The sequence below is a fragment of the Engystomops pustulosus genome, chromosome 10 (assembly GCF_040894005.1).
Source record: "Engystomops pustulosus chromosome 10, aEngPut4.maternal, whole genome shotgun sequence".
Lineage (NCBI taxonomy): Eukaryota > Metazoa > Chordata > Amphibia > Anura > Leptodactylidae > Engystomops > Engystomops pustulosus.
The window spans coordinates 59,971,281-60,093,176 of NC_092420.1; the positions used below are offsets into that span (position 1 = coordinate 59,971,281).

Consider the following 121,896-nt stretch of genomic DNA (forward strand, 5'->3'; position numbering starts at 1 on the left):
CTCGAGATCGAGCATTTAATTTAAAAAACACAGTGAAGAACAATGAAGAATAGAATAAAAACAGTGAACACAGTGAACACAGGATCATTTAAGTAAAAACACAGTGAAAAACACAGTGAAGAATAGATTGCAGATGTTCGGCACATTTGCTTACTTGTCGGAAGATACGGCGGAACGGTGCGAACAAAATAGCATGTGAAGAACACATTGAAGAACACGGTGAGCAGGACAGAGACACCGGGGAGCAGCACAGAGACACCGGGGAGCGGCAGGCACGGAGACATCGGGCAGCGGCAGGCACGGAGACATCGGGCAGCGGCAGGCACGGAGACATCGGGCAGCGGCAGGCACGGAGACATCGGGCAGCGGCAGGCACGGAGACATCGGGCAGCGGCAGGCACGGAGACATCGGGCAGCGGCAGGCACGGAGACATCGGGCAGCGGCAGGCACGGAGACATCGGGCAGCGGCAGGCACGGAGACATCGGGCAGCGGCAGGCACGGAGACATCGGGCAGTGGCAGGCACAGAGACATCGGGCAGCGGCAGGCACGGAGACACTGGGGCAGCGGCAGGCACGGAGACATCGGGCAGCAGCAGGCACCGAGACACCGGGGCAGCGGCACGCACGGAGGCACCGGGGCAGCGACACGTACGGAGACATTGGGGTAGCGGCGCAGAGACATCAGTAAGGGCAGAGAGACAGAGAGATCGGGGAGACTTCAGTGGAAGAAGAGGAGCGGATCCCGGGACAGCGTATCTCCCGACAAGTAAGCAGATGTGCCGAACATCTGCAATCTATTCTTCACTGTGTTTTTCACTGCGTTTTTCACTTAATTGATCCTGTGTTCACTGTTTTTATTCTATTCTTCACTGTTCTTCACATCTGCTAACTTGTCGGGAGATAATATACGTGCGGAACAGTGAAGAATAGATTGCAGATGTTTGCATACATCTGCTAACTTATCAGAAGACATTCTTTTTCAGTTAATTAACACATTTTATTCCCGAACCATAGTCCCTTTGAAAAATGCTCGAGTCTCCCATTGACTTCAACGGGGCTCGTTATTCGAGACGAGCACTCGAGCATCTGGAAAAGTTCGTCTCGAACAACGAGCACCCGAGCATTTTAGTGCTCGCTCATCTCTAGTAGAGACATATTTAATGACGAACCGTGGTCAGGGCAGGTGAAACAATTTCATGTGAGTGAAACAGACAGAGGGAGAAGTCAGGGAAGGCAAAACAAGTTTGGATACAACAGAGGCAGGGGTCAGATTAAGGTGGAATCAGCTGCAATATGGGAAAAAACAGGCTGAGGTCAGGAGAGGGCCCAGCAATCAACTTATTGTAATACCTTATCAGGGAAACTGGAACCTTATTGCTGATGCTCCTTCCCATGGGGACTGTGGATTTGTTGCAGCAGAATGAAGGATGTTCAGCTCATCTCAAGAGATCAGTGCACCAGGTAGAACAGATAAGCCATCAGGGACATAACGGTGCCGCTGCCTGCAAACTGCCCGAGGGTCATTGGGCTAAAGGTAACAGAGTATTCCATAAGTGAAAATCAGCAGATCATTAACATATAAAACATGCCATGTCACTTATGTTAATGCAGCATTTAGTTCTGTCTGCTGGAGAGCTCTATCATTTATATTTCACACATAACTGGAGAAAAGAAATTATCTCTTCTTCTGCAATGCGCAAAAATTCAATTAAAAAAAATACATTCACGCTAAAACTTTACAGCTTAACCCAAGGGTCATTAGTGCCTGAATTTTTGCAGTTCTGTCCTGCTGTTCTATAAATTACAATGACCCACATTTATCAAAAGCAGTGCAAAGTGTACTATGAGCATTTTGCCTGTAAAATGCGTAGGGTGCGCCAGATTCATGAATTGTGGTGCAGGTTCTTCATGAATCTGGCGCTCCCTGCACTGTTCCGAAACAGTGTACCGACTTTATTTGGTGCAACACATTTCTGTGGTTCTGGGCTCTGCATGATAAATGTGGGGCACAGTCCGATTGTGCACAGATAAGCCCCTTTTAGTGTTTTAGAACTTTGTGTTCGGGTATAGTGCAGCTGTGACACAAATGAGTTGTGTGCAAAAAACGTGCAAATTCCGACATAAAACTGGCGCAGGGGCTTTAGTAAATGTGGGCCAATATCCTAAAGGCTGCTTTACATATCATAACAATTTTGAAATTGTATAAACCTTTACTAAATATGTTCTAAATATGTACAGTGTCAATCTACACCATTTTCTATGTATCTGCACCGGGCATGTGCAAATAGGAGGTATGCAGCCGATTGGCAGTCGTGAAGAGGTTAATGACACATGACAACAAATACAGACACCATACACAGAATACATTACAATAATTGTCTCTATTCCAACCGCATAAACCAACCCAGTGGTGTAATTCCCACTCACTGGTAGGTCAATTACTCATCAGCAACTCCCATTCACGTGGATAGACTGCCACATCAAAGACAAAGCGTCCTTCCACAGAACATCTCATCAAAATCCAGCCAGCAAAATTTCCAACAGGACCAGGTTGGACACCCAACTTTCCACTCTCGTAAGTACCCGTGTCCCTGCAGAAAAGACCAAAAACTTTGCGACTCTGATACATTCATGAAAACCCCAAAGTCTTTGTTGGTCACCATATCTGCAAATATTACCAACCAGCCATTGTACTGCACCAGAAATCATCCTGCAAGGCTGCCAAGAGGCTAACCGATGGGGACTACTCACTCCAGCAGTCCCCCTAGAAAACCACCACCATTACACCCTCCCCCTGCAATGAAGCAAAATGGAGGTGACTAAAAAGGGATTTAATATCCTGTAATATAAGCTTCCTAACCTTGAGAGCACTAGAACTGGCCCTCTCAGCTCCCCCAATATATCCTCTTGGAGTCTGCTCTACATTTTTGCTATGTTGACTATAATGAAGAAAAATACGCTTAGTGGTTACTATATTTAGATGAGGCACAGTACATCTTGGCAGTCCTAGTAGAACCTATCTTTCAACCCTCAGAACAGAGGGGTGAGAAAACCAACATAAACAGCAAATAACATCATAAATGGTAAAAAATTGTAAATTTTATTGAATACAAAATATGACATACTGGTTAAAAATGAGCCCCACTACAAAAGGGGGGGGGGACACAAGCAAGAGTTGCATCACGGGCAACAGAACAATACATCCATATGTGACAATCATGTATGGGCATCCGTGGCCTTCTACACATATACAATAGTGACGTTGGGAAGCATGAAAGGTGATAAGTCACATAACCTGTAATTAAGGCATACATACTACTGTATCAAGCTTACCCATATTGAACTCGTTGCCCGAGATAGCAGCAACCCCGACGCGCGTTTCGGCTGGGAGACAGCCTTCGTCTGGGCAGTCCTGAAGAGCTCTGCATAGTACAACAATGAAATAGAACAAGGAAAACACTGAAAACTCCATATCCAGAGGAACAGAGTATTGACAGTAGGAAAACAATTTGATCCATCAAGCCTTCTCCTATTATATTGTATGTTCAGCTCAGCCTCCATTTTTCCACAGTAGTTTTTACAATGAAAGCTGAGCTCTGATTGGTTTCTATGAGCAACGAGAACATTTTTGCTCTCAGATATTTCTAATAAATCTCTACCTTTGTTTTTTTTTTACCTCTTATACATTTATCATGTCCATGTATCAGCAATTAAATAAATATGAATAAATGTACAGCTCCCAGTAATATACAGCCCCTGTAATTAATATACACAGCCCCAGTAATAAATATACAGCTTTCTCAGTAATTAAAATACAGTCCCCAGTAATGAATATATATACAGCCCCCAGTATTAAATATACAACCCTTAGTAATTAATAAATACACAGCCCCCAGTAATAAATATACAGCTCCCCAGTAATATGTACAGAGGCAAATTATATATACATCCCCCAATGATATATGCAGCCCCCCAGTGATTCATATATAGCAGCCTCCCAGTGATTGATATATACAGCAGCCCCTCAGTAATTAATATATACAGCAGCCCCTCAGCAGCCCCTGCAGTTCCCCAGTGATTGATATATATAGCAGCCTCCCAGTGATATATGCAGCCCCCTTGTGATATATACAGCAGCTCCCGATTGATTGATATATATAGAAGCCAGTAGTAAAACAATAAATCTGCACTCATCTTCTCCCGTTCCCTCTGATGAGCTGGAACCTCCTCTTCTTCTTGCGGGATGTTGGCATCCTGCTGCAGGCAGCGCACAGTGGGACATCACTGCACTGCCAGGGCCAGAATGCCGGCACTCTGCGCTCTGTGCACTTAGAGTCACACTTATATCGGAAGAGCCACACTTGTATTGGAAGAGCTCCGCTCTCTCCACTCCCAGGCTTTGACATCACTGGCCGGATCACAATTCCCCGTCCGAAAGCAGGAGGAGGCTTGCAGCGGGGGATGTGCATAAATTAAAAGCTGGGGAAGCTGAGAGGCGCCGTCAACCTGAGCACCTTAGGCACTTTTACAAAGTTAATATTTTCGTTAATAAGGATACAAAAAAAACGTCTAAAAAACAGTCCCCCCATCCCCTACACGGTACAAGCAGTCTAATAAGGACACTTTACCACCAGTAACTGGTGACAGATGTCCTTTGGAGGTGTGAGCTACAGATAAAGACTTCCTTTTACTTCATAATTTCTCGTAAAACATTCACATTTTTTGATAAATTGACCATATATTCACTATGATAAAGTTCAAAGAGTTTGCATTTTCAGACCCCAAGGTAGCGTTACTAAAGTTAGCAGCTCCTAGGGCTTAAACAAACGCCGGAGTGTATCTAACACTGTGGCGGAATACAATGTAATCGTTGGACCGCAAAGCGGTCCGGTGTATTCATGAGGGGGCGGGGTTGGGGCGTGGTTAGGGGTGGTGACTGCCGCATGACACGCGGCAGTCACCGCCACCCTACGGAGCGAGCGGGGCGGTACGGGGAAGAGGCAGTGCCTAAAGTAAGCAGCAGCTCCTAGTGCCGAAATTATGGGTGACAGGTCCTCCTGTGTCTCCTGAAATGTTATATGCTGAATATGCAGTGTACCCCTGATGTGGTCATAGCAATGCTTTATACAACAGGATCAATATCTTTAAATTTTGCTTTCTGTCAGTCTGGCCACACCAAGTTTTGGTTCAATTGAATGGCGCACTTAGAGATGGAAAATAGATTTTTATTGAATGTCAGGTCTTAATGTCACAACATGTTTCGGGGAATAGTACCCCTGTAAAAAGACTGATGCCGAGGATAAGGAATAAATTGCTCCATTTATATGAACCAATGCCTCCAACAACCTCATAGAGCATGGCCTTCACCACGCGTCCTTTCTTGAAAGTGGCTTGGGATTTAAACAAACTAGTTTTGAAAAGTATAACAAGATTGACTCAGGACCAAATATTAACTGCCATTGAAAGAAAACCAAATCACTGTAACAGAAAGCGTACTCCAGTAAAGTGATACGTAAAAAAAATCCAGGAATTATACTTGGCATAAATGGCATTGCCCACTACATTATTTTCAGATTAGCCATCAAATTCCCGCTTGCTCTTGAGTAGTGTTTAAAGTACATGTGCACAAAATTGAGGTCAGCATCTGCAAACGCCTCTCATCCAAAGGAACAGACGTCGAGTTAAATAAAAGAACAAACACGAGTCTTCCGCACTGCATTGTACCAAAGGCGCTATTTATACAAGCCAATGTAAATACCTCTCTCCAGCGTGACTCACCGTAGTGTTCGCAGGCCGAGATCAAACTGCGCTAGTTTGTCTGAACCGATGAGAATGTTTGCAGGTTTTATGATTAATGTAATAATTAACAGTCTGACTAAATAAGTTAGAGATATATATGTAAGTAGCAATATAAAGTTATTTCCATGAAGAAGAATCCCTTAACCTTCCTGTGCTTGTTTTATGGTATCAAAAAAACGTGAAGTTTGGCATGTCTACAGAAAGGTATGCTACTATTTGAAAAAAAATTTTGTGACACTTTTCTTGGGGCAGAGAAAACAGATGACCATCATATGGCATAGATTTTAGTTTCTAGTTCTTTGTCTCTTAATTGATTGCCCACCAGAGCCTGCAAAGAGTGCAAACAGAAGTATTTTCTGTGATTTTCTAAAGTTTATTACATTCAATCACTTTGTGCAATTGCAACATCCCCCACCGGGGCCCAGCCTTTTCTTGTGGGCCTGGAGGCAGCTGGGGCCCAGAATACCTGAGTGGCTGGCTAGTGCGGCCTAGGGCACACTGTGGTCATGGTGCTTCGTATGGGGAGTGGAGGGCTGACCTACAGATTGGCAGGTCTCCAGCTGGTGGTGTGTGCAAGAAATATGAAGGGAGAGGCTTATGCAGTGGTTTCTCCCTGGGGCAACCGCTAAGGTGTATGTAGGATGAGTCCCTGGGTGATGGGTGGGGAATATGGAAGCCCGTGGTGGTAAACAGCCATATCCAGGGATCAGATGGAGGCAATATTTTGCAAATCAACAATTCTTTATTGAACAGCAGGCGATGGCCAAAACGATAAGCAGAAGATTCTTTAAGCTGAAAAGGTGATGAAGAGCCGGTCCACAGGAAAGGTGCACACAGCCTGATAGTAGATGCAGACTGGGCTGCTGCAGGTGGAACTGAGCCCAAGTGGTGAAGCTGCAGTTCTGGGCTTAAGTCTCCAGACTTGCCCTGGGTGCTAGGCACTATGCCTGAGGCACTAGTAGTTCCTGGGATTAATGGCTGTGGCAGCACTGAAGGTGTGCTACTCACTCCTGACTGACTGGGAATCAACCCTAAGACCATGTGCTTCCGCCCAGCAGGGGTTCATATACTCCCCTGGTCAGGTGGTATCACCTCTCCAATCACCTTCCAGCTGGTGTGACAGAAAAAGTAATCCGGCATCTATAACAAGACCGTTTGGCCCGTTGCCTAAAGTTGTTCTAATAAAATCACCTTATTTTGCACAATGTTGTCTCCGTCTGATCCCTGAATACGGCTGTTACCACCACGGGATCCCCCATCCATTACCCAGGGACATATATTACAGACACCTCAGGGGTTGCCCCAGGTAGAACCAGTACATCAGCCTCTCCCTCCATATTTCTTGCACACTCCACCTACTGGAGACCTCTCAGGCTGTAGGACAGCCCTCCAGTCCCCATATGAAGTACTGTTACATCAGCGAGCCCAAGGCCGCATTAGCCAGGCACTCTGGTATTCTGGGCCCCGGCTGCCTCCAGGCCCCAAGAAAAGGCTGGGCCCCAGTGGAAGATGTTGCAAATGTTTGTAAGTGTGTATAAGCTGTTTGTATATTCTTTAAGGGGTAAGTAGGGCCCCATTCAGAAGTTTGCTATGGGGTCCTGCCTCTCCTAGTTACGCCACAGCCTGGGGAGAGCGCTATTCGCAACTACCAGCCTGCCTATGCACTGGCAGGGGTGTTGCACAATGTTCAATGAAAAGTTGATGACCATTTAAGGTTTGTACATTTGAATCTGAACATGAAAGAAGCATTTCTTTATATTATGTTCGGCAGGGAGAACAAGCAAGCAATTACTAAGGAAATTGGGGAGATAAGAGGTGCAAATGTTTGGGGATATCCCTATTCTGTCTGTTTGTTAATTTACTTCATGTAAGGCATGGAAAGGGGGGTGGGCTTAAGGTGGAGCTCATCTCTCCCCTCCCCATAGAAAGCTGAGGAGGCACAATTGCAGCCAAAAAAAGGACCTGCTTGATTTCCCTCGGTGTGGCCTCCAGACTCCTTTAGTAGACCACTATGGGAGCCATTATCTGGCCAAAATGTGTGCATTATACTAATGGATCACATAGGGGCTCATTTACTTACCCGGTCATGTGGAGTTCACAAAAGTGCATTGTCCGACTATAATGTACTCTGCCGCAATTCACTAAGATCATGCGCCCCAAAATCCTGCATGTGTCGCTTCCCTGTTCAGGTCCGCCGGAGTTCATCTTCTTCTTCCTGGTGTATGTAAGTGCATTGTATTGCGACAATTCGAATCTTAAATCCCGCACTCAGTCCGAATCAGTCAGATCGTCCAACGGCCCGCCCCCCGAATTCTGTTGCATGAAAGCCACAATTCGATCGCTTGCGACACAATCCCAGCGCAAACTCCTGTTAAATATCTGTCAAAGCTGCGCAAAGGCCAAAACTGTGAACAGTCCGACGAAAGTGCGATCTGCAACCCTTAGTAAATAAGCCCCATAGTCTTCTGACTTGTGTCTGTCTATTTACCACCTCCACCTGCTGCATTCATTAATCCTTGGCAACATCGACAAAATTGGTGAGGCTCCCAACAACCAATGCTGACATAATTCTAGCCTATCTACTGTTTAGGGTCCTAAACATGAAGTCCTGGAGATCTCACACTTCAGCAGCACTTATAATATGTGACTTGTATGTACATCGGACCCTATCAGACCCTATCGGACCCCTCGTTCTAGAAAATGTGGGTGTTCCACCACTGACACCCGCACCAATCAGCAAGTTAGCTATCCCGCGGAAAGGGCCTCACTTGTTTCGTGGGAAAACCCTTTAAATGTATCTATGATAGTATAAATCCAGGGTTCTTTCTGTTGTGTTTGAGCGTCAGTAGTTAATAACCTGTGAATATGAGAGAATTCCAGAGTCAGGAGTCACAGATACATAACAGCAGTAGAACGATACAAGTCTACATAAGATATCTGTGCTGGGTACAAGCTGTTCAGCACAAAAATATTCTCGTCCATAGCAGTTAAAATTTCGCTTTTCTCTCCCGGACATTTTGTTCTCTTATTTAATCACCAATGTACTTGTACAGCAAATACCTGAGGAAATGACAGGGCTTTCCTAATTGGTGCTGCCCAATGCTTTCTGCAAACATCTAATGAACACAGGATCATTATCAGAGATGCTGAAGTTTCTCGGCACCCTGCTGTGAGCTTTTCTGCACATCATCTCTGTTTATCTGAACGTGATGCAGCTGAGTTATTATGTACTGGGTCGGCTCCCTGGCTAAGCCACCATTTTAACCCGTTGGTAGTTTGTGGAATTGAGCTACAGTAGGTGAATGAATAAAAGTGAGTCCATAACTGGGTATGTGACAGAAATTACTTAATATCTATTTAACAATCAAATCCTCCAAAAGTTGACAGCACAGAAACTATGATTCATTCAAACCATGCACAGTGTTTTAATGAATATTTCTATCTATCTATCTATCTATCTATCTATCTATCTATCTATCTATCTATCTATCCGTGTACTATGATATCTAGTTCTTCATGTATCCATCTATCTAGGCTGAACGCATGATTAAAGAAAAAACTGAATAAATATCCAGTCAGGATCGGACTGGGGTGCCTGGAGCCCTGATTCTGGGGGCCCACCCTACTGCTACATAGAAACATTACCTACATTGCAAGTCCGAGATCTGAGATCAGGGAATTTTTAGGTATTGTTAGGTAGGCAGTGAAATAACCAAATCATAATTATCCTTCTCTCTTTTTCAGTGCACGGCTTTCTATTTGAAACCTGAGGCTGCAACGACCATATGTTGGGTAAGAATTTCCTCACAGATGACAGACTATAGGGACTTGTAAACTAAGCCCAAAATATTCAGGCTGTTGACCGGAATTTTTAAATCCTTGCAAAATAAAATCAGCCATCAATGGACACCACGCCGTGTTTCTTGTTGTGGGTATGTGGGGGGCACAGCATTTATTTTTGAGAAACAATTAAAGGGGTATTCTCGTCTGGGCATTCACATTCAATTTGATAAATCTGCCATATATAAACATTTCTTCAATTAGATTTTATTAAAAAAAAATGTTCCCGTGTGAAGATAATTTCTCATAAATGTAGTCATTTTGTCCCTTAGAAACGAGATGGCTTCCTCGGATACGGCCACCTCTGCCTGAGAGATTGCACAAATAAACAAAAAGGTTTTGTATATGAAATATCCAGGAGTTACTACATGACCCACAGCCGTCCTGTGGTAATGATTGCTGAATCTGGGAGGTCAGGCAGTACTCTATAGCGCAAGTCTGGACACTGCTGCCAGAGTGTGATGTGGTCGTATTCGAGGAAGCCATCTAGTTTCTAAGGGACAACATGGCTACATTTATGAGAAATTATCTTCACACAGGAACATTTTTTTAATAACATCCAATTGAAGAAATGTTTATATATGGAAGATTAGTGAAACTGAATGTAAGTGCCCAGACGAGAATACCCCTTTAATTAATTAAATAACAAATAGAATAAAATGCAAAATAGTTGGAACAAAATTCATGCCCATCCGGGCCCTTCGCTTCTTCCGAGCAAAAACCTTTCATCCGAATGGCGTAAGACGTCATGTGGGCACCTTCATCTCGCCTTTGGGCATGTGAAAAATCCGGCAATGCTGTGACATCTGAAAGGAAGACAGACAACAGCCAGAAATCGGAATGACAGGAAAACCACCTGTAAACGAAAATTAACCTGAGGGCAAGGGTGGGTGGGAGACTTCTCGACGCTCGGTCCTGAGGGCAGAAGGAAAGAGGCCCCTCCACGTGCCCCCATAGCTTTTTAAAACCACGGGCGAGCCCCAATAAGCCAGCCCAATCCTTTTTGGGACTGCCTAAAGAATTGGCCAATCGTCTTTTAGCCGCCTTCTGCACCATCACCGTAAATCCCCTACAGTCCCCAGCCCCTTCTCTATGCGATTTGGGACTAATGATGTCTTATGCTTTAGGTCCAGAAGTGCCGATGACTTCTCCCTACATAAGGCAGCTGAATTTTCCACCAATTGTCTTAATGACTTCAGTTTCCAGCAGAACATCTCTGTGTTACTAAAGAAAACCAGAGTCACTTACAATATACTGTCACCTGGATGTCACTACAATGTAGCAAAATGTGCTCCTAAATAATATTCCCCCACTACACCACAACTGACTACACTGTGCCCCCCACATATACCAAACACACACCCCCAATAACAAAACCACAATGTGCCCCCTGCATATATCCATTATTACACTGCAACCCCTAAATATATTTCAACATGAACTATAGCCCCTGAAAAAAAAGAATACTGCAGTGATAGTTGGGGAGCACACCATGATTCATCTATTAATAATTTTATATATAAGAAAAATATTGATCACCCAATGTGAGTGAATACAGTGGATTTGTATTTATTGATATATCTGCCGCAGGTGAAGAAACTAGGTATCTCTTCCCCAGTACCAGTATAGTAATAAAGGGGCTCACTACACAAAAATCAAATGACCAAAAATTTTTTTGTATACACCTGCGCTGACTGGAGGGATGTATAATTATTCAATAATTGGCATTCTACCACCCATAAGTATAGGAAGTTTGTGTTAAAGGATTGCAAAGTGGGTATTGGATATACCTGTATGGTAACCTGTACGTTTGTATGTAGTGTGCCACTGGGAGTATATATGTCTATATGATGGTATTACCTAGAACACCTGAGCCCCTATGGTGTAAAGGTGTATATAGTGTTTGCAGTTCAAAAACAGGATATGAACAAAGTGAATGTTCGGGTACCTGTTTCAGAAGATATGAAGATCCCAGTTGCTCTTTTTATAGTGAACAAACGGTCCCCGTTGTCTTCGTTTAACAATGCCTTTGCTGGATTACCATATCCCCCAAGTTAAATAGTGAAGCTGTTTTGGGTAGAAGTTTGTCGCTGTTGCTAACAGAAAGGTGCTCCAGCCGGTGGCGAAAAAAAACCCCAGTATGCCGCGACTCGGCTGATTCGAGTGACGTCACTTGAATACCAGGAAAAGTAAGATCCAAAAGCAGTTCCAGGGAATCCTGTTTTTGAACTGCAAGCACTATCTACACCTTTACATCATAGGGCTCAGGTGTATTAGGTAATACCATCATATAAACATATATACTCCCAGTGGCACAGTACAAACAAACGTACAGGATACCTTACTGGTATATCCAATACCCACTTTGCAATCCTTTAACACAAACTTGTATCTTCTTACACTTATGGGTAACCCTCTACAATATATTACTTTGCCCATATAATGTCCCCTCTCATCCTTATACGCTGCCCTTACTAATTAACTGTCATATAGCTCTCTAATTAAGTAGTTTATCTATATAATGCCCATTTTAATGAATTATGTTATACTTTGTCCCCCAGATGTCAGTCCCCTCTATCTTCCCCAACATTTTTCTGTCCTCATCCTCCAGACTCTTTGGTTCTCCTCCTCCAGACTTCTCTGGCCTCCACCACCAGACCCCTCTGTCCTCTTCCTCCAGTATCCTGGGTCCTCATCCTCCAGATCCATCTGTCCTCCTCTTCCACACCTCTTTGTCCATGTCCTCCAGTTTATTTGGTTCTTCTCCTCCAGGCTACTTGGTTCTCCTCCTCCAGAATGCTCTGCCCCCCTCCTCCAGACCCCTTGTCCTCCTACCTCAAGAGTCCTTTGTCCTCCTCATGCAGACCCCTCTGTCCTCCTATCCAACAGACTCATCTTTCCTCCTCCTCCAGACTCCTCTGTCCTCCTCTTCCACACCTCTCTGTCCTCCTCCTTCAGACTCCTCTGTCCTCCTCGGCAGATTCCTCTATCCTTCTCCCCCAGACTACTCATTCCCCAACTCCTGACCCTTTTGTCCTCTTCCTACAGTATCCTCGGTCCTCCTCCTCCAGATCTATCTGTCCTCCTCTTCCAGGCCTCTTGGACCTCTTCCTCCAGGCTCCTTAGTTCTCCTCCTCCAGACTCCTTGATTCTCCTTCTCCAGACTGCTTTGTCCCCATCCTCCAGGCTCCTTTTCCTCCTCCCACAGACCTCTCTTCCCTCCTCCTTTCCCAGGCCTCTCTTTCCTCCTCCTCCAGACTCCTCTGTCCTCCTTTTCTACACCTGTCTGTCCTCCTCCGGATACCTCTATCATCCTCCACCACACTCCTCATTTCCCCTCCTCCAGAACCCTCCGTCCTCCTCCCTTCAGACTCCTCTGTCCTCCTTCCCCAGGCTCTTCTGTCCTCATTCTCCAGACTCCTCTGTCTTCCTTCTCCAGACTACTCTGTCCTCCTCTTCCAGACCCCACTGTCCTCCTCCTTCACACTCATCTGTCCTCCTCCTCCAGACTCCTCTGTCCTCCCTCTAGGCACCTCCTTCACTTTTCAGGTTTCTATGTAATCCTTTAGGCCTCTCTGTCCTCCCTACAGTCCCCCTGTCTCCCTATAAGGGCCCCTATATCCTCCTTCCAGGCCTTTCTTTCGACCGTCTAGCCCCTCTGTACTCCTTTCAGGCCTCTCTGTCAGAGGTCAGCTCTCCCTTGGCTTTCCCATGGCCATCGGGAAAGAAAGTGGGTCCAATATTTCGGTAATGGTTTCCCCACACCCTAATCCATCCAACTACCCTGGACTCTAATCTTGGCCAATCGATGCAGTGTTGGAATAGGGGGCTAGGACCCACCAGTAAAATTAAATGTAGGGGCTCACCTACTGTTTCATGCAGTATTACATTTCTATTTTTATGCAGCTTTCTCACAGCATGTTTGCTTTGCATTTTCTAGTCACATTGCAAACACATTGGGGCACATTTACTTACCCAGTCCTGCGCGTTCCCCGATTCAAAGTTTCCGACGAGAATAAACTTTGCCGCAATTAACTACAATTGTACGCCCGATATCCTGCATGTGTCGCTTCCCCGCTCAGGTCTGCTGGAGTTCACCATCTTCTTCCCAGTGCATGTAAGTGCATGGCTTGCAACACAATTTTAAAGTTAAATCCTGCGCTCTATCCGAATCAGTCGGGTCATCTGACTGACCAACACTCCCCCCCCCCTCCCCTCGATTTCTGTCGCATGAAAGCAGTGGCGCAATCCACGAAAACGGCAAAAAACCCACCGGAAATGTGGCTGTGGGACCCTTTGTAAATAAGCCCCATTGAGGAAAACGCATCATTACTACTCAGAGTGTGGATAAACGTTCCCTGGGTCTGATGACAGCGGCCAGGTGTTAAATTGCCAAGAATTGACATCAGATCTCACACCATGATTTATACTTAAATTTAGGAGAATAAGTTGATGAAGCACCTGAGGCACCAAGACACAGTTGCTTAGGTGTGAAGCCTTCTGAGAGGGCTGAGACATGTATTGGTTCACCTACTCTCACCTTTGTCTTCTGTGTTCTCTGTATTGTTGTATAAGGGGCATACACGCTCCATGTTTGTGTTTGTTACGCCTTTTATTTCTTTTTTTTTTTCCTTTGCAATACCAGATATCTCCCCTCATTTCTTATTCTGTAGGCTGCACTGGATGCCTACGGCATTTCGCTTTCTATTCTTATTTTTTAATGTATATTTTATTTCCTTTCTGTAGTTACTGATAAATCTTTCATAAAAAATACATTAAAACAAACAAAAATAAGAGATACAGTATATATTTCATAGACAGAGCATTTGGGACACGACAGAGCATTTTGTACTGAAACACAGTTAACGGAAATCTACCATCAAAATCCAGACTGATAGACCAGAGGCACTTACTCTTAGATCCAGGTCCTGTTACTGTGGTAATCATCTTTGTTAATATTTGTTAATATTCATTAGCCTCCTTCCTTCTAAAATCAACTTTAAAATTGAAAGGCTCTAGGGGGATGTTACCATAGCCCTTCCATGCTTAAGCTTCACAGCCTGTTACACTGTGCAGGAGTGTGTGAGATTACAGCAGGTTTATTTTAGAAGGGAGGAGGCCATGGATATCAAATATAAGAAGATTACCACAGTCACGATACCTGGACCTATGAGTAAGAGTCCCTGGTTTATCATGATGTTGATGGTAGATTTCCTTTAAAGAAGCTCACTCTGAATATTTTTGCCATCCCTCTATCATTGTCTTATGTAAAAGGCTGTGAAAATTTGTAAACCAATAAAGTAGTACCACACCTAGCAAAAACTCTCAAAAAACTCCTCTCTAAAAAGAACTTATATACAATGCAATTTCTGTCCTTTTTGCTAGAAATACAGAATTCATCGAAGACTGTGAAAACTAAAAGGCAGATAAGGAAGGAAAGAAGAAACAGAAAGAAAGGAAGAAAGATGATAAGAGCCAAAGAAAGTGGAGAAGGAAGCACTTTGGACAGGTTTGATATATTACATACATTATAGTATCACTTGTACCGATTGAGGCTATTACCAACTGGGGGAGTTGAGCGGGACCAAAACTTCTAATGAGTCCAGGGGGGACTTCGCCCTTCAGGTCCGCTCTTAATTATAATAAAACTGTAGTTCGTAATCTATAAATTTGGCGCAACGTTTCATTACACTGACCCTTCTCTGCATAGATTAGATTGTAGAGTCAGTCTTATAATAGTTGTTAAAAATGGTTGGGCACATTGACAACTAATATCTAGGGCACTTTCCTCCGACTATGCCCCTGGGTATATCATTTTACTATACAAACTCTACATAATAGACAAATGATTATGTATTTCTTTGTTTGCTTCAAACTTAAAAAATGTAAGAACAATAAATATATAAGGATAATTTTTTGGCGACTACACCATCTCCATGACATGTGGGCATGGAGGGGGCATAAAGGGGGCACTGCCAGTTTCAGTAAAAGTCTGCAAACGTTTAATACTGAAGTTTGCAGGCTTTTACTGCAATTCCACACTAGTCACAGCCCATGAATAATATATATATATATATTTCAAAGAACCAAAGCGGCACAGCAAACATCCAAATAAGCAAACAAATAACATGTGCCAAGCCACAACTGAATCCAGGCAGAAAGGATCCTCCAAATAATAAAGATGAAAAGGCAGCACCAAAAATTTACGTTAAAAAACTGTGGTTTGTAATCCATAACTGACGAGGTTTCGGCTCTCACAAATCCCGAGCCTTTCTCAAGTAGAGAAAGGTTTGGGGTTTGGGAGAGCCGAAACGTCGTCAGTTACAAATTAAAAACCACCGTTTTTTAACATAATTTTTTTTTGTATATATATATATATATATATATATATATATATATAGTCTTTAATAGTATAAGCTTCATATTTACAGCAAGTTGCGGATAACTTTAGAATAATGGAGGAGTCTGTCTTTTGTCACCTATGTTTGTTTGAGTGGGTTTTCAACACTGCGGCGAGTTAGTAATGCTATGTTTATGTAACATTTCATCCTGGAGCATAATGCATTAGGAAATACTAAGCGTCTAAGAGAGCCGCAGCCCCATGAAACTTCTAATTATAGTCATCGCACTTTTGTATGTACGTTCTCCGAGCTGAGGTCTCATATCATGTGATCAACAACTCATCATCTAAACCGTGATGATTGCGATGACGTCTGCAAGGTGTCATAAGGAACCTCTCCTACTGGTACATGGGTATTATGTGTATTTTCCATTGTGGTTGAGGAGTATTATTAAATGCCGAAATGCGTGTTGGGGTCAGGTCTGTACACAGGGTAGGGTATCATGCTGTTTTGTCAGATTGTGATGCAACTCGATTGATAGCTTATCTCTATTTTTTATTTTTTTGATTATAATAAAGAATTTTCTGGCATAAATTGTTTTGTTGAATGTACAGATTCAGCCAGTCGTATTATGTGCTCTTGTATTCATGTGATATATCCTTCTGGTGTGCTTCTAATGCTGTCTTTTAAACCATAATGATGGTGATGAGATCTACACCATGACATAAGGAACCTTTCCTATTGGTACATGGGTATTATGTGTGTTATCCATTGTTGTTGGGGAGGAGTATTTTTGAATATTTCTGCACTCATGCAGCCTGTCAATACAAAGATGGTGGTCGGAGCTATCCATATAAAACAAAAATTCTAGTTAATGACTGGGACACCATATATATATATATATATATATATATATATATATATATATATATATATATACTCACCGGCCACTTTATTAGGTACACCATGCTAGTAACGGGTTGGACCCCCTTTTGCCTTCAGAACTGCCTCAATTCTTCGTGGCATAGATTCAACAAGGTGCTGGAAGCATTCCTCAGAGATTTTGGTCCATATTGACATGATGGCATCACACAGTTGCCGCAGATTTGTCGGCTGCACATCCATGATGCGAATCTCCCTTTCCACCACATCCCAAAGATGCTCTATTGGATTGAGATCTGGTGACTGTGGAGGCCATTTGAGTCCAGTGACCTCATTGTCATGTTCAAGAAACCAGTCTGAGATGATTCCAGCTTTATGACATGTCGCATTATCCTGCTGAAAGTAGCCATCAGATGTTACAGGGTACATTGTGCTCATAAAGGGATGGACATGGTCAGCAACAATACTCAGGTAGGCTGTGGCGTTGCAACGATGCTCAATTGGTACCAAGGGGCCCAAAGAGTGCCAAGAAAATATTCCCCACACCATGACACCACCACCACCAGCCTGAACCGTTCATACAAGGCAGGATGGATCCATGCTTTCATGTTGTTGACGCCAAATTCTGACCCTACCATCTGAATGTCACAGCAGAAATCGAGACTCATCAGACCAGGCAACGTTTTTCCAATCTTCTACTGTCCAATTTCGATGAGCTTGTGCAAATTGTAGCCTCAGTTTCCTGTTCTTAGCTGAAAGGAGTGGCACCCGGTGTGGTCTTCTGCTGCTGTAGCCCATCTGCCTCAAAGTTCGGCGTACTGTGCGTTCAGAGATGCTCTTCTGCCTACCTTGGTTGTAACGGGTGGCGATTTGAGTCACTGTTGCCTTTCTATCAGCTCGAACCAGTCTGCCCATTCTCCTCTGACCTCTGGCATCAACAAGGCATTTCCGCCCACAGAACTGCCGCTCACTGGATGTTTATTCTTTTTCGGACCATTCTCTGTAAACCCTAGAGATGGTTGTGCGTGAAAATCCCAGTAGATCAGCATTTTCTGAAATACTCAGACCAGCCCTTCTGGCACCAACAACCATGCCACATTCAAAGGCCTCAAATCACCTTTCTTCCCCATACTGATGCTCGGTTTGAACTGCAGGAGATTGTCTTGACCATGTCTACATGCCTAAATGCACTGAGTTACCGCCATGTGATTGACTGATTAGAAATTAAGTGTTAACGAGCAGTTGGTCAGGTGTACCTAATAAAGTGGCCAGTGAGTGTATTTATATATATATATATATATTTTTTTTTTTGTTTGTTTTGTTTTTTAAACTGTAAATTTTTATTAAAAACTTTTTTATTTCAAAAATAATAAGGAATACAGTATAAGGCCACATTCACATGGCCGTTGGGGGACGTATATGCGGCCGACGTACATACATCCCCTATAGGCCAGCAATGGATGCATGGCGCCGTACGGATCGGTAGGGTGCCGCAGTACCGTTCTGTACCCGGAATAAAGATAGGACATGTCCTTTCTTTCCCTGGAATATGGCACCGTGCGCCATACATTGCTATGGAAAGGGGCACCTCCTCCTCTCCCAAGCACTGACATGTGCCCACCATGCTACGGTACGGCAGGCACATTGTCATGTAAATGTAGCCTAATAGGTAACATACACAATATGCACCAAACAATACTCCGGATCAAACAATTGGTCCATATAATAGACCATATTGTTAAGCTCAATAACAAAAACGAATACTCTCTAGAGGCAGCATTTAGTGTGACCCGAGGTGAAGAGTTATCATCTAACAAGCATAACACATCACCAATGGTCCTCAGAAATAACTGATGCTTCATTACCCGTTGGAGGGGAAACAAAAAATACTCAACATCATACATTCAAATGAAATTAATATAGAACTCCATACTAGATGGGTCAGACAAGACATGGGACCTGGATACTGGGGGTACACCGGAGCTGCAGTGCAGGAATTTGTACAGAGGTGCAGCGTTTGGATAACCCTGAGAGCTCATACATTCATATTTTAGTTTACATATCATTGTGAGCACAAAGGGGTCCCATATTTTATGAAAAGCATCCAGTCCGTTTTAACGGAGGCAGTCATTTTCTTGAGGGAATGAACTTCTTTAATAAGGGTGAATAAATCTGATTCTGACGGAGATGCCATCCGCTTCCAGGCCCTTGCTGGGACCCCATATTTAATACCGTATTGTGTAGGTCAGACATTACAATTTCTCCAAAATTTTCAAAATATCAAATTGACCTGTCTGCATAACCTGCACAACCAATTTCCATGGTTATAACCAGTTTATGCTCCCCTGTTGGCAGTGGTGCATGCACAGTGGCGTCTTGTTTTTCCCATCTACTACTTGCTCCTCCCTCAAAGCTGTGAACCCATCCACGTGCTGCACACGTGTACTCGTTCATAGACCAGTCTGGATCAGTGTTGGATCCACCAAAAGTGCACTGCTGAAACTCCTGAACGTGCACAATGCAGCGCACAGCCAGGTGCTAAAAACGAGCAATGCCAACAAGGAGGAGGAATCATGGGAAATGTAATATTTCCACAGAGCGGAGCTGCCATTTTTGATAGCAGAGTGTCAGAGCAAGTAAATGTAAGTGCAGGGATGGTGAGTTAATAATGATTATGCATAAAATATGAAGAATAATACAACATATTAAAAAATTACCTATAGTGACCGGAGAACCCATTTAACATATCCAAAATTTATATTTATTTAGCGTCAATATATTTCATTGCACTTTATAATTCTGTGGGTTCATGTACAGGATAAAATCCTACAATGCATAGTAACAAAGCAAAAAACATTGAAACATAGGAGTACAAGAGTTGACAATCCATGTAGAGATAGCGGTGACACAAAAAGTAAAAAGTGCTTATCTCTATGGCTAGCCTGGTAAGGTGATCTATACCAGGTGTATCAAATAGGTTCAATTTATCAAGTCTACAATGAAGACTCCTCTAAAACTACCTTTAAAGAGGTATTCCCACTAAGACAAGTTTCTTATATGTACTCAGGATAACAAAATAACACATTCTCTAATTCACTGTTATTAACAAAATGCAGCATTTAACAGATATAAGCCCAACCTGTCTCTATCAGTCCTGGTGTACACAATTTCAATTGCCACTAGACACGACCCTGTGACTTCTGAGTAGGGTCAGGCCGCCATCTTGGATTTCTGTGTGAGATTGTTGAGCTGAGATTTCTGTCTCTCTCCCCTGTGTGCCTGTAGCCACGCCCCCTGCACGGAGCTCAGAGACACATACACTGATCACTTCCTGCCAGTAGATCATGAACAGAGAGAGAGGAGATGCAAACTACAAGGAGATAAGTGAGGGGGAGGCATGCACATATCTGTGAGAGCTCACAGTGTAACAGTGTAAAAATCTGTCAGCCTGTGTCTGTCATCTCCTGCATCTCTGCTCTGTCTCATCTCTCTCTCTATGTGTCAGTGTGTTAATACAATGTCAGTAGCCAGATAAAAGTATATATACACCTTTCCCTGATAATGTAACCACACAGAACTAGATGTATAATACAGTAATGTGTCTTCTTAGAGAGTCCACACCCACGGCCTGGGATTTTGCACTGAGCAGCCAAGGGAGTGATAGGAGCAAAAACAGCAATAAAACTGAGTAAAATTGTAAAGTAACAGGTTAAAATGACCTTTATTGTGTTAACATCACTAGGGGATTGAAATGTGTGAATTTTCTTTTCTGGGAAAACCCCTTTAAATATTCTCATGATAAATCTCCAAAGTTTTTGTAGATCTTTTAGACCATTCATGTCACATTTTATTTCACCGCTGAACACTCTTCATTCTCTGCTGCAGTCTTCATTATCACTGTGCGATACTTGTCTATTTTCCAGCCTGAGCACAAAGCCTTGAGCGCTAACACTAGAAGAGTAATCAAATTAAACTTTTCTCATGCGCTTTCTCCTCTCAGGTACTTTTCCTTTTAGCTACCGATTTATTTCCCGTTTCACAGTTATCAGTGAAGTTCTTTCTATCGAGTGGAGACAGAGGTGCATTAAAGTTGACCTATGGCTGAGAACTGATGTAATGACTGTTCTGTGATGTGCTGTATGCTTCACAGAATATGTACCGAGAACTAGAAAGTGCATTTTCATGTTCTGGCTATTTTAGTTATAGATCTGTGTTTGCTTAACCTTGTACATACATTTAACACACAAAGAGCTGGGACATAAAGATCCCCTTCACAGTCCACTGCCACACTTCTGATAAACCCTTCAAGACATGAACATTGGTAGCTTTAAATATTTAACCTCTTGGATTGAAACTGTTCTTTGAACTTTAACCCCTTACAGCTGCTGGACTTTTTCCATTTTGCACTCCCACACCTTGAAAAATCCCTAACTTTTTATTTTTCTACAAAAGAACTGTTTTCAGTGTAACATATTGTACTTCCTAGTAGTAGTATTTTTACTCCACGTCGTGTATTGGAAACTGGAAAAAAATTGGTTGAATAGATGGGGAAAAAAATGCATTTACACCATATTCTTGGAGGCTTTGTTTTATATATTAGGGGAAGTCCAGGTCTCCCAGTTAACCAGCTGTTGACCGGTAGGCATGGATCAAGTTCCCCAGCAGAGCTTCAATTGCACGATACAACAATACGTTGAAGATCCGACTTGTCCGAAATCAATACGCTACTTTATTAAATAACTTTATTGTTGTGTTGTGCTTTTGTTTTTATAACTTTCATTTTGTGCTCCAAATGATACATCTACTTTATTCTTTTGGGTCGTAATGAACACGGGGATACACCATTTATCTGGGATTTATTAGGTTTCAATAGATTTTAAAACATTAAAACCAATTAAAAACAATATCGTTTTGCCATATTCTGAAGCCAATAACTTTTCCATACTTTGGTGTATAGACCTGTGTAAGGTACCATTATGGGGACTTACGTCATTTTAAGCATTTTTAATTCAATTTTTCATTTTTATTTATTTAATTATTTTTTTTTATACTGTATTTCTAGACATCCTAGGGTATTTGAACCCTAGGGGATCTGATCACTTATACAATACACTGCAATACTCTAGTATCACATTATATTGTAGAATCCCTGGATCTGTAAAAAAGCTTGCTATGACGGCCATGGAACCTGCTAATCCATTGATCAAACCATTGATCAAAGTGACTGTCGTTTATGGTCTGACACCAGAAATCAACCTAATATAAATGAACAGAGCTGGTGTCATAAGCAGACCACATTATCAGATAATGTAAAACACCACATGTATTAAAATGAACTAAAACATACTTAAAAACACAAACAAATGTGCATACTTCTCAAATCTGCCACAATAAGTCAGTATTTGAACTTCCCCTAGCTGTCACAATATATGGCTTATCTCAACATAAATTCACCCAATCATATGTACAAGTCAGACGTCAAATAATAATAAAGCCATGGAACTCTCAGTTAGGGTCATCCATAATGTCACAGGGGGCTCTGGATACAAGATGGCTGCACCCATACAGTACCGTCACTCAAGTGCCACCATTGCCTTTGATGACTTATAGAGGGATTCCCATGAAGACAAGATTCTTAAATATACTAAGAATAACAAAATAACACATTCTCTACTTCCCTGTTATTAACAAAAATACAGCATTTCACAGATATAAGTCCAACCTGTCTCTATCAGTAGTCCTGGTGTACACAATTTGGTTGTCCCTGAATCCAACCATAAACTCCTGACTATGATCAGCAGATTCCTCTAGTTTCTCTTGTATTGCATGAGAAGGGGAAGGGGTAGGATGCAGAGTTCATTACAGACACAGGCACTTCCAGTCCAGCAACAGCATTCGGAGGAGACAGCAGCAGCAGCACTACTAACAAGATAAGCTCTTGATCCAAGGAGGGGGTGACATAGCAGTGCAGACTATGTTTTATTAATTAGGTGAAGCAGCAGAGCTGAGTGTGTCATTGTGTCTTATATCTATCTCATGACTCAGATCTGTCTCATCTCTCTTTTTTCTAATAATCTAAGCCCATTGTCAGCACACAGGATCTCGAAGCACAAAAGAATCATGAAGTGCCTGGAATTTTACACTGACCATCACTGACTGATAGGAGCTAAAATCACAATAAAATAAGGGGTTTCAAAGAAGACCCAAGGCTGTCATTGCGACTGATCGCCGCTTCCCTGATGATGTCATAGGGAGCGATGATCTCTGTTTCTGCACTTCATTTTGAGACTTTTTTTAGGCACATTCGCACATTTTTCACCCAACCAACGAAGTTTTCCAGTTTTTTTGTTTTTCGGAATCCAGATATCAATGTTGAAAAAAGTTTCAATTTTTTGTACAGCAATTGCCAAAATGTTCAAATCTTTGAGCCAATAAAACGCCACTACTCTACTGGCATAGAAAAAAGAATTGGTTGCTCAAAAAAAAAAAGTTTTAAAAACCACCGAGCGCAGATGCAAAATTTAACATAACATTTAAGTCAATCCTCCCAAAAAAGTACAGGTGCAAATTTCAAGACTGAAGATAAATAACCCCCCGTTTGTGCACACACTGAATTCTTAGATTTACCTTAAACTCTTCCAAAAACAGGGGTATCATTGTCAAAAAGCAAAATGTTTAAAAACAGGAGGAATCTTTCAAGACTTTTGAACATATCCACATTCCCTTCAACTGTGTGCGTCAGATCTACTAATAGGCTCCAACTTCTTAGTAGATCCGGAAGGGATTTCCCCCAGGTCAGACCATTTAAGACCACGTCTGACTGGGCAAAGATTTCAGTTGTAGTCTCCACTGCTTTTCATAGAAAGCGTTCATTCCCCCTCCCTCCCACACCCTGTCCTAAAAAACTGTCAAGGAAGGGGCTTTTTACATGGTGCCTAGTAAATCACCAGGCATAACCTACAATGATGATGCTGAACTTCCAAGCTGAAGGACCTCTCTTCTGATGATTGTCTCCTGCTCTCTGCTGGATGCTGAGAAATTTTCCACCTTTTGAAGTGTTTGTGATATTTGCTGTGTTAAGCCGCCATCTAGTGGAATAATCTAAGTACTGCTTCTTAGTTCTTGGAATTAGGACTGTTATATCACATGTAGAGATGAGCGAACATACTCGTCCGAGCTTGATGCTCGATCGAGCATTAGCGTACTCGTAACTGCTCGTTGCTCGGACGAGTATTTCGCCCGCTCGAGAAAATGGCAGCTCCCGCCGTTTTGCTTTTTGGCGGCCAGAAACAGAGCCAATCACAAGCCAGGAGACTCTGCACTCCACCCAGCATGACGTGGTACCCTTACACGTAGATAGCAGTGGTTGGCTGGCCAGATCAGGTGACCCTGGGATAGACTAGCCGCTGCCCGCGCTGCTCGGATCATTCTCTGTCTGGATGCCGCTAGGGAGAGAGCTGCTGCTGCTCAGGGAAAGCGTTAGGGTGTTCTATTAGCTTACTGTTAGGCAGGAGTGATTCTTAAAGAACCCAACAGCCCTTCTTAGGGCTACAATAACGTTATAATTTTTTTTTTTTTTATTTGCAGCTAGTACCATATTGTGAGGAATTAGCAGGGGGACTTGCTACCGTTGTGTTTAGCTCTTAGTGACACACATATCCACCTCAAACACCAAAGTGGGAAAATTTATTAGGGGTTTGAGTAGAATTAGGCACAGTCTGCCAGTTTCTTTTTATTTTACGTTTATTTTTTTCATAACTCAGCGTCATCTCATCTGGCATAGTAGTGTGCTGTAATACTTGGCTAGAAAATAGCCATAGGAGAATACAAACGTCTTAATTACGCCTGCAGTAGCGTTATATATATTTGATTTCTGGTTGATCTGCTGGTGGCTGTACTTGCTGCAGTGCATCTACTATCAAATTGGGAGCAATTTGGAGTCAGACTTGCGACCACTGTGTTTTAGTGACGCACATATCCATCGCAAAGACCGAAGTGGGAAAATTTATTAGGGCCCGGGGTTGTATTTCAATTAGGCACAGTCTGCCAGTTTCTTTTTATTTTACGTTTATTTTTTTCATAACTCAGCGTCATCTCATCTGGCATAGTAGTGTGCTGTAATACTTGGCTAGAAAATAGCCATAGGAGAATACAAACGTCTTAATTACGCCTACAGTAGCGTTATATATATTTGATTTCTGGTTGATCTGCTGGTGGCTGTACTTGCTGCAGTGCATCTACTATCAAATTGGGAGCAATTTGGAGTCAGACTTGCGACCACTGTGTTTTAGTGACGCACATATCCATCGCAAAGACCGAAGTGGGAAAATTTATTAGGGCCCGGGGTTGTATTTCAACTAGGCACAGTCTGCCATTTCCTTTTTTATTTTACGTTTATTTTTTTCATAACTCAGCGTCATCTCATCTGGCATAGTAGTGTGCTGTAATACTTGGCTAGAAAATAGCCATAGGAGAATACAAACGTCTTAATTACGCCTGCAGTAGCGTTATATATATTTGATTTCTGGTTGATCTGCTGGTGGCTGTACTTGCTGCAGTGCATCTACTATCAAATTGGGAGCAATTTGGAGTCAGACTTACGACCACTGTGTTTTAGTGACGCACATATCCATCGCAAAGACCGAAGTGGGAAAATTTATTAGGGCCCGGGGTTGTATTTCAATTAGGCACAGTCTGCCAGTTTCTTTTTATTTTACGTTTATTTTTTTCATAACTCAGCGTCATCTCATCTGGCATAGTAGTGTGCTGTTATACTTGGCTAGAAAATAGCCATAGGAGAATACAAACGTCTTAATTACGCCTACAGTAGCGTTATATATATTTGATTTCTGGTTGATCTGCTGGTGGCTGTACTTGCTGCAGTGCATCTACTATCAAATTGGGAGCAATTTGGAGTCAGACTTGCGACCACTGTGTTTTAGTGACGCACATATCCATCGCAAAGACCGAAGTGGGAAAATTTATTAGGGCCCGGGGTTGTATTTCAATTAGGCACAGTCTGCCAGTTTCTTTTTATTTTACGTTTATTTTTTTCATAACTCAGCGTCATCTCATCTGGCATAGTAGTGTGCTGTAATACTTGGCTAGAAAATAGCCATAGGAGAATACAAACGTCTTAATTACGCCTACAGTAGCGTTATATATATTTGATTTCTGGTTGATCTGCTGGTGGCTGTACTTGCTGCAGTGCATCTACTATCAAATTGGGAGCAATTTGGAGTCAGACTTGCGACCACTGTGTTTTAGTGACGCACATATCCATCGCAAAGACCGAAGTGGGAAAATTTATTAGGGCCCGGGGTTGTATTTCAACTAGGCACAGTCTGCCATTTCCTTTTTTATTTTACGTTTATTTTTTTCATAACTCAGCGTCATCTCATCTGGCATAGTAGTGTGCTGTAATACTTGGCTAGAAAATAGCCATAGGAGAATACAAACGTCTTAATTACGCCTACAGTAGCGTTATATATATTTGATTTCTGGTTGATCTGCTGGTGGCTGTACTTGCTGCAGTGCATCTACTATCAAATTGGGAGCAATTTGGAGTCAGACTTGCGACCACTGTGTTTTAGTGACGCACATATCCATCGCAAAGACCGAAGTGGGAAAATTTATTAGGGCCCGGGGTTGTATTTCAATTAGGCACAGTCTGCCAGTTTCTTTTTATTTTACGTTTATTTTTTTCATAACTCAGCGTCATCTCATCTGGCATAGTAGTGTGCTGTAATACTTGGCTAGAAAATAGCCATAGGAGAATACAAACGTCTTAATTACGCCTACAGTAGCGTTATATATATTTGATTTCTGGTTGATCTGCTGGTGGCTGTACTTGCTGCAGTGCATCTACTATCAAATTGGGAGCAATTTGGAGTCAGACTTGCGACCACTGTGTTTTAGTGACGCACATATCCATCGCAAAGACCGAAGTGGGAAAATTTATTAGGGCCCGGGGTTGTATTTCAACTAGGCACAGTCTGCCAGTTTCTTTTTATTTTACGTTTATTTTTTTCATAACTCAGCGTCATCTCATCTGGCATAGTAGTGTGCTGTAATACTTGGCTAGAAAATAGCCATAGGAGAATACAAACGTCTTAATTACGCCTACAGTAGCGTTATATATATTTGATTTCTGGTTGATCTGCTGGTGGCTGTACTTGCTGCAGTGCATCTACTATCAAATTGGGAGCAATTTGGAGTCAGACTTGCGACCACTGTGTTTTAGTGACGCACATATCCATCGCAAAGACCGAAGTGGGAAAATTTATTAGGGCCCGGGGTTGTATTTCAACTAGGCACAGTCTGCCATTTCCTTTTTTATTTTACGTTTATTTTTTTCATAACTCAGCGTCATCTCATCTGGCATAGTAGTGTGCTGTAATACTTGGCTAGAAAATAGCCATAGCAATAGGATAGCATCGTTTGGTTTTAAAAACTAAAAAACACAAAAAAAAAAAAAAAAAGTTAAAAAAAAAATACAAGTTATAACTCTCATTTTCAAAATGTTTAACCCGAGGGCTAGGGGTAGAGGACGAGGGCGGGGACGTGGGCGTCCAACTACTGCAGGGGTCAGATGCCGTGGTCCTGGGCGGGGTGAGACACCACCTGCTTATGAGGGAGCAGGGGAACGCCGCAGAGCTACACTCCCTAGGTTCATGTCTGAAGTTACTGGGACTCGTGGTAGAGCACTGTTGAGGCCAGAACAGTGCGAACAGGTGATGTCGTGGATTGCCGACAATGCTTCGAGCAATTTGTCCACCATTCAGTCTTCCACGCAGTCCACCCATGTCACCGAAATCGGCACTCCTCCAGCTCCTGCACCTCAGCCTCCTCCCCCCCAGTCTGCCCCCTCCCAGCAAAATTTGCCATTTGAACCGGCATACTCTGAGGAACTGTTTTCTGGACCCTTCCCACAGTCACAAACCACTTGTCCGGTTGCTGATGAGCAATTTTCTGATGCCCAGGTTTTCCACCAGTCACAGTCTGTGGGTGATGATGACCTTGTTGACGTAGTGGAAGAAGTGTGTAAAGAGGTGTCCGACGATGAGGAGACACGGTTGTCAGACAGTGGGGAAGTTGTTGCCAGGGCAGGAAGTCCGAGGGGGGAGCAGACTGAGGGATCGGAGGATGATGAGGTGACAGACCCAAGCTGGGTTGAGAGGCCGGGTGAACACAGTGCTTCTGAGACGGAGGAGAGTCCTCGACCAGAACAGGTTGGAAGAGGCAGTGGTGGGGCCAGACGGAGAGGCAGGGCCAGAGCTGGTGCATCAGCGCCAAATGTGTCAACTAGTGAAGCTCCCGTGGCGAGGGCTCCTGCGGCGAGGGCTAGATTTTCAGAAGTCTGGAGGTTCTTTAAGGAAACACCGGATGACCGACGGACTGTGGTGTGCCACATTTGCCAAACCAGGATCAGCAGGGGTTCCACCACTACTAGCTTAACTACCACCAGTATGCGCAGGCATATGAATGCTAAACACCCCACTCAGTGGCAACAAGCGCGTTCACCTCCGGCCGTGCACACCACTGCTCCTTCCCCTGTGTCAGCTGATAGTCAGCCCCCTGCCCAGGACCCTGCCACAAAAACCCCATCGTCACCTCCACGATCCTCCACAGCATCCACCAGCGTTCAGCTCTCCATACCCCAGACGCTGGAGCGGAAACGCAAATATAGTGCAACCCACCCGCACGCCCAAGCCCTTAATGTGCACATTTCCAGATTGCTAAGCCTGGAGATGCTGCCCTATAGGCTAGTAGAGACCGAGGCCTTTCGCAGCCTCATGGCGGCGGCCGCCCCTCGGTATTCGGTCCCCAGCCGCCACTACTTTTCCCGATGTGCCGTCCCAGCCCTGCACCAGCACGTGTCAGACAACATAATCCGTGCCCTGACCAACGCCGTTTCTGACAAGGTCCACCTGACCACGGACACGTGGACGAGTGCTGCCGGGCAGGGCCACTATATATCTCTGACGGCACATTGGGTTAACTTGGTGGAGGCTGGGACCGAGTGTGACCCTGCGGCTGGTCATATACTGCCGACGCCGAGGATTGCGGGGCCTACCTCGGTCCAGGTGTTTGAGGCCTACTATGCCTCCTCCTCCTCCCACCCCTCCTCCACCTCCTCCTCCGAACGACCATCCGTGGGCATGGCGCCATCAGTCGGTAGCTCTAGGCACAGCAGCAGTGCCGTCGCTAAGCGACAGCAGGCGGTGCTCAAACTGCTGAGCCTAGGCGATAAAAGGCACACCGCCCAAGAACTATTACAGGGCATCACGGCGCAGACTGATCTGTGGCTGGCACCGCTGAACCTGAAGCCAGGCATGGTTGTGTGTGACAACGGCCGTAACCTGGTGGCGGCTCTGCAACTCGGCAGACTGACACATGTGCCATGCCTGGCCCATGTGTTAAATCTGATAGTTCAGCGTTTCCTCAAGACATACCCCAATCTGTCTGATTTGCTCACGAAGGTGCGCCGCATCTGTGCGCATTTCAGGAAGTCCAGCACAGATGCTGCCACTCTCAGGGCAGCGCAGCGCCGCCTCCAACTGCCCGCTCACCGACTGTTGTGCGACGTGCCCACGAGGTGGAATTCAACACTGACCATGTTATCCAGAGTTTACCAGCAGCGCCGAGCGATTGTAGACTGCCAGATGTCAACTTCCACCAGAACTGGTAGTCAGGTCAGTCAGCTTCCTCAAGTCTACAATGAGGAGTGGACGTGGATGTCTGATATCTGTCAGGTGCTGAGTAACTTTGAGGAGTCAACACAGATGGTCAGTGGCGATGCCGCCATCATCAGCCTCACCATCCCGCTGCTTGGCCTGTTGAAAAACTCTCTGGTCAGCATGAAGTCGGAAGCCTTGCGCTCCTCACAAGAGACAGGGGAAGAAGATTCCCTTGTTGATAGCCAAAGCACCCTTAGGTCTGTTTCTCAGCGCATATCGGAGGAGGTGGAGGTGGAGGAGGATGAGGAGGAAGAGGAGGAGAATGTTGGCGAGACACAAGAGGGGACCATTGTTGAGTCCTACACTGTTGAGCGTGTATGGGCAGAAGAAGAGGAGTTGGAGGAGTTGGAGGAGGAGGAAATGGACAGTCAGGCCAGTGAGGGGAGTGAATTCTTACGCGTTGGTACTCTGGCGCATATGGCAGATTTCATGCTAGGCTGCCTATCCCGTGACCCTCGCGTTCAAAGAATTTATTCCAGCACCGATTACTGGGTGTTCACTCTCCTGGACCCACGGTACAAGCAAAATCTTTCCACTCTCATCCCTGGAGAGGAAAGGAGTGTGAGAATGCATGAATACCAGCAGGCCCTGGTGCACAAGCTGAAACAGTATTTCCCTTCTGACAGCGCTAGCGGCAGAGTGCGTAGTTCTGCGGGACAAGTAGCGAGGGAGAGTAGGCGAGCAGGCAGCTTGTCCAGCACTGGCAAGGGTACGCTTTACAAGGCTTTTGCCAGCTTTATGTCACCCCAGCAAGACACTGTCACCTGTCCCCAGTCTCGGCAGAGTAGGGCTGATCTTTACAGAAAGATGGTGAGGGAGTACGTAGCTGACCATACCATCGTCCTAAATGATCACACAGCTCCCTACAACTACTGGGTTTCAAAGCTGGACATGTGGCACGAACTGGCGCTCTACGCCTTGGAGGTTCTTGCCTGCCCTGCCGCTAGCGTCTTGTCAGAGCGGGTTTTCAGTGCAGCTGGTGGCATCATCACCGATAAGCGTACACGCCTGTCGACTGACAGCGCTGACAGGCTGACGCTTATCAAGATGAATAAAGCATGGATTTCTCCTAATTTCAAATCTCCAGCAGGTGAAGGAAGCTCAACCTGAATAATTTATCCACTCCTCCTCCTCCTCATTTTCCTCCTTCTCCTCCTCTTTCTACAGTAAAGCAGAGGAAACTGGCTGTTTTTTGACAGGGCCCACTGGCTCTAGGTATAGTACTTTATGCATTTAATTTTTCTGGAGGGCCACCGACACGGTCCTCTGTTTTAAACAATTTTTGGGAGTGCCACATACAGGCACTCAATCTATTCAATTTTTCTGGAGGGCCACCTTTCCGGTCCTCTGTTTTAAACAATTTTTTGGGACTGCCACATACAGGCACTCAATCTATTCCATTTTTCTGGAGGGCCACCTACCTGCTCCTCTGGTTTAAAAACTTTTTTGGACTGCCACATACAGGCACTCAATCTATTCCATTTTTCTGGAGGGCCACCTACCTGCTCCTCTGGTTTAAAAACTTTTTTGGACTGCCACATACAGGCACTCAATCTATTCCATTTTTCTGGAGGGCCACCTACCTGCTCCTCTGGTTTGAAAACTTTTTTGGACTGCCACATACAGGCACTCAATCTATTCCATTTTTCTGGAGGGCCACCTACCTGCTCCTCTGGTTTGAAAAATTTTTTGGACTGCCACATACAGGCACTCAATCTATTCCATTTTTCTGGAGGGCCACCTACCTGCTCCTCTGGTTTGAAAAATTTTTTGGACTGCCACATACAGGCACTATCCAAATTGAATTGTCTCCATAGCAGCCTCCACACGTTGTCTCCATTGCTACCTCCAAAAGTCGTCCATATAGCTGCCTCCATACATCGTCCCTTTATCAAACGAGGTTTGTCAGGCCGAAATTTGGGTTGTTTTCATGGATTCCACATCAAAGTTGTTAACTTTGTCGCCACCCTGCTGTGTTATCCACAAAATACACTGGCAAACTTTTACCATTTACGGATATTATTTCAGCGCTTCTTGCGCATCTGTTTACATTCCCCTCACCCGCCATATCCTAAACTTATAAGAACGCTACTACACTTGATCTTATACAAAAGGTTCTTAGAAGTGCTGTTTGGGGAGTAGCCTAGAGACAGGGGCTTGGATTGGCGAAAGCTCGCCTAGCAGCGGAGCGCCAGCTCCATGCGCATCATGCGCTTCTTGCGCATCTGTTTACATTCCCCTCACCCGCCATATCCTAAACTTATAAGAACGCTACTACACTTGATCTTATACAAAAGGTTCTTAGAAGTGCTGTTTGGGGAGTAGCCTAGAGACAGGGGCTTGGATTGGCGAAAGCTCGCCTAGCAGCGGAGCGCCAGCTCCATGCGCATCATGCGCTTCTTGCGCATCTGTTTACATTCCCCTCACCCGCCATATCCTAAACTTATAAGAACGCTACTACACTTGATCTTATACAAAAGGTTCTTAGAAGTGCTGTTTGGGGAGTAGCCTAGAGACAGGGGCTTGGATTGGCGAAAGCTCGCCTAGCAGCGGAGCGCCAGCTCCATGCGCATCATGCGCTTCTTGCGCATCTGTTTACATTCCCCTCACCCGCCATATTCCAAACTTATAAGAACGCTACTACACTTAACTTGGTGCAGGCTGGGACCGAGTCTAACCCTGGGGCTGGTCATATACTGCCGACGCAGAGGATTGCGGGGCCTACCTCGGTCCAGGTCTCAAAGGCCTACTATACCTCCAAATCCTCCCACCCCTCCTCCACCTCCTCCTCCTCCGAATTACCATCCGTGGGCATGGCGCCATCAGTCGGTAGCTCTAGGCACAGCAGCAGTGCCGTTGCTAAGCGACAGTAGGCGGTGCTCAAACTGCTGAGCCTAGGTGATAAAAGGCACACCGCCCAAGAGCTATTGCAGGGCATTCCACATCAAACTTGTTAACTTTGTCGCCACCCTGCTGTGTAAGCCACAAAATATACTGGAAAACTTTTTTCATTTACGGATATTATTTCAGCGCTTCTTGCGCAGATGTTTACATTCCCCTCACCCGCCATATCCCAAACTTATAAGAACGCTACTACACTTGATCTTATCCGAAAGGTTCTTAGAAGTGCTGTTTGGGGAGTAGCCTAGAGACAGGGGCTTGGATTGGCGAAAGCTCGCCTGGCAGCGGAGCGCCAGCTCCATGCCAAGAACCAACTAACATAGTTTTAACTGCAGTACCTTTAATCTACTACTAGTTCACTGCCTCCATACATCGTCCCCTTATCAAACGAGCTGTGTCAGGCAGAATTTTGGATTGTTTTCATGGCTTCCATGTTAACTTTGTCGCCACCCTGCTGTGTAATCCACAAAATATACTGGCAAACTTTTATCATGTACCAATATTATTTGAGCGCTTCTTGCTCACCTTCTTTGGTTCCTCTCTGCCACCCATTGGTTTGAAGCCTGAGTCCATTTAGGGTATGTCGCCATGCCACTCTCTAGCCTTCCGCTGCTGCCGCTGCCTCTGCATGCCGTCCCCTATAGTGTCAGGGTCAATTATTGGATGTTTTAGATGCTATCTAGCTTCATTCTGTCACTCTGTCATGGCCATGCTGTTGCCCATAATTTTGGCATAATGGTGCGATTAAGCAGCCTCAGAGGCATCCATGCATGCTGCCCCTGCTGTTTCCTGTCCATTTCCGTGGTGTTTCCATCCTTTTCTGAGGTTCCCAGGTGTTTGGCCAAGCTTCCCTGTGCAGAGCCTTGGTCCCCTTGAAAAATGCTCGAGTCTCCCATTGACTTCAATGGGGCTCGTTACTCGAAACGAGCACTCGAGCATCGGGAAAAGTTCGTCTCGAATAACGAGTACCCGAGCATTTTAGTGCTCGCTCATCTCTAATCACATGCAATTTTGTGCATTTTTATCTGTTACCAAATCGACATTATTCTCTTCTATTATGGAATATCTTAAAATAATTCTGTCCTAGGGAAATGGCAGAGTAATTGTCAGGAAGCAGGGGATCGGAGCTGAGAAGATGGAGACTGAATATTACATTTCATTTATATCTCTTTTCTTAGAGATACTGAACACGTGTAACCACCAGCACTACACATATTCGGGGGCATTATACAATAACATAATGATGTACTGATGTCTAGACAAGAGAGATTTTTTATTACAAATAATTCCAGTTGAAAAATAAATCTATTTTGCCAAATCTAACTTTGGACTGTACTATATAATTGTGGAATAACCTCCATTAAAGAGGTTCTCCAGTGACATACAAGTTAGCCCATATCTACAGAATATTGGCTAACTTATTGATTGTGGTGGTCTCAGTGATGGAGCCTCCACAGATCACAAAAACAGATCATGAGAACAAGTCTGTTTTACCCTTGTCATACTCTGAGATGAAGATGTCGGCTGCTCCATTCAACTCTATGGCGCTGATGCAAGCACTGAAGTCGACAATGTTTGGCAGCACTATAAAGATGAATAGAACAGACAGAACTTGCATGATTGGCTGCTCTCTTCATCTCAGGGCATGACATGGGTACAATGGACCACTGTTCTCGTGATCCATGGGGGTCCAATCACTGAGAGCCACATTAACTCCTCTAGAACTTAGTATACACCTTGTGGTCTGGTTTATTAGATACGATTTATAATGGTTGGCTCAGATGACAAGTGTCTCCTTTTTATATTATGGTATGGGATAGGTATAGCATGATTGTTGATGACGTCACTAATATTATACTTCATCCGAAACACTGCTATGTGTTCCCTTTAGCCCACCCTTTACATATCAGAAACCTGACAGCTTTTGACAGAATCTGGAAAATCCTGTAAAAACATTAGTAGGATATACAGCTTAACGATTTTCTATGTGTGCTCTGACATCATGTAAAATGACACCAACAGGCTAGAATAGCTGCAAGGGACCAAAATGAGGGTCACCTGGCCACTAGGAGCATGTTGGAAGGTCACTGTTCTCCTGCTGAGGCCACTGACTGGCTGCAGTGGTCAAGTAACTACAGCCTGACCTGTGGTGTCAGCAAGGAAGCACAGGAATAAGCAGCGGGACAGACACAACTACCATTTATTTGTTTTTTTCTCTAAAGAAAATAGAATATCACATAAAAAAACAGATTACAAAAAAGGTATTTGTTTTATCATATGGTTTAATGTAAGAAAAAATCTGCATAAGTGTATCACCACAACAGTAAACTAAAATAACAGGACAGTGGTTGATACATTAATTGCTGTATGCTAAGGTTTACCAAGTCAATGGAAAAATGCTGCAAAAACCTTCATTTAAGTGATGAGTTTGGTTCTTCTCGACATTGCCTTTTTTCATAACACAGCAGAAGATATATGAAAATCAAAGGAAATGAAAAGAAAGGTCCTATATTTGTATAAGTAAACCAATTCTGTCAAGGAAGGGATATTGCTGTGGGTCCTGGGCTGTATTAACCCCTTAATGCCGAAGCCACTTTTCACCTTCCTGACAGGGCCATTTTTTCAAATCTGCCCTGTGTCACTATAAATGGTTATAACTTTGAAACGCTTTAACATATCCAAGTGATTTTAAAATTGTTTTCTCGTGACACATTGTACTTCATATTAGTTGAAAAATTTTGGTGGTATGTTTTGCATTTATTTATGAGAAAATCAGATATTTGGTGAAAATTTTGAAAAATTCTCGATTTTCAAACTTCAAAATGTTCTACTTTTTCCACACATAGTCATAACAGCAAAAAAACTTAATAACTAACATTCACCGAATGTCTTCTTTATGTGGACATGGTTTTTTTATGCATACTCTTATTTTTGTAGGATGTTATGGGCCTTTGAACGTTAGGTGCAATTTTTCACATTTTCATAAAAAACGCAAAATATTGCTATTGAGGGACCTGCTCTGGTTTCAAATCACTTTGAGAGGCCTAAATAAAAGAAAACCCCATAAATTACCCCAATATAGAAACTACACCCCTCAACGTACGTAAAACAACTTTTATGAAGTTTGTTAACCCTTTAATTGTTTCACAGGGGTTAAAACAAAATCGGATACAATTTTGAAAGTAAATTTTTTTGGCTAAATTAATGTGTTTTTCAAAAAATGCACAAATTCTCAGTGGATAAAATACCAAAACGCTCCACAAAATTTGATACCCAATCCATCCCACGTATAACAATACCCCATATGTGGTGGTAACCTGCTGTATGGGCACACGCCAGGGCATCGAAGGGAAGCCGCGCCATTCAGAGCAGATTATGCATTGTCACTTTTTATTGGCTATACAATCTTCATTTTTTTTGCCAATTTGGACATATAAGGGCTTATTTTTTGCGACATGAGATGCACTTTACAAATACTTCATTTTAGTGGGTTATTAGCTTATTGATGAGATTTTATTAACTCTTGAATGTATGGGTGAAAATAAAATTGTCAATTTTGGTTTCCTTTCTTTTTGTATTTTTTGGGGGTCGTACACCATACACTAAAAATACTATATTCTACTTATTCTATAGGTCACTACGATTACGGTGATACCTCATTTATATAGTTTTTCATTTATTTTTACAATTTTACTGGAAAAAAACTAATATAGAGGAAATCTCATTTGTTTTTGCATCGCCATCTTTTCGGAGAAGTAACTTTAACCCTTTCAGGACCTTGCCCTTTTTTGTTTTTTCATTTTCATTTTTTACTCCCCATGATCAAAAATCCATAACTTTTTTATTTTTCCATGTACAGAGCTGTGTGACGGCTTATTTTCTGCGTAACAAATTGCACTTCATAGAGATGGTATTGAATATTCCATGCCGTGTACTAGGAAGCGGGAAAAAAATTCCAAATGCAGTGAAATTGGTAAAAAAAACGCATTTGTGCCGTCTTCTTGTGGGCTTGGATCTTACGGATTTCACTGTGCGCCCCAAATGACAGGACTACTTTATTCTTTGGGTCTGTGCGATTGAGGGGATACCAAATTTGTATAGGTTTTATAATGTTTTCATACATTTAAAAAAATTAAAACCTCCTGTACAAAATTTTTTTGGGGGATTTTGCCATCTTCTGGCGCTAATAACTTTTTTATACTTTGGTGTACTGAGCTGTGGGTGGTGTAGTTTTTTGCGGATTTTGATGACATTTACAATGTTATCAATTTTAGGACTGTTCAACCTTGTGATCACTTTTTATAGAATTTTTAAATTTTTTTAAATGACAAAAAAAGTGCCATTTTCAACTTTGAGCGCGATTTTCCGTTACAGGATTAAACGCAGTGAAAAAACGTTATCATATTTTGATAGATCGGGCATTTTCGGACGCGGCGATACCTAATGTGTTTATGATTTTTACTGTTTAATTATATTTATATCAGTTCTAGGGAAAGGGGGGTGATTTGAGTTTTTAGGGTTTTTTATTATAATTTTTTTTTTTTTTTAACTTTTTTTTATTTTTATTTTCAGTACTTTTCAGACTCCCTAGGGTACTTTAACCCTAGGGTGTCTGCACGATCCTATCATATACTGCCATACTACAGTATGGCAGTATATGTGGATTTTACTACTCATACATTACAATGTGCTGATAGCACATTGTAATGCATGGGTTAACCCGAAGTAGCCTCGGGTCTTCGTGAGACCCGAGGTTACCATGGCGACGGATCGCCACTCCCCGATGACGTCACGGGGAGCGGCGATCCTCGAAAAGATGGCGGCGCCCACGCGCCGCCATCCTTTTGAAGCCGCCGGCAGCATTGCCGGCGGCGATCGAGGTGAAAACACCCGCGATCGGTGCTAGCACCGATCGCGGGTGTTACCGGTAAGCCTTTGCTGCAATATGCAGCAAAGACTTACCGGCTATGGAGAGGGCTCAGCGCGTGAGCCCTCTCCATGCACCTGCGGCCGACCCGTACCGTGCTATTACGTCACGGGTCGTGAAAGGGTTAATATTTATTTGTTGACAGAGCTAGTTTAGGGCTTATTTTTTATGTGTTGAGTTATCCTTTCAATTGATACCATTTTGGCACACCTACCTTTTTTTGATCACTTTTTAGAACATTTTTGTGAAGAGATTTTATAAAAAAATTAAATTTTTGGCGAGTTTTTTGGGTTTTGTTTTTACGGCGCTCACCGAGTGGGCCCAGTTATGTTTCTGGGTTATTGTACGGATTGTTACGGACACGACAATACCAAATATGTGGTGGTTTTTAGCGATTTTGTGTTTTTTTCACTTTATTGCATGTGTATAGGAATGTTTGTGTTTAGGGGACTTTAACTTTATTTAATTAATTCTTTTTATTAAAAAATGTTTTTATTAAATGTTTTTAACAGTTTTTTATCACTTTTACAGGTAAGCTTGAACAAGCGATCCACTGATCGCTTGTTCAAGCTATTCTTCACCTTACACAGTGTAATTCAGATGTATTACACTGTGTAATGTAACACACTGAGCATGCTGCGCAGGACCCGGCTCACCGAGGAGGATCGCGCAGCCCCGGGCGCTGGCAGTCCCAGCGATCGGAACCATGGACCCCAGGTAAGCACAGCGGGGGGGTCCGATTCTTGCAAAATTCCCCTAACACGCTGCGGTCAGCGTGCGTTAGGGGTTAACACCCGTGATCGGAGAAATCTCCTATTGCGGGTGTTAGAGGCGGGTGTCGGCTATAATATATAGCCAATAACGCAGCTTCTGAACGGAGCCATGCAGTACTATTACGTCAAATGTCGGGAAGGGGTTAAAATAATGGGCTCTCAACAGTCTTTTTGATATTTAACTGCTTTCAAACAGTGCCAGCACCAAGTTTCATGGAAAAGGAAGGGAGGGCCCGTCTGATGTCTTTTAGATTAGTATTTTGACACTGGATGAGGATGCACCTCCTAATTAGTGTGTTTGATGCATTAGGACAAGCATTATCGTCCTGATGATCAGGCTGGCACTTAATTATGACAAAATCCCATAAGACACTGTTCATTCAATCATGAAATGGTAGGTGGAGCATTTACCTATTTGGCCTGTTCCTAGTTGAGATCTACCACAATAAACATCACCCAGTTAACCCTTACATATAGCGATGAATTAATACATTGTTTATTGGTCAACTTTATAAAGACATAAAAACAGACTTATACATATTTGAGGATAAAAGGGAGTGGTCTTCACAAGACGTTTTTTGTCAGATGGTAATGGTTGAAAATTCAGAGCCAACAAATCCAAATGCTTTAATCAGTGATGAACACAACATGTTACAAATGGTGCCAGAAGCTGGATGTAGTACTATGTCACAATGCGGCAAGTCCTTGCCGCCCATGACGTAGTACTACATCCAATGTCGGAAAGGGAAAGAACATATTTGCAACAACTCAATATGTCACAGCAACAAGTATTACTTGCAAATTCAGGGAGTGCCAATGGGTGCTAAATATACCCCATTATTAGCAAGTTTGTAAATATTGTGGTGTGAGGAGTTCTTGATTTTTATCGACAGGAATCCATTTGGAATGTGCTTGCATTGGTATGGCAGATACATTGGCAATCTCCTAATCATACAGGAAGGCAATGTGTCTGCTGTTTCAGAACAAAGATAATGTAGTTTTAAAAAAAGAGTCCTTTATTGCATAATTCAAAAAATTAATTGAGGCAAAAAAGTGAAACATCTTTTCTTTATCCAAGCATTTTTCAATATAACATGTGACTGCTGTACCAATGATCATACAGTATTAGAGGAAAAGTAAGTTGAAAGTGTAACTGTAAAGTTATAATGATTTTACCAAATTATTATATGTGAATCGCCCTTTGAAAACAAACAGAATGATGCCCATATTGTGCTGCTAGCCCTTTTCTTTCCAAAGTTATGGCATTTTCTGTTCTGAAAGTGTTTGACAAAAATCTTTCTCACCAGAGGTGAAGTGGGCGGAGACCAATGTCTGTCGGTCTATGCCCTCAGGCTGAGGCCAGTTAGCTTTCCCATAGATCCCATGATGCCTTATGTTCTCTCTCAGAGTAATTTGGCAATTAAATCTATTTAGTTTCCCACAAGTAAACCCACTGAGCACTGCACAGTGCACCTACAGGATGTATATGGTGACTAGCCTGACAGCTTCCATCACATGGAGGAGCAGGGGACAGGTAATAAGTGGAATAAATCCTAATTAAAGCAGTTACATGAAGTCCATAGCCTGTGCTGTGTGAGCACTGAGTGTTAATAGCTTCCCTGCACAGAGCTGATACTGCTGATGACAAGGTGGGGGAAGGGAGCAGCATGAGGTGCAGTGAGAGATAAAGAAATTTCTGTAGAATCACAGACTGCGATGGAGGGACTGATAGGGAACAGGAGGGATTGTGTACTTCACTATTCTGTGCAGGAGACATTTGTACCCACAGTCTTGGAACACATCCAGCTCTGCTTCATACAAAGAGAGCTATGTCAAATGTCCTCCTCCTCTGTGAGCAGCAGCCCCTCCCACCAGGAGTCCATATAATTTGTAGATTTGTTTATAATGGGGACTACAGGGCTTGTTAGCAGAGGAAGAGGAAGCAGCTACTGCAGCACAAAGATAATCTGATTGGGGTACAGAAGAAACTACTATATTTAGGTAACAAAGATAAAAGGCAAAGTTGTTTTACATCCCAAGAGCTATTGATTTGTGGAAAACAAAAAATCTTTACAGTTACTCTTTAACTCTTCATCCCTATCCCAGTGGATTTTGACGCGTCAGGATCGCCTGGAAAAAAATACTTATAATTAGCAGGCCGAAGTGCGGGGACATTCCTGCGCGGTACAGTCTATGGTTACTTTCTTTGACCTGACACTAAGGGGTGAAGTTGGACAGAAAGTTGAATCCACAACATTTAGAAAACCAATGTCTGGAAATGCAATTCTCCGTGGGGATAGTTTACAATCAAAACTTGTCATAAAATCAATTCCTGTAGGAGAATTAATTAGATGCCAACTTAATTGTAGTTCCACATCAGAGTTTAACACAGAAGCAGAATAAAAGAAATAGAGATTAAAAATCCGAGGATACCTAAGCCAGACCTTGAAAAGAGCAAAGAATATAGTTGATCGGAAAGATAGTGGGGATCTTATGCTGGGCACCACCAATAATAATAAAAAACGAAACAAAATTTACAGTACTAACTATACAGTATAGCTCCCAACTTGATGCATTAAAAATATAATGACGAAACACTTATCTTTCTTCAATATTGATGATGAACTGGAAAACAGTACTAAAGAATGGGTGTTTTAGTCCAAAAAGAGCGAAAAACATTGGGGAGTACTGTAAGTTGTCCCCCTCTTTAGTATTGTTGGACACCAAAAACATTAAAAAAACATGGTTAAATTGCTCAGGATACTACAGATGTGGATCATACCCCTGTAAAGAAGGGGAGTATGTTATTATGTTATTCTGACCAAAAAAAAAAAAAATTCTCAGATATGAGAACTAACAAAATTCACTCCGTTTAACTGCACTTAACCTGTAATAGTGAAAGTGTAGGATATATGTACTTAATGTGGGATGCACTTGCAAGAGATTTGTGGTGAGCTTATTGGAACACATCAAAGATATAGTGAATAGAACTTTATTTTAGGACATCAGAGGCAAGAGAGGGGATGAAAGCTTTCGCTATTGAGAAAATCTCAGGATCAATTATAGGTGGAACTATAAACTAAAACTGGCTGCTAGAGAGGCTTATTGATTTTCATTTAACAACTGAATTTCCCAATGGTTTAAATATCAGAAAGGAGACAATGCTGCATTTCTAAGGTCGTAATTTGTTTGGGAGCCTAATGCCTGGTGTTTCTAGTTTCCTGTTGGTTTTTATAACTGTTTCAACAGGTTTTTATATACATCTGAATCATCATTGTTCTAGAGAAATATTGTGAACAATGTGAGTTTTTGTATATGGTAACTCACCATATATAAAGGATTATCTATAGGTACAAATGCATGTTATTAATATGATATGATAAGTGTAAAACATTTAAAGGTGTGTTGGAGTTTTATTATACCTTTAAACAGGGACGGTTTTAGACAAAGAAGGGCCCTGAGCAAAACTAAAAGTGAGACCCCAAAATAAAACTATTTTATGAAATCACATTCAGCAAGAGGCTCCCACAATAATAACACTTTGTAGTAACACACAGTAGTATAGTAAAGCAATCTGTAATAGAATCTGAGATAGAGAAGATAGATGTTTGATTGATAGGTTGATAGATAGATGATAGATAGGAGATAGATACATATAAGATTTATAGATAAATCGACAAAAAGCTAGATAGATAAATTATTAGATACACATGATTGTGGGTGCAAGGTGACAGGTTCCCTTTAAATTTCTCACTCTTTCTTTCACTGCAGCCCATTGGTAAGATCAAAAACGTTCTCTTTTTTTCTCATTAATGTACACTCTGCTCCCCATCTTTACATAAAAAAATAAAATTTATTAATAAAATTAATTTATGCCGATATTTTTTGATAATTTATTATTTAGGCAAAACTGACATGGCCACAAGTATTCAGACCCCTTGCGCAGTATTGAGTAGAAGCAGCTTTTGAGCTAGTACAGCTATGAGTCTTCTTGAGAATGCTGCAACAAGTTTTTCACACCTGGATTTGGAGATCCTCTGCCTCTTCCTTGCAGATCCTCTCCAGTTCCCTCAGGTTGGATGGTGAACGTTGGTGGAAGCCATTTTCAAGTCTCTCCAGAGAAGCTCATTTGGGATTAGGTCCGGGCTCTGGCTGGGCCAGTCAGGAATGGTCACAGAGATGTTCTGAAGCCGCTGCTCTGTTATTTTAGCTGTGTGCTTAGGGTCATTGTCTTATTGGAAGGTGAACCTTGGGCCAGGATCTCTCTGTAGTTTGCCGCATTCATCTTTCCTTCAATTGCAACCAGCGGTCCTGTCTCTGCAGCTAAAATTTGCTGCCACTACCATCTGTCACTGTTGGGATTGTATTTGGCAGGTGATGAGCAGTGCCTGGTTTTCTCCACACATACCACTTAGAATTAACACCAAAAAGTGAAATCTCCGTCTTATCAGACTGGAGAATATTATTTCTTATTATCTGGGTGTACTTCATATGTTTCTTTGCAAACTGTATGTGGCTTTCATGTGTCTTGCACTGAGGAAAGGCTTCCGTCAGCAAACTCTACCATAAAGCCACAACTGGTGGAGGCTGAAGTGGACTTTGTGGAATTTTCTCCCATCTCCCTACTGCATCTCTGGTGCTCAGCCACAGTGATCTTGGGGTTCTTCTTTACCTTTCTAACCAAGACTCTTCTCCCACCATTGCTTAGTTTGGCTGGACGATCAGGTCGAAAAAGAGTGGCAGTTGTCCCAAACTTCTAACATTTAAGAATTATGGAGGCCACTGTGCTCTTAGGAACCTTGAGTGCTACAGAAATTCTATTGTAACCTTGGTCATATATGTGCCTTACCAGAATTCTGTCTCTGAGCTCCTTTGGCAGTTCCTTAGAACTAATACTTAAAACATAATACAGGCGGTTCCCTACTTAAGAACACCCGAGTTACAGATGACCCCTAGTTACAATCTTGTACATAACCTGGGAACTGCCTGTACTCATGTGCTCTGAAATACACTGTAAGCTTTATGAGCTTATATAGACAGGGGTACGCCTTTCCTAATCAAGGCCAGTAGGTTTAATTAAACACAGCTGGACTCCTGTGAAGGAGTAGAACCATCTCAAGGAGGATCAGAAAGATTAAATATGAATGTCACAGCAAGGGATCTGAATGTGATAATTCAGCTTTTCTTGTTTAATAAATTAGCAAAAATATCTACATTTTAGATTTTTTCTGTCAAAATGGGGGTGTACATTAATAAGCAAAAATAAGGGAAAAAATAACTTTTTTAAACTTAACAATAGGCTGCAATGAAACAAAGAGTGAAAAATTTAAATAGGTCTGTATACTTTCCACGCCCACTTTATAACATTTACAAAAAAAGGTCTTTAAAAGACATCACAGAGTCATTATCTATAAAACATAACTTTTATTACACTAAATTATTAGAACTGATGTCCTGTCTATCAATGAATGTGTGAAGATTTAAAAATCTACAGCTGAAGCCTTTACATAACGTTTAGTTGACTCCGTGAAGTATGATGACAGATGTAGAGTGATGTAACTTTATTTATATGACAAAGATTGGTATCCAGAGTTCAGTTAATCCCTAAATCTCACTAGAGAAGTATAATGTGTCCAGACACTAGAGGTCACCGTTTCGATACATCAGGGGGAAGTGGTGCATTACATAACTACTCGTTACATTGTTGTGAAACTGTAACCTCTTTTATTATATTGCAAAATATTTTTTTCTCTAATGCTAAATAGATTAAAGATAATGATTAATGGGTCTCCGTGAGGTCTTTTAAAGTCCTTCTTTGTAAATCTGTTGACTGCTATGGACCCAGTTAAGAATAGTGTCCACATTTTTTGTTCAATGTATAAAATAAGCCGGTGTTCTGCATGGAATGGATTAGATTTGAATTGCCTATGGGCTTAAGGAAAACCTACCATCAGGGATCTTACTAACAAGTTAGATCAGATGGTAGGTTCCTGTATGTGTCTACTGTATGTGTCTAATAAAGAGTTTAGGTTTCTCCGTACCTAAGAAAAACTTATATTCTATTTAGGCAAATTGAGCATGGTGTAGTTGCACCGTGGAGCGAGAGCAAAAACTCCTCGACACCTCTGTAGACTTGGCCTATAGCCGTAGCCACGGCATGCGCAGGACTCTTGTTTCACAACAAGAGAGTGTGGCGGGGTCAAGCTGGTAGGCGGGAACACATTTTTGTGGTGAAACCGGAGTTCTGCCGAAAAGAAGAAAGGAGAGTGGTGGGGACGCGTTGATAGACCGGATCAGCTTGCATAAGTATAAGATAAGTTTTTCTTAGGTTCCGATAAACTCTTTTATTAGCTACATACCGTATGGAACTCGATAGTAGGAACCTACTGTCGGATTTACCTTTAATGAAAAGGTATTACATGACCGAAGTTTTAATTTTTAACATATTTTTGGGGATTTTATTTTATTCCATGTCATTACTATATTTAGTAAGAAGCACCTTATCTTGCATTATCAAGAATTCTCATTTTTCACATGGGATATAACAATAGGGTTGATATTAATTCAAATTTCTGTGCAGCGTGCACTTCATTCATTCATCAGTATAATTATACACAAGACAGATCGCTGTACGGTTAAAGAGCTCCCCTCTTTAGAAACCAATATTACCTCCATTAGAGACAATAGGTAATGTCACAGATTACCTACAACTCATGTAGGCAAAGAGCATAGCTAGAAAACTCCACTTAGTCATGCCCTTTTATATAAACAGGCCCCGTTTAATATATTTATATCCTTAAAGGGATATTCTTACAAAGACAAGATTCTATACTCAAGATAAGAAAATAACACATTCTCTAATTCAATGTTATTACGGGATGAAAAGTTGAGAACTTTCTTTCATCGGCAAAACCCTTTAATGCAAATAAACATTTATTTAGTGGTTTAACCCAAACATACTCATGTGCTTGCCCACTGGGTCAGCTGCTATCCACACTGGGACCACAACAGGAGGTAGGGGCCTAGCGATCTCTATGCAGTGAAGTCCAGATGCTTGTATTGGGGTAAAAGGGTGAATACTGGAGAGATCCAGTGATAACGCTCTTAGTGTGTGGCCCAAAGTCAAACCATTTGGATAGCACAGTGGGTTCACAACTGGACAGGACTTGATTCAGTATCTTCTGTTTGATTGTCTACTTGGATTCTACTGCCCGTAAAGACTTTTTTCAGTCCGTTTATACTTTCAATTACTAGATGACACACTTTTCAGTATCTTGTCTCCTTATTCCCTCTCCTTCCTGTTGAGATTGTTATTTGTTTTATACTTCCTGTATAATTTCCTTTTATGTTGTATAAATAGATTTTTCAAACTATGGCACCAAGAACGTTGCAAGGCTAAAAGATGGCCTGTACCCCGGATCAGCTGGACTCTTGTCCCACTGTCCAGGTCCTCTCCCTACTCTCACTTCTTTGTGTGTCCCTTGTGGATGCAGATAGAAGCAGGTGCTGCAGTGGAGAACAAATTGCAGGAGACAAGGGGATGTCATTAAACCGGCGTCTCCTGCTTCTATCAGCTGACTACAGTGCTAGGAGCCGGAGACGCGGTGTGATGACGTCACTGCGGCTCGATCCCGAACAGCGAGGAGAAGAGGAGAGGGGGGCATCAATTTGCTCACGGCACAGGAACTGGGGGACATTAAATGACTGGGGGCATCATTTGCTGGAGAGCTATGGGGATATTAATTAAATTTATGTGGGTGTATGGACCATTGCTCTTACGGAAGGGGACGGATATTCATTTATGTGGGGGATGATATCCATTACTGATGGGAAATCCATTGATGGTGAGCTAATGGGAACATTCATTTCTGGGGGGATTTGTGGGAGACATCAATTGCTTGGAGGGGGGACATTAATTGCTAGGTCTATGGAGCACATCTATTGCTGGGGTTGGGGACAACCATTTCTGAGGGGCTGAGGGGTATCCATTGTTGGGGTTTTTGGGGGACATCCATTTTTGAAGGGGTTGTGGAGTACATCAGTTGCTGGGGGGCTTTGGGGGACACCAATTACTGGATGGGGATGGGAGAGCATCAACTAGTGTGAGGGGCAGCAGGGGCATCCTTTGTTTTTGGGGCTGCAGAGAACATGAATTTCTGTGAGGCTTTGCGGAACATCAATTTCTTTGGCGAGTGTTAATTGTCCATTATATATATAACATTATATACTGGAGGGTTGTGGGGGATATTCATCACTTTTTGGTGGGAGAATTATTCATTGTGGGGATATTATATAGTGTGGGTGTTATTAGGTGGCTCATTTCACTACACATAATTAGAAAGGGTCACTTTGGAGGGGCATTAGCAGAGGCCACAGGTATTAAGTGCATTATTACATGTCAGGCCTTGTTTAGGGAACATTATCAGGTGGGTGGAACAATGAGGGGGTTGTAATGTAAAGTATGGGGCCAATGTATTGTGGAGGGGCAGTAATTGTGGGGACCACAATGGAGACAATGTAGTATACGTAAACTACAATGAGTAGTATATATATGTGGGTTATTCTTAGAAGGTGACTTGGGGTTGTGGTGCTAAATCAGGACAGTATATTGTACATTGCCACAATTTTGGGCATTATAAATTGTGGATTCTGTGTAGTCTTCTTACAGTATTTTGGGGAGAATGTTTGAGTATCAGTAGGATAACACTGTTAGGGGACCAAGATATAGGAACAATGAAGAACATAAGATGTCTGTGTGGTAAACTTCACAGGAAGGACACTCTAGGGCTAATGGAGAAGATAGAGATAACTACAGTCCGAGGACACGTCACCTGCAGGCAATGGATGGAATAGGTAGGGATTTCTCATGAATGTTCAATTGGTTTTACCGGAAACATTTGAGGGGGTCATGTAGAAAAATGCTCTCTACTGTCAATTTAATACAAATGCATTGGGGCCCGTGCCCCAGATTTTTTACCACCATGGTAAGGCCCCTGTATGGCGCACAAATCATGGTTATTGACACATGCATTCTTCTCAAAAACTACTGGTCGGTGTGAACCATGCCTCAAGCAAACAAAGGTCCAAAAGAATTGCTAAAAACTTGGTTTCATTTGGGTGAGTGTGCACCGAGCTAAGCTGTAGAGCACCCGCCAGCTGTCAGTGTTATGTCTGTCCCTATAAGATGTCGCAGAGAACACATGTCCGGATTCAAAGATCTTATCGATGGAAAGACAAGAAGAAGATCCGCAGCAGACAAAGGTCTATCCTGATGTCTACAATTATGTTATCCCTTCTCAATGCACATTTTATAATCACTGTAGATCCAATTTACAATCCAATATCCATTGATCTTGATTTTTTGGAAAATTATCTTACACATGTTACCACGTGCTATTGATTACTACTTGTCAGTGTTTATATCTATTACACATGATCCAGCTCTACACAGTGCAGATGTCTCCCTAACAAGTACAGACACGTTCCCATAATTTTATAATTAGCGACTCATTGTATAAAAATTACACGTTTCCTATTGAAGCCCTTAGTATTTTTCTCTACATGATACAGCATATGGGATGATAACTGCATCAGGCTGAAAGTTGTAACCATATATATCCACCTACAGATTTAGCACATGGAAGCTAAATAGTACAATGTCATTGACTAGGACAGACAGTATTCCCCTATAAGAGGCTCACGAGACATGTGTCTCCCTAGTTGTCGGCAGCTGCAGATATTATTGTGCACTGATGACACTAGGGATCCCGTCATGGGGCCAGAGAAACATAGCAACGGGGTCAACAGCACATCACTGCGAGAAGACTAATGATTTGTTAGGGACCAACGATTGTTTATGACACATTGTAATGTATTGGTATGTATTAGTATTAGTGTTATAGTAAAAAAGTTCAGAAAAAGACATCAGTCCATCAAGTCCAACCTATACATTATATTGCCTTGATGCAGAAGACCAAAACCCTGCAAGGCAAATGCCAATTGGCCCAAAGCAGGGAAAAAATCCTTCCCGACCCCTAATACGGCGGTCAGAATGACTCCCTGGATCAACAGAAACTACTAACAAAAACCAAAAAGTTTTATTCCCATACAATGTTATATTATTCCTCTCCAGAAAGTCATCCAGGCCTCTCTTGAACATGTACAAAGAGTCCGCCATAACAACCTCCTGCGGCAGAGAGTTCCATAGTCTCACTGCTCGTACTGTAAAGAACCTATGTCAATGGTAGAACCGCCTCTCCTCTATGTGTAGAGGATGCCCCCTTAAACTGGTCACAGGCCTAGGTATAAAAAGATGGGACATTTTGGGACACTTAACCTGTTTATGCTTTTAATTGTTATATATATATATATATATATATATATATATATATATATATATATATATATGTTCTATGGAAAGAAGAGTGTTTTACATTTTTATATTTTTTGACTTTTTTAATATTTTTAAAAAAAATTGTGTTCTATTATTTCAGCTGACCTAGGGTACTTTAGGGTACAGTATTCAGGCAGTCCACAAATTAAAAGAAATTTACCATGAGGATTCTACTATCTGAAGTAGATCTGATGGTAGATCCCTCCTGCCTGCCTCTGCCTTAATCTATAATTCAATAACCTGGAACCTAACCTAACTTGTTAAGATTTATTTTGGTAATATGTAAATTAACTGCAGAGGCTACTGGGGCGTGTACTAGCCTGGCCGGGCACTGAGAGCTAAGGCTACTTCACGCCCCAGTAGCCTCTGCAGGTAATTTCCATATTACTAAAATAATATTTTTAACAAGTTCGGTTAGGTTCCAGGATTATAAATTACATAATAAGGCAGGCAGGAGGAATCTACCGTCAGATCTACTTCTGCTAGTAGATTCCTCATGGTAGATCTTCTTTAAGGTCATTTGACGACCTCTAGTTACAGACGTACCTCTCTGACCACTGTGAAGCGTTGATGCTATACTTTAGTCCCAGGCTGCAATGATCAGCTGTAAGGTGTCTGTAATGAAGTTTTATTGATAATCCTTGTTCCTTTGACAGCAAAAAAATGTGAAAATCCAATTGTCAATGGGACTATAATTATAAAATATACCGGGTTTCAACTTACATACAAATTCAACAAACCTAAAGAACCTATCATGTACGTATCCTGTACGTAACCTGGCACCAATCCGCAATTTTATAGAATCATGCATTTGTTTAGTCCTAAAATGTGCGCATTCACATAAGGTTAATCTTGTTAATCCTTGAGTTCTGTGGTTTTAGTGAAAAAACAATTATAACATTTAGGACCTTGGCAAAGCTGGATTGCATTCAAACTGCTGTTCATAAACACATTACACTGAGCTTCCTGAGCTGTCCAGACAGGACCTATCAACCTAAGCTAGATCACTTATACACAGCAGCTGGGGGATGGTGTAGAAAACAATTACTTCTGCCTGTCAGGCACAACACAGTGATTACATCATTCTCTGCAGCAGCGCAAAATTAGGGTGATATCACGGGTGCCCCAGGGACCCATGTCTCGGGTCACAAGCGCACCGTGTGCCTCTCCCTGTGCCCCACCAAGCCAGCTGCAGCCTCACTAACCTGTCCACATTCCAGCAGCAGCTCCTCTGTGAGATTTAAAGGGCCAGCATGCCGCTAATTTGTGCTACGGCCGCCTGGCCTGATAAGTAGTGAGCCTCTTCTTGTGACCCCTGCCGGATCTTTGTGCCTCATAGCCTTAGAGAAAGTATTCCTGTTGCAATTCCTGTATATTATCCATTGTGACTTTCTTCTATGTTTCTAACCTCAATTCCTTGGCATCTGTCTTGACCTTCTGCTATGTCCCCGTCTCCGATCCTGTGCCGCCTGTCCTGACCTTCTGCATGTCCGTGACTCCGATTTTGCCTGCCAATTCCGTTCCTCGCCTTGACCCCGCCACAGCAAGTCCAACCCGCTTTACGATGGGCTCTGGTGAATATTGAGTGCCGCTTAGACTGGTGTCATCACGTGTCAATTGGTGTCAACCACGTCATCGCTCATGGTGGTTCAGTGGGTCCACTCAGCAGTCCCAGCAGATTCCTGTGCAGAGCTACCAACTTACCCGGCTCACCATCATGCAGCAGTTAATGGCCACACATCAGCAGTGTCCAGTTCCTTCTGCAGAACACAGACTGCAGTTATCCATGCCCTCCAAATATGACGGAGACCCCAAGATGTGCAGGGGATTCATCACTCACTGCTCACTGTACATCAAGCTGATGCCTACTCAGTTTGCCACGCAAAGGTCTAAGGTGGCATTACTTTCCGGGAAAGCCCTGGCCAGGGCTACCCCTCTTTGGGACAGGAACAATCCAGTCACGGTTATTCTTACCACACCCTTGCCTCCGAGCTTTCATGGAATGAAGCGGCCTTGGTTGTCATTTTCAAGAAAGGATTGGCTAGTTGAGTCAAAGATGCCCTGTCTGCACGGGACCTCCTGTCTACCCTGGCCACTTGGATTGACATCCGCTTCTAAAAGCATCTGGAGGAGCAGCGTCTTGAACAAGCACAGACCAGGGTCTGACAACTGCCCCGTTTGGCCCCTGTCTTCCAAAGACCACCACAAACCCCCTCCTTGTCTGTAGAGGAGGCCATGCAGGTGGATAGAGATTGTGTGATTCCCCAAGAGTGCTTCCAACGTCAACAGGAGAATCTGTGTCTCTATTGTGCCAGCCCGGAGCACTTTCTTGGGACTTGTCCACTTCGTCCCCACCATCCAGGAAACACACACACATAGGGTTTCTAGGAGGAGCGTCCCTAGGTGAGAGCAAAGCTTCTTCACATCTAAATATCCCTGTCCTACTCAGCCCTGGGACAGGTAGAGAGTTTCTAGCTTCTGCTTTCCTGGATTCCTGCTCTGTAGGAAACTTCATGGATGCTGCCCTGGTTTCCCAGCATCATCTTCCTGTGGTCCATCTTGAGAAACTGCTGGTCATCTTGTCCGTTAGTGTGCAGATTCTCTGCGATCAGGTACGGTACCGCACAGAGCCTCTATGTCTGCAAGTTGGGGCATTGCACAAAGTGAGACTGTCATTTTATGTGCTACTTAGATCTACGTCTTCCATCCTCCTGTGTCTTCCGTGGTTGCAGCACCACACACCCGTGCTCAACTTGCAGACTGGGGAAGTTCTTTGTTGGGGAACGAATGCCAGTCATGTTGTCTACCGCCATTTCTTCTCCAGTGTCCTCCAAGCCTCTGGTGGATCTTTCCACTATTGAGTTGCTGCCATGCACATCTCCTCCACAGGTCGGGTGTACTCACTTTATGTGCCTGAAACCACAGCTATGTCAGCCTATGTGAAGGAGAATCTGCAGAAGGGGTTCATATGCAAGTCCTTGTCACGATCAGAGGTAGTGGATCCTCTGTACCACCACGGGTGATGACGTAAGCCGACACCTGGGACCAGAGTCTAAGTGATATCCGGTTTTCACCAGAGCCCGCCGCAAAGCAGGTTGGACTTGTTGCGGCGTGGTACCACCAGGTTGGTCCACAGGCGCGACTTTGTCCATGGGGGGCGGCTAAGGCGTAGTGCAGAGTCGTGAGGCAAACTCATGGTCAGGGACAGGCAGGAGGACAAGACAGACAGCACAGAATAAGAGTCAGGAACGGAATCAAGGTCACAACAGGAAATCTGAATAAATGCAGAGGGCTTGGAATATAGTTTCTCTCAGAAATGGAAGCACAAAGATCCGTCAGGGAACATAGAAAGGGCCGGAATTTATTAGGGCAGGCAGCTTGCCAGTGCCAATTAGTGGCACGCTGGCCCTTTAAATGTTACAGAGCTGATGCACACGGGCCCTAGGACACAGGAGCGCCCGCACCAGAGCATGGACATTACAGGGATCGCAGCTGGAGCCGGGAGTAGTGAGTCCGGAAGCTGGGGCACACGGAAGTACGGAAGTCTTTATCAAATTAGGCTATGTGGGGCATATAACCTCATCCACATCTGCCAACGAATGGAAGACCGCCTTCAATACTCGAGATGGACACTTTGAGTATGTTGTCATGCCATTTGGACTCTGTAGCCGAGTTCCAGGAGTTCGTCAACAACATTTTCAGAGAGTTGCTATATACCTGTTTACCTGGACGATATCCTGTTGTTCTTTGTTCTCAGGCCAATCGCCTGTATGCCAAGCTCAAGAAGTGTCTATTCCACTGCTCTTCATTTCTTCGAGTATATCATCTCTGACAAAGGACTACAGATGGATCCCACAAAATTATCAGCAGTTCTTCAGTGGCCTGGCCCAGTGGAACTTCGGTCCATCCAGAGATTCCTGGGCTTTACTACCGGCAGTTCATACCGCACCTTTCATCCCTTGTATCTCCAATTGTGGCGCTGACCAAGAAAAACACTGATTCTAAACTCTGGCCTCCGGCGACAGAATCTTTCTCCAAGCTGAAGTCTGCCTTTGCCTCCGCTCCTGTTCTCAGACGTCCTGATACTCATGATGGAAACTTTTAGTATATTGTCATGCCGTTTGGACTCTCTATCCGTGTTCCAGGAATTTATCAACAACATTTTCAGAGAGTTGCTATATACCTGGGTCAAAACCGTTCCTACTAGAAGTTGAAGCCTCCTCAGTTGGAGCTGGAGCCATTCTCATCCAGAAAGATCCCATGGGCCGAACTCTCACTTGTGGTTTCTCAAAAATCTTCTCATCCGTAGAGAGGAACTACTCCATAGGTGAACGGGAGCTTATAAAGCTTGCCTTGGATGAGTGGCGTTATCTTCTGTAAGGAGCTACTTTTTCAGTCTTTATCTATGCAGATCACAAGAACCTCCTATACCTCAAGACTGCTCAGCGTCTTAATCCATGTCAAGCTTGGTCCATCTTCTTCTCTCGCTTTAACTTCCTGATTCATTTCCATCCAGCAGAGAAGAATGTCAAAGCTGATGCCCTCTCTTGGGTCTCCGTGTAGTCGGGGAAAAATCATTCCTCAACATATCGTTCCTCCTGAACGGCTTGCTGTCGCAGCTACTGTGGATCTATGGCAGATTCCTCCTGGCAAGACCTATGTTCGACCTGCTCTTCAGAAGAGGATATTATTTTGGGGACATTGCTCTTGTGTGGCTCGGCACCGTGGGGTGCAGCGATCTGTCGCCCTCATCTCTCGGTTCTACATGTCTGTTCCAGGATGTACGAGACTTTGTGAGCCCCTGCACTTCCTGTGCCTGAAATAAGTCATCACATCTCAAGCCAGCATGTCTGCTACTGCCACTTCCTATACCCAGCTGCCCGTGGACTCACATAGCCATGGACTTTGTCACGGATCTTTCGCCATCTTCCGGTAATACCATCATCTGGGTGGTCACAGACCGCTTCTCTAAAATGTCCCACTTCGTTCCTCTGCCCGGTCTCCTGTCAGCTCCTATTCTTGCCAGCTTGTTCTTTCTCCCCATCTTCCGGCATGATGGACTTCCTCAGTACATTGTCTCTGACCATGGGGTCCAGGTTGTTTCAAGGTTCTGGCATTCCTTGTGCAACCAACTTCAAGTTAAGCTGGACTTCTCCTCTGCCTATCATCCGCAGACAAACGGCCAAGTGAAGAGAGTCAATCAGACTCTGGGCTGCTATCTACGGCACTTTGCTTTGCTTGACGGGACGACTGGTCCACCCTGCTACCTTGGGCATAATTCTCCTATAACTCTCTGGACTCTGTCGGTGCTTCTTTATTGTTTTTGGATGACATCCATGCCCTCCTCTACCTCTGTCCATGCATTCTGATTTTCCTGCTGTGGAAGAGCTGGTAGAAGGCCTCAAGTCTGTCTGGGAACAAACTCGTCAGTCTCTACTTCGGGCGTCTGCCCGCACCAAAACCCAGGCCGACAAGAAATGCAGGTCTCCTCTAGTCTTCTCCCCGGTGATAAAGTGTGGCTATCTTCCAGATACATCTGGCTGAATATTCCCAGCTACAAACTTGGTCCTTGTTTCCTGGGTTCATTTGAAGTGCCGAAGCAAATTAACCATGTGGCCTATAAACTTTGTCTTGCTCCCACCATGTGCATCCCAAACTCCTTCCACATTTTTCGTTTAAAGCCTTTCATCCCGAATTGCTTCTCTCGGCAAGCACCTCCTCCTTCTCTTGAGGCTGATGTCTTTGAGGTAAAGGAGATCCTGGGCATGAAGTTGGTTAGAGGGAAGCGGTTCTCCTTATCAACTGGAAGGGGTTTGGGCCAAAAGAGAGATCCTAGGAGCCTGAAGACAACATTCTGGACCACGGTGTTCTTCAGAGATTCCCACAAGCCAAGAAGAGGGCGAGGCCGAAAGGGGGGGCGGATATGGTCACAAGTGCCCCTGCGACCCATGTCTCACATCACAGGCGCACCTGTGTGCCTCCGTGCCCCCATCATGACAGCTGCAGCCTCACTTACCTATCCGCATTCCACCGACAGCCGTTGCTGAAATGCGGACAGGTAAGTGAAGCTGCAGCTGGCATGGCTCTGTGAGATTTAAAGGGCCAGCGTGCTGCTAACTGGTGCTGCTGACCGCCTGACCAGATAAGTAGCCAGCCTTTTCCTGTGACCCTTGCCAAATCATTGTGCCTCATAGCCTTAGAGAAAGCATTCCTGTTGTGATTCCTGTGTATTATCCGTTGTGACCTTCTGCCATGTTCCTGACCTTGATTCCTTACCGCATGTCCAGACCTTCCACCTGTCCACGAATAGCGGGTGCTATCACAGCGATCGCTGCCAGCAAAGTTGCCTGTAGTATGGCAGTATATGATAGGATCGATCAGATAACCTAGGGTTAAAGTACCCTGGGGAGTCTGAAAAATAGTAAAAATAAAAATAAAATAAAAGTTAAAAAAAAAAAATTATAATAAAAAACCCTAAAAATTCAAATCACCCCCCCTTTCCCTAGAACTGACATAAATATAAATAAACAGTAAAAATCATAAACACATTAGGTATCGACACGTCCGAAAATGGCCAATCTATGAAAACATATTAACGGTTTTTCAAAGCGTTTAACCCTGTAATGGAAAATAGCGCCCAAAGTCGAAAATGGCACTTTTTTGCCATTTTGAAAAATAGAAAAAGTGATCAAAAGGTTGTACAGTCCTAAAAATGATATCATTGAAAATAATATCAAATGTCGCAAAAAATGACACCACCCACAGCTCCGTACAACAAAGTATAAAAAAGTTATTAGCGCAAGAAGATGGCAAAATAAAAAAAAACATTTGTACAGGAGGTTTTAATTTTTGTAAATGTATGAAAACATTATAAAACCTATACAAATTTGGTATCCCCGTGATCGTACCGACCCAAAGAATAAAGTAGACATGTCATTTGGGGCGTGAAGTGAAAGCCGTAATATCCAACCCCACAAGAATATGGCAAAAATGCGTTTTTTTCACCATTTTCACTGCATTTGGAATTTTTTTCCCGCTCCCCAGTACATGGCATGGAATATTCAATACGATCACTATGAAGTGCAATTTGTTGCGCAGAAAACAAGCTGTCACACAGCTCTTTACGTATAAAAATAAAAAAGTTATAGATTTTTGAAGGGGGAGTGAAAAATGGAAATGAAAAAAACAGGAAAGGGCCTGGTCCTTAACCGGTTAAGCAAGATATGTTTCTGCATCAGTGTAGGTAAAGCATTCTCAAGGTATGTTTGGTCCATAATGGATGAAATCAAATGGTAGATTTCCTTTAAGGCTGCAATCTCATGGCCGTATTACTGTGGTCCCCTTATTGCACATGGGCATGTAAAGCGCACTCCCTGTATCATAGTGAGTGTTATAGCAGTGAGGTCCGGATCACCATTAAATCAACAGCCATTAGCCTCAATGTAAGCAATAAAGCAATATGCATGTGCAGAGGCAAGAGTCCCTGGGAAATACAGCCATTATTTTCAGATGGAACAAGACAGCATTCACATACATTGTTCTTCATGGGTGTATTACCATACAGGAGCTAGTTTTGAAGTATAGAGTAAGTCAAAGTATGTGCTATTTTGACACCTGGACAACTTCTGGGTGACGACTTCTGAGCCCTAAACAGGTGATTTTAAAGAAACCGCAAAGAAATCTCTTCATTTAGGGGAAATACCCACAAGATTAAAAAATATAATTCCTGGAAAACCACTAAAAAGGCGCCAAATGATTCATTTTCTGGAGCAGTTTAAGTTGAAAAAAAAGATGTGAAGTAGCTGATGTTTTCATCCTTTTTTATTTCAAAGTTTCATAGTTGGAAATCCACTGTGAGTATCCAGAGTTTACCTTTAACATAATAACACAATATTAGAGCACTGGGATGTGATTCCTAACAATAAAGATAATTTGTCATCAGTATTGAACATAATAAACTGCAGACAGTAGTAGGTATAGGACCTGGAGAGATGTGTACCTTTGTGTGTGTAGTAAGTAGCAGAAGGACTGTAAAGCGCTCTGGGTGGGTTTGGAGTAGGTAGAGCAGCACAGTGCAGAGAGCAAAAAAAGCTAATGATGCCGGGCTTACAACATGTGAATGAACTGGAAGTCCAGCTCTGTTCTTATTAGCCAGTTAAGCCCCTTCCACACTGGCGTTTTTCACGCGCGAGTTCTGCGCGTGCATTTGACGCGCAGAACTTGCATTGCACTCTGTCCCATTGTATTCAATGGGTCTTTCTTCATTAGCGTTGGTTTTAACGCGCGTGCTTGCGTTCGTTTTCACGCGCGGCAAAATCGCAGCATGCTCTACTTTTGCGTGTCACGCACGTTTTTCACGCCCCATTCAAGTCTATGGAGATGCATCAAGAACGCATTGCACTCGCAATCATTGCAAGTGCAATGCGAGTGCAATGCGTTTTAAACGTAAGGGTTGCTAGGTGACCAGAATAACATTATTTCCCCTGCTCGCGATCGAGCATTTAATTAAAAAAACACAATGAAGAACAGTGAAGAATAGAATTAAAACATTGAACACAGTGAACACAGTGAACACAGGATCATTTAAGAGAAAAACACAGTGCAGAACACAGTGCAGAATAGATTACAGATGTTCGGCACATCTGCTTACTTGTCGGGAGATGCGCACGGAACGGTGCGCCCAAAATAGCATGTGAAGAACAATATATATGTGTGAAGAACACATTGCAGATGTATTTAAACATCTGCAATGTGTTCTTCACACACATATATATTGTTCTTCACATGCTATTTTGGGCGCACCGTTCCGTGCGCATCTCCCGACAAGTAAGCAGATGTGCCGAACATCTGTAATCTATTCTGCACTGTGTTCTGCACTGTGTTTTTCTCTTAAATGATCCTGTGTTCACTGTGTTCAATGTTTTTATTCTATTCTTCACTGTTCTTCACATCTGCTAACTTGTCGGGAGATAATATACGCGCGGAACAGTGAAGAATAGATCGCAGATGTTTGCAACTTATCAGAAGACATTATTTTTCAATTAAATAACACATTTTAATCCCAAACCATGGTCCCTTTGAAAAATGCTCGAGTCTCCCATTGAATCGCGCGTGAAAAATGCGCCGAAAACGCAAAAAAACGCTAACAACACGCGCGTGAAAAACGCAAAAACGCTAATTACTCCAAGGAAAAATGGAACAAAAACGCAGGCAAAAACGTCAGTTTTTCACGCATTGCACCCTGACGTGAAACGCAACGCTAGTGTGGAAGGGGCCTTAGTGTACCACAATCTGATAATGATGGCCTATCTTATGAATATTTCACCATCATTATTATACTGGAAAACTCCTTTGGAAACAGAGCACTGGGACTGCGCTTGTTTTGGAACTTACTGCATCACTTATTTTTATGCGAATAACTTAAAGGGATTGTCTAGGGCAGTGATGGCTAACCTATGGCACTGGTGCCAGAGGTGGCACTCAGAGCCCTTTCTGTGGGCACTCAGGCCATCACCAGAGATGACTCCAGGTATCTTCCTGCAGTCCCAGACAGCCCAGGACTTGCTGTGCACAGAGCTATTTTAAAGTGACAGCTCTACCTGGGACTATTTTCTGCTATATTGGTGCCTCAGGGGCTGGTGTCAATGAAAACTGTGACAGAGAAGGGAGTATAAATCACAAATTAAATTTCTGTGTTGGCACTTTGCGATAAATAAGCGGGTCTTTGTTGTAGTTTGGGCACTCGGTCCCTAAAGGGTTCGCCATCACTGGTCTAGGGTCTGAAAGCCTTTGCTGCTTTCTTCCTCTCCTGACTATGGAACCTAAGCTCCATTCATTATCTGTGATCTGTGCCAACATACTCTTAGGGCTCATTCACATCTCTGTATGAAACGATATTGTATACACATCCAAAATACAGATCATATTTATTAATTTGATGTTTTCTGCTTTTATGTGTATTTATTGTCTAAACTTTTCTGCATGTTTTCCTTTTTTTAAAATAGAATCAAAATTCGGGCAATAAGACAGAAAAACTATTTCCAGTTCTTTACTTCTCTGGATTTATAACGGTGACCACAAAGATTCCAGGGAACTTCCTTCAGCAAATATGGAGAATAAACGCCCTAATGCACATAGAAAACGCTTGAGGAAATAAAAACCCAACATTTCATTGTACTGGTGACATTTCTTCAGGGACTGGGATACAACATGACATTCCAGGACTCGCAACAGAAAGCCGGAATGGAAAGTTCCCAGATAATGGGGGCAGCCCCAGCAATGATTAACCAGTTCCACACCAGCAGCGGGCGGGACGCTTGTCAATGGACATTCATTAGCGATGACAATGTACGTGCAGGGGCTGAGCACGCCCTCTAGTGCGGAATAAGCGCAGGACAGCGGCTCAGCACGCCCTCTAGCGGGGAGGATGTGCTCCACCGTGTAGTCTCTTCCCTAGCAGCCCACAATGGGGAGTTCCTGCACAGTCGTCCGCCCAGCACCGGTGGGAGAATAGGATTGTGCTTCCTCTTCCCTGAGATCCTCCCCCCTCTCCAGCCCTGGGATCGCTGCTGATACACTGCCTGTGCCCTGCATGGGATCCTGCCAGGAAATCCTGGGCTCGACGAAATGCCAGCTAAAAGCAGGTACAACCTGGTGGATGATGGGCACGACCTGCGGATCCCGCTGCACAACGAGGAGGCATTCCAGCATGGCATCTGCTTTGAGGCCAAGGTGAGGGTGGTGTGCTGGGCGATGGGCACAGGCTGGTAGACATGGCATCACCCTGCTATACTGGGCTGAATGCAGGTCTGATGATTGTCTCCTGGTGACAGGTGCAGTCTCTGGTGGGCAGGTTGACAATCATTGTGATGTTAGTGGAAACAGCATTTAAAGGGAAATAGCAGTAAATGTTTTAAAAAATCTGTGCCCTGGTACGAATAAATGGTCACCATGCCAAGTGTGTGGCATCTTGTTGTGTATTGACTGTGCCAGAAAATGCCAAAATGAGATCAAATACTATAAAATAGCAGAAAATCTACAGGTGGTCCTCATCTTGCTGCTGGTGACATCATTAGACCACCATGGATGTGGGGTTTGGTGTAGGGCAAAGGTTCAGATTCCTGACCAAGACTTATACACAAGGAAAGTGCCACTATGCCCCCTGTTGCCATGGACAGTTCTGAGACTGCTCCATGATATATTGTATCTATTGACATGTTTCCAGCCTGGAGATAAATACATATTCTATTGTACATGTTGTAACAGACAGAAGTGTAACAGATTGAACATTCACTGAATAGCACCGTTGTATTATATTAGCTCTTTTTGGGGACCTTCCAAATTAAAAAAAAAAGTGAAATACACTTGGATGAATTGATGACCCTAGCAGGGACTAGGAGCTTCTCCCTCAATGTAACATTCATGGGTCATGTGTATCATTGTCTCCAATTCCCACTGCATAATATGGGATGCTTTATATTAACCAGTTATATAAAATAGGCGCCTCACCCATATAAAGCTTTCTATAGTTTGCAAAAAAAAAGTAACTTGCTGGCATTCAATAAAGCAGCGATACGTGATTCCTCTTTCCTGAATATTATAGATCAATGCTCAAGTAATCCACCAATGTGTAGGGGTCGCCAGTCCTCCAGATGGGTTATGTTAGGAGATAAGCAGCTGTCAATAATGACTGGCGGCCCCTCCTTCTCCCCTGTACAACAAACATACAAACATGTCAATGAGAAATAAATAACCCAGCCGTTCTTTTCTGATTTCTCTGGGTATTTCCATCAGACTTGTATTATGAGCGCCCTGTGGATCATATAACTAGACACATCAGGCTTATAAGTTTTTGTATCTGGCCAGCTATAAACACTCCATACACTTATCAATAATCATCACAGATTAGATCCTGGGATTTTCCTGTCCTTGGAGTGACATTTCCATCTCATGTAGATATTTCTGGAACCTTGCAGGAAGGAGCTTTGCTGGGTCTGTTTATTTCTGTTCATTTTCTCTGGTATTGAAGCAGGAGAGGAAAATTAATAGCATTGCCCACTTTTTATTGACTGGAATGTGACTGTTGTATCTCGGACATAGATTTTGAGACGGGGATCAGAGTGAAGGTGGCCCAAATTGTAGGGACTGGAGCTGCCCAATAGTGAGGGCAGAAGTATTTAAGTATATGTACATCTAGCTAACATTCATAGACTAAAGAAGCTCACTGTCCATACATTAGACGTCTTACCATCTTCTCTCGAACACTTTGAGTATTTCACAATATAATTTTCTTTATGTTAAAGGTCCATTTGTAGAATTCTAGATCGGTAAACTACGGGTATGTTATCACTCTTCTGCTTTAGTGGTCAGTGATGTTGTGTTAATTCATTGCGTTGTGTCGATTCATCATGTGGCTTCGTCTTATTCAGGTGAATAAAGCGCAATATCAAGCACAGCCTCTGTACAATGTTTGGCAGTGTGTTTGGTATGAAGTAAAGTTTCTTCAACTAGAAGATCCCAGACAACTCCTTTCTATTTGTATTTTTGTGCTATAATAATATATTTATAAACAAAATATATAAAATAAATATTTGCAATTAAAAGTTTCAATTAACAAAACTAAACAAAAAACAAACAAACAGTGTATATAATTTACTAATGTGTGAGTGATGTCTAAAAATGTCCCCTGTGGCAATTACAGGCGCGCTGTGCCACAATAATCAATACTGAATGCTGATGCCAAGTAACCGCCTGGCACCTCCTCGCTGCGGGTGACCTCATTGCATTGTAGACGAGGACTTCTCATGTACAGAGTAAGGGTTAGGCTCAGTTGGAGATCAACACTTTTCACTAGTATTCAGGGACTGAAGCTACATAGAATACACATCACATCCCTGTGGTCACCCAGATCTGTGCATCAGCTTCTATAGAAGTGCTGCATACATTAAAATCTAGACCACATATATACCTATGTATATAGAAAGAAAGTATGTTTAATCCAGATTTAAGCAGAGTATTAGTTCTGTCACTGGCAAATCCAACAGAAACATGGGGACTAGACTATGTGATCAGCAGCTGCGCCTCCAGTATAGCCAGTGGTCTTATATCCGTGGATAGAGAAACAAACCTGTGTACCTTGCCGCTCCATTCACATGGGAAAGATGGGACCCCTGCTGCAATTACCAGTGAGGGTCCTAGTGGTCAGACCTCCACATATATGATCTGCCCTGTGGATAGGTGATTTCAAATAAAATTGGTGCAGCCTCACTCATTCAATGTTGAAATTGCTCATTCATCCACTGTGGATTAGCATTGAAATCAGTGAGATTCCAAAGTTACTATTTATATACATTTCTGAGTGTTTATGGGACAGAAATTGATCTACAGATTTGCTATTTTCCTTCCAGATTTTTAGTCCAGACTTGGTGCAGATGGTCTTGGTGCACTTCATAGTAGGCCCTAATCTTCTGATCCCAGAAAAGCCTTTAAATAGGGAGAGGGGACAAAACTTCTGTCACTCACCTCTGATGGTGGCTTAGAGAATCTTCTCTTCTCTGAAGGAAAGGATCAGGGCGGTTCAAATCCAACTGCATGATCCTGAACATATGCTGTCATAGGATATCAGGTAGAGCCCTATACACACAAGATAAATTGGGGGTCCCTGCAAATTTAACATCTAATGATTATCTATAGTTACACTCATTGGCCTTCATTGTATGGCGGGCACAGAAAAATATGGAGTATTAAGGCAAGAATTCCATGTACATGATTGTGGTGAGTTCTCTATAATCTCTGTAATCTTATAGAGTGGTATTCTAAGTATGGGTGTCCATATCTGAGCTGTTTTTATACCTAATAGGGTACACAGAAACCCCATTTAGGCAGAACATTTGCTTAGAGTTTTTAAAGCAGCCCGTTTTTTTTTTGTTTTTTTTATATAGTTCTTGTCATTTTTTTTCTAGAGTTCTGGGACTCTTACATTTATAGAGAAGGAAAGTTTGAGGATGATGAGAGTTGTTTCATCTGTGATATGACACCCACCTTTCTGCTGGTTCAGTGCTGTTCGAATAACACATGGATAAAATAGCTGAGCATCTGTTACAGTCTAAGGGGTTTGAGGTGATTCTTTACAGATATATGGTGCATTAAGCAGTAACCACACTGTGTCTGTAATAGCCCAGCACTGACATGGTGAATGATCAGAAAACCACATGGTGGAAATCTTGTTACCAAATAAATGATTTAGTGTTTTAAGTGTTATAAGTCAGTAGAACATCATTAGTTTGAAGGAATATTCTGTAGAATACACTATATACAGTACGTCTCATGTGGGGTCCAGAGTTATAATATTAGTTGATTAATCGGGACTGTCTAGCAAAATAAATTGTCTAATTTTCTTATTGCTTTTAAGCTTACATGAATATCAGAGCGCACGCTCCTCCCTCTGAATGAGCCCTTAGATGACACAGTTTCAACCATGAGAGATTATATGGTCACAATTGGCATTATTTTGATTTACTACCCTGTACATGTATGGCAGATGATGGGAAAGGGAAACATACATTTGCACGTCTTGTTTGGATCAGTATGATTGCTAGAAGCACCATTTTAATCCAATGCTCCAGATCCTGTAAGTGCTCTGAAGGCGGTCCTATGGAGCCGTTTCACAGCCCCACCCCTCTCGTATAGGGGGTCGGTTTATGGTGACCAGGGAGAAGCTGAGGTGTAGCTGTATACAGAGAGCACTCCCAGGTGCCAGACAGCCCTCAAAGCATTTATGGGACTTGCAGTCCTATATTAAGTTTTATAGGTTTCACGTATGGCTACCAGACATATTATACAGCTTCCCATATCCACCTACTTCATCTGTATATTAAATTTAATGTCTTTGTCCCTTTAAAATGTAAATGCTGTACATGTTCTGTAAACGTAATCATGTGGGTTGTACAGTTCAGTACTTATCTTCATGACTCGGTAGACGTATCTCACATGCCTGATGTGTTCCAGGAGTCCACTGTTCTCCTTGATGTGCTGTAATTCCCACAAATCTTTTACCTTATTCCTTGTACATCAGTTGTATGCTCAAGGCTTTGAAGATCAGAATTACCTTGATAATCCACATTTCTTCTCTCTAGATAGAATAGGGATCCTTTGTGTCATCCTGTGAAGGTCTATAAATAGCGGCTTATCTTGACACATTAGGTCAGACCTTGAACCCGATGGCACGTGTATAGAAGTTAACCTAAGAAAATATTTTCCACATTCTAATACTAATATCTTGTAGCAAAGTATGGAGCCTGTATGATTAATGAACACTTCCAACACCCCTTCATCTGGCCCCTTTCAAAAACAGTGTGACAATTTTGGGTGTAAATATACAAATCTAAGGCCATGTCACTGTTTACACATACCATTGGGATTGCGGCTCTGTATTTCCCAGAACTGTGATTGATGCTCGAAATTCTGACAGGAGGTTCCTCTGGACAGTGATTTTATGTTCCTGGCCCTGAATACCATTACCTGAGTGATCTCGGGGTTATATGGGATATTCAATAATATTCTGGTCTGAGGAATAGTTTTTTCTGCAAGTTCGGGTATAATTCGTTTGGCTAATTTCTCCAAGTTATTGGTACATTACTCCAAATATGTTTTACTGGCCTGAGTGAAAACGTGTTTGCCTTAAAATATTGGGTGATCACCCAACCACCACCGAAAGATGGCACCACCTATTACCCCAACAGTGTATTTTTATACGAGAGGCTGGTGACACTGTGTCACTCTGTATATCATCCGTGGTGTCCCATGCATACAAAGCATAACAGAGGAACCATTAAAATAATAACACGAGACTAATAAGTGTGGTAACATATTAATTATAATAATTATATAACCACATTTTTTTTTAATAACTGGATAAAAAAAACTCCTAAATGATAAAATATATTTATATTAAAAAAAACATCAGATATCAATAAATAACATAAAAAATATTAAGTAATGGTGCAACTGAATCTCCCCAGCATCAGCTGGGAGATAAAACCCCCAGTAACAAAACATTGCAACACTGACAGTTCTTCTAAAGGCACAGCCAGGCGCCACGTCTTGCAGCTTGGAGGTTTGATTGAAGACTGGCCCAGATTCCCAGCCAGTAGCCGTTTAGTAGCCAGGCTCACTAGCCAATCAAAAGGTTGCCTACAAATAATATCCTGGAAATACTATTTCCATTTGTCTAGCTTGTGACCAATCACGGCTAACCTTTCACTAGGCAAATACAAAAGTGCGGGAAAAACAAACCTACAAATTCACCTCACAAAACGTGATTACCTCAACCTGAGGTAAAATAAATTGCATCTGACTAGGGTAATACAAACCACCAATACAATATGATATTTATATGGCACACCATGAATCCCCTTACACAATTTGTTCCAGGTGGCCCCTACAATTTTGTGCTCTGCCAAGAAAGATGGAGGTCTTTAACTTGTCCCAACCCCATGATCTGTAGATAGGAGTGGCTAAAGAATGGCACCGCATGTAATCTGTTGTTTCTGCGTTACAAGCAGCAATAGGACCTGCTCTGAGACTTCTACAGCTTCCACAAGGATCTGTGAAGAACATATTCATGTGCATGGTGTCAGTGTGTCATCCTTTGAAGAAAAAAAAAATGGATATCAAATGGACAAATTACAATTAGCTGCAAACATGGGCAAGAATAGGACTGACTCCGGATTTGTCCTCGTGGTCAGACGGCTCTTGCATGGGCCTGTGGAAATCGCAGCCCATAGATATACGTGGGGGCTGGTGTTGACTTTTATAACAACAACAAGCGAACGTCCCCAAAGGCCAAAGTGCTCTAGGAGCTTAATTCTGGCTGATTCTGTGTAATCCTGAAATTTAATAGCCCACATTTATCAAAAGTACCGCAACATACTACACTACGTGCAGTTTTCCTCACTAATGTGCAGAGTGCACCAGATTATTGAATACTGGTGCACGGCTTCATTAATCTTCATTAAACCTTCATTAAAGGTGCACCTTTAACATAGAGCGTGCAGCACAATTCTGTCAAGTCGCAGTAATAAATGCACCACAACGCCAAAGTGCAGCCACATGTATTCCAACACCCAAATCACCCCTTAAGTAAAATAAAAATTGTAAGAAACCTTAGAAGATCTCCAGACATGCTTTCCTCGATTCTCATTAATCTATCCTATAGAGAATATTCCATTTTTATCCCTAAGAAGATTATATTCTCGGTGCAGCGGGGGTGGATCCATGCCGTTAGATGTACAGGCGGTCCCCTACTTAAGAACACTCGACTTACATACGACCCCTAGTTACAAACGGACCTCTGGATATTGGTAATTTATTGTGCTTTAGTCCTAGGCTACAATACACAGCTATAACAGTTATCAAATGTGTCTGTAATGAAGCTTTAGTGTTAATATTGATTCCAATTGTCACAGAGACCAAAAAATTTTTGTCTGGGGTTACAATGATAAAATATACAGTTCCGACTTACATACAAATTCAACCTACAGACCCTATCTTGTATGTAACCCGGGGACTGCCTGTAGTCATTTTTTTTATTTCTACACTTTATTTCTATAGGCGATATCAATAATTGTTTACAGAAGGTTATTATAGAAAGAAGAAAATGGATGTTCCAAGAAGCACCGCTCCACCCCCATGTACACTGATTAGCTCATTTGCATAAAAATTAGGGGGTTTTTACTTGTGGGATGATTTGGGAAATAGTAGACTCCTTTTAATGTGATTAGTGACGCATTTCAGGGCAACAGGTGACGAGCTGGATTTGTTGAACAATTTCTTTTCAGCAATTGTGAATCTTTCAGAATTGACATTTTGGCATTGACTGGCTTTATGATTTTGGTTGGAGTAATATTATCCTCATGCTGGTAAGCAATATCCGGCCTTGGCTGGCGCTGCCTCTATCCCATGTTTAGTAAACAGTAGGGCCCGAGGCTGCGGTATTTTTTCTTAGGATATTGCTGGCACTGAACGTTTCTTTTTCTCTCGTCTTATAGCGGCAGCAGGAGACTAACTTCTAAATCCTTCATGGTCTAGTTCCTAAGTGAATGATGGTTTTGTTCATCTGGATAAAATATCTTTAGAACAATTACCGAGCTTGTGATCAAGGTGGGGTTTCGGTATTCCCACACGCTGCTCTATAACCTTCTCCTGTTTCGTTTGACCTCCGTTGAACTGCTTCTTGTGTTGTTTTTAATCTGATCTCTCAGTCAGCCTATACATACATGTATTCATGGACCTCCATAAAGAACCACAGTTGGGGCTCATTCAGTCCAAAAAAAATGCAGATGTGTGATATCCGTGTGCAGTCCGATTTGTATCTGCATCCGTTTCTAACGTGTATGTCATGTGTTTTTCACATACGCAAAAAAGGAGGCTTTTCTAATGTATTTTCTGCCCCGCCCAGTTGGTTGCCTAGCAATATTTAAGAAAAAAAAATGGACCACATACAGATCTCATCCACGTGTTGTCTGTTTGTTTTTTTTGCATTTCCATAAACTTCTATAGAGTTGCGTGGTCTGATTGTGAGAAAAAAAATAGTGCGTAATTCTTTATAGGTGTGAGGATAGTCATCGCCATGTTCAGTGATTCAATAAATGGCCTCATTTCCTTGTGAACCGGGTTATGAAATAAAGAATGACATGGCCTCACAGTTTGCGGCCTTATCACTTCCAATCCTTCCCATAAGTTGTGTGGGAATAGACACATTGAACCAAGATACCATGGTATTGGTGGAGTTAAAGGTGTAATAGGGGCTGTAGGAGTCCCTGTGCCGCAGACTGGCATATACAATGTTATCATGCCAGTCACTTTCTAGTTGGCAGACACTATCCATTGTATTGCTTAATCCCAGCTGAGATCATGTACGTTTTTCCTGTCCCCCCCCCCCCTTTTACCTTGCTGTAGATTATGGGGAAGAACCCTGCAATTACTTTTTTATACATTCCCCTTATGTAGCCGTATCCCGAGATTTTTTGTTCTTCTATTGTTTGTAATTTTTCTTTCTTGTGTGACAATCTAATATTTCTTGTATTTCGGCTGTATGAGCCAAGTCCTCTGTAAACACATCTTTGGCTGCAGGATACAATAGGAGCGAGTGTGTAAATGTCCAGCAGTCCGTACACACATGCTCACTTTCCATGCACTTTACAGTGTACATATCGTGACTAAACCTTCACCTTTGTTTCACAGTATATCGGGAGCTTGGATGTGCCCCGTCCTAACAGCAGGGTGGAGATTGTGGCTGCCATGAGACGGATACGGGTATGTTGATTCATTTTACTTTCATTTTTGGTACATTTAAAACAGCCCTTCTGCCCCGTTAGTGAAGGTGATATAGAAATATACGCTACCTGAAGATTCACACATTTTCAATAAACATGGCACATACTGGAGTAACATTTCTAAGGTGTAAGCTGTCAAACACCCAGTCAAACAGGTTTCTTGACATGTTTTTGTCAGATTTGATCTTCTACATAAAGGTCCATGGTAACAATCACCAACATTTAGTGGAAGACTATACCCCTGGAGATGGTGTGCATTAGTGTGAAATGTAATATTGCGTGGAATTGATATGTATATTGTGTGATGTTTGAATATCTAAGTGCACATCAAAAAGTTTAAACGGTAATTTTATTATGACTGGCCGCCTGCCAACCTGAATGACTTTATTAAAAAGTAGAAGCTATGAACCTTATGTTAGAATAGATAAGCTGTACCCAGGGTAATGGATTGATATCATGAGCTATGTAACGTGTGATTGATACTATGTTATATGTGAACCTATAAGAATTATATTTCTGGGAGTAAGGAGTCCTGCACACACATGTGCTTGATCTGTGGAAACAGACCTGTGTGGATTGAGCATAGTGCAGTGGAAGTGACTCCTTGTATCATGGAGAAATCTGATACAAGGAGTTCCTTCCTGCCAGCCAGAAAGCAGAACTGCCCGCTGCACTGTGCACGGTCAGTGGGCTTTGATCGGCAAACGTGTCCATTTTCACAGACCAAGCTCATTTGTGTGCAGGAGGCCTTCTACCCATACCAGATCTACAGGGCCACCATGCTAGTAATACACATTGCAAGTTGGCCGTAGGAATCAGTTGGGGTCTTGGTAATTGTGGATTTCCAGAGAAAGATGCTCTCCTTACTGACTAATTAATGGGGGGAAATGTATCTATTGAAGGAGATTTTCAAAAACGAAAAGTGATGGCCTATCCCTAGGACGTGCTGTCAATAGTTGATTGTGGATGACCAACACCCCCAGCCCCCACACTGATCAGCTACAGTTCCCTGTAGATGCTGGCTGACTGGGTAACTACAGGTGTGGCTCCCATTCACATTTGGCCCATACATGGGACACAGAGCCAATCATTTTAAGGATGAGATGAGCAAACTAGCAGGTAAGTACACCAGTACATGGACTAATTTGTTCAAACACATCCACGACTCGAGTACAGGCTAACAGGGCGCCAAAGAGATAATGATTCCATTTGAAAGCAGGAATATCTGCTTAATTAAGTCTAGAAAATGCCTCCCCCCATTGCATTTGCAGGCTAATTTGCATATCCATAAAAAGATGATTATCTTAACATTGCTTTGCCCACAAGGCTATGCTTCTTATCTTATTAAAGTTCTCAACACTGCACATTTATTAGTTTTGGGGGCCGCTAGATCTGACAGACTCCCTTTCAGAGTTTTTTTTTCCCCCTAATTTTTAGATGTTGATGAGGATAAATCCTAAAGTTTTGTGGTAGTGCAATGAGAAAGCACATATTAGTGACACTTGTATCATTCTGTATCAGTGATCTTGTACAGGGGGGTTTTATGGGTTGTGTCCTTCCATTTTGGAGTATTGGAGTGTGATTTTGTGAATTACTGTATATAGTTACAGTCTTCTCAGTACGAGCAGTGAAATGAGTCAGGAATGTGTTGTACATGGTGCAGTGTATTCAGGCTTGCATTTTAATGTTGAGTTTCTCCAGGGGTTACAAGCGCAGTAACAAGAGATACTCTCCTCTTGGCGATCTGTTACAGACTTCACAAGCTTCTTATCCAGTCTCCGGGTTATTTTTCTCTTTTTTTTTTCCCCTCTAATCTTAGAGCTGTTTGTATGCTTGTATAGCTGGAAATCTCCTAGATGTTCTACATTTTCAAGCAGACAATAATAGAGGATGAATGGAATGGAAATGTGCATGGAGCAAGGAGATTATAGAAGGACTGGATGCTAATCCTCCATCATTCTGTAATGGAGCTTTGCTTGTGCTGGAGGGGATGGAGGGGTGAAGGCACTTTACTAGTCTGCATGCTTATCATTACATACCATACAGATTAATATATACATGCCGATAGCAGTGAGATTAAATAAAAGCTCCAGTACAAGGATAACACATTCCTCCGTATATTTCTGCAGTTTTCTGGTATTACAGCCATAGCTGGACTGCCTCTGCTCCTATATTTTCAGTGTCCATGCTTTGCCTCATACAGTATTCAGCCTAATATTACTCCTAATCATTCTATGGCTTCATATCTGTCATAAATCTGCTCAAAGATTTAAAAGGGTGGTCTGTACAGTAAATATTTATCACCTAGTCTAAGAATAATTGGTGATAAATATGTAATTGTTTGGTGACCCAAAACTAAACAGAAGGGGAACCCCACCAAAGAAAAATCCCATTTGGTTTCTAGGGGACTTCTGGATCTAGAAGAGTTATTATTATTATTATTATTATTATTATTATTATTATTATAGGGGTTTTCTCACAAAAAAAATTCTCACATTTCAATACCCTATTAATGTTAACACAATACATATCATTTTAACCGCTTACTTAGTTTTATTTCCCCTTCACCACGACGGCACCAACCAGAGAGAGGGATCCGCCCCCAGGGACAGGAAACCTGAGCATAAAAAACATGCTCCTCCTATTCTGCCTCAGTGGTTTCCTGTCCCTGGAAGGGACCTGAGCGTGGGCTGAGGGAACCTCTGGTTGGTTCCGTCGGGTGCCCGCAGTTCTGACTTACCGGGGGGGCGCGTCGCGTCTCTCTGGAGAAGGCTGGCTCCACGTGGTCCTTCTCCTCCTGTGTTGCGCCTCGCTGTGGTGGCTGATGCGCGCGACCGGAAGCGCTTGCTCTTCACTTCCGGGTCGCATCGGCGCTGCCTGGAACGGAGTGGGCAGCGTGAAGACAGGAGGAAAAGAAGAGAAAACCCACCGGTGAGATATCCACCGGGGTATTTGTGGAGCTGGCTGGGCTCGTTCTGTGCATATGTGTATATGCAATAGAAGAACGAGCCGGCAAAGCTGGAACCGGAAGGGGGCGTGGCCTGGCTGGATTCTCTTCACATTTAAGCGCCATGCAGGAGTAAGCATTTGGTGCTTTGCAGCTCAGGCCAGGAGAATGGCGGATAAGCGTGAGCTCCCTGAACCCCTGAAGAACCCAACTCCGGTAATGAAGGTGTGGTGAGTTACCCGATGGGGCATTTTTACTTACACACACTAATGTTCTGATTCTTAATGGTTTTAGGGAGAAGAAACTCCCAAGAAAGCCACTAGGAAAACACACCACAGGGAATGTAGGATGTGTGGTAGGAAGTTGCCGTCTGGTTATGAAAAAAATACGTGTGCTTCCTGTATTGGAAAGATTATCTCAGAGGAATCCTCCTCATGGCTGGAGACCCTTCGTTCGGTAATTAGAGAAGAGGTCCAATTGACAGTAAAAGAAACGATTAATCCGGCACCTATATTACCGGATAAAAATTTTCCGGGTCCTTCCACTGTAACAGCCCCGGAAGACCCTTCAAACTCTGAAGAAGAGGGTATTATTCAGGATGAAACAACCTCTTCGCTCTCTGAGGAGGAATTGACGGGGCGTCCTTTATTCCTAACGGAGGACACTGATCAATTGTTAAAAATGATTAGAGCCACTATGGACATTGAGGAAAAGAGAGAGCCAAAGTCAGTCCAGGACATTATGTTTGAAAGTTTAGCGGAAAAGAAAAAACGCACTTTTCCCATTCATAACACTATTTCCACATTAATTTCAAAGGAGTGGGAAAACCCTGACAAGAAATCCTTTATTTCCAGAGCAATTAAAAGGAAATACCCTTTTGATTTGGATAATACTTCATCCTGGGGCCCTCCACCTAAAGTGGATGCTTCGATCATAAAAATGGGCCGTGGGGCTTTCCTACCCTTTGAAGATATTAGTTCCCTAAAGGATCCTTTAGATAGGAAAGCGGATGGATACCTTAAAAAAACTTGGGAATCTTCGACAAATGCGTTCAAACCAGCTGTGGCAGCCGCTTGCACGGCCCGAGCAGTATTGATGTGGTTAGGCCAATTGGGGAATGATATACAAAATAAAGTCCCTAGAGAAAGTCTGCAGTCCTCTATTGCAAATATACAGAAAGGAGCGGCTCTTTTAGCAGACGCCTCGATTGATAGTCTGAGACTATCAGCAAGATCTGCGGCACTATCAAACTCTGCAAGAAGAGCCCTCTGGCTAAAAGACTGGTCGGGTGATTTGGCCTCTAGGAGCAGACTGTGTAATATACCCTGTAATGGAGATTTTTTATTCGGTCCCGTCCTGGATGATTTGCTAGAAAAAGCAGGGGATAAGAGGAAAGGATTCCCTTCCCCTTATGTTCCTTATAAATCAAGATCCTTTCGGTCCTTTCGTAGGGCAAGGTTTGAAAGGAGAGAGAAAGACTCCAGACCAAATTCCTCCAGACCACAGAGGAATAGAGGGTTCTTATTTAACCAGTCTAGGAATCAGTCCAAACCGGCCCGTTCCCATCCACAATGACATAAGGCCCCAGGTAGGAGGAAGACTTTCCTTTTTCCTCCCGGCCTGGAAAACAATATCAGACAGCAACTGGATCCTAAGTACCATCTCACAAGGCATAACCTGGGACTTTACAACGCTCCCTCCTCAGAGATTCAGAATTACAAAAGTCCCGTCCGGAAAAGGTGGACTAGCAATGATGTCAGAAATTGCTACTCTTCTTTCCAAAAAGGTACTGTGTCAGGTACCATCGGGGGAAAAGGGTCAAGGTTTTTATTCAACTCTTTTCTGGGTGAAAAAACCCAACGGGTCATTAAGAGCTATAATAAACTTAAAAGGTTTAAATTCACATCTTCAGATCCCAAGTTTCAAAATGGAAACTTTAAAGTCTGCGGTAAATCTGCTATTCCCAGGATGTTTCATGGCGTCAATAGACCTGGCAGACGCTTATTACCATATTCCAATTCATCCGGAATACCAGAAGTACCTAAGACTTGCGGTTCAAGTAGGTCAAAGGATCTTGCATTTCCAATTCAGAGCACTTCCCTTTGGCATAGCCATCGCACCAAGGGTTTTTACAAAGGTTATTTCAGAAATGGCAACCTTTATAAGAAAAGAGCCAGGTGTGTTCATCCCGTACTTAGACGATTTCCTACTAGTTGGCGCCTCAGAACATGCAGTAAGGAACCAGGTAGACAGGGTATGCAAAATCCTAGATTTCTTGGGTTGGGTCAGAAACCTAGAAAAGTCTTGTACAACCCCGTCAACACAAAAAAGTTTCCTGGGGGTGCTGCTGGATTCCCAGTGTCAAAAAACTTTCCTTCCTCTAGAAAAGCAAGAGAAAAATTACAAAAGGAGTAACCGACCTAATCTCCACTCCCGAAATCTCCATCAGAGGGGCCATGTCTCTTCTGGGTTGTTTAGTGGCAAGCATTCAGGCGGTCCCCTGGGCTCAGTATCATACAAGGGAACTCCAAAATTTTCTCCTCATCACATGGGACAAGCGTCCAACATCCCTAGACAAGAAAATAAGAATTCCCGACATAGTACTAAAATCTCTAGACTGGTGGTTAGTTCCCCAAAACTTAACACAAGGTCTCCCATGGGTGTTAGACTGGGAAGGAATAATTACTACAGATGCCAGCCCCTGGGGATGGGGGGCTCAAGTAGTAGATCAGTCTTTTCAAGGCAACTGGGAACCACAAGAAGACGGCCTATCTTCCAATGCAAAAGAGTTATTGGCAGTACTAAAAGGGCTAAAAGCAGCACTTCCACTCTTACGGGAACAGAGGGTGTTAGTAAGGTCAGACAACACCACTACTGTGGCCTACATAAACAAACAGGGAGGCACAAGAGGGTTACACCTAATGCAAATTACTTCCCAGATCTTTCAGTTGGCAGAAGTTCACTTCAAATCCCTAAGTGCAGTACATATAAGGGGTACAGAAAATGTCCAGGCAGACTTTCTGAGCCGAAATTTCATCTCCCAGGGAGATTGGGCTCTGAACGAAAAAATTTTCCACATGATAACAAAATTGTGGGGGTATCCAGAAGTGGACCTCTTCGCCAACAAAGGGAATCGAAAAGTAAAAAACTTCTTTTCCCTGAATCGCAGAGACCATCCCCTGGCCATAGATGCATTCTCCCAAAATTGGGGACACTACCATCTACTCTATGCCTTCCCTCCCATGGTGTTAATACCAAGAACGGTGGGGAAGATAAGACGGGACAAAGCAAGAGTGATACTCATTGCCCCGTTTTGGCCACGCCGTGCTTGGTTTTCAAGTCTCAGGGATATGTCAATCGCAGACCCGTGGATACTGCCCGACAGGAAAGACTTGTTATTCCAGGGTCCTATCTATCATCCTCAAGTGAAAGGGCTTCATTTAACGGCATGGCTCTTGAAAGGTTAATCTTACAAAAGAGGGGACTTTCTTCTCGGGTAATATCCACTCTGCAGAATAGCAGGAAGCCTATCACCTACAAAATTTATTTTAGAACATGGAAGGCTTTCTTTTCATTTGTAGGAAATCATGACATACACTTAGATCACCCAGACTTTAAGCTTATTCTAGGCTTCTTACAGTTGGGGCTTGAAAAAGGGTTAAAACCAGCAACTTTGAAGGTTCAGGTGTCAGCCCTAGCAGCTCTTTATGACCAGGATATAGCTAGTCATCCCTGGATATCTAGATTTATTAAGGCCTCAGTGAAACTTCGTCCTTCTATTAGATCTAGACTCCCCCCTTGGGACCTGTCTTTGGTCCTGAAATCATTATCTGGTCCCCCATTTGAGCCTTTAGAAAGTATCCCAATTAAGCTTCTTACATTAAAATCAGTATTTTTAACAGCCATCACCTCGGCAAAGAGGGTAGGTGAAGTAGCAGCATTGTCATGTAGACCCCCCTACTTTTCTGTCCTACATGATAGGATTATTCTAAGACCCGACCCTGAGTTTCTTCCAAAAGTGGTCTCTAATTTTCATAGGTCCCAAGAGGTAATACTTCCATCATTTTGCACAAATCCTAGGTCAGAAGGTGAAAAATCTTTTCATAACCTTGATGTTAGACGCAGTATTCTCCAATACTTAGAGGTTTCAAAATCCTGGAGAAAATCAGGTAGTTTATTTGTTCTCTTTTCAGGAAGAAACAAAGGCTCCAAGGCTTCATCTGCAACCATCGCCAGATGGATTAGAGTCACTATACAATTGGCTTACGAACTGGCTGAGAAATCTGCCCCAGAGAATATTCACGCCCATTCTGTCCGGGCACTAGCCACCTCTTGGGCAGAATTCAGACATGCCTCCTTGGACCAAATTTGTCAGGCTGCATGTTGGACTACCCCCCACACCTTCTTCAAACATTATCGGGTGAATGTGGCGGGGTCATCTGAACTTTCTTTTGGGAGGAAGGTTCTCTCCTCTGTTATCCCTCCCTAATACTTTTTCTCTGAAAATCTCTCTGGTTGGTGCCGTCGTGGTGAAGGGGAAAACAGTAGTTACTTACCGGTAATGATGTTTCCTCGAACCACGACGGCACCTGGTATATTCCCACCCAGGGTGTTCTTTCCTAAAATCTATGTTTCTATAGGATAATTCACGGGTGTTGCATACAAAAAAAAAAAAAAAAACACATATATATATTATATATATATAAATTACGCATACATGGAAAACGATATATAGATTATATGTTTCTGATGTACTAATGATATGGCTCTTCCAAGTCTCTGTAAACACTGAGGCAGAATAGGAGGAGCATGTTTTTTATGCTCAGGTTTCCTGTCCCTGGGGGCGGATCCCTCTCTCTGGTTGGTGCCGTCGTGGTTCGAGGAAACATCATTACCGGTAAGTAACTACTGTTTTCTGTTTTAGCTCCTATCATTCTCTGGGCTAAGTACAAAATACCAGGGTGGGGGCGGGACCTCTCTAAGCAGACACATTATGACCCATCCAGTTTTGTAGGGTGACAATGTGGTTAGATTATAAGGGTACAAGGTGTATATGCACTTTCATCTGGCTTCTGACATTGTACTAACACACTGACACATAGAGAGATGAGACAGATCGGAGATGCATGAGATCCATTAGATGCCTATTACAGAGTCGGCTCTGCTACATCTCTGTTCTCAGTCTCACAGCTATGTGCCTGCATTTCCCTTCCCCTTGGTCACTTATCTTCTTGTAGCTTGTAGCTTGTAGTTTGCAGCTCCACTTTCTGCTCACAATCTCCTGACAGGATATGATCAGTGAGTGTCTCTGAGCTCTGTGCAGGGGGCGTGGCTACAGTCACAGCAGAGACAGACAGAAATCTCATCTGCACGATCCCAATCCAAGATGGCCGCCACCCGACCTTAAGTGAGAAGTTACAGGGTCCTGTCTAGGGGAAACTGAAATTGTGTACACCAGGACTGATAGAGACAGGTTGGACTTATATCTGTGAAATGCTGCATTTTTGTTAATAACAGTGAATTTGAGAATGTGTTATTTTGATGTGCAGAGTACATATAACAAATATGTCTTTGTGGGAATACCCCTTTAAGTGTATACGGAAAGTATTCAGACCTCTTTAAATTCTTATCTCTGTTTCATTTCAGCCAATTGATCAGGTAAAAAAAAAGTTCTTTTTATGCTCATGAATGTACACTCTGCACCATATATTGACACCCCCCCCCAAATATAGATATTTTGGTTAATTTATGAAACAAGACAAAATGAAATATCAAATGTTCATAAGTATTCAGACCCTTTGCTCAGCATTAAGTAGAAACAGCTTTTGGGGTAGTACAGCTATGAGTCTTCTTGGGAATGAAGAAACAAGTTTTTCACACCTGGATTTGGGGATCCTCCACTATTCTTCCTTGTAGATCCTCTCCAGTTCCCTCAGGTTGGATGCTAAACGTTGGTGGACTTCATTTTCAAGTTTCTCCAGAGATGCTTAATTGGGTTTAGGTTCAATTTTCTCCACACACACTGCTTAGAATTAACACCAGAAAGTTCAATCAACAAAAAGTCCAAATCGTCTCATCAGACCAGAGAATCTTATGCATGTATTTTTTTGAAACTTTCTATTTTTATATGTCTTGCACTGAGAAGAGGCTTTGCCATGAAGCCCATATAGGTGGAGGGCGGCAGTGACAGTTGACTTTGTGGAACTTTCTCCCATCTCTCTACTGCATCTCTGGAGCTCAGCCACAATGATCTTGGGGTTCTTATTTACCTCTCTCACCAAAGCTCTTCTCCCATGATTGCTTTCTTTCGATGCACACCCAGGTCAAGGATGAGTTGTGGTCATCCTAAAGTTCTTCCATTTAAGGATTGTGGAGGCCACTGTGCTCTTAGGGACCTTGATTGCTGCAGATATTCCTTTGTAACCTCGGCCAGATCTGTGCCTTGCCACAATTCTGTCTCTGACCTCCTTGGAAAGTTCCTTATGATTCTCATGTGCTCTGACATGGACTGTGAGCTGTGAGGTCTTATATAGACAGGTATGTCTTTCCTAATGAAGACCAATCAGCTTAATTAAACACAACTGGACTCCAATGAAGGAGTAGAAGCATCTCAAGGAGGGTCAGAAGGGAATGGGCAGCATGTGAGTTAAATGAATGTCACAGCAAAGGCTCTGAATACTTATGACCATGTGATATTTCTGTTTTTCTTGTTTAATAAATTGGCAAAAAAATCTACATTTCAGTTTTTTTCTGTCAAGATAGGGAGAAGAGTGTACATTATTGAGCAAAAGAAGAACTTTTTTTGATCTTGCCAATTGGCTGCAATTAAACAAAGAGTGAAAAATTTAAAGGGGTCTGAACACTTTCTTTACCCTCTGTTACGATTGTAGATCTTCTGACGTTATCAGGATCTGTAGTGCTGTGAGTTTGGGTCATTCAGTACAGGATTTGGGTCATAATTTGGACTATATGATATAGAGACATAAGTCCAACCTTTCGGCTCAGTTTTTGTACAATAAGTCAATAAGTGTGGATTTGTTCTTTGCTATATAGCCGCGCCAGCATTGCACCCTTATCACTGTGTAACTAGCTAGATTAACAGTTTAAAGCCCAGTGAATCTAAAATAATTGTGTTTTTAGCCTGGCTTTACTGTCCCTTAGGTGTGGCCTTCATTTCTATAACCACTTGTAGACTTGGGGCTTTGTGGAGGATGTTCACAGATGCTGTGTATGCATTGGCATTTTCTCCTTATTGGTGTTTAGAAACGCCTTCTCTGCTTTAAGTGTGTGAACAAATACAAATGTTAACTATGTATCATTCTTCTTATTTTCTCAGCCGTATGATGCAGTACAAATACACCCACAATGTAATTTAAATGAAGACAATGCTGTATGCAATGTACCCAGCATATATATGCTATATGCTGGGTACACGGGCTCTAATGTGTGTCTGAGTAAGGGATATTTAAGGTGGTGTCATCCACTAGTCCAGCACATATGCTCTGGTGCTCGTCCACGCCAGCTGAAGTAAGCCCCTGGCTAAATGGTCATGGGACACACGCGGTATGTTGTTCCATTAGGTCAGACACAGTCTGACTAAATGACTTAGTGATGAGGTTACAGGGGTTTCTAAGGAATTCTGGAAAACCTCCTGGAGGCTGGGCCAAGCGAAAGAAAAAGAGACGTGTACATGCTGTGGCTTCCGGTTCCAGCACTGCTTCTACTATCTACGCTTGGACACTCTTGGCTGGACTGGAAGTGTCAGCGGACACAGAACTCACTGTAGCGACTGATTAGTCACACCAGGTCCTGTGACTGCCAGAACTTCGGGCCCAACTGGTAGTGTCAGTGAGCAGAAGCACAAGCGATGGTGGAATCGGGAACTGAAGAAAGAACATTTCCTCTCCTTCTACTGGCCCCTACTGAGTTTTCCAGAATTTTTTAAACCCCACTTTAAATTAGATAACCAAACCACCCATATAAACCCAACCTCCCCGCAGTGGAGAAAATGAAATAATTCTGTCTAACATTACACACCAAATAATAAGACTTGGTGTAAAAATGTGTCATATTTAGGCTGGGTTTACACTTAGTTTTCCCTAGCATTTAAAGTCCGGAATCCTGACTTATACTTGCAGGGGAAGGCTGAAAAGCATCTCGTTGTATAAGAATACAGTTGGATACATTTTCTTGTTCAGCCCCTCCCCAGTGACTGCAGGAGGAGGAGCAAACATCGGTAGAATTCAAATGTAGGAAAATTGTTTGCAGCCTGATAGTTCCGTCAATTCACCTTTTGTTAATATAGAGATCATTAACATTGACCTTTTGGGACTTTGGAAATTATTGCTTTTAGGGATTTTGGACAAGTTGGCATCATTGAACTGAAAGTAGTTTCTGAAACAAGAGCAAATAAGTAACGCCAGCCTGAGACATAAGATCAGAGTGTGAAGATTGGACACCTAAAATACAAGAAAAAAATATGTAGAAACTTTATAGGAACATAAATAATAAAACTGCAATGTAACTATTCTGGTTGCCTCCATAGTGGTGTATTTATCTTTATATGGACAGCTACATTACCGAGAGAACCCCCAAGGTCGATGTTTAGTGGAGGCTGTTGATGGATGTCATACAGTGGCATCTGTCTCCAATAGGCTATTATGACCTCTGTTAAATAGATACCATTTCTTACAGCAGCCAGAAGTAGGAAATACTTTAGCCTACTATTCCATCCTGTGTGCACTGACTTCTTTTGGCCTCTTTCTGACATTATAAGTCTATGGACATGTTTATTCGGTATGTCTGGGGTTTTTCTAGAATAGAAATGTAACGGCTCACATTTTCTAAAAACAGTGCAGTCTGTGCTATGTGCAGTTTTCCTGTGTAGTGTGCAGATTCATGAAATGTGGCGCACGTTCTTCAAAAAATCTGGCGCTCCCTGCACTGCCTCGACAGAGTGCACCTTTTTTATTTTTTGTGGTGCACCTTTAACCTTGGGGGCGTGCAACAAATTTCTGTCAGACTGTGCATGAAAAAGTAGCTTATAGGCCGACTGAGCACCGGATCGCCCATCTCAGTGCAGAAATGTTTGTTGCATTAAGAATAGTTTAGTGCATTCGAGCCATAAAACTGTAGCGTGCGACTCAGATATGGCGCAGGCACTTCTTAAATACATGTGCAAGCAGTTTTGCACTGAAAAGAATGTGCAAAGTCCAACAGAAAACTGGCGCAAGGCTTTTAGCAAATGTGGGCCGTAACATGTTTAAAAAAATTTAAACCTAGCGTTATTACAGTGACGGATGCCAGGCGATAAGTGTCACATGTTTTGACCATGTTAGTACCAAAAAAAGTACCAGAGGCATTAAGTGCCTTTCTTTTCTTTGTGATGGGTCATCAATCAAATTTCATGTACAATTCCTTGAAGTCATACTCACATCTGATAAGCCACAACTTTTTAACATACAAGCTGCAAAAAAGTTGTTTGGGAATAAATATGATGAACCTCATGTATTATATATATTTTTTTAATTCTGATATACAAAATTAAAGTGTATCTAAAGAATAGAAGGGTTAAGGTGCTTCTAAACATCTCGGGCAACCTCTCATCTGATATCGAAAGTGACCGATTTTACAGCGTGCTGGTCTCCATGTTTATTCTAATTCATTATCCCTTTCTTAATTTCTTGTCGTTTCAAGGACTTTCTGAGATCTTGTATCTGGAGAGATAGTGGAGACTTTGCTAATAAGGGGAGGAAGAGGGCAGAACAGGGAGGTTAGAAGTCGAGGTGGGAGGTTAAAAACTTGTACCAGTCTTCAGTATTACAAAGGAATCTATGGAATGTTTTAGTGTGGGAGGGCATGGCATGGAATTCACTGACCAGGGTCCATTAAGGGGGAGCAGGTCACTGGGAGAGGAACTAGAGGAGGAATTTTATTAAAGCTGGATAGATAGAACTCCTCCAGATAATGTGTTCGCTTGTTCCAGACGTCTTGTGTTACAGGGCTGGCTGAGGGCTACTTGCCAGGAGAACAGAAAATGATGCTGATTGATCCAGTATCAGAATCCAGGGAATGAATGAAAGTCCTTGGCACTTTATAAAGGTCATTTTTATTTTTCAGGCATTTTGTTAACGTAAAATCGAAAGCCTCCTAAATAATAACGATCAGACTGTACAGATTCTACTAAAGGCATTTTCCAGGCAGATGGTCAATAGAGGACTTCTCATTCTTGATGGATCCAAAACTGCAGCACATAAATAATAATGTGTATTGGTTAACAATTTGCCAGTTGGGGTAGTGTACCTGTTTTTGATAAATTTCAAAGAGTTCTGACCCAACTCGGCAGTGAATACTACAGGACCAAGTGAAAACCGTAACCCACTCCTATTGAGTGTAGCCATTACATGCCTCCTTACTCATTACTGAAACTGCAAGCACCAGAGGAGGTACAGTGCTGGAGCCCCTGCAGGGAAATGAGAAGAGTGTGCTGATTTCTATGGACAGCATGGTGGGAGCCTGGAAGCGCCTATGCTATAGAGTAGTTTATAAAACGGCTATTAACACCCCACCATCTTCTAAAAACATGAATCGTAACTTGTGCAATTGCCCTGCCATATTTTGAAGCCACAAATCTGGACTGCAAGGCCCTCAATCTTTGCTGAAGCTTTCTGGAGCTTTTCATTCTGTCATCCATGGACCAATAAGTCACCAATTCACAAGTCATCGGAATGCGTTGGGTGAATGAATGAGGCATCCTTGAGGTTTGCTGTTGACCAGGCTTTTAGGAGTATAAAAGATTGTTTGGCCCATTGTATTCTATAGATAAGCTTTGGGAACTAGATTGTGTCTTTGCCAAATGCAAAATGAAGAGAAACAATCTCTTTTCTTAGTCACATTTCCAACCTGATGTTCAGTAGTAAAATCCATGCTAGGAAGCGCTGGAGTTCTGGTTACGACTGTCTTGGTTCTGGCATCTGCTGGCCAAATGTTATGTACATCCCACTGCACAAATCTCCATTCTACAGGCTCGTTCTTACATAGTATTAAAACGCCTGGTTACTAAACATTTGGGATAGTATGTGTAAATACTGGACTATTGTTGATGATGATTTTACAGGTGAAACCTTTACTTCCCATAACCTACGAGACGCCTTCAATTCAATTCTACTGCTCTAATCCCTGATAAATTCCTAATATTCCATAGTGCTGCATCGTCAATCTCCGTGTGTATCAGTTTTGTGGTGTTCAGTTTTTATGTTCATGTCATTATCATCAGCAGCGAAGTTTATATAGATCAGCCGTGTTCAACATATGACACATAGGGTGGTTTCCATGGAAATGAGCAGATTGCCCACCTATAACTTTGTTAATCCTTGTGTTATTTATCTTGACTTATTTGGTCCCTTATATAGATTTGTAGGCAGTGGTTGTGTGGAGATGGCAGCGCTGGCTTACAAGGTGCACATACAGACCATTGCTGCTGGCTATAGCTGGAATGCAATTTCCTACGTAAAAAACAATAACATTGAGTTTTCCTTGTATCATAAAAATTCATAAAGGGTACATTGTGTAACAGCTCATATGTTTTGTTATAAGTATAAAAGAAGTTTCATACCAGTATTCTACAGTCAGGACTAAAAGTTTTGAGACCGTTGCAAATTTAGTTTTTCACTAATTGGCGTATTGCATTAAAGGGGTTGTCTTAAATATATTTATAGATGTGTATAATAAATATATATATATATATATATATATATATATATATTGGTATATATATATATATATATATATATATATATATATATATTGGTATAGAGTAAATGGCAGCACATGTATAAACTTCATGACAGTGGCTCAATTCAAACGGCTATATCTTCTGAACCGTGGCCTTTAGAAATTCTGTTCTAATGTCATAGTAAAATGGAGAATTTCTCCTGTGTATAGGTGTTTCAAACTCAGAGATAACCACTGTTGAGGTTCTACACCTCTCCATTGCCTACTGTAAGTTTAACCCCTTAAGGGCGCAGCCATTTTGTAGATTAAAGGGGTATTCCCACAAAGACAAGTTTCTTATATGTACTCAGGATAACAAAATAACAAATAACAACAGAAGTTTACAACAATAAGTCCAGAAATTTTACAGAAATAAGTCCAACCTGTAACTTTTTTTGTCATTTTGAAAAGTATCAATAATTTACACCACTCACAGCTCCGTACACTGAAATATGAAAAAGTTATTAGTGGCAGAACATGGCAAAATGAAGAATTTGTTTTGTACAGTGGGTTTTAATTTTGGTTAATGTATGAAAATATTATAAAACCTATATAAATTTGGTATCCCTTTATGACTCCAAGAATAAAGTAGACAGTGAAAGCCCACACCAATTTCACTGCATTTGGATTTTTTCCCTGCTTCCCAGTACGCGGCATGAAATACCGTCACTATGAAGTGCAAATTGTTACGGAAAAGAAAAGCCCTCACGCAATTCTTTACATGGAAAAATTTAAAAAAGTTAAGTATTTTTGAAGGTGGGGAGTGAAAAATGCAAATGCTAAAACAAAAAAGGGTCTGGTCCTTAAGGGGTTAATTGAGTCCTGCAAATGCACTGTTCACTGAATTGACAGGTCTCACTGCTACCAGTACTATGTCAAATGTTGGACACTGTGCCTTGTGTGAACGTTCCGAGAAATCTCAGTTTCATCATTCAGCACTGAAATGACATCTACCATCAGTTTACTAATGGTAGATGTGTCCTAATAAGAAGTTCCTTAGGAACATCATTACTCAGGACTACTTATATTTTAACTCTTTAGGCTACAATTGTGGAATATAGCACTCCCCCTTTTGCACTAGTGGTCCCGCCCGTCACCTGCTGTATGTGCTGTGAGGGGGCGAGATCGCTAGCGCAACGGTGGTCGAGTGCATAATATATAGCGTTTTAATAAAAGATGTCCTAAGGAATGATGTTCCTCAGGTACTTCTTATTAGGACACATCTACCATCTGAAAGCTGATGGTAGATGTCGTTTAATCCTTTAATCAACCATTAAACATTAAATCACAGCATGGCTTAATGGAAGCATGCTGTGATTTCATGCGATCATACACATATACTGATGATCTGTTCTGATGTATTGCTGCCCACCTTGCATGCGTCACTGCCATGTGTGAATGCACCCTAACAGGGAGTCTCAGTCCAGACAATTGCATTCACATTCTCTTAAAAAAGCTGGCATGTTGGCGAACGACACATCACTACAGTGAGGATGGACAGTGAAAAGAGGAGGCAAAGACACGGATACATATACATGCAGACACATTTCCAATGAAAGTGATTATTTGAAAAGTGTCTGACCCTTTTGATATGACAGAACTGTGTTTGTGGTTACCAGAGGGGTATTCCAGGAATAAGCATAATTCATGGGCCCTTAAAATATAAGCTAATAAGTAATTAGTTGTTATTTAAAATTTTGCCCCTTTAGCAGAAAAAGTTGTGGACATAGACTGTAATGAAGTATTAAAATGCTTCTGGCCCTTTAATTAGTCCATTAATTTCCTCCGCGCGGAACAGACACAGGACAGAAGATGGCTGCTGGTCACATGTCCACATCACATGGCCTGCACCTGCCTGTGCAGGTCATGTGATCACCACTACGTTTGGCTGTAGTCGTTTGGTTGCAGTGCATCCAGTATGGCTGTGGTTGTGGTGATGTGTAGTGATGACAGTTACACATCATTACTATGGTAACAGAGCAAGAAATTCTGTTACGTCATCACTGGGAGCAGAAATATAAAAATAAAGGATATTGGGACTTGTAGTTTCCAGTGGCGGCCATCTTGGTTATAACTCCTCATACTTTAGAGAGGCCATAAAATTTTGTGAATCATAAAATCAAACTATCTAAGCTGCATTTTGTGACTAATGACATTGAGTTTTGTTACATTAATTTATTTATCGCATTATGGGTTTTTTGCATCAGACGTTCTTATTCCCAGAAAACCCCTCTAGGAAGATATTGGCACTTGGAGAGTATCCCCCCTCCATCCTGTTAGCTGAAGCCAGGACTGAGAAGGATCTGCAGAGACAGAACTACATGCACTCTGAGCATCTTTAGTTAAACGTGGGGAAGGGTGAGCGTTCACATCAATCAATGCCTTTAACAGATCAATTTAAAAAGAAAAGATACCTTGCTTTCTGTCACTTACTTTCCATTTTTAATTATTTTTAAAAAGGCCAGGAGCTGTTAGGGGGAGACATGAACCCTCTAGGATGTTTCTAGTACTTGGAATATTGTGTGATTACATCTGTAGCTACTGCCTGGTAAGGCAACAGTTTACATTGTGATATGTGATTGTCCAAAGACTTAAGCCCAGAACTGAGCTCCACCACCCGGACTCAGTTCCATCTGCACCAGCCCAGCCTGAACCTACTACCAGGCTGATTGATTTATATAATATGAAGCAGAATTTCCAAATGAAAGGCAGAGTAAATCATGATGGTCTCCAGGAAGAGCAGTGGGAATCCTCAATATCCTACCCTCACCGAGTGATCTGCAGTTTCCCTGTATCAATGTATGTGCACAGAAGGCTGCCAATGACTATGCAGGACTCCTCCTGTCTTTCTTAGGAGTCCTGTGAGAATTTATTCTGCTTTCTCTTGCTCCAATTTACATAAACTCTTATTTTCCTCAGTTCTCAACATTTCCACTTCTACCATATACTGCTTTTCAGGTGGGACATGAGAAACCCTCTGACAGGACAATGAAACGATGCATTTTCTTTACGTTTGACTAGGAAAGGGACAATTAACACTATGAGGAGCCCAGACCCATGTCTAGAAAATGAATCGCCTGCGTCTGATTAGAGCTAATATTAATCAGTGTGAACTAAGTCTAAGTGCCAAGGTCTATTTCCCTTCATACGGATGTACACTCGATCTGACGCGTGAACCTCGATCTCCCTCTGTCTCTTCGTTTTTTTAGACAGATTATAATACGTTGAGCCGGAAATAGCTTTCCAGCTGCCACAATAAAATGGCATTTCATTCTATGGTCCCCTGACAGCCAGACATCCTATTACAGTCGCCATACTGTACGGCTCCAGCTGCCGCAACCAACCTTATTATTATCGGTAATTACTCCATGAAAGCCGTTACATCGCGCATGAGAAAATTCAGATCTGTATTCATACGTAGGGACCTCTTTACAACATAGTTTTATTATCTGAAATGCGGAAGATTAAACCGGAATAAATATTCCTCCATTGTATGTGTAATTTTATGCAATACTCAATTTTATTGTATGTTCTTTGTATTCTAACGAGACAAGATTCATACTTTGGCAGATAGGATTGTATGCTTAATTTCACACAATGGTTAGAAATATGCTATATAGTTGGAGTCATGATGATTTAAAGAGGTTTTTTGGGGCTTATAGTATTGCTAACCTATCCTTAGGATAGATCATTGGTATTAGACTGGTGGGGAAGTCTCTACTATACCTCTACTGAGACAAGAAGTGTGTGTATATGTACAAAAGTTCATACAGAATACAACTTTATTAAATAGCGAAAAAGATGTAAGAAACAATACATGTGATGGTTAAAAACATTGAAAAGTACCTAAATACACAATCATGGCCATGTACCCCTGAGGAAGACGCTTCAGGTGACGATACGCATGGGGAGCTTCTACAACCCAGTCATTACCTTTTGCTAAACGGAGTAAAAAAGATTTGCATAGACTGCAGAAAATCACTGCGCACCATTCTGAAGCTTGTTTTGATGAATTAGATCGCCTTTCAATGTGAACGGTGCCCGAAACAGTAGTCCTGTGCCGATACAGGTGAAGTCCAATGCAAAAAGAAAAAAAAAAGGACCGGCACTCGTTTAGAATAAAAAATGACTACATATTGTTTTAAATCATCTGTAAACGATCATTTTTATCTACTGGAATAGGCGGATTTTGCGGAATGACTTCTCAGTGGACTCTGGGTTTGTATTATGGTGGAGCTATGGTGCCCACCATTGTGTATTTATGTACTTTGGTACTTCTAAATGTTTTTAACCATCACATGTATTGTTTGTTACATCTGTATCAATATTAAATAAAGTTGTATTCTGTGTGAACTTTTGTCCATGTATGAACATGTCTGGTTTCAGTAGAGCTCTGGGTGTACCTTGAAATGTCCATTTTTCCTCACAGAACTTGGAACTTGGCGCATTGGAAAAAAATACAGCGTACATTACCGTATTTCAATCTGTTTTGTGACAGACAATGGGTTTGAGACCACCTGTACCAAATGTCTTACAACAATAAAACCAAGCTAATTTTTCCGAGGTGGTCCACCCTGCAGCTCCTGCGCTATATCATTGGCCAGGCATGTGAGCACTACAGTTATTTGGTTGTCACTGCCCCTATGGTTCCCATTGCTTATGCCAGTAACCACAGAACGTTGCCACTCTGTAGCCACCCAAACTACACCAAAGATCAGGAAAACGGTAGGAGCTGTAGCACCATTAAAACAAATCTGATGTCTAACTGTTGATAATTCCACTACATGACAACTTTATTTCAAGGGTTTTCAGGTGCTGGTGGTTAAGGATACATGTTCTTTTGTTTCATTAAGTCTCTGAACCTGGAACAGAGAAGTAGTAGCTATATGTGGTTTGTAGAATTTTTTTTTTTTATCTACAATTGTTTTGGGCTTTAAAAATGGCCATGTTCTCATAATCAGCCATTGACTACAAAGCCAGCAGGCGCTTCTGTTTGGGGTGAGCTTCAGCCTCTTTGGCACCTGATGGCCTAAAAAACTATCATCGCAATACACTGATATTCTTCAAACTAATATTTCTTTTATATAGGTGGTTTATTCACTCTTAACTATTAATTAATATTATCACAAGTTTCTACACATTTGCTCCTAGGGAACATTATACAGTCAGTACAGAACAAGAGGCCAAAACGTTATCCCGATGGAGATTGCGAATAATGAGTCATAGTCAAATATCACACTTCCTTCAATGGGAGTTAAGAATAATCTGTGCAAAGTTTTATTTCCTTCCTTTTTGTCTTCCTTATTACGTTATGATCCTTAAAATTGATGCTGTTTCCTCTGAGTTTGAGTCTGATGCAGTGGAATTGAAATGTCTTGGGTCTTATTGTTGTTATTGTTGTTGATATAGAGGTGTTGACAAGAAACAAGGAAAAGAGAATTCTTTGAAAAGCTCAATTTCCAAAAAAGAGAACGGAAAAGCAGAAGCTTAACATAAATACTAAAATAACTCCTTTAATTTACCCCTTTTTGAGATTGCTTGAAACTTTACAAAAGAATTACATCTAACAGTTTATGATATTTATGGTGGCATCATGTGCAGATTTTCCACCCACAATTCTGGTCAGAATATTAGCAGCATCTCCATTATAAGGGAAGTACTGATGGTTAGACTTGATGAAATGTCAGGCACAACAGGCTTCTTTCCTTGCCGTGTATTATTTCTTCTGGCGGGCTTTCCATTGTATTCTTCAGCCTCCCCCAACCACAGGAAAGAAATGTCAAAATCTTGTATTGTTCCCTCTTCACTAATATATTTTGGTGACCTCTTTCTGACTGACTCTTTAGTGCTTTTGATACTGACATAGATCTTTCTTCTGCAGTATGAATTCAAGGCAAAGAATATCAAGAAGAAGAAAGTTAACCTGTTGGTTTCTGTAGATGGTGTGAAAGTTCTCCTAAAGAAGAAGAAGAAGGTGACTGACAGATTTCTGGTTGTTATGGGAAGAATAAAAAGGAGTTATCTTAAGGGAAATCAAATTGCTGCATTTTTAAAGGGGTGGTCCAGGGACAAGGGCCAGAGCAGGGTTAGTACACTTTTGTTTTTGCTTAACCTTGCCCCAATTCCAACCTTGTGTCGCTCGTCTTTTCAATGGTGGAAGTGTTGGGTGTCACAGGACTTGCTGCGAACAATTGGAGTCTGATGTCACTTGTTCAACGTCACCAGGGTACGCTGAGGCCACTGATTAGCTGCAGCATTTCCCTTGACCCCCCAATCTTCAAGCCCATTGTAGGGAAAATTGCAACACTGGAACTACGAGCCAGAGCAGACCTTATTTTATAAGTCCATTGGGATTTTCCAGGATGCCTGGAAAGCCCCTTTTAGTGGACCTTTTACCACTTCACACATGTGGAGATTAACATACCATAATGTAGGGGTTGCTTTAGTTGCACTGAATTTTTCTAGCCCCCTTGGTTGCTGAGAGATCAGTCCTTTTATCTGACCATTAGGTATTGGAGCAGATGAGGGGGAGTTTGTTATGCTTATCTTTACTGAGAAACCAAGATGATTATAATACTCAGATTATCATTTAACACTCCTCCACTCTAACACCTCCTCTATGACAGAGGATTCTTATGGTCAGATATTGGGACTGATATCTCAGCAACTGTGCTAGTAAGGGCTAGAAAGAAAATTCAAAGCGCCCCTGAATCTGTGTAGCAGTCTCTATATTATGGAATGCTGATTGCCACATGTGGGAGTTGGTAAAAGATCCACTTTAAAGGGCAACTGTCACCTGGTTTTACCCCACTAAATTACTAGCCACCTCAGAAAGAGGATGAAATGTTTTTTAGAGTTTCCTCTTTTACGTGAAATCTCACCCATTTACCTTTTCAAAAAAAAATTCCCCCGACGGCAGACAAATATGACCCTTCTCATCCCGCTTTTAGGTGTCATGAGTCAAATTTAGTGGTTGCAGGGTGAGAGATCGTTCAGAGATCTATGTTATGATCTATAGCACTTAGAAACACAATTTTCGTTTAATTTTAAAGAAACACCTATCTGGTGATTCTTTGAGCTACAGAACCGCACATACAGTTCATTAATGGGTTATTATGCTTGATTTTGAGGGTCCCCTGTCCAGAGATGTTAGTGCAGACTAGTGCAACATGTGGAGCATAAGGCTGGCTATAAAAGCTTGTGTTCCTGTAGCATAAAGTATATTTGTGATTGTACCCACAAGAAGAGCATTGGGATGTTAGATTTGACCCAAACCTGAACTAGATGGCCATGTGTTATCTTTCACCATTACTGACTAACCTTGTCTTGTTACAGAAGAAAGAGTGGGACTGGGATCAAAGCAAAATGCTGGTCATGCAAGATCCTATCTACAGGTTAGTGTCTGCAATTCATACAAGAACTGCATGTCTGTGTTTGGCTCTGGGAAAAAAAACAAGCTATAGTAATTGGAGCCTTATGGATTAAGCCATGACGGTAATTTATGTGACTTGTACCATGACTGCATTAGGTGCATCCATCAAGTACAACAGTTCAGCAATGCAACTATCAGATCCTAAGTAAACCAATCAACGATTTATGATGTCCTGTAAAACAACTGCTGGGAAAAGGGGAACTGCCCTCTGATCAAAGCAGTGATTTTTTATTGTAGATTTTTTTTCACTTTCTATGAATAGTCTTATTTATTTGTGACTCCACTATTATCGACTGCTTTCCTTTTAGGGCTAATGCAGATGACTGTATTTGATACATTGGGTCTACGCCCTGTGCAGACACGGACTGCAGACAGATTCATTATATTAATGCCAAGGATAATTATATGCCATGTTCCTGTCTTTTTTGCAGACCACTTTAGACTACTAAAGAGTTAGAAGTTTCTTTAGCCGTCTCTGTTTCGGAGTCCCTTCTAAGGTCAAAATCCAAAAAGTCCACGGACCCAATTCTAGCTAGTGTGATCTTGAGGGGGGGGGTGTCATTTTTTTGTGTATCATTTGAAACATCTGGTGATTGTAAAGTATTCATTGTTTTGGCATAAGGGAGCAGAACAATTGAGACCAGAGGACGGACATGAATGAATCCATAATGTGTAGCCTTAGACTTCCTCTGACTGCACACTGACAAAACACAAAGCTGAACAATGGACAATGTTTATCTGAACAGGCCCTTACATGGGAAAGCAGAGTGGCAATCACTTATTATGACCATAAATATGAGATGTTTGGGACTGGCCAAGCATAAGTAGCAACTCTACCCTATTGTAGTGATGGGTCATTCATGAACAAGCCGGCTCTTTTGCTTGAATGACGGGAGTCGTCTCCCTTCAGTGAGCCAATAGTTCACCTAACACGCCCCTAATCAGCTCACCACGCCTCATTTAACCTTATAGGGGTGTGGAGTGGGGTAACTCACTGGCCTGAGACTCCCTATTATACATTTAATAGGAAGCCGTTCAGGAACCAGAAGAGCTGGCACTTCTAAGTGAGTGGAGCCTAATGACCTAGCTCACTAAGAAGAGCCGGACTGCCCATCACTACTCTATTTACAGTTTTAGAAGTTGTTGAGGACATCAGATATTTTAACAGTGAAATTTTTGTAAAGATTAGTCGTCTTCACATGTCTTTAATAATAATAATAATCGCTGTTCAGAATGAAGGGTCAGGAATAGAGATGAGCGAGCACTAAAATGCTCGGGTGCTCGTTATTCGAGACGAACTTTTCCAGATGCTCGAGTGCTCGTCTCGAATAACGAGCCCCATTGAAGTCAATGGGAGACCCGAGCATTTTTTCACTAACACAACACATTAAAAGAACAATAAATAATAACACATTCCACATGTTTCCAGATGTTTTAATTGTAAGAATACATTAAAAAAACACTATTCTTCACTTTCCAGGTGTTCGCGCGTGTCTCCCGCTAAGTTAGGAGATGTGCACGAACATCTGGAATGTGAAGAATAGTGTTCTTTCAATGTGTTCTGCACTTAAATGCTCCTGTGTTCACTGTTTTTAATGTTTTAATTCTATTCTTCACATTGCAGGTGTGCGCGCGTGTCTCCCGATAGGTTCGGAGACACGCGCGCACACCTGCAAAGTGAAGAATAGAATTAAAACATTAAAAACAGTGAATACAGGACCATTTAAGTGCAGAACACATTGAAAGAACAATATTCTTCACATTCCAGATGTTCCGAACATCTCCGAACTTAGCGGGAGACACGCGCGAACACCTGGAAAGTGAAGAATAGTGTTATTTCAATGTGTTCTTACAAGTAAAACATCTGCAAACATGTGTAATATTTTTTTTTTACAATAAAAATACTTTTATTCAATTTATTTTATTAATTTACTGCTCGATCTCGAGCCGGCGAAATACTCGTCCGAGTAACGAGCCGGTCCGAGTATGCTAATACTCGACCGAGCAGTATACTCGGACGAGTATTCTCGCTCATCTCTAGTCAGGAAGTAAGAGTTCTCCTTACAGAGACTTTGTACGTTAAGGCCTCCTTGCAGGCGTATGGAGACTTATAGCCAGGGGGTTCTGGGAAATATGCAAATACATTTTCCAGAATGGAATAGATATACTGGTTTGTAAATTGTTGTTTATGTCCTATCCTGGAAAACATATTTTCATGTTCAGCATAAATGGCTGGCCAAGTGTGCATGTATATAGAAGGATCAGAAAGGACAGCAGATGACCAGTCAACACCAGATCCATGTGAAATCTAGTAGAAACTATAGTGGTTACATAGAGTATTTCTGAATCCACATCAGAAAATTGATACACTGCAGGTATTTCATTCCAAATTCCGTACAGAAAGCTACCACAACATTGTATTCAAATGTACACTCCTGAATTACTGTTGCTAAAAATAAATTCATGGAAGTGGGTATCAATCTCGGGAGCCTAAGAGTGATCGAGTCATCTGTACTGGCCACAGATTTTTGGGCACAAGAAAATCTGCTGCCAATCCAGATCACTCTTAGGCTCCTAAAATGGAAACCTATTTCCATGAATTTATTTTAGCCTGTAGGAACAGTGTAATGTAGGTCACTATAAATCTGCAGTTGTACAAGTTATGAGGCTAAAATATAGAATTCTGATGCTCTCTATCCGGTATACTATATGTGATCACTCTGTAATTCCTTTCACAGATTTAAACACCCCTCTTTATTTTATTGCTCTTCTGATCACATCTTTAACAATCTTTTTACTTTCCATGCAGAATATTCTATGTTTCTCACGACTCTCAAGACCTCAAGATCTTTAGTTACATTGCCAGAGATGGTACCAGTAATATCTTCCGCTGTAATGTATTTAAGGCCAAGAAAAAGGTAAGCCCAAAGGAAGGATGACTTTCTTTATAGCTTTTTGTGCTTTAATGATGGTTTGGTTTACAGTCAACAATGGTTTCATTATACAAAAGGCGATTTGACTCTTTTCTCCTCTTTGGTCCAGCATTTCCAGTCTGTGTTGGTATACAGAGGTGATATCAGCACATGACGTCAATGTGATGTCACCACAGCAAAAGGTGTAAATTCCACCCTATGTCCACTTAATGCACCCATACATGGCCCCATGGTTCTTAAATTTAGTTTATTAGTAGGGTGTACCATCAGATTCAGTGCTTCAGGTGATGATCATTGTTCATTTGCCAATAAAGTATTGGGGAAACTGGGGAATAGGTATATCGGTTACCTGCTACTGGGTATATTGGGTAACTGGTAAATGGGCATGGTAAATATTACCAATATTTGCCATGGACAAGTGCAGCCAAACAATTAGTGGTAATTCACATCTGATTATCGTGGCCAGGTTGCGCCATATACAGGCAACTGATATTCTACAAAAATACTCAATTGAATTTGTAACAAATCAGATATTTTTTTTTCTTATATACTGTATTTTTTTAAATGTGTATACAGAGAATACAGTTTTAGTTGTCATTAATTCCGAAAGGTTTTTCTATTATCACCTGCTGTTTCTCTGAATAAAACCAGAGAAGAAAGAGGCTAGCGTGATTCAACTCTTATCAAAAGATCTGAGAAATATTTCATCTGTTTTGCAGCCTGCAGGTGTTTCACTTTCACTGCTTTGTGCTGAATATTTGCCTTCAGCCTGATACTTTCTTTAGAAAGCAATTTGTCGTAGCACAAATGACCTATCAGGTTTTTTTTTCTCTAACCACCTGCAACCTTTTATATTTTAATTATATTTGTGTGTGTGTGTGTGTGTGTGTGTGTGTGTGTGTGTGTGTGTGTGTAAAACATGGAATTGTGTTAAAATGTTTGGTTGTTTATCATTAAAAAAAACCCATTTACCTGTATCAGAATTATTGAACACACATTTACTAAAAACTTTTCTGACTGTTTCTATTTTGATTTTTTTGGTCTTTGAATGTACAACATTACAACATGCTCACAATTTATTGGGGAGATTTATTAATCTGCCTGCACCACATTTATTAATGGATTTAGACATTTTTCTGGTTCAAAATAAGGGGCGTGGCCTCACAAAAAAACCAACAGGGTTTGTGTGCCAAAAATAATGCTGACCCTGCAGGATTTTGTCCCAGTTTTCTGACACAACTAACAGGAGGTGCACAGTAAAAAGTGCATTGTCCGATGATAATGCAGTGTGCCTTGTTTCACTAAGATCATGCACCCGATATCCTGCATGTGTCACTTCCCTGCTCAGGTCCGACGGAATTCATCTTTTTAGTGGTGCATGTAAGTGCTTGGGCTTGCGACGCAATTTGAAAGTTAAATCCTGCGCTCAGTCCGAGTCAGTTGAATTGTCCGATGGCACGCCCCCTAAATTAAGTCGCATGGAAGCCAGTGCCAAAAATCCATTGTGTGCGCCAAAATCCCAGTGCAGACACTAGTTAAATACCTGCGCAAGCCGTGTAATTCCCAAAAAAGGTGGACAGTCTGACGAAGTGTAATCCACGACCCTTAGTAAATGAGCCCCGTTGTGTAAATCAGCTTTCTGTCTTGTATCCACTGACTGCCAGATAAAGGGACCTGATAAAGTGTGTAATGACTTAACTCTTACAGACACTGGATAGTCTAATCTCCTCAGACAGCTAAATCATCAAGTAAATGTTCTCCTGGCATGTAAAGAGTTAATCATTAGCCTTCTTAACTCTCTGACACGGATGGACCTCAGAAGGTATCAGATATTCACTACAGGAGAAGGAAGCATAAAAAGGCACAGAGAAGCTGCTTTACTTAAAGACATATAGAAGATATTTCCTTTAATCAAATTTTAATTTATTTTCTATTTATTTCAGAATTTTTTAATAAAATGTTTTAAAGGTTTACTTTCATTTTTCAAGTTGCTGAAATTTCTAATGCAGGACATTAACTCTCAGATTCATTATTTATTTGCATCAAAATCCACAACAAATGTTATTTGCATGTCTGGTTTGCATGTTTTATGACAAATCTTGTAGGAAAACCTTCTGCAATCTACAAGAGAACTGTGTCTGAGGAGACAATTTGTTTTCCAGCAAGACCATGACCCCAATTATAAGGCTTGTTTGAATTAAGCTAAGTTACCGGTAATAGAATTTTACAACATTTAATAAAAAATTCAATTCAGCACAAATCCAAATTTCCTGGCAATTTGTCGTAACAAAGTTCTGAGACTGGAAGGTTGTGGAAGCCTTTATTTCTGCTATGTCCTGTCAAGTTGTTCTAGTTGCAACAGAATTTATGCTAAGACCGGGAGGTTCTCTAAACGTAGCCACCCTCCAGGAGCCCTGACTCGACCTAGGGTGAAACACTTTTTCCAGTTGAACAAGAGCTGTAGTTCCTAGGGAGCATTTTTCAGATGGCGCCCATGCTGGAAGTCTGAAAGCAAGAGGAAGGGGTCCCTTCAGGCTGAGTCAGGGCTCCAAGAAGGCGGCTCCTCTTTACAAATTCTGCCAGCCAACAAGGTGCCGAGCCCAGAATTGCCCCATTTCTCTTGCCAAGTCCATGCCCAGTGTCCCTGAGCATGGACTTGGTAAGGCAAATAGGACAAGTAGGTGCTCCTTGGCGAGACTGGGAGGTTGTGGATGCCCTTTTCAACCTATTTTAGTCCAGCATGGCCTGATGCCTTGCAGTCGTCATGGCAGAATTTCTCATCTCAGCTTACAAGCAATATTCTGAGAAGTAACCAATGGTCCCCATCAGTGGCAGATTCAGAGTACAATGGGCCCTGGGCTTTATGTAAAGTGGGCACTCTGCATCCCAGAATTTTAAAACTGTGCACTATGCGCCACATTGACTTGCTGAAATGTGGTGCATGGTGCGAATATGCACCAGAATGCTCCTTTCTGTGCCAGAATTCTCCATAATAAATGTGCTCCATAGTGTGCTCACTGCACTGCGATCCGGAGCCATAGATCTCTATTGTGGCGGCCGTGATCTGCTGCACAATTTCTGTTATGTGCAAGTGGCCTAAACTGAGGCAAACTCTGAGTAAGGTACAGTATCACACAAGCACATGATTAAGATAAATATATACACACGTGTATATGAAAATACAACACACAATGCAATTACAATTTACATGTATAATGCCACCTACATAGATACACATAAGTATATACTACCACATACATACACATATCATACCCTTACATACACATGTATTAGCACATAAATACAAAAATGTATATACTAACACACTCACACACATCATGCACAAAGAGATAAAATAAATATACATACATAAACATATAAGACACAAGTACTGTAGTTGTAATTTCAGTATTTATTCAGTATCTTCTGTCTATAGGTCTATGGGATATTAGTTCTGCCATCCTCAGCTGCCCATCACTGACTTAGTCTTTCATGCCTTTAATGACCTGCAATAGTTTCTGCTTCCCCTGGCTACTCTTATACAAAGCAATGGCCTCCAGCTGTTTTCCTCACCTCTTCCTTTCTATAAAGGTGCCAACTGCTCGCTCCCGGCCTTTCCGCTGCCGTTTCCTGATGTTTACAGTTCAGTATCTAGGAGATCCTCAGTTAATAAAAGGAGAACATTGTGGTTCCCAATTTCATTATTTCTGGTTTCCATGGAGAGTTTAATATCTAAAGTCTCCTGGGTCGTGGCTAAAATAAATCTCAATGTTCGTCTGAAGTTTATTTTTTCTTCACATTGTTCTTTGCGGGGGTCATATATTAACCACCTCTGCTAGTTCATTTTAAACTAATCCCTTTACTTGAGGACTGATGGTTTATCAGACGTGGGAGACGTGACATAAACCACTATAGTGTGCAGGCGCGAGTACCTAGCAAGTAATGCAGTGCTAATTCTCCATACACAATGTAAATTATGAGCCTAAAAGTTTTGTTATTTTTTTTTTATTATTCTGATTTTGAAAATTCAGTCGTCTGGTGCTGTTCCCCGGTCTCTAAATTTATTGTATGATAATGTTTATGACTTAAAGGGAACCTGTCACCTAGAATATCATTTTTAGTGTATGCTCTGCTGGCTTTAAAGGGAACCTACCACCACAAATCTACCTATAAAGGTAGATCGGGTGGTAGGTGGATCAATGGGACGTGAGGAGAGCCCTTTTAAGGGCTAATCCTCACGTCCCCGCACTTCTTTAGTAACTTTTATTTGACTTTTATGGTAATTTTATTATGTGGCTACTGGGGCGTGGAGTAGCCGCATCTGAGGTTACACAAGGCGGCTACTCCACGCTCCGGTAGCCACTTTACCCCTCCTACTCACCATCTTCAGTGCGCAGCTGCTCGTAGCTGCGCGCCCTCGTCTGACGATCCTGCCGTTTGCGCATGCGCAGAACAGCAGGCCCGCGCCTGTGCAGCCCCGGCTTCGGAGCAGTGACCGCGCAGGCACGGGCCTGCTGTTCTGCGCACGCCGAAGATGGTGAGTAGGAGGGGTAAAGTAGCTATCGGGGCGTGGAGTAGCAGCCTCGTGTAACCTCCGATGCGGCTACAGCTGTCCACTCCCTGGGGACTCAACACATACTGCTGGCAGGGAGCCAGGTAATGTGAAATAATTTTTTTTTAATTATTATAATGATTCATAATGCTGACAATGGCATTTCTAAAATCAGTATAGCATAGGCTACTGGAACCTGTCACCAGCTAAGAATGACATTAATGGTGACGGGTTTTCTCTAGAGAAATCTGACTTGCCTTTTCAGTACCCCAACGCAACAGCAAAGTCCTCACTTAGAATACATGTTGCAGGCATACCTTTTTATCCTTGAAAATACATTTTTAGAAATATTCTAGTGAGGTTAAAGTGTTATTGCCTTTCCTATATCCCCACTGCACTTCTACTCTTATCCTTCTTCTATTGCAGGTTCCATTCTATGCTTCCCCCTCAATTAACGTCACTCTCTGGCCTTGCAAGTTCGTGCACATGCATACAAAATGTCGCTGTGCAGAGCTGAGCTCCACTACTCCTACCATGTAACTAGGCAACTTTATTAAAAACCTTATCTTTGTATTATGCAAATTAACTGTAGAGGCTACTGGGGCGTGTAGAAGCAAAGTTCACTCCACACCCCAGTAGACTGTGCAGTGCCGCCTCCGTGCTCCTCAGCGCGGCTCTGCATAGGTATCGGTCTACGCAGAGCTCACATGGATATCTTTAATGTTGCTGGAACTGGAGCAGGAGCTACTGCATGTGCATGCACTTCTGTGCATGCGCGGGCTCGCTGAGGTTTGCAAGGACAAGCTTGGAAATAGTACTGCAGAGGCTACTGAGGCAAGCCTTAGATCCTGCAGCTAGGACAGGCTAGTACAGGCCCCCAGTAGCCTCTGCAATTAATTTGTATAATACAAAGATAAGGTTTTTCATAAAAGTGCCCTGTTACATGGACTAGGCCAATACAGATTAGGAATGAGGTTGGGAGGGAATCTAGCATTGCATCTGCATCTACCTTCATAGGTAGAAACTTTTAACACCTTGAAGATCATGTTCTTTTTATGACCCAGTGACTAATTTGAAGTGAAATCTAAACTGGAGGAGAGTTTAGCACTGAAGTCAAACACCCCCCCTCCACTTTATTTGATGCCTTCATGTCCATGGATCATCACTAGAGGGGGTATTCTTGACTTCAGCACTGATATCCCTGGTCCCAATATTTCATACAACCAATTTAGATCTCTGCTGACAGGTTCCCTTTAAAAGTCTTGCTATTTGTTAACACGTCACTGATTATTTCAGATGTTTAGTCTTGTTGTAATTTAGAGAAAGACTAGACTATTGTGTGTTAATCTACGGCATAAAATTCTGCTTAATTCTCACAATTGTTTTTCTAGAGCCAAGCCATGCGAATAGTGCGGACTGTGGGCCAAGCATTCGAGGTTTGCCACAAGCTGAGCCTACAGCACACAGAACAGGGAGGGGATGGCCGAGAGGATATAGAGAGTGAGAAGAGCACGGATGACTCAGGTGTGCCAGGTACATGAGACATGAGGGGGGTATACCACTAATGCCATCATGGTACTGTCATAGGTCTAATAACACATCATTTATCATTTGGCTCTTATTGCTACTCCTGCTAAATGTTGTTTGGGATCTCCCCTCTAATCTGCTGCTTTTGTCTTTGTGAGGTGTGTTGGAGGGGTACAATACCTACTATGGGACTTAGTATTGGAGAATGTCTTGGTGCTAATTCAGTCTTTTATGTTCCCCCAGTAACAAATGTAGTGGCCACTGTGGATCACAATGCTGATGAGACTGATATTGATGCTTTGGACAGTCCTGTCCCTGGAGACCAGCGCCCTAAGTTTAACCGTGGAGTGACAGATTTGGATGCTGTGAAAAGAGAGAGTGATGGAGCAGATGAAAAGAAGGTGACGATCTTGGTAGGTCATATTTGGGGGTCTTTTACATATTTCTAAAGTGTTGCTAATAGCACAAATTTTTTCCTTATACCCTGTTAATTATGTAACGGCCTTAAATTGTACAACTATTGTTATCACTTGGATCAGACCCTCACTTTACATCCGCTCACACAATGTCTAATCTTGCTCTATAGTGGGATACGTAGCCTTTTTCCATGGGACACTTCACGTTGAAATGGCTACGATGTGCACTAAAAGTATCTTGCAAAGTGTGGCAACGAAAAGGCGTTATAAATTCAGACTAAATTGTCTAAAGTGGATTTAGATTTATAAGCCTGGCTAGCCTACGTTACTAAATCATAGACTGTAAGCTCTTGTGAGCAGGGCCCTCACTCCTATTGTTCCATATGACTGTTTGTTCTGTGTAATGTAATATTAGATTTCTATATGTTCCCTATGACTTTTAAAGCACTATGTAATATGATGGCGCTAAATAAAGATTATTATATTATTATTTCTCTTCAGGAAAAAGTTCTAGCCTCTCCCAAGATGTTACTCCCATCAGATAGTCAGCTCTCCCCTGGAACCCCACTCTCTGTTCACCACCAAGTCCAGCTACTTCAACAGCAACTACAGCAACAACAGCAGCAAACACAAGTGGCTGTGGCGCAGGTGAGAGGAGAGAAATGGTTTAGTAGTTGTATGTACCAGTAGTTCCTCTCTGTGTAATGCTTTCCTTGCTGACAATTGTTTGGTACTTCACAGGTTCATTTGCTGAAGGACCAGTTGTCCGCAGAAGCTGCTGCCAGGCTGGAGTCCCAGGCAAGAGTCCACCAGCTGCTCCTGCAGAATAAGGACTTGCTGCAGCATATCTCTCTGCTGGTAAAACAAGTGCAGGAACTCGAGTACAAGTTATCTGGAAAAAATGCCAGTAAGTTATTTTAGAGAAATGTGTGGGGAATTTAAAGGGTTTGGTCATAGGTAAAAAGCTGTGAGCACTGCTAGATAGTATACTAAGCTACATTCAGATCTAATTTTTTGGACATCTTATGCCTATATGCCAGGAAAGTTCCCAGGGTATACGTTCAGCATAAGTTGTTTCGGTTGTGATGTAACTGTCCAAATATGGCCACTCAGGAGACACCATGAACATTGGCTGCTGCCAACATTTGCTTCTCCTCCTGCTTTCAGGGAGGAACTGAATCGGAGGATATAGGCCACTGAATGAGCATACAGTGGGATATGTTCACTCCATTGTAAGGACATGTTGGGAATCCTCCTGATGTATCCTTAAAATGGATGGCAAAAAAACTAGGTAGAAATGTAGCCTAATTGTATGATCATGAGGCTTAGTAGTGCAATGAGGCAATCCAAGTGTATTGTAGCTGCCATATAAGTACAGCGCTAAATAGTTTAGAACCTACGATATATGAAGTCAATGAATTGTAGACAAGTGGTTAAAGGGCTTATCCAAGTCAAACTCAAAGCTACTGTAACTTGTATATTACTTGCATATTATAAACATAACTATTGTAAACTAACCTAACCTGACTGCTTAATTGGGGGGGGGGGGGTTGAGGAACGTTGTACTAACTATATATTCCAGAGAATGTGGGTTTCGTTCTCACTAGTGGGGTGAACGGCTGGGCAAGTATGTGTCCTGCCTATCCATCCAATTTTATTGGAGTCCCGGAGATAGCCGAACACTGTGAAAGTTTCGAACACTACCCTACAGTTGAGTGGAGCGGCATGGCAGATGCTCGACCTTCTGCTCCATCAGTTAGTGAGCCCTTCCACTTTCTCGGTGTGATTTATAGACTTAATCATACTTGTCTAAACTTTAACATCATTCATTTGTTGCAGTGGGCTCTCAGGACAGCCTCCTTGAAATCACTTTCCGTTCCAGTGTCCTTCCCGTGCTTTGTGATCCTTCTACACCGAAGCCGGAGGATCTACCCCCACTGACCGAACCCGACTCTTCCTTCCAGCTGGGAAGCCCGTTAGGTAGGACAGACTGCTTGGTGAAGGTGCAGTGCTATCGCTTTGTCCCGGGAGAGGGTGAAGGAGCAGGTGAACTTCTTGGCAGTCTTGAGCTCTATAGGTTTAGAGAATCTGGAATAGCATCTGAATATGAATCCAACACTGATGAGAGTGAAGAGAGGGAGTCCTTGCAGGATGAGGGTGGGAGGCTGGCTCATGTTTTACACAGAGACATGCTGGGGGACAGTCTGGACGATGAGATTGCTGTGTAAACATAACCTGTGCAAGAACGTAGATTGATGTGATTCAGTCTTGTATTTGTGACATAGGGGGGTCTGCTGTACTTATACTCTGTGATATTTGCACTGTTCGCTAAACTTTGTACTGTGTATCTCCTAAAAGACAGTTGGGTTATTTGTCACCTGTCACTGATATCAAAGATGTTTTCAACGGAAATGGTTCACAAAACCTTAAAGGGGTATTCTCGTCTGGGCATTCACAATCAGTTTCATTAATCTGCCATGTATAAACATTTCTTCAATTCAAAATTTCCTGTGTGAAGATAATTTCTCATAAATGTAGTGATATGGTCCCTAAGAAACAAGACTCTGTCCTTGCATACGACCACCTTTGCTGGAGTGATTTCATTTACAAAAACCTTTTGTGCAATGTCCGGGAGTTAGTGCATGACCCACAGCCTGGGCTCAATAGTGCATGTTTGGCCATTGCTGCCAAAATTTGAGGTGGTCGTATCCAAGGAAGATATCTTGTTTTTAAGAGACAACATTTCTGAGGAATTATCTTCACACAGGAAATTATTTTTTAATAACATCCATTTGAAGAAATGTTTACATATGGCAAATGAATTAAATGTAAATGAACAGATGGGAATACCCCTTTAAGTTTATCTGGGGTTACGTTTTACCTACGTTTTTGCCACGCTGTAAATCCGCCGCACAGTAGCATTGTAATTCTATGGGATGGATGAAAGCAAATCAGCGAATAAGTGACTTGTGCCGGTGTAGAAATCAACCTTTACAATGTACTGCCCACCAGCCTTGCTCCTTGTTTCTGATGACTGCTGGATTACCGCTGCTGTAAATGCCACAGTCATTCCACTAGTGCGTAGATACCCTAAGGGAAAACATTGTGGGTTTGCCCATTTTCTTCTTGATCGGAAATAAGCTGTGGTGAGCTGTGACTGTCAGTAGATCAAGGCCCTGAGTTCTGATCGCCAATATACCCTGATTGGTAACTGTTCTCAACAGCAGTGAACATACTTATCAGGGGTTTCTCTGCTGACTGGTATTAAAAATATATGGTCATCTTGTGTGCACTTCATATCTCTTTAAGATTTAACTGGAGGTCACTTTTTAACTTGTAAAATTTTTGATGGGCAGATTTCTAAACTGAAAAACAATACATTCAATGGCAATTGTATAGTATAAAAATCTAAGCAGCTTATATGGTTCTCTTGTCCCGGGAGGGGTTGTTTTATGAATGTACTATAGTTCTACACCTGCCCAGGTTAACTGTTTATAATAAATTGACTAACCTGGGCCCTTTTATTACTGTATATTGCCTCTTGTTGTGGACTATTCCCTTTTACCTAGTATAGTGGTTTGTAGGTCTATACATTACATTAAAGAAGATCGTACCTGTACATTAAGGCTTGAAGGGAATTTGTTCCAAGTTTTTACCATAGAAAGCTGCAGACTGTGCTATTTAGCAACCCTAGAGATCTGTGTAGTCCTGTTATTCGTAGCAGGACTGTAACAAAATGTAATTTATTTCAGCATTGTAGCTGGATTTTGAGCAACCTGGTGCACTGGTCTGAGATCTCTTCAATATACTGCTGCACAGCCCCTCCCTGCCGCTGTAGCAGCTTCTGTTTATATACTACAGCAGTTACTCAGGCAGAAAGGTACATGCTGTGCTCAGTGAAGAGATCTCACACAGCAGTGCATCAGACCACTCCAAGTCTGACGACAATGTTGGAATATAAATTCATTTTCTTCAGTCCTGCTGCTACTAGAATCACTAACAAAGGTGGAGTTGCACAGATCTCCAGGGCTGCTCTCTAACACGAAAGAGAAAATTCCGGATCCAGCTAGGTGCAGATTAAAATCGCCTTTATTCGATTTTCAGGGCATCCATCAGGGCATCCATCAGATAAAATACAGGTGGCATGGTATAATACAGGTGGCATGTATATAACCTTTATTTTATCTGATGGATGCCCTGAAAATCGAATAAAGGTCGATTATACCATGCCACCTGTATTTTATCTGATGGATGCCCTGAAAATCGAATAAAGGCGATTTTAATCTGCACCTAGCTGGATCCGGAATTTTCTTTTTTGTGGACTACATTGCCCAGCAGCGGGGTGGATCCGTGCTAGCGGACTAAGTTGCCGCATGATCCAGGTGAGCCGGAGGACTTTTTGTATATGCTCTCTAACACGGTCTGCATCTTTTTATGGTCAAAACTGCTGACAGATTCCCTAATCTATCAGAAACACATATTGAAGCAATGGGCCACAACTCCGTTCTCATTTTATGCCTTTTTACACACAAAGGATCTCATGGCACAATGGACTCAATGGTAGGTGGAAATTGGTACACGTGACCACTGTCTGTCTATCTTCTTACCATTTGTATCTGTTGCATCTGTTTAGATATTGCTGATATGTGCAAAAATCCAAACTGTCTTGAATTAAGGAATGTCATGTTAAAGCAGCAGCTTTACTCCATAGGATCCTTAAGTAGAAGAAACCCTTTGCATTTTAGGATGCAAGTGATTTGATCCTTGTCTAATTTTAGGGGAGCGCTCTGTGTGTGCTATGTACAATGGGTTATGGCTTGTGTATTCGTATCACAAAAAAAACAATGTTTAATCTGAGCGACAGGCGTATTCCATGTACTTTACATAGATTCTTCTCCTGACTAGTGAAGGACATGTATGGATTGGCATGGCTCCAGCGCAGCCCCAGTCCTGATATCTATTGGAGATGTTGATGGGAATGGGAATGAAGTTTAGAAATTGGTCCGGTCATATTATTAATGTAGAGATAAATCATGAGGAACTTCTTTATACAAAACCTGTCAGATAATTTCTGCTGCCTTGGATATAATAGAGGGGAAGAAGCTGAGCCCTGCCATACAAACCGCAGCTTAGGTAACACAGGTTAAAGTACAACCCTAAGTCATTGCCATGAAACCTATAGGATTCTGTCTGTCTGTGTCGTGTTTTTAGATCCTGAAGAGGATTACTTTTAGCCGCAGGATTTCTTCATCTTCCTGTGACGTAGGTCCGGTATCTTCTGTCAGGGAGAAGAGCTGGATGTTCTGTATTGTGTAACCTGATTTCTGTGATATTTGGATCAGGATTTGTGAGAAAATAAGAAAATACTGTCAGGACTCCTAGAGGAAACAAGTTGGAGGGGTGTATCAATGCAGTTACCTCAGTCTCCAAAATCTATCACACTTCTCGCATTTGGGGATTTGTGACTTTTTGACAACTCATCTGCTTTTTAATTCAGACAATTTACTCCAGATACACTTTGTGAACCTAGGTGCGGTAAGCAGATTTATGAAGTGTGAAAGTCGCAAATTTAGGAACAAATCCACTCCAGTCTTCTCCTGGTGTTGGTAAAGCTTATTAATTTGTGCCAAATTTGTAACTTCTGTGCGACCCTTCAATGGTGCACAACGCACCTGAGCTACTAAAATGAACCTACGACATGTTCTGTATGGCATAGTAAATTTGGCAAGCCATTGCACCACATCACCTACTTTTCCAAAAATTGTCACAGGGGCAGCAAAAGAGCAAAACTGTTGCAATTTCCTTTTTGCGTGATAGGCATTGCGACTTTATTGTGCCTCTTCTAACCCAGAAAACTTGCATACCGGCCATGGTGAATGCCCCCAATGTTTCTTCAAGGAGTCCTGATTGGACTAACCTTTTTTTGTTCTTGCTCTGATCATATAAACCTCTATATCTGCTCTCAGATAAAAGGGACAGGTTCACTTTAATCACACAAATAGAGTGACGGTAGAATCTGCCTACGATGCTTGGTCTGGTGCCAGAATCACATCATTTCTTATATCCCTGTTTTCTCCTTGAATGGTTTTATCAGTAACATCTGTTCTGCTCACCCCGTCCACTGAACCAGAAACTTAGCGAGATGATTGTAGGAACTGAAGCTTTTCCTTGGGAGTTGGTACTAAAATTTAACTTCTTAGTAAGACTTACTCTCTTTTTCTGCTGCACTTTTTCTTGTCACCAGCAGGAGGTGCTTGCTGCCATGTTTTGATTTTTTTTTTTTTTTGGATGATTGAGCAGGAACAGAACTCCTGTTATATATAGATTTCTTCTAGTAAAATGGCCCCTCTTTATTACTATAGTGGCGTTGAGGGGTTACCCCAAAAAGAAACTACTTTTTATGTGTACTGCTCTCAGTTGTACACTTTATTAGGGGTCATTTGGTTTTATGCTGATCTCTACTTTATCCTTTACGAAGAGGCGGAAATCTATTGTACTGACAGCAGAGTATATATGTAATTAATATATGAGCATTACAGTCCCTAATAAAACAACACTAACATAAAATACAGCACAAATAGAATACAAACTTTCATAGCTGGATATAAATTCTTAAGAGTTCCTGCACTCCCTCTTCTGTATTGATATTTAAGGGGGGTGGGGGGACTATAGAAATGTGTATGTGCCAGCAGATTTCCAGCAGTAAGTCTGCTCTAGGAACAAGGGCTGTTGTGATGGGATTGCTACTTCATTCGATTTATGTCACCGTATATAACTGTACTGGTAGCCATCACTCTCTCTATAACATGACTGTGCCCTACGGTGCAAGAACCTCTTAAGGAATATTTGTTTTCTCTGATCCAAAATCCAGTTCTTTGTCTGTATCTCAGGTTCTGTAGCTCACAGAACCGCAATCCTGATGTGATCTGAAAGATTTAATCTAATACTAAGGTTCAAGCTGCTGCAGAGCCCAGGAAATAGGCATCTAAATTAATGCTCCCCTGTAACCTCTAGGCTTGACTCATGACTGGAAAAATATGACTCTTCTCTGCTAATTCTCACATGACTTTAGTGGGGTTTTTTTACAGGTAAATGGGCAAGGTCTCGCCTAAAAGTGGGGATTCTAGAAAGGACATTTCATACCCTACACGGGCAGAAATTTAGTGGGTAAAATCTGGTGACAGTTTCCCTTAGATATTAATTTAATATTCATCGACTAAGTGAGTCCGAGCACTCACTTAAGGCTACATTTACAAAAATGTATGTCTGCCGCCCCTCCCCTCTCTATTGAAATGCAGGGCGTCCGGCGTGCACACGGGGAAAGATAGGACATGTGCTATCTTTTCCCTATGTACAGAGCGGTATAGTACCGTAGGTGTGTGGCACCGGCCATTGCCGTCGATGGGGTGTGTATGTACGGCCACAAGCCGCCCATACTGTGGTGTGAGTGCCACCTTAGATTGTAAGTTTTGAACATCTACTACCGTGTTTCCCCGAAAGTAAGACAGTGTCATACATTCTTTTTACCGCCAAAAGTCCCACTATGTCTTACTTTCGGGGTATGTCTTATATTGAAAAAAAAAAAGAAATAAAAAACATACATACTTTTTCAGTGTTTCTGATGGGCACTGACTGCAGGGCTGAGTCTAGCTGGTCCAGGCTGACATGCGCTTCCCTGTCCCTCCCCCTCCAGGTCTGATGTAGCAGAGTTTAGCAGAGACAGAGGAGGGGGAGGAGCTGCTCCAGTAACACAGACGGCAGCACAGAGCAGGAAACAACTTCTCTGCCTCCCCTCATTCCGCTCCAGATCCGTCCGCATCCCGCTCCAACTGGCCTAAAACCGCTCTAACTATGTCTTACTTTCGGGGTACGTCTTACATTAGCCGACCCCCTTAAAACACCCACTACGTCTTACTATTGGGGGTGTCTTACTATCGGGGAAACAGGGTACCCCAACTATCCAAGACGCAGGCATATTCTGCTCCAAATGCATTGTGCACGTTCATTTTTTTAATATTAAGTCAACACTTTATAATGGGTACCTGGAACCAAAAATACTCCAATAAATTTTAATTCTTCAAATTAGTTTCCAGTTTTGACTACCCTATCCCCAAAACACTAACACAACTAATTAATATAAATATAAACCAGAATATAACCAGTGCTGTGTAAACGTAATGTGAACCGCGACTATATGCTATATGTCAACACAGTAATATGGAGATTGGAATAAGCAAATACATTTTAGATGGGGTGGAAAGGAAAACTATGCCTCAGTGCTACCATAAATAAGGCACCTCCCTCCACATCTATGGCTGGGTTCACATCACGTTTTTTGCATCTGCCAGACATATACCGCACAAAAACTGATTCATTCTTTGTCATACATCTATATTTTTTTGAGGAATATGTCGGCATTTAAAAAAGAAAAAAAAAGGGATACATGTCTGTCAGCAGTATAAAAAAAAAGGGGTTCAGACTTAGCCTATGCCTGACTTTCAGGAAGCCTAGTGACTTTTGGCAGGAAATTAACTATAAGGAATAGACTCCTAGGGGGAGATTTATCAAAGGTGTCTGAGGTAAAACTGTTCTAGTTGCCCATGGAAACCAATCAGAGCTCAGCTTTACTTTTATAAACAGCTGTGGAAAAATGAAAACTGAGCTCTGATTGGTTGCCATGGGCAACTAGAACAGTTTTGTTCCCAGACGCTTCTGATAAATCTCCCCCCTAGTGCTGTTTTGATGTCATTGCATCTGGTTGGCCCAGTGTAAGGAACTGGTTTTTCTAGGTGGGAGGCTCTAGGCACAGGTCAGGGGAAATAATTAACTCCTTGTGGAGATTGCCTTGCACTTCTACAGCATTATAACAAGCTGATGTCGCACAAGAGTTCATGTTCTAGTTCTTTTTACTGACCACATGTTTGTACAAGTAACTCAGATCACTCCAATATTTACGTTGCTTGTCTTTAGGTGTTAATGTTTTGGGGGAAAAGGGGGTTAGAGTGTTTAATGTTGGTGACAGGTTTGCTGTCAGTGCCCCTAATGTGTGCCCCGTATACATTCCATAAATCGGGGAGAGAGAAGAGCCGGCTGCTGTAGATACCAGGCGTATTTGGGACTTTTATGTATTTGATATTCTTAATACAACTCTTGCTATTTGTATACAGAATATTGAATCTATAGCGGGTTTGCTGATTTTTAGCTGCTGTGGTTTTTATTATTATCCATTTTTGTTGGCAGCCAAACACTTCACGTTGGGAAGCTGTAGCATTGTTTTTATGTTTCCGATTTACGGTATGTAATGAGATAACGCTGTAAAAACATAGAGAGCAATGAGTGCTGTCTCCCAGCCAATGAGCTTACTACCTGACTCTCTGCTGCCCTCTGTTGTGAAAATTGTGATATACATGTAAATCCTTGTGCTGGTAATTCCTTAGAAAAATGCTAAATATCCTTGTCTGTATTAAGTGCACTTACCTCTTCTTTGTTTAATGACAATAAACCTTATATTTCTATCATTTCTCTCTGCCTTCTGTATTCTTTCTCTTGCTGTCGCTTTTTCTCTATCATCCGGAGATCATTATTATAATATTCTTTACAAGCTATTCTTATGAGTCCTTCACTGTACAAGATGGGCCTCATGCACACGAATGTATGTCTGGCCGAGTGCAGAAAGAATGAGCAATCCTCACCCCTTTCCTCTCCGAGCAGACGTGTCCCGTATCTTGCTACGCAGCTGCCCAGCTTGGTCACACGGTGAGACATAGATGTCTATCGGGGCCGTAATGCAGCCATATCACCAGCCCCCATATGTTCGTCTGCATGAGGCCTTAATCTTCTTCTTTCTTTAACAGTGACTTGGAAACGATTCTTTTATATCTGTTGAATCGGCATAATATCACAATTTAAAAAAAATAATTAAATATATAAAAATTCACTACTTTCTTTGACAAAGGTGCACAAGAACAACTTACTGAGCAAACCAATCCACCAACATTGTCTTAAAAATCGAGCACCAGTGTCATATTTAATAATAAATTCTTTATGTATATAGCGCACACAGATTACGCAGCGCTGCACAAAGCATGTCAAATTGGTCACCATGGGGCTCACAATCTAAACAACCTAACAGTATGTTTTGGAGTGTGGGAGAAAACCGGAGGAAACCCACACAAACACTGAGAGATGTTGCAGATGTTGACCTTGGTGGGGTATTTACCAAAACTGTGCCACCATAAAGCCTCTGAAAGACAACTGGACTGCAGTTTTACTGCTAAGTTTATGAAGTCCACAAGTTTCAGCAGGGAAAAAACTCCACAAAAAATTACTAAACAGCTAAATTAACATAGTAAAATGTATAAATCTTTTACGATTTCTTTCTGCATCTCCTCATTTTCTACATATGTGACAAAATCTTATCTTTGTGTCTCCTCCTCACTGTCCTGTGTATTTCTGTAAGACAGCTGGCTGGAGCACTAGCTTTTATTTTGTGCCCTGTCTTCACTGTGTTGGACAATTGTTGATAGGGTTTCCCTTTACAGAAAAAAACCCTTAGGGCAGCACTTAAAGGACATCTACCACCAGGATGAAGGATTGTAAACCAAGCACACTGACACACTGGTGTCTGCCACCTCTGGCAGGATTAACTCTTCTTTTAGCCTCTTATGCTATCGTTTTTCTGAGCTCCATAAGTGTTAAATGGAGTCTGGAGCTCCACAGGCTCATTTGCAAAAACAAGGGCTTAAGAAGCTAAAAGAAAAGTGGATACTGCCAGAGGGGGTACATACCAGTATGTCTGTGTGCTTGGTTTACAATATGGTCTATGGTGGCTTTTCATCCATAAAGGGACACTTTCACCAGATTTTACCCCATTTTACCCCCTCCTTATTAGAATTCCCTCTTTTATTTGAAATCTTCCCTCTTTACCTATATAAGATTTTAGATAAATTTTAAATAATAGAGGGAATTCCAGAATGGACATTTCATACACTACCTGAGAGAAATAGAAGTTTAATAGGGTAAAATCGGGGGACAGGTTCTCCTTTAATGTGGTCCCATTGGACTACAAGCAGTGCATGTGATCTTTAAAGGGGTATTCTCATCTGGGCATTGCCATTTATTTTTAATCTTCTATTTAATACATACATTTATTCAATTACATTAAAAAAATCTCCCTGTGCGAATATAATTTCCCATAAATGGAGCGATGTTGTCCCTTAGAGAAAAGATTGTAGATATGACCACTGGTGCTAGAATTATTGCACAATGCAACATATGAAATGTCCGGGAGGTACTGTATGTCAGGCAGGGCTCAATAGTACATTCTTAGCCACTTCTGGAAGAGTGCAGAGTTGGTCGTCTCCAAGGACAGCTATATTGTTTCTAAGGGACAACATGGAGACATTTATGGGAAATTATCTTCACACAGGTACATTTTATTACTAATATCCAAATGAAGAAATGTATATAGCAGATGAATTAAATGTGAATGCCGGGGTAAGAATACCCCTTTAAGCCATTCCCTGTCCTCTGTGGTGAATAGCAGCAGTAATAATGTGAAATAAAGAGCTGTGGCACACAGTGTTTTATTACATTTTCGCTATTTCCTGCACATTTCCAGCTGCTATGTATTGAGTTTTCTTTTGCGCTTCCCTCCAGTTTTCTTGCCTCTGTCTCGCCTCTTCTTTGTACAAGTATCTGGAGCTTTGATTTTGTCGTCATTGTACCAAAATGTTTTAAACTTCTGATAAAATGCGGCACAACTGAATCCTTCGCTGCGGCCATTGCTGACATGTACCAACAAGGCTGAGGTGGTTTGGAAGCTGTGGCAGCACCCCGCACAGCAGTATCCATTCTCTTTGGGTACCAGTGATTTGCACACCCCCAGGATGTCCTGGGAAGTGAGACGAGTCATGTTGGAATTGCTCGGGCTTGGATAAGGAGTCTGTTGGATTTCGGGTGAGCTGCAGAGTTTTGTGGGTTCTTGCTTACATTTTGTGGCTGACCTCAACTCCATACCTTTTGATGTAGTCTGGATATAATCTGAATGACAGAACATAGAATATTAGTCATATTCAGGATTTTTATGTTTAATATCATATTCGGTTTAAGCTATAGATGTGTATATAAGTATAGATGGCCGGTGGCCACCTCACACAGTGAAACATAAACCCACTATAACCAAAGATTGCCCACTATAAACCCAAATATAACCCAAATATAACATAATTAACGAAGGATCTGGAATACTCGGCGTCAGAAGATACTGCATTCAGCTAGAAAGAACTTATAAGAGTGCCCCTTACCCATCCTGATGGCCAGTTAGGCCCGGTTCACATCTCCGTTAGATCTTCAGGTATTATGAGACAAAACCAGGTGTGGTTGAACTCACAGCACAGGTGCAAGTCTTTCCATTATACCTTATCTCTGTGTAATCGATGGAAAGACATGTTCACTGTATGTGTCCCAGCCTGGTTTTGGCCCACAATAACTGATGCAAGTAACATAATGGAGGTGTGAACTAGGGCTAGGATAATGATTTCTGCAGAATGCATCAGTAAGGACCTAAGAAAGTCGTATTTACCTATCAACACTTTATAATAAGTCAGAGCTTGAATTTAAGAGGAAGCTCTGACCTTGTAAATAGATACTAACAGAAAAGCTGCCACTAATTCAATAAAAGTTGGGTCCTTCTTCATAAATTGGACACATCTCCTGCACCTGAAATCCAAGCCAGTCGTAGCTTTGGCCTATAATTGACTCTCCACTTTATTGAATAAATTTATGGATATCATGCCATAAGGATTTCATGCCCTCCTGCTAAGTCTTGGGAAAGTGTCACGAGAGGTACAAAACAGGTCTGCACCCAAACCTGCAACTTAAATCATACAAAAAACTTGCTAAAATAATGTGATAAATGTCTCCCATTGTTATGTAAATTACAACAAACTGCCTTTCCATGACTTCTATCTTCATAGACATGTGAAAAACTGAACAATTAGGAGACTCTTAAACGTGTATTCTGGCCTATTCTTAGGCTCAGCTATTAACATTAGATATGGATATGTGCCAGGACCCCCAATAGCTAGCAGCCTCTTCTCTGTATATCGGGCATAGTACCATCCATGGTCTAGTGGCTATGCCTGTTATTGTAGCCTGATCCCTTTCCCTTATATGGGATTGTTTTGTGGAAGGATCATTGCAAACGCAAGCTATCAGTAACCAGCACCCGGTGCCGGTGAAATGCACATGCCCATGCACTTTGATTCCATTTTTAAGCAGTCATAGGTCTACGTGTGACCGTGCTCTAAGAGGCTGCAGGCTGCCTTTTGTGTGCTCTGCACCCTCTTTAGACAGCAGATCAGTGAAAGTATTGGCTGTTGGGCTTCATGCACACAACCGTTTTTTTCCCACGTAAAAAAGGCCAACGTAATGTTTTTGTTTTTTTTAACATCCTAAAAGCGTCCCTGTTGACTTGGGAAATAGGGAGACTTGTATGATTGTCGTATTTCTCACAGTACTGTGAGCGTGCCGTGAGAGCGCAACGTAAAAAAGGTGGAACATGCCCAATTTTTTAAATGTTTTTACAGAATGTTGTCTTCATAGAAGTCTATGGGACTGTAGAAAATACAGGATACGTATACGTATACGTTGGCATTGTTCTGCACATTTACGTGCCGTTTTTCAGTGGGGTTGCCCTGAAGATCCACACTTGTGGAAGGAACTATCGGAGAGGGGTTTGCAGAAGTTTTTGTCTGTAAAAATGGGGCTGAAAAATACAGTAGATCAAACTGATGTTGTTAATCGTTATAAAGTTACTGTAGATGATTATCTTTTATTTATTTTTCCAAATTTTGTGAGCCACCAAACTGTTCACATATCATTTTACTTGCCCTATGTCCATATAGGTATTTGAGGAAATGATTGGTACTTCTGGTGCTGAGAATCTGTGATGAAGATGTCTGCTGGTAGGGTTCATGTTCCACAGCCATGACGCTATATAGAGTGCATTATGATGCCACATCCAGAATTCTAAACGTGTAGTTTGCAGCCTCATCTAGTAACCAGGTTTTGCTGGTTTAGTGTCCCAAATCAACCCATATCACCACTGTCTGCGGCCACATCCAAAAGATAGGTATACTTATTATTGCTCTCAGGGACTGTACAAATGTTAATTGAAGTGATGGAAGATCTTACATTGCATGCGCAGTGAAGATGAGATATACTTGCCCTCTTCATCGACACAACCTGCAGGCAGGGGCGTAACTACAGTGGTAGCAGCCATAGCAGCCGCTATGGGGCCCACAGTGTCAGGGGGCCCTGTCATCCAAGCTAACAATAAAGAATGGAGAATGTGCACCATTATATACATATTTTGCTGGACATTGTACAGCATTATATGTATATAACATATATGTGATGTATATATGCTGTGTGTATGATGTGTATATATGCTGTACGTATGCTGTATATGGCAATATATTCTCTATATGTTGTGTGTAAAAGTGTATAATGTGTGTGTATGAGTGAAGAACTGTTTGTTTATGTACATACATGGGATGGGGCCCCATTCAGAAGTCTGCTATGGGTCCCTGTCTTTCCTAGTTACGCCCCTGCCGCAGGTGCTGGGAGCAACAGAAATGTGTCCCAAATCGCCATGCCATTTTCCTTGAAGAATAGTTTCACACATGGTGGTCTAGGATGGTGCAGTGCATTGGTAGGGGGTTAAAATGCATCTGTGCTTGTCATAAATATGGTAAAAAAAAAAGTCATACGGACTGCATTATTGCCACAATTTTTGGGTTGGCAGCTGTTTGTTTACATTCTGAGTGCAGGAGTCACATAAAGCCTTGCACAGCAGGCTGGGTGGAAAGCTTCTCCTCCTCTCCCGCAGCTCTTCCTTTGCAGCCCAGTGAATAAAGAAACTGTAGCACAACCAGCAAGTCCGAGTACAGTCCAGCAGGTATCTCCCCACATTACACTCATCTCCTCTGTAGTTTCCCAGCTAGTTCCCTGTCTGTTTGCACAGCATCACTACAGCACGCCACTCTTTTCTCTAGTTTCCCCTCCTGGTCTGCTTCCTTCTGTACCAACATAAGCAATCCGTTTCCCCAACCTCTATATGTTAAGCACAGACCTAAAGACCTCGGCTTCTTTTTCTACCTCGTCATATAGACATTGATGATAAACTCTATGAAAGTTTGTATCTTTGCCATTTAAAAAATAATAGAAGAAGATCATTTTATCTCCTTTCTTTCTTCTTCCCTGCTGCTTGATTAGTTGTGTAGACACCCGGAAGAGCTGCCATGCCCCTGGCTCCAGTCCACCCTGTAATGTCTGCAGCCATCAGAATTATCTCAGGTTTTCATATCGTATCCCTGAAAAATGTTCCAGTTCAAAAAGGAACAGGGTTTGTGCAAAACCTATAAAGAATGAGTCTTCCTGGGAAGGTTAGAAGCATTGAAAGGGTATAGCTATACATCCACGTTCCTTTTATTATTCCGATAAAACACACACATCACACAATAACTAGACAAGGTCCACACGTCTTCTTGTAGGAGGTCCCTGCATGTGCAGCGCTTCTATTTATCAAACCACTTCTAAATATATTTTTGGATTTAAATGTTTTTGTATTTCCTTCTCACTTTGCTATCCGAGTATCTGAGAAAGGTAAGACTTTCATGTTGCCCTTTTGATGGTCAGTTGTGAAAATTTGTATTTGTGAAAGCTGAAGGGGTAGCCCTCCTGCTACTCCAGATCCTTTGTGATTTCTTGTCATTCATTTATTTAGATGTGCTCACACTTCTATTTACTGTGCTGCTGTGGTGTCATTGACTGTAAGTGGGTGGTGACCTTGCTATTGTGTGATTGTCTTAATATGCCCATTGTCTATAGCAGTGATGGCAAACCTTTTAGACACCGAGTGCCCAAACTACAACCAAAACCTGCATATTTTTCACAAAGTCCCAATGCGACAATTTAAGAAGTAACGTATTACTCCCTACTCTTTCACAGGTTTAAATTGTATAGGCACCTGAGGACACCAATACAGTAGAAAGAAGGAGGAGGTTTGGCTTATCATTATAGCTTCCTTCTAGGGTCCTGGGCTGCCTGGGAATGCAAGAGGCCTTGAGTCCTGTTTGGCGAACTCTGCGCTGGGATGAAGGCGCGAGTACCCATATAGAGGGCTCTGAGTTCCACCTCTGGCACCCGTGCCATAGGTTCGCCACCACTGGTCTATAGGAAGGGTATTCCAGTTCTATCAAGTTGACCCCCCTCCCTCCCATTCATAGATTACAGGTTAAGTTACAGATTAGCGGAGGGGTCCAACCACTGGCGAGAATTGGGTTTTTATAGTTCAGTAGTGTGGTGGATCAGCCATGCACAGCCACTTCATTCTTTAGGGACTTCTGGAGATAATAGAATACATCACCTGGAAATTAGATAACTTGATATAACCAGAAAACCCATTTAATGTTGGCAGATTCTACCAGTCTACTTGGTCATTTGTGGAGATAGTCTATAGTAAGCCATGGCTGCAGACTATTTTTGTATATGCTTTTCTATAGGCTTTAATGTGAACCTGTCACCATGAAAATGCTATTTCATCTGATTGTACATAGCATAGCATCCTATCTGCGGGCAGCATGTTATAGAGTAGGAGGAGCTGAACAGATTGTACACAGTGTCCTATCTGCAGACAGTATTATGCTAAAAAATAAAGACAGAGAAAATAGCGCTATCGCACAATTACCTTTCGTAAATTGCGGAAGTTAGGAATAAAGGTATACTAACCTTTCTTGAGTTGTGCTCAATAACAGCCACAACTCCAAAATAACGCGTGTGTGATCGCAGCCTAGTCCTTTCCCCTGTGTTGTATGTGGTCTCAGGGGTGTGTAGTAGTGATAAAGGAATCTAGGGTATGGCGCTGATCCAAAATATTTCCAAAATGGTATCCGTTTATTGGGAAGATAAAAATGGTGCACAATAAAGTACGCATTTCGAACTTCAAGTTGAGTGCTTCTTCAGGTCTATATATACACTGCAGCTGAGATAAGATAAGGCAGTCTGTGCACCATTTTTATCTTCCCAATAAACGGACACCATTTTGGAAATATTTTGGATCAGCGCCATTTCTTATACATCCATTTTACACTCCTTACCCGAGGTTTATTTATCACTACTGCAGACAGTATGTTATACAGCAGGAGGACCTGAGCAGATTGTACATAGTTTTCTATCTGCAGGCAGCATGTTCTAGAGCAGGAAGATCTGAGCAGATAGAACACTATGTAAAATCTGCAGAAAGCATGTTATAGAGTAGGAGGAGCTGAGCAGATTGTACACAGTAATATCTGCAAGCACCATGTTATAGCAGGAGGAGCTGAACAAATAGCGAATAGTGTCTTTTATTTTTCTAGATGAATGTGTTATCCACATAACTAAGGTATATTAAATTGTTTGCTATGGTTTCAATCTTGTCTTACTATTTCCCACAAAAATATGCTTAGTTTTATATACGTATAGTGTATTTCTTATATACATGAGCATTGTACATGGTGGCTCTGGGTGTACTGATGTGGGTCCTGGCACCTAGAGGTGGTGGTACCTCTCAACTACAAGAAATTCAAGTAGCTACAAGCAGTATGTGACTTAAAGAAAGTGGGGCACATGTATCATAGTTTTTTATGCTGCCATTTTTTCAAGTTTCCTGAAGTTGGCCTACTTAATCATTGCAATGTATCTTAAGTTTTTACCCTTTATGAAACATGTGATTAGTTGCTGTTTAGTCTCACTTTTGCATCTTTTTGTGTTTTGCGACTTTTTAGTACCAAATAATCGCTCCCAAAGATAAGCCTGGGTCTAGCATGCTCTGTTTTGGGACTTATTAGGCGCTAGAATGGGACAATTCCAAGTCCAAAAGTCTCACAAGTTGAACAATCACCTGGGCTACAAAGATAAATGCGGCCACTGCGTTACATCCGGGAAGCAGCTAACTTTGAGACTTTGTGGGTGCAGAATCAAGAAGCGTACCAAACTGCAAAAAATCTCACAAAATGTTGCACAAAGAAAAAGAAAGCAACAGGAGTGATACATGTCCCCCAGTGTATAATATAATTGCCTCATGGATGGTTGCAATGTCACAAGAAAGAATGTTGCTAGCATCTGATATGTCTAAGATGATGTCCTACCTGTATATAGTAGCCATTAACACTATGTTTATTTCACAGTTGACCAAAGCATGTTCCACAACTCAAGTGCAGCCCACATGCCAAAGCTACAGACCAGCTCTTCTCTCAGTCAGCTGACAAAGCCCACTCCCAATAACATGGACCTGCCAGGGGTCGGCATTTTAGCGGGTAGTACCCAGCACTTAAAGAACCTCGGAAAAGCAGTTGGAGCCAAAGTAAATGATTTACTAAGAAGGAAGGAAATTGACCGAGATATTGGCATCACAGAAGTCAACAAGAATGTAGCATCTGTTTTGGCCAATAAGGAGAGGACCCTCAGTCTTGGGGAGGAGGAAATGTGAGTACAGGTCCATCATGCATATTTATATTCTAGCTATCTACTGTGGTGAAGCATGCGCAGCAAGCACCAACCCTATATACTCTTTATAACTCTTTTAACGCTTTATAACTATATATTGCCGAAATCACGGCTTATAGAGTTATAATAAGAGAAGTCCTGAGAAGAACAATTCATCAGGGACTGGTTAGTACTACTAGCCTATCATCCGTAAAACTCATTTAAGTCAACTTGTCTGGCAGACAGCTGTTCCTCCTGACACCCCCATACGCGTGCATGGTTTTTCGGCCTACTGTGAAGGGCAGCAATGGAGAAAGCTAATACCACACACCACTGACAGCTCTTCTCTCATTGAGACTTGTGTGTGATAAAATTCAGCTAAGCCTATATAGTATCCAGATATGAGTAATATACTCAACCCGTTCTGCGGACATCATCATGACTACCTGGCTTCCTTGCCATGCACTGAGTTCTATTACACAGATGAACACTGGAAGCTGGTTATTGGACTTGTATATAAGCTGCTTCTTTGTGTATGAAGGCATTTAGGTGAACAGAATAGAATGTGTTTTTATATTTCATTTCCCTGACTATAGAATTATACATTGTTTGAAAGCAGCTCTTCATACGTGCCCCCCCCCCCATATCCCTGGGAGCCATCTCAGCCTTGATAGGACCTGTCATATAAACATAGTTATAGGCATGTTTCACCAGCAGATACATTGTCATTGCCAAATATGTGATTTACGGAATTACTACAATAAACAATCTTCTGTCAACTGTTACAGATCCAGGTTTATCGAGACTTTCCCTCGCCTTGAACCTCCTCCACCAGTAACGAAAAAGAGAGTCTCCCGAGCTTTGAAGACGACTCAAGACATGATGATCTCGCCAAACCCTGTACTGAACAGTCCAGAAAAGCAAGTTATTTCTGCTACAGTTACCATGGATTTAGCAGCTGACGTCACTTCTGAAAACGCCACTGAAATTGACGATCCTCAGACACCCAAGGGTCTGCCCGATACTTTACCCAACGGAAATGCTGAAGCTGATATTTCAGAGCCTGCAGTGAAACAAATTGAAGTCTTCCCTGAGATAGCACTATCTGTCCCTGACCTTATTCACAAGGAGTCTTCCGACACCATTTCATCTCACAACTCTGACAAAAAAGGGTTAAAGTCCTGCATCAGTCAAGAAGACCTCATAGAAGGCCAAGACAATAATTCTGAATGGAGTTCTTGGCCAAAAAAATCAGCTTTAGATAATGAGGGTCCTCATCCAGACCTTTTGTCATTTGAGTAGAAGATTATTTCTGTAGGATTTTTTGATAGTCTCATCACTGGATATTGCAACTGGGTCTGTAGGATCTGCTCTGCCTAGCACTCTTCTGTGTGTATCATACTTTAAAAAATGTAAAAACGGGACAATTAAGCCCCTCCCTTTTGTGTGGAGTTTGCTTAAATCCTGCCTTTTTATGATGCAGATAAATTGATTGTCTTAGCAGAATTGGGACTATGAAGCACGGTATATAAGGCTCATATGGGTGGGAAGTGTAAACTCCATCTGTGCCTTGAGTTTACTATCCGTTTTAATGAAGGTATCATGAGTAATTGCACAAAGTGATAGAATAGCTCATCCAAAGTGCAAGGTATCAAACATTTCATTTTCCTAAAACAGGATAGGTTGTCTCCTATCGCCATAGTCCATGAACTTTATGGCCTGTTGCACCCATAATTACAAAGAGAGAATCGGTTATCCATGGCAACCAATCACATGCCAGCTCTCATTTTTAAGAAGCCCTCTGGAAAATTAAATCTGAAAGCTGATTGGTGGCTTTGAGCTACTCCGCCTCTTGTGCACGAGTTTTAATAACTCTCCTGATACCAGGATAGCTTTCAGCAGACATTTGAAGGAACTGCACGTAGCAAAACCTTAGAATAAGTGATTGTAATGGAAGTTGTATTTTAGATAAAGCATTGTATATGACCCTGATTTTTAGACATATTTACTGGGCTGACAGGGTAAGAGAAAAGTTTTATATTTGTGGACACTAGAATACTTCTACAGTCAGTAACTTCATATCAGAGTCTATAGAATTCAGCTATATATGTATTTTTTCAGTTTTGGACATTTTTTAACAGAAAACCTATCCTATTTTTTATTCTCATCTCTGTATATATTATAGTAGCATGTAATATCTATTCTGGGTAATGAAGTAGAACAGTAACCTTTGAAATCTGTTATTTTTCAGAAATCGTTTTACGTGGATTAGAGTTTTAACACTTAGAGCTCATTACGTTGCTATGATGAGGCTGCTCGGTTCATGTATGCAGCCATGTACAATGATCTCTACTCATACGGAAAGATATCTATTTTTATATTACAGAAAAATTAACCCGTATTATTCTTACTCACAGAGAATTCATGTTAGTATGACCACCGGCTAATATCTAGAATGGCCGCATGGATGGCAGTCAGGTGTCATGGGGGGAGCTCGGTAAGATGACTAATGGTTGGTGTAGGTATCTGGAGCCATGCAGACTGCAGTGCTAAAGGGCGTGTGGTGGCGGATTTAGTAATCGACTGTGTCGATCGAGGTGGTTCCACATAGGCTTGATCAGGAATGCTTTCGAACAATTCTGGCAGCATAACCAGTCTTCTAATCTGTGGAAAGATCCTATCGGAACAAAAAAAAATGTATAAATGGATCAAACCTAAATTGGATAAGTGTCTTCTAGAAGCATCAGTTGACCCAGACAATGCCAAGAGAACATTCCCCAGACAATAATGATGCGGCCCCAGCTTGTGTTTAGGTAACGGTCATAATAATGTAACTAGACCTCTATAAACCTAGTTTAAAGGAGATTAATTTTCTGCAAATAAATGTTATTTTTGGTCAGATTTAAAGTTTTTTAAATGAAGAAACTACTCTGATAATAAGTTGGCACATAGAAGTAATCATGAAGGTTCCATCTAAATCACAGCAAGCAATATTCTTCAAAAGCGTGAGAAATATAGTGTGATAAAATAACATGGACGGTAAGTACCAGATCTGAATTGCACCTTAAATGGGTTGTATCAAGTTTGACTCATATCCCCTATCCACAGGGACCCCCACTGATCAGAAGAATATATCCCCCACCATTCACAAGAATGGGGGTCCTGTTCTAGCTGATGAATGAAGCTACAAGTTGATCATGCGCCATTACATTTAAGAATATGAGAATGTTGTATATTGCTGAGTACAGTGATCTGGTATCGCCAGTACTCTTGTAGATAGTGATTGATGGTGGCGGAGACAGCCGAGCGGAGCGACGTGCTAGGCAATTTCTAATGGTCCCATAGTATTGAATGGAGCTACCTGCACCTCTGTTGACTAGTGAGAATGGGACCCCTGTTTTCAGGATTGGTGTCAATTTCAACAGTCCTGTGTGACAGATCCTAATGTGAGTGAATAGGATTTTATCAATCTGTAAAAAAAAAAAAGAAAAAAATGTAACTTTTTGCTTTATTGCTATTTTTCTCTTACAATTCTTATTGGGCCACACATTATAATAAAGGTAGGCCACAGTCACCTACTGTACATTCAGTGCCACAAAATTGATTTCTGCTGGAGATAGTTCTAGGGAAGACACCACTATTTGGGCAAAACATGAACATTTCATTAATAACACTTCATTTTTTTGGTGCTGTAGCATATGTAGATTTCAGTTGCGCCAGTTTTATGTAGTGTAGACTCATGTTTATGTGCCTCTGTATACTAATACTGTGCCTTTTATACTGTATCGCCTTGGATCTGAATGTACATGACTGTATTGTGATCTCTGACATGTTAGCAGTTGTGTTATTGTACTTGA

The 121,896-nt window shown here is 42.0% G+C and overlaps 1 protein-coding gene and 1 long non-coding RNA gene across 5 annotated transcripts; one reads left to right on the forward strand and one right to left on the reverse strand.

Annotated features, from left to right (window-relative positions):
* Nucleotides 1-58,928: 58,928 nt before the first annotated feature.
* On the forward strand, nt 58,929-121,574 carry NOS1AP (nitric oxide synthase 1 adaptor protein). Of its 4 annotated transcripts, none has more exons than XM_072127648.1 (12): nt 58,950-59,329; nt 67,841-67,912; nt 88,533-88,625; nt 89,987-90,045; nt 92,893-93,001; nt 98,960-99,092; nt 99,339-99,508; nt 100,013-100,159; nt 100,253-100,418; nt 101,351-101,491; nt 117,742-118,039; nt 118,828-121,574. In XM_072127648.1, exons 1-12 carry the CDS (start codon nt 59,225-59,227, stop codon nt 119,339-119,341), a joined length of 2,007 nt encoding a protein of 668 aa, XP_071983749.1. In that variant the 5' UTR covers nt 58,950-59,224; the 3' UTR covers nt 119,342-121,574. The 4 variants fall into 4 exon arrangements, 3 of the variants coding, with proteins under 3 accessions (XP_071983750.1, XP_071983749.1, XP_071983748.1); XM_072127647.1 differs by having other exon boundaries at nt 58,954-59,329; nt 98,960-99,101; XR_011850271.1 differs by lacking the exons at nt 117,742-118,039; nt 118,828-121,574 and adding an exon at nt 107,458-109,029 and having other exon boundaries at nt 58,929-59,329; nt 98,960-99,101; nt 101,351-106,996.
* On the reverse strand, nt 111,330-113,524 carry LOC140104216 (uncharacterized). The gene is made up of 2 exons (XR_011850272.1): nt 113,404-113,524; nt 111,330-111,553 (listed from the first exon to the last, which is right to left on the reverse strand). It is a non-coding gene; the product is annotated as an uncharacterized lncRNA (long non-coding RNA).
* Nucleotides 121,575-121,896: the final 322 nt, after the last annotated feature.

Excerpts from the sequence above, each read along its gene's own strand:
- NOS1AP (XM_072127647.1), top strand. The coding sequence starts at position 59,225 with ATGCCAGCTAAAAGCAGGTACAACCTGGTGGATGATGGGCACGACCTG. Across the intron at positions 100,160-100,252 it reads CACAAGTGGCTGTGGCGCAG|GTTCATTTGCTGAAGGACCA; the intron begins GTGAGAGGAGAG and ends GGTACTTCACAG. Across the intron at positions 118,040-118,827 it reads AGTCTTGGGGAGGAGGAAAT|ATCCAGGTTTATCGAGACTT; the intron begins GTGAGTACAGGT and ends CAACTGTTACAG.